This window comes from Asterias amurensis, chromosome 5, assembly GCF_032118995.1.
Source record: "Asterias amurensis chromosome 5, ASM3211899v1".
In the NCBI taxonomy this organism is placed as follows: Eukaryota; Metazoa; Echinodermata; class Asteroidea; order Forcipulatida; family Asteriidae; genus Asterias; species Asterias amurensis.
This window is the reverse complement of record NC_092652.1, coordinates 5853681-5997859: the sequence shown is the minus strand read 5'-3', so window position 1 is coordinate 5997859 and position 144179 is coordinate 5853681. Positions and strand designations below refer to the sequence as shown.

General features: G+C 38.4%; 2 protein-coding genes across 9 annotated transcripts; both read right to left on the bottom strand.

Moving 5' to 3' along the window:
* Positions 1-40582: 40582 nt before the first annotated feature.
* LOC139937586 (aminopeptidase N-like) lies at positions 40583-58682 on the bottom strand. The gene is made up of 18 exons (XM_071932795.1): positions 58644-58682; positions 55980-56817; positions 53813-54086; positions 53212-53332; positions 52298-52446; positions 50551-50664; positions 50110-50247; positions 48827-48958; positions 48273-48445; positions 46877-46977; positions 45803-45939; positions 44874-45089; positions 44347-44423; positions 43751-43873; positions 42931-43098; positions 42394-42543; positions 41554-41638; positions 40583-41229 (listed from the first exon to the last, which is right to left on the bottom strand). The coding sequence occupies exons 2-18, from the start codon at positions 56750-56752 to the stop codon at positions 41089-41091; spliced, it is 3072 nt and encodes a 1023-aa protein (XP_071788896.1). The 5' UTR covers positions 56753-56817; positions 58644-58682; the 3' UTR covers positions 40583-41088.
* A 4097-nt stretch (positions 58683-62779) lies between these two features.
* Positions 62780-140630, bottom strand: LOC139937247 (aminopeptidase N-like). 8 transcript variants are annotated; one of them, XM_071932333.1, is made up of 20 exons: positions 107445-107473; positions 102158-102285; positions 98268-99003; positions 89126-89408; positions 88429-88549; positions 87894-88048; positions 87333-87446; positions 85950-86084; positions 84874-85005; positions 83907-84082; positions 83189-83280; positions 81662-81798; positions 80750-80953; positions 79717-79805; positions 78993-79103; positions 78086-78253; positions 77034-77174; positions 67057-67135; positions 66086-66231; positions 62780-65341 (listed from the first exon to the last, which is right to left on the bottom strand). In XM_071932333.1, the coding sequence occupies exons 1-20, from the start codon at positions 107456-107458 to the stop codon at positions 65251-65253; spliced, it is 3252 nt and encodes a 1083-aa protein (XP_071788434.1). In that variant the 5' UTR covers positions 107459-107473; the 3' UTR covers positions 62780-65250. The 8 variants fall into 8 exon arrangements, with proteins under 8 accessions (XP_071788434.1, XP_071788439.1, XP_071788442.1 ...); XM_071932338.1 differs by lacking the exons at positions 102158-102285; positions 107445-107473 and adding an exon at positions 140537-140630; XM_071932341.1 differs by lacking the exons at positions 102158-102285; positions 107445-107473 and adding an exon at positions 132555-132573.
* Positions 140631-144179: the final 3549 nt, after the last annotated feature.

The window sequence follows — 144179 nt, the reverse complement described above, 5'->3', positions numbered from 1 at the left end:
ATCTAATAAATTAATAAACTCAAAAGGTGTTGAGGCCTCCGAAAAAAATCCCACAAGTGCATACAAAAGAATTAACAGATTCATATTAATTTTCTGAAATAATGTACTTTTAAAAAACATCCCTTAAAAAATGGTAAGTGTGAAATTTCGTCACAGAAATACATTAAACCGACCTCCGTGATTTCGCTAATTTGCAAAACCCGCGAGTTCACCTAGTTATGAATTCCTTGTGTACAAGTTGACTTGAGTACGAATTTACTTGGGTACGAGATCACTTGAATACGATTTCACCTGGGAACGAGTTGCCTTGGGGATGAAATTACCTTTGGACGAGTTGACTTAGGTATACTTTGTACACGGGCCGAGTTGACTTGAGTACTATATGACCCTAGTTCTTCCAACAGGGCAACTCGTGCCACAGTCAACTCGTACCTATGTCATAGCGTACCGGTTGTTAAATGTACGTTGTAGTGCGGATCTAGAGGATATGTTTGGGGCACTAATTTTCCCGTTTTCGGTTGAAAAGCCTAGATTTAAAAAAAAACACTGATTTGATTATTCGTCTTAACCGTTAATGGAGTTCCTCTAATATCAAAACATTTCATTAAACAAATCTAATAAATTAATAAACTCAAAAGGTGTTGAGGCCTCCGAAAAAAATCCCACAAGTGCATACAAAAGAAATAACAGGTTCATATTAATTTTCTGAAATAATGTACTTTTAGAAAACATCCCTTAAAAAATGGTAAGTGTGAAATTTCGTCACAGAAATACATTAAACCAACTTCCGTGATTTTGCTAATTTGTAACACCCGCGAGTTCACCTAGTTACGAGTTCCTTGTGTACAAGTTGACTTGAGTACGAATTTACTTGGGTACGAGATCACTTGAATACGATTTCACCTGGGAACGAGTTGCCTTGGGGATGAAATTACCTTTGGACGAGTTGACTTAGGTATACTTTGTACACGGGCCGAGTTGACTTGAGTACTATATGACCTTAGTTCTTTCAACAGGGCAACTCGTGCCACAGTCAACTCGTACCTATGTCATAGCGTACCGGTTATTAAATGTACGTTGTAGTGCGGATCTAGAGGATATGTTTGTGGCACTAATTTTCCCGTTTTCGTTTGAAAAGCCCATTTAAAAAAAGTAAATGATTTGATTATTCGTCTTAACCGTTAATGGAGTTCCTCTAATATCAAAACATTTTATTAAACAAATATAATAAATTAATAAACTCGAAAGGTGTTGAGGCCTCCGAAAAAAATCCCACAAGTGCATACAAAAGAATTAACAGATTCATATTAATTTTCTGAAATAATGTACTTTTAGAAAACATCCCTTAAAAAATGGTAAGTGTGAAATTTCGTCACAGAAATACATTAAACCAACTTCCGTGATTTTGCTAATTTGTAACACCCGCGAGTTCACTTAGTTACGAGTTCCTTGTGTACAAGTTGAATGAGTACGAATTTACTTGGGTACGAGATCACTTGAATACGATTTCACCTGGGAACGAGTTGCCTTGGGGATGAAATTACCTTTGGACGAGTTGACTTAGGTATACTTTGTACACGGGCCGAGTTGACTTGAGTACTATATGACCCTAGTTCTTCCAACAGGGCAACTCGTGCCACAGTCAACTCGTACCTATGTCATAGCGTACCGGTTATTAAATGTACGTTGTAGTGCGGATCTAGAGGATATGTTTGTGGCACTAATTTTCCCGTTTTCGTTTGAAAAGCCCATTTAAAAAAAATAAATGATTTGATTATTCGTCTTAACCGTTAATGGAGTTCCTCTAATATCAAAACATTTTATTAAACAAATCTAATAAATTAATAAACTCAAAAGGTGTTGAGGCCTCCGAAAAAAAATCCCACAAGTGCATACAAAAGAATTAACCGATTCATATTAATTTTCTGAAATAATGTACTTTTAAAAAACATCCCTTAAAAAATGGTAAGTGTGAAATTTCGTCGCAGAAATACATTAAACCGAACTCCGTGATTTCGCTAATTTGCAAAACCCGCGAGTTCACCTAGTTACGAATTTCTTGTGTACAAGTTGACTTGAGTACGAATTTACTTGGGTACGAGATCACTTGAATACGATTTCACCTGGGAACGAGTTGCCTTGGGGATGAAATTACCTTTGGACGAGTTGACTTAGGTATACTTTGTACACGGGCCGAGTTGACTTGAGTACTATATGACCCTAGTTCTTCCAACAGGGCAACTCGTGCCACAGTCAACTCGTACCTATGTCATAGCGTACCGGTTGTTAAATGTACGTTGTAGTGCGGATCTAGAGGATATGTTTGGGGCACTAATTTTCCCGTTTTCGGTTGAAAAGCCTAGATTTAAAAAAAAAACACTGATTTGATTATTCGTCTTAACCGTTAACGGAGTTCCTCTTATATCAAAACATTTTATTAAACAAATCTAATAAATTAATAAACTCAAAAGGTGTTGAGGCCTCCGAAAAAAATCCCACAAGTGCATACAAAAGAATTAACAGATTCATATTAATTTTCTGAAATAATGTACTTTTAAAAAACATCCCTTAAAAAATGGTAAGTGTGAAATTTCGTCACAGAAATACATTAAACCGACCTCCGTGATTTCGCTAATTTGCAAAACCCGCGAGTTCACCTAGTTATGAATTCCTTGTGTACAAGTTGACTTGAGTACGAATTTACTTGGGTACGAGATCACTTGAATACGATTTCACCTGGGAACGAGTTGCCTTGGGGATGAAATTACCTTTGGACGAGTTGACTTAGGTATACTTTGTACACGGGCCGAGTTGACTTGAGTACTATATGACCCTAGTTCTTCCAACAGGGCAACTCGTGCCACAGTCAACTCGTACCTATGTCATAGCGTACCGGTTGTTAAATGTACGTTGTAGTGCGGATCTAGAGGATATGTTTGGGGCACTAATTTTCCCGTTTTCGGTTGAAAAGCCTAGATTTAAAAAAAAAACACTGATTTGATTATTCGTCTTAACCGTTAATGGAGTTCCTCTAATATCAAAACATTTCATTAAACAAATCTAATAAATTAATAAACTCAAAAGGTGTTGAGGCCTCCGAAAAAAATCCCACAAGTGCATACAAAAGAAATAACAGGTTCATATTAATTTTCTGAAATAATCTACTTTTAGAAAACATCCCTTAAAAAATGGTAAGTGTAAAATTTCGTCACAGAAATACATTAAACCGACTTCCGTGATTTCGCTAATTTGTTACACCCGCGAGTTCACCTAGTTACGAGTTCCTTGTGTACAAGTTGACTTGAGTACGAATTTACTTGGGTACGAGATCACTTGAATACGATTTCACCTGGGAACGAGTTGCCTTGGGGATGAAATTACCTTTGGACGAGTTGACTTACGTATACTTTGTACACGGGCCGAGTTGACTTGAGTACTATATGACCTTAGTTCTTCCAACAGGGCAACTCGTGCCACAGTCAACTCGTACCTATGCCATAGCGTACCGGTTATTAAATGTACGTTGTAGTGCGGATCTAGAGGATATGTTTGTGGCACTAATTTTCCCGTTTTCGTTTGAAAAGCCCAGATTTAAAAAATAAATGATTTGATTATTCGTCTTAAGCGTTAATGGAGTTCCTCTAATATCAAAACATTTTATTAAACAAATCTAATAAATTAATAAACTCAAAAGGTGTTGAGGCCTCCGAAAAAATCCCACAAGTGCATACAAAAGAATTAACAGATTCATATTAATTTTCTGAAATAATGTACTTTTAAAAAACATCCCTTAAAAAATGGTAAGTGTAAAATTTCGTCACAGAAATACATTAAACCGACTTCCGTGATTTCGCTAATTTGTAACACCCGCGAGTTCACCTAGTTACGAGTTCCTTGTGTACAAGTTGACTTGAGTACGAATTTACTTGGGTACGAGATCACTTGAATACGATTTCACCTGGGAACGAGTTGCCTTGGGGATGAAATTACCTTTGGCCGAGTTGACTTAGGTATACTTTGTACACGGGCCGAGTTGACTTGAGTACTATATGACCTTAGTTCTTCCAACAGGGCAACTCGTGCCACAGTCAACTCGTACCTATGTCATAGCGTACCGGTTATTAAATGTACGTTGTAGTGCGGATCTAGAGGATATGTTTGTGGCACTAATTTTCCCGTTTTCGTTTGAAAAGCCCATTTAAAAAAAGTAAATGATTTGATTATTCGTCTTAACCGTTAATGGAGTTCCTCTAATATCAAAACATTTTATTAAACAAATATAATAAATTAATAAACTCAAAAGGTGTTGAGGCCTCCGAAAAAAATCCCACAAGTGCATACAAAAGAATTAACAGATTCATATTAATTTTCTGAAATAATGTACTTTTAGAAAACATCCCTTAAAAAATGGTAAGTGTAAAATTTCGTCACAGAAATACATCAAACCGACTTCCGTGATTTCGCTAATTTGTAACACCCGCGAGTTCACCTAGTTACGAGTTCCTTGTGTACAAGTTGACTTGAGTACGAATTTACTGGGGTACGAGATCACTTGAATACGATTTCACCTGGGAACGAGTTGCCTTGGGGATGAAATTACTTTTGGACGAGTTGACTTAGGTATACTTTGTACACGGGCCGAGTTGACTTGAGTACTATATGACCTTAGTTCTTCCAACAGGGCAACTCGTGCCACAGTCAACTCGTACCTATGTCATAGCGTACCGGTTATTAAATGTACGTTGTAGTGCGGATCTAGAGGATATGTTTGTGGCACTAATTTTCCCGTTTTCGTTTGAAAAGCCCATTTAAAAAAAATAAATGATTTGATTATTCGTCTTAACCGTTAATGGAGTTCCTCTAATATCAAAACATTTTATTAAAACAAATCTAATAAATTAATAAACTCAAAAGGTGTTGAGGCCTCCGAAAAAATCCCACAAGTGCATACAAAAGAATTAACAGATTCTTATTAATTTTCTGAAATAATGTACTTTTAAAAAACATCCCTTAAAAAATGGTAAGTGTGAAATTTCGTCGCAGAAATACATTAAACCGAACTCCGTGATTTCGCTAATTTGCAAAACCCGCGAGTTCACCTAGTTACGAATTTCTTGTGTACAAGTTGACTTGAGTACTAATTTACTTGGGTACGAGATCACTTGAATACGATTTTACCTGGGAACGAGTTGCCTTGGGGATGAAATTACCTTTGGACGAGTTGACTTAGGTATACTTTGTACACGGGCCGAGTTGACTTGAGTACTATATGACCCTAGTTCTTCCAACAGGGCAACTCGTGCCACAGTCAACTCGTACCTATGTCATAGCGTACCGGTTGTTAAATGTACGTTGTAGTGCGGATCTAGAGGATATGTTTGGGGCACTAGTTTTCCCGTTTTCGGTTGAAAAGCCTAGATTTAAAAAAAAACACTGATTTGATTGTTCGTCTTAACCGTTAATGGAGTTCCTCTAATATCAAAACATTTCATTAAACAAATCTAATAAATTAATAAACTCAAAAGGTGTTGAGGCCTTCGAAAAAAATCCCACAAGTGCATACAAAAGAAATAACAGGTTCATATTAATTTTCTGAAATAATGTACTTTTAGAAAACATCCCTTAAAAAATGGTAAGTGTAAAATTTCGTCACAGAAATACATTAAACCGACTTCCGTGATTTCGCTAATTTGTTACACCCGCGAGTTCACCTAGTTACGAGTTCCTTGTGTACAAGTTGACTTGAGTACGAATTTACTTGGGTACGAGATCACTTGAATACGATTTCACCTGGGAACGAGTTGCCTTGGGGATGAAATTACCTTTGGACGAGTTGACTTAGGTATACTTTGTACACGGGCCGAGTTGACTTGAGTACTATATGACCTTAGTTCTTCCAACAGGGCAACTCGTGCCACAGTCAACTCGTACCTATGCCATAGCGTACCGGTTATTAAATGTACGTTGTAGTGCGGATCTAGAGGATATGTTTGTGGCACTAATTTTCCCGTTTTCGTTTGAAAAGCCCATTTAAAAAAAATAAATGATTTGATTATTCGTCTTAACCGTTAATGGAGTTCCTCTAATATCAAAACATTTTATTAAACAAATCTAATAAATTAATAAACTAAAAAGGTGTTGAGGCCTCCGAAAAAATCCCACAAGTGCATACAAAAGAATTAACAGATTCATATTAATTTTCTCAAAAAATGTACTTTTAGAAAACATCCCTTAACAAATGGTAAGTGTGAAATTTCGTCGCAGAAATACATTAAACCGACCTCCGTGATTTCGCTAATTTGCAAAACCCGCGAGTTCACCTAGTTATGAATTCCTTGTGTACAAGTTGACTTGAGTACGAATTTACTTGGGTACGAGATCACTTGAATACGATTTCACCTGGGAACGAGTTGCCTTGGGGATGAAATTACCTTTGGACGAGTTGACTTAGGTATACTTTGTACACGGGCCGAGTTGACTTGAGTACTATATGACCCTAGTTCTTCCAACAGGGCAACTCGTGCCACAGTCAACTCGTACCTATGTCATAGCGTACCGGTTGTTAAATGTACGTTGTAGTGCGGATCTAGAGGATATGTTTGGGGCACTAATTTTCCCGTTTTCGGTTGAAAAGCCTAGATTTAAAAAAAAAACACTGATTTGATTATTCGTCTTAACCGTTAATGGAGTTCCTCTAATATCAAAACATTTCATTAAACAAATCTAATAAATTAATAAACTCAAAAGGTGTTGAGGCCTCCGAAAAAAATCCCACAAGTGCATACAAAAGAATTAACAGATTCATATTAATTTTCTGAAATAATGTGCTTTTAAAAAACATCCCTTAAAAAATGGTAAGTGTGAAATTTCGTCGCAGAAATACATTAAACCGACCTCCGTGATTTCGCTAATTTGCAAAACCCGCGAGTTCACCTAGTTACGAATTTCTTGTGTACAAGTTGACTTGAGTACGAATTTACCTTGGTACGAGATCACTTGAATACGATTTCACCTGGGAACGAGTTGCCTTGGGGATGAAATTACCTTTGGACGAGTTGACTTAGGTATACTTTGTACACGGGCCGAGTTGACTTGAGTACTATATGACCTTAGTTCTTCCAACAGGGCAACTCGTGCCACAGTCAACTCGTACCTATGTCATAGCGTACCGGTTATTAAATGTACGTTGTAGTGCGGATCTAGAGGATATGTTTGTGGCACTAATTTTCCCGTTTTCGTTTGAAAAGCCCAGATTTAAAAAATAAATGATTTGATTATTCGTCTTAACCGTTAATGGAGTTCCTCTAATATCAAAACATTTTATTAAACAAATCTAATAAATTAATAAACTCAAAAGGTGTTGAGGCCTCCGAAAAAATCCCACAAGTGCATACAAAAGAATTAACAGATTCTTATTAATTTTCTGAAATAATGTACTTTTAAAAAACATCCCTTAAAAAATGGTAAGTGTGAAATTTCGTCGCAGAAATACATTAAACCGAACTCCGTGATTTCGCTAATTTGCAAAACCCGCGAGTTCACCTAGTTACGAATTTCTTGTGTACAAGTTGACTTGAGTACTAATTTACTTGGGTACGAGATCACTTGAATACGATTTTACCTGGGAACGAGTTGCCTTGGGGATGAAATTACCTTTGGACGAGTTGACTTAGGTATACTTTGTACACGGGCCGAGTTGACTTGAGTACTATATGACCCTAGTTCTTCCAACAGGGCAACTCGTGCCACAGTCAACTCGTACCTATGTCATAGCGTACCGGTTGTTAAATGTACGTTGTAGTGCGGATCTAGAGGATATGTTTGTGGCACTAGTTTTCCCGTTTTCGGTTGAAAAGCCTAGATTTAAAAAAAAACACTGATTTGATTGTTCGTCTTAACCGTTAATGGAGTTCCTCTAATATCAAAACATTTCATTAAACAAATCTAATAAATTAATAAACTCAAAAGGTGTTGAGGCCTTCGAAAAAAATCCCACAAGTGCATACAAAAGAAATAACAGGTTCATATTAATTTTCTGAAATAATGTACTTTTAGAAAACATCCCTTAAAAAATGGTAAGTGTAAAATTTCGTCACAGAAATACATTAAACCGACTTCCGTGATTTCGCTAATTTGTTACACCCGCGAGTTCACCTAGTTACGAGTTCCTTGTGTACAAGTTGACTTGAGTACGAATTTACTTGGGTACGAGATCACTTGAATACGATTTCACCTGGGAACGAGTTGCCTTGGGGATGAAATTACCTTTGGACGAGTTGACTTAGGTATACTTTGTACACGGGCCGAGTTGACTTGAGTACTATATGACCTTAGTTCTTCCAACAGGGCAACTCGTGCCACAGTCAACTCGTACCTATGCCATAGCGTACCGGTTATTAAATGTACGTTGTAGTGCGGATCTAGAGGATATGTTTGTGGCACTAATTTTCCCGTTTTCGTTTGAAAAGCCCATTTAAAAAAAATAAATGATTTGATTATTCGTCTTAACCGTTAATGGAGTTCCTCTAATATCAAAACATTTTATTAAACAAATCTAATAAATTAATAAACTAAAAAGGTGTTGAGGCCTCCGAAAAAATCCCACAAGTGCATACAAAAGAATTAACAGATTCATATTAATTTTCTCAAAAAATGTACTTTTAGAAAACATCCCTTAACAAATGGTAAGTGTGAAATTTCGTCGCAGAAATACATTAAACCGACCTCCGTGATTTCGCTAATTTGCAAAACCCGCGAGTTCACCTAGTTATGAATTCCTTGTGTACAAGTTGACTTGAGTACGAATTTACTTGGGTACGAGATCACTTGAATACGATTTCACCTGGGAACGAGTTGCCTTGGGGATGAAATTACCTTTGGACGAGTTGACTTAGGTATACTTTGTACACGGGCCGAGTTGACTTGAGTACTATATGACCCTAGTTCTTCCAACAGGGCAACTCGTGCCACAGTCAACTCGTACCTATGTCATAGCGTACCGGTTGTTAAATGTACGTTGTAGTGCGGATCTAGAGGATATGTTTGGGGCACTAATTTTCCCGTTTTCGGTTGAAAAGCCTAGATTTAAAAAAAACCCACTGATTTGATTATTCGTCTTAACCGTTAATGGAGTTCCTCTAATATCAAAACATTTTATTAAACAAATCTAATAAATTAATAAACTCAAAAGGTGTTGAGGCCTCCGAAAAAATCCCACAAGTGCATACAAAAGAATTAACAGATTCTTATTACTTTTCTGAAATAATGTACTTTTAAAAAACATCCCTTAAAAAATGGTAAGTGTGAAATTTCGTCGCAGAAATACATTAAACCGAACTCCGTGATTTCGCTAATTTGCAAAACCCGCGAGTTCACCTAGTTACGAATTTCTTGTGTACAAGTTGACTTGAGTACGAATTTACTTGGGTACGAGATCACTTGAATACGATTTCACCTGGGAACGAGTTGCCTTGGGGATGAAATTACCTTTGGACGAGTTGACTTAGGTATACTTTGTACACGGGCCGAGTTGACTTGAGTACTATATGACCCTAGTTCTTCCAACAGGGCAACTCGTGCCACAGTCAACTCGTACCTATGTCATAGCGTACCGGTTGTTAAATGTACGTTGTAGTGCGGATCTAGAGGATATGTTTGGGGCACTAGTTTTCCCGTTTTCGGTTGAAAAGCCTAGATTTAAAAAAAAACACTGATTTGATTGTTCGTCTTAACCGTTAATGGAGTTCCTCTAATATCAAAACATTTCATTAAACAAATCTAATAAATTAATAAACTCAAAAGGTGTTGAGGCCTTCGAAAAAAATCCCACAAGTGCATACAAAAGAATTAACAGGTTCATATTAATTTTCTGAAATAATGTACTTTTAGAAAACATCCCTTAAAAAATGGTAAGTGTAAAATTTCGTCACAGAAATACATTAAACCGACTTCCGTGATTTCGCTAATTTGTTACACCCGCGAGTTCACCTAGTTACGAGTTCCTTGTGTACAAGTTGACTTGAGTACGAATTTACTTGGGTACGAGATCCAGTCCATGCGCACCGTGCTCGATAATGAAGCATAGCGCTCGATTTCATTTGCAGCGAGAGCTGGCCTCGGACCCCTTCGAGATTTCGCGTGAAAATGCGAGCGTTCCGACACTGCTCCTTCAAACCGATGGGAAGTACATTTCCGTCGGAGTTAGACCAACATGGTGGGGTAAGTAGCCTTCTTGACAATCTAACGAAGATTTAGAACCCAATTTTTACCGAATTTAACCCCTCTAAGACATTTATATTTTCAACTGAAGTGTACTTAAGTTTTCACACTTTTCGAAGAATAGCCTCACATTTTTGGTGAACTTGACTGTTTCGAGCATAATGGAGACAAATGAGGTCGATATTATGGTAGACGAAGGGTTTCTGGTCCTATTGATGGTACATTCACTTCTGCACGTTCAACCGTTGTCGTGTTTTCGGCCTCGTAATTTCACGAGAAATCACAAATTTCTCCGTTGTTGCGGCACTCATTGTTGCGTGACGTCACAGTAAACACGATTTTCTGGGGCTGCTGTTTAGTTGTTTTGTCTTTCGTCGTCGTTGTCGTGGCATGTATTTATAAAACATTTTTTTAAATATCAGAAAGTAGTACTAGTAGGGACCTGGTTTAACTTTAAACATTGTTATAATTATACCATGGAGGAAGAAATAGACCCTCCATGCTCGTACTACACAGTGAGTCAGTGACAGTTCTAGGCTATTTTGGACATGATATTTACAATACACAAGTTTTTGTCTTGAACTTGCACTTTGTTTTATTGCATTAATATATTTGTTTCTTTAGTCATGTTAGTTGTCATCTTATTATACAAAGTTAAATTTTTAATAACCGGATGTGTTTATACCGCAAACCTTATATTAGCGTGCTACGGAGTACAGTGCCCCCAGTTTAGGTCCATATACAATGAGAATTAGCCTGGTTATTTTTGTCAACCTTTTTTTAAATAACTATATGATGGGATCTAAACAATGTAAAATTAAAATCTTATGATACTTTTTTTCTCTCCAAACCTCAGGCCTACCCTTGATGACCTACCGTTGTTTCTAGCTTTTGGATAATTCCGTCACAAAGTACTTGTCGGAGAACGTGAAGTTGAACATTGACTGGTTTCTTCCTGATGTTGTAACCCAGCCAGATTTCTACGGGGTGTTGTAATTATGACTGTTCGGGAATGCTGTGCTCAGAGATGTAGTTGGTATCGCTAGGCTTGGATGGGTCAAATAACAGTCTTCCGAGATGAAAGGTGTCAGGACACTTCGTACCTTTGCCACTTCGCACCCTGGACGCTTCGTACCTTTGCAAGGTACGAAGTGACTATGGGACTCTTCGTACCTTGGACACTTCGTACCTTTGACACTTCGTACCTTCTTACAAGATACTTTAGTACCTCGTACTAAATGAAATGTTTTGCTGGGTTTTTTTTTTCTCAAGCTAACAGACCCCGAATTGAGTTGAAACTTTTGCATGCTTATGAATTTATATTTCTGAATATTTTTTTAATTTAAAGTTTAAAGTCTTAAGCCTGGTTCATACTTACTGCGAATGTGAATTCGATATGGATTTTACTTGAATTTTACATCACAACTCTGTTTTCGTTGCGATATTTGCACAATGCAATATTCGCACAATTCAACCTCTGCAAGTTATTTGTGAACTTTTGATATCAACATTGGTATCGCATTCACATTCGCAGGAAGTGTGAACCTTCATTTCAGATCAGAGACAGAAAATATAGTTCAAATGTGAACTTAACGACCAGTAAGCTTTTCAACGAAAAGATCTTTGCCAATAGTATTGTACAATAACTGTAAGATAAAGAGTAAGCATTGTTCAATCATTGCTTTACAGGGTTCCCATAAAGATAAATTACATTATTTTAATCAATATCATTGGCAGACAAAAATAGTACTTAATGTTGTATTGCAAGTTGCTTGTGATATTTATAGATAATAGGGAAAATAAGAAACTAGTTGAATTAGAAAGTATAATTTCCACTTTATATGTTTACAGATCTCCTAATACCTGGGTGTTCCTGTAACAACTTTTTTGTAATTTTTCTCTGAGCTGACCTAGCATTAAACAATTATTTAAATAATTAAGACTCTGTAAAGGAAAATGTGGATAATTGCATGAGACATTCCTGCAGCTGAAAGAATCAAATAAATAAATTAATAAATGAAATAAGAAAAGAATGTTGCAGTGTTTAATAAAAAATATGTTGTTAACAATTGACCAATCCTCACAGAATAAAAGCATGGAAATGGGCAAGTAATGGTGGACCCTTGAAATGCAATAGAGTTTCTTTCATCAAGGTATAAACCACGGCGAATATCTACTACTATTTTCGGTGGAATGGCATATTAAAAAGCTTCAACAAATAATTTTAATGGATTTAGCCATTGTACGGCAGACCTTCTTTAAACGAATCCCTTTTAGACAAATGCACAATCCTTTGAAAAGCCTGGTACCTCAATGTTTACCCAACACCGCATTAATCAGTGTAACGTTTGAAGTAGGGAACCAGACATGACTGAAGTGTACGGAAACGCTAGGCAAATGACTAGCGTTTCCTTACACAGCAGCTGATTGGTTACACTAGTTACATAGGACATTGAGCATGGTCCATGTTTTGACCAATCACGTGTGGGCTCTCATTTTACAAGCGAGACATGGCGGATTTCTCGATTCTGAACGGTCACGCTGACGAAGACGGATTCTTTTGGTGAACTTGACTGTTTCGAGCTACCTTGGAAATAACGAATACAGCGAAAGACTACATCAATAGTTTACCTAACAGTCCATCTATAAAATTCTTCTGCACAATTTGGTTAAATATTAAAAAGATGACGTTTTTGAAGACCATTATTTCTGCACAAAGAGGGTAATGTTTTTTGTCTCATATTTCTTATTTTTGGATACATAAAATTATGAAATAATTTTTGTAGGTACAATAAAACATTATTACTCCGTTTTATGAAAGTTTTTGTCTGTTAGAGTATTTAATACTCCCGAATTGGATTTTTTAAAATGCGTCCTCCGAGCTCATTATATATTCATAGCCGCGACGGTCATGAATATCTAACAAATGAAATGAAGGGGTTTTCTGACCCTTGCGCACTGACTGGATCACTTGAATACGATTTCACCTGGGAACGAGTTGCCTTGGGGATGAAATTACTTTTGGACGAGTTGACTTAGGTATACTTTGTACACGGGCCGAGTTGACTTGAGTACTATATGACTTTAGTTCTTCCAACAGGGCAACTCGTGCCACAGTCAACTCGTACCTATGCCATAGCGTACCGGTTATTAAATGTTCGTTGTAGTGCGGATCTAGAGGATATGTTTGTGGCACTAATTTTCCCGTTTTCGTTTGAAAAGCCCATTTAAAAAAAATAAATGATTTGATTATTCGTCTTAACCGTTAATGGAGTTCCTCTAATATCAAAACATTTTATTAAACAAATCTAATAAATTAATAAACTAAAAAGGTGTTGAGGCCTCCGAAAAAATCCCACAAGTGCATACAAAAGAATTAACAGATTCATATTAATTTTCTCAAAAAATGTACTTTTAGAAAACATCCCTTAACAAATGGTAAGTGTGAAATTTCGTCGCAGAAATACATTAAACCGACCTCCGTGATTTCGCTAATTTGCAAAACCCGCGAGTTCACCTAGTTATGAATTCCTTGTGTACAAGTTGACTTGAGTACGAATTTACTTGGGTACGAGATCACTTGAATACGATTTCACCTGGGAACGAGTTGCCTTGGGGATGAAATTACCTTTGGACGAGTTGACTTAGGTATACTTTGTACACGGGCCGAGTTGACTTGAGTACTATATGACCCTAATTCTTCCAACAGGGCAACTCGTGCCACAGTCAACTCGTACCTATGTCATAGCGTACCGGTTGTTAAATGTACGTTGTAGTGCGGATCTAGAGGATATGTTTGGGGCACTAATTTTCCCGTTTTCGGTTGAAAAGCCTAGATTTAAAAAAAAAACACTGATTTGATTATTCGTCTTAACCGTTAATGGAGTTCCTCTAATATCAAAACATTTCATTAAACAAATCTAATAAATTAATAAACTCAAAAGGTGTTGAGGCCTCCGAAAAAAATCCCACAAGTGCATACAAAAGAAATAACAGGTTCATATTAATTTTCTGAAATAATCTACTTTTAGAAAACATCCCTTAAAAAATGGTAAGTGTGAAATTTCGTCACAGAAATACATTAAACCAACTTCCGTGATTTTGCTAATTTGTAACACCCGCGAGTTCACTTAGTTACGAGTTCCTTGTGTACAAGTTGAATGAGTACGAATTTACTTGGGTACGAGATCACTTGAATACGATTTCACCTGGGAACGAGTTGCCTTGGGGATGAAATTACCTTTGGACGAGTTGACTTAGGTATACTTTGTACACGGGCCGAGTTGACTTGAGTACTATATGACCCTAGTTCTTCCAACAGGGCAACTCGTGCCACAGTCAACTCGTACCTATGTCATAGCGTACCGGTTATTAAATGTACGTTGTAGTGCGGATCTAGAGGATATGTTTGTGGCACTAATTTTCCCGTTTTCGTTTGAAAAGCCCATTTAAAAAAAATAAATGATTTGATTATTCGTCTTAACCGTTAATGGAGTTCCTCTAATATCAAAACATTTTATTAAACAAATCTAATAAATTAATAAACTCAAAAGGTGTTGAGGCCTCCGAAAAAAAATCCCACAAGTGCATACAAAAGAATTAACAGATTCATATTAATTTTCTGAAATAATGTACTTTTAAAAAACATCCCTTAAAAAATGGTAAGTGTGAAATTTCGTCGCAGAAATACATTAAACCGAACTCCGTGATTTCGCTAATTTGCAAAACCCGCGAGTTCACCTAGTTACGAATTTCTTGTGTACAAGTTGACTTGAGTACGAATTTACTTGGGTACGAGATCACTTGAATACGATTTCACCTGGGAACGAGTTGCCTTGGGGATGAAATTACCTTTGGACGAGTTGACTTAGGTATACTTTGTACACGGGCCGAGTTGACTTGAGTACTATATGACCCTAGTTCTTCCAACAGGGCAACTCGTGCCACAGTCAACTCGTACCTATGTCATAGCGTACCGGTTGTTAAATGTACGTTGTAGTGCGGATCTAGAGGATATGTTTGGGGCACTAATTTTCCCGTTTTCGGTTGAAAAGCCTAGATTTAAAAAAAAAACACTGATTTGATTATTCGTCTTAACCGTTAATGGAGTTCCTCTAATACCAAAACATTTCATTAAACAAATCTAATAAATTAATAAACTCAAAAGGTGTTGAGGCCTTCGAAAAAAATCCCACAAGTGCATACAAAAGAATTAACAGGTTCATATTAATTTTCTGAAATAATGTACTTTTAGAAAACATCCCTTAAAAAATGGTAAGTGTAAAATTTCGTCACAGAAATACATTAAACCGACTTCCGTGATTTCGCTAATTTGTAACACCCGCGAGTTCACCTAGTTACGAGTTCCTTGTGTACAAGTTGACTTGAGTACGAATTTACTTGGGTACGAGATCACTTGAATACGATTTCACCTGGGAACGAGTTGCCTTGGGGATGAAATTACCTTTGGACGAGTTGACTTAGGTATACTTTGTACACGGGCCGAGTTGACTTGAGTACTATATGACCTTAGTTCTTCCAACAGGGCAACTCGTGCCACAGTCAACTCGTACCTATGTCATAGCGTACCGGTTATTAAATGTACGTTGTAGTGCGGATCTAGAGGATATGTTTGTGGCACTAATTTTCGCGTTTTCGTTTGAAAAGCCCATTTAAAAAAAATACATGATTTGATTATTCGTCTTAACCGTTAATGGAGTTCCTCTAATATCAAAACATTTTATTAAACAAATCTAATAAATTAATAAACTCAAAAGGTGTTGAGGCCTCCGAAAAAAATCCCACAAGTGCATACAAAAGAATTAACAGATTCATATTAATTTTCTCAAAAAATGTACTTTTAGAAAACATCCCTTAACAAATGGTAAGTGTGAAATTTCGTCGCAGAAATACATTAAACCGACCTCCGTGATTTCGCTAATTTGCAAAACCCGCGAGTTCACCTAGTTATGAATTCCTTGTGTACAAGTTGACTTGAGTACGAATTTACTTGGGTACGAGATCACTTGAATACGATTTCACCTGGGAACGAGTTGCCTTGGGGATGAAATTACCTTTGGACGAGTTGACTTAGGTATACTTTGTACACGGGCCGAGTTGACTTGAGTACTATATGACCCTAATTCTTCCAACAGGGCAACTCGTGCCACAGTCAACTCGTACCTATGTCATAGCGTACCGGTTGTTAAATGTACGTTGTAGTGCGGATCTAGAGGATATGTTTGGGGCACTAATTTTCCCGTTTTCGGTTGAAAAGCCTAGATTTAAAAAAAAAACACTGATTTGATTATTCGTCTTAACCGTTAATGGAGTTCCTCTAATATCAAAACATTTCATTAAACAAATCTAATAAATTAATAAACTCAAAAGGTGTTGAGGCCTCCGAAAAAAATCCCACAAGTGCATACAAAAGAAATAACAGGTTCATATTAATTTTCTGAAATAATCTACTTTTAGAAAACATCCCTTAAAAAATGGTAAGTGTGAAATTTCGTCACAGAAATACATTAAACCAACTTCCGTGATTTTGCTAATTTGTAACACCCGCGAGTTCACTTAGTTACGAGTTCCTTGTGTACAAGTTGACTTGAGTACGAATTTACTTGGGTACGAGATCACTTGAATACGATTTCACCTGGGAACGAGTTGCCTTGGGGATGAAATTACCTTTGGACGAGTTGACTTAGGTATACTTTGTACACGGGCCGAGTTGACTTGAGTACTATATGACCCTAGTTCTTCCAACAGGGCAACTCGTGCCACAGTCAACTCGTACCTATGTCATAGCGTACCGGTTGTTAAATGTACGTTGTAGTGCGGATCTAGAGGATATGTTTGGGGCACTAATTTTCCCGTTTTCGGTTGAAAAGCCTAGATTTAAAAAAAAAACACTGATTTGATTATTCGTCTTAACCGTTAATGGAGTTCCTCTAATACCAAAACATTTCATTAAACAAATCTAATAAATTAATAAACTCAAAAGGTGTTGAGGCCTTCGAAAAAAATCCCACAAGTGCATACAAAAGAATTAACAGGTTCATATTAATTTTCTGAAATAATGTACTTTTAGAAAACATCCCTTAAAAAATGGTAAGTGTAAAATTTCGTCACAGAAATACATTAAACCGACTTCCGTGATTTCGCTAATTTGTAACACCCGCGAGTTCACCTAGTTACGAGTTCCTTGTGTACAAGTTGACTTGAGTACGAATTTACTTGGGTACGAGATCACTTGAATACGATTTCACCTGGGAACGAGTTGCCTTGGGGATGAAATTACCTTTGGACGAGTTGACTTAGGTATACTTTGTACACGGGCCGAGTTGACTTGAGTACTATATGACCTTAGTTCTTCCAACAGGGCAACTCGTGCCACAGTCAACTCGTACCTATGTCATAGCGTACCGGTAATTAAATGTACGTTGTAGTGCGGATCTAGAGGATATGTTTGTGGCACTAATTTTCCCGTTTTCGTTTGAAAAGCCCATTTAAAAAAAATAAATGATTTGATTATTCGTCTTAACCGTTAATGGAGTTCCTCTAATATCAAAACATTTTATTAAACAAATCTAATAAATTAATAAACTCAAAAGGTGTTGAGGCCTCCGAAAAAAATCCCACAAGTGCATACAAAAGAATTAACAGATTCATATTAATTTTCTGAAATAATGTGCTTTTAAAAAACATCCCTTAAAAAATGGTAAGTGTGAAATTTTGTCGCAGAAATACATTAAACCGACCTCCGTGATTTCGCTAATTTGCAAAACCCGCGAGTTCACCTAGTTACGAATTTCTTGTGTACAAGTTGACTTGAGTACGAATTTACCTTGGTACGAGATCACTTGAATACGATTTCACCTGGGAACGAGTTGCCTTGGGGATGAAATTACCTTTGGACGAGTTGACTTAGGTATACTTTGTACACGGGCCGAGTTGACTTGAGTACTATATGACCTTAGTTCTTCCAACAGGGCAACTCGTGCCACAGTCAACTCGTACCTATGTCATAGCGTACCGGTTATTAAATGTACGTTGTAGTGCGGATCTAGAGGATATGTTTGTGGCACTAATTTTCCCGTTTTCGTTTGAAAAGCCCAGATTTAAAAAATAAATGATTTGATTATTCGTCTTAACCGTTAACGGAGTTCCTCTAATATCAAAACATTTTATTAAACAAATCTAATAAATTAATAAACTCAAAAGGTGTTGAGGCCTCCGAAAAAAATCCCACAAGTGCATACAAAAGAATTAACAGATTCATATTAATTTTCTGAAATAATGTACTTTTAAAAAACATCCCTTAAAAAATGGTAAGTGTGAAATTTCGTCGCAGAAATACATTAAACCGACCTCCGTGATTTCGCTAATTTGCAAAACCCGCGAGTTCACCTAGTTATGAATTCCTTGTGTACAAGTTGACTTGAGTACGAATTTACTTGGGTACGAGATCACTTGAATACGATTTCACCTGGGAACGAGTTGCCTTGGGGATGAAATTACCTTTGGACGAGTTGACTTAGGTATACTTTGTACACGGGCCGAGTTGACTTGAGTACTATATGACCCTAGTTCTTCCAACAGGGCAACTCGTGCCACAGTCAACTCGTACCTATGTCATAGCGTACCGGTTGTTAAATGTACGTTGTAGTGCGGATCTAGAGGATATGTTTGGGGCACTAATTTTCCCGTTTTCGGTTGAAAAGCCTAGATTTAAAAAAAAACCCACTGATTTGATTATTCGTCTTAACCGTTAATGGAGTTCCTCTAATATCAAAACATTTCATTAAACAAATCTAATAAATTAATAAACTCAAAAGGTGTTGAGGCCTCCGAAAAAAATCCCACAAGTGCATACAAAAGAATTAACAGATTCATATTAATTTTCTGAAATAATGTGCTTTTAAAAAACATCCCTTAAAAAATGGTAAGTGTGAAATTTCGTCGCAGAAATACATTAAACCGACCTCCGTGATTTCGCTAATTTGCAAAACCCGCGAGTTCACCTAGTTACGAATTTCTTGTGTACAAGTTGACTTGAGTACGAATTTACCTTGGTACGAGATCACTTGAATACGATTTCACCTGGGAACGAGTTGCCTTGGGGATGAAATTACCTTTGGACGAGTTGACTTAGGTATACTTTGTACACGGGCCGAGTTGACTTGAGTACTATATGACCTTAGTTCTTCCAACAGGGCAACTCGTGCCACAGTCAACTCGTACCTATGTCATAGCGTACCGGTAATTAAATGTACGTTGTAGTGCGGATCTAGAGGATATGTTTGTGGCACTAATTTTCCCGTTTTCGTTTGAAAAGCCCATTTAAAAAAAATAAATGATTTGATTATTCGTCTTAACCGTTAATGGAGTTCCTCTAATATCAAAACATTTTATTAAACAAATCTAATAAATTAATAAACTCAAAAGGTGTTGAGGCCTCCGAAAAAAATCCCACAAGTGCATACAAAAGAATTAACAGATTCATATTAATTTTCTGAAATAATGTGCTTTTAAAAAACATCCCTTAAAAAATGGTAAGTGTGAAATTTTGTCGCAGAAATACATTAAACCGACCTCCGTGATTTCGCTAATTTGCAAAACCCGCGAGTTCACCTAGTTACGAATTTCTTGTGTACAAGTTGACTTGAGTACGAATTTACCTTGGTACGAGATCACTTGAATACGATTTCACCTGGGAACGAGTTGCCTTGGGGATGAAATTACCTTTGGACGAGTTGACTTAGGTATACTTTGTACACGGGCCGAGTTGACTTGAGTACTATATGACCTTAGTTCTTCCAACAGGGCAACTCGTGCCACAGTCAACTCGTACCTATGTCATAGCGTACCGGTTATTAAATGTACGTTGTAGTGCGGATCTAGAGGATATGTTTGTGGCACTAATTTTCCCGTTTTCGTTTGAAAAGCCCAGATTTAAAAAATAAATGATTTGATTATTCGTCTTAACCGTTAACGGAGTTCCTCTAATATCAAAACATTTTATTAAACAAATCTAATAAATTAATAAACTCAAAAGGTGTTGAGGCCTCCGAAAAAAATCCCACAAGTGCATACAAAAGAATTAACAGATTCATATTAATTTTCTGAAATAATGTACTTTTAGAAAACATCCCTTAAAAAATGGTAAGTGTAAAATTTCGTCACAGAAATACATTAAACCGACTTCCGTGATTTCGCTAATTTGTTACACCCGCGAGTTCACCTAGTTACGAGTTCCTTGTGTACAAGTTGACTTGAGTACGAATTTACTTGGGTACGAGATCACTTGAATACGATTTCACCTGGGAACGAGTTGCCTTGGGGATGAAATTACTTTTGGACGAGTTGACTTAGGTATACTTTGTACACGGGCCGAGTTGACTTGAGTACTATATGACCTTAGTTCTTCCAACAGGGCAACTCGTGCCACAGTCAACTCGTACCTATGCCATAGCGTACCGGTTATTAAATGTACGTTGTAGTGCGGATCTAGAGGATATGTTTGTGGCACTACTTTTCCCGTTTTCGTTTGAAAAGCCCATTTAAAAAAAATAAATGATTTGATTATTCGTCTTAACCGTTAATGGAGTTCCTCTAATATCAAAACATTTTATTAAACAAATCTAATAAATTAATAAACTAAAAAGGTGTTGAGGCCTCCGAAAAAATCCCACAAGTGCATACAAAAGAATTAACAGATTCATTTTAATTTTCTCAAAAAATGTACTTTTAGAAAACATCCCTTAACAAATGGTAAGTGTGAAATTTCGTCGCAGAAATACATTAAACCGACCTCCGTGATTTCGCTAATTTGCAAAACCCGCGAGTTCACCTAGTTATGAATTCCTTGTGTACAAGTTGACTTGAGTACGAATTTACTTGGGTACGAGATCACTTGAATACGATTTCACCTGGGAACGAGTTGCCTTGGGGATGAAATTACCTTTGGACGAGTTGACTTAGGTATACTTTGTACACGGGCCGAGTTGACTTGAGTACTATATGACCCTAGTTCTTCCAACAGGGCAACTCGTGCCACAGTCAACTCGTACCTATGTCATAGCGTACCGGTTGTTAAATGTACGTTGTAGTGCGGATCTAGAGGATATGTTTGGGGCACTAATTTTCCCGTTTTCGGTTGAAAAGCCTAGATTTAAAAAAAAAACACTGATTTGATTATTCGTCTTAACCGTTAATGGAGTTCCTCTAATATCAAAACATTTCATTAAACAAATCTAATAAATTAATAAACTCAAAAGGTGTTGAGGCCTCCGAAAAAAATCCCACAAGTGCATACAAAAGAAATAACAGGTTCATATTAATTTTCTGAAATAATCTACTTTTAGAAAACATCCCTTAAAAAATGGTAAGTGTAAAATTTCGTCACAGAAATACATTAAACCGACTTCCGTGATTTCGCTAATTTGTAACACCCGCGAGTTCACCTAGTTACGAGTTCCTTGTGTACAAGTTGACTTGAGTACGAATTTACTTGGGTACGAGATCACTTGAATACGATTTCACCTGGGAACGAGTTGCCTTGGGGATGAAATTACCTTTGGACGAGTTGACTTAGGTATACTTTGTACACGGGCCGAGTTGACTTGAGTACTATATGACCTTAGTTCTTCCAACAGGGCAACTCGTGCCACAGTCAACTCGTACCTATGTCATAGCGTACCGGTTATTAAATGTACGTTGTAGTGCGGATCTAGAGGATATGTTTGTGGCACTAATTTTCCCGTTTTCGTTTGAAAAGCCCATTTAAAAAAAGTAAATGATTTGATTATTCGTCTTTACCGTTAATGGAGTTCCTCTAATATCAAAACATTTTATTAAACAAATATAATAAATTAATAAACTCAAAAGGTGTTGAGGCCTCCGAAAAAAATCCCACAAGTGCATACAAAAGAATTAACAGATTCATATTAATTTTCTGAAATAATGTACTTTTAGAAAACATCCCTTAAAAAATGGTAAGTGTAAAATTTCGTCACAGAAATACATTAAACCGACTTCCGTGATTTCGCTAATTTGTTACACCCGCGAGTTCACCTAGTTACGAGTTCCTTGTGTACAAGATGAATGAGTACGAATTTACTTGGGTACGAGATCACTTGAATACGATTTCACCTGGGAACGAGTTGCCTTGGGGATGAAATTACTTTTGGACGAGTTGACTTAGGTATACTTTGTACATGGGCCGAGTTGACTTGAGTACTATATGACCTTAGTTCTTCCAACAGGGCAACTCGTGCCACAGTCAACTCGTACCTATGTCATAGCGTACCGGTTATTAAATGTACGTTGTAGTGCGGATCTAGAGGATATGTTTGTGGCACTAATTTTCCCGTTTTCGTTTGAAAAGCCCATTTAAAAAAAATAAATGATTTGATTATTCGTCTTAACCGTTAATGGAGTTCCTCTAATATCAAAACATTTTATTAAACAAATCTAATAAATTAATAAACTAAAAAGGTGTTGAGGCCTCCGAACAAAAATCCCACAAGTGCATACAAAAGAATTAACAGATTCATATTAATTTTCTCAAAAAATGTACTTTTAGAAAACATCCCTTAACAAATGGTAAGTGTGAAATTTCGTCGCAGAAATACATTAAACCGACCTCCGTGATTTCGCTAATTTGCAAAACCCGCGAGTTCACCTAGTTATGAATTCCTTGTGTACAAGTTGACTTGAGTACGAATTTACTTGGGTACGAGATCACTTGAATACGATTTCACCTGGGAACGAGTTGCCTTGGGGATGAAATTACCTTTGGACGAGTTGACTTAGGTATACTTTGTACACGGGCCGAGTTGACTTGAGTACTATATGACCCTAGTTCTTCCAACAGGGCAACTCGTGCCACAGTCAACTCGTACCTATGTCATAGCGTACCGGTTGTTAAATGTACGTTGTAGTGCGGATCTAGAGGATATGTTTGGGGCACTAATTTTCCCGTTTTCGGTTGAAAAGCCTAGATTTAAAAAAAAAATGATTTGATTATTCGTCTTAACCGTTAATGGAGTTCCTCTAATATCAAAACATTTCATTAAACAAATCTAATAAATTAATAAACTCAAAAGGTGTTGAGGCCTCCGAAAAAAATCCCACAAGTGCATACAAAAGAAATAACAGGTTCATATTAATGTTCTGAAATAATCTACTTTTAGAAAACATCCCTTAAAAAATGGTAAGTTTGAAATTTCGTCACAGAAATACATTAAACCAACTTCCGTGATTTTGCTAATTTGTAACACCCGCGAGTTCACTTAGTTACGAGTTCCTTGTGTACAAGTTGAATGAGTACGAATTTACTTGGGTACGAGATCACTTGAATACGATTTCACCTGGGAACGAGTTGCCTTGGGGATGAAATTACCTTTGGACGAGTTGACTTAGGTATACTTTGTACACGGGCCGAGTTGACTTGAGTACTATATGACCCTAGTTCTTCCAACAGGGCAACTCGTGCCACAGTCAACTCGTACCTATGTCATAGCGTACCGGTTATTAAATGTACGTTGTAGTGCGGATCTAGAGGATATGTTTGTGGCACTAATTTTCCCGTTTTCGTTTGAAAAGCCCATTTAAAAAAAATAAATGATTTGATTATTCGTCCTCACCGTTAATGGAGTTCCTCTAATATCAAAACATTTTATTAAACAAATCTAATAAATTAATAAACTCAAAAGGTGTTGAGGCCTCCGAAAAAAAATCCCACAAGTGCATACAAAAGAATTAACAGATTCATATTAATTTTCTGAAATAATGTACTTTTAAAAAACATCCCTTAAAAAATGGTAAGTGTGAAATTTCGTCGCAGAAATACATTAAACCAAACTCCGTGATTTCGCTAATTTGCAAAACCCGCGAGTTCACCTAGTTACGAATTTCTTGTGTACAAGTTGACTTGAGTACGAATTTACTTGGGTACGAGATCACTTGAATACGATTTCACCGGGAACGAGTTGCCTTGGGGATGAAATTACCTTTGGACGAGTTGACTTAGGTATACTTTGTACACGGGCCGAGTTGACTTGAGTACTATATGACCCTAGTTCTTCCAACAGGGCAACTCGTGCCACAGTCAACTCGTACCTATGTCATAGCGTACCGGTTATTAAATGTACGTTGTAGTGCGGATCTAGAGGATATGTTTGTGGCACTAATTTTCCCGTTTTCGTTTGAAAAGCCCATTTAAAAAAAATAAATGATTTGATTATTCGTCTTAACCGTTAATGGAGTTCCTCTAATATCAAAAATTTATTAAACAAATCTAATAAATTAATAAACTCAAAAGGTGTTGAGGCCTCCGAAAAAAAATCCCACAAGTGCATACAAAAAAATTAACAGATTCATATTAATTTTCTGAAATAATGTACTTTTAAAAAACATCCCTTAAAAAATGGTAAGTGTGAAATTTCGTCGCAGAAATACATTAAACCGAACTCCGTGATTTTGCTAATTTGCAAAACCCGCGAGTTCACCTAGTTACGAATTTCTTGTGTACAAGTTGACTTGAGTACGAATTTACTTGGGTACGAGATCACTTGAATACGATTTCACCTGGGAACGAGTTGCCTTGGGGATGAAATTACCTTTGGACGAGTTGACTTAGGTATACTTTGTACACGGGCCGAGTTGACTTGAGTACTATATGACCCTAGTTCTTCCAACAGGGCAACTCGTGCCACAGTCAACTCGTACCTATGTCATAGCGTACCGGTTGTTAAATGTACGTTGTAGTGCGGATCTAGAGGATATGTTTGGGGCACTAATTTTCCCGTTTTCGGTTGAAAAGCCTAGATTTAAAAAAAAAAACACTGATTTGATTATTCGTCTTAACCGTTAATGGAGTTCCTCTAATATCAAAACATTTCATTAAACAAATCTAATAAGTTAATAAACTCAAAAGGTGTTGAGGCCTCCGAAAAAAATCCCACAAGTGCATACAAAAGAAATAACAGGTTCATATTAATTTTCTGAAATAATCTACTTTTAGAAAACATCCCTTAAAAAATGGTAAGTGTAAAATTTCGTCACAGAAATACATTAAACCGACTTCCGTGATTTCGCTAATTTGTAACACCCGCGAGTTCACCTAGTTACGAGTTCCTTGTGTACAAGTTGACTTGAGTACGAATTTACTTGGGTACGAGATCACTTGAATACGATTTCACCTGGGAACGAGTTGCCTTGGGGATGAAATTACCTTTGGACGAGTTGACTTAGGTATACTTTGTACACGGGCCGAGTTGACTTGAGTTCTATATGACCTTAGTTCTTCCAACAGGGCAACTCGTGCCACAGTCAACTCGTACCTATGTCATAGCGTACCGGTTATTAAATGTACGTTGTAGTGCGGATCTAGAGGATATGTTTGTGGCACTAATTTTCCCGTTTTCGTTTGAAAAGCCCATTTAAAAAAAGTAAATGATTTGATTATTCGTCTTAACCGTTAATGGAGTTCCTCTAATATCAAAACATTTTATTAAACAAATATAATAAATTAATAAACTCAAAAGGTGTTGAGGCCTCCGAAAAAAATCCCACAAGTGCATACAAAATAATTAACAGATTCATATAATAATTTTCTGAAATAATGTACTTTTAGAAAACATCCCTTAAAAAATGGTAAGTGTAAAATTTCGTCACAGAAATACATTAAACCGACTTCCGTGATTTCGCTAATTTGTAACACCCGCGAGTTCACCTAGTTACGAGTTCCTTGTGTACAAGTTGACTTGAGTACGAATTTACTTGGGTACGAGATCACTTGAATACGATTTCACCTGGGAACGAGTTGCCTTGGGGATGAAATTACTTTTGGACGAGTTGACTTAGGTATACTTTGTACACGGGCCGAGTTGACTTGAGTACTATATGACCTTAGTTCTTCCAACAGGGCAACTCGTGCCACAGTCAACTCGTACCTATGTCATAGCGTACCGGTTATTAAATGTACGTTGTAGTGCGGATCTAGAGGATATGTTTGTGGCACTAATTTTCCCGTTTTCGTTTGAAAAGCCCATTTAAAAAAAATAAATGATTTGATTATTCGTCTTAACCGTTAATGGAGTTCCTCTAATATCAAAACATTTTATTAAACAAATCTAATAAATTAATAAACTAAAAAGGTGTTGAGGCCTCCGAAAAAATCCCACAAGTGCATACAAAAGAATTAACAGATTCATATTAATTTTCTCAAAAAATGTACTTTTAGAAAACATCCCTTAACAAATGGTAAGTGTGAAATTTCGTCGCAGAAATACATTAAACCGACCTCCGTGATTTCGCTAATTTGCAAAACCCGCGAGTTCACCTAGTTATGAATTCCTTGTGTACAAGTTGACTTGAGTACGAATTTACTTGGGTACGAGATCACTTGAATACGATTTCACCTGGGAACGAGTTGCCTTGGGGATGAAATTACCTTTGGACGAGTTGACTTAGGTATACTTTGTACACGGGCCGAGTTGACTTGAGTACTATATGACCCTAGTTCTTCCAACAGGGCAACTCGTGCCACAGTCAACTCGTACCTATGTCATAGCGTACCGGTTGTTAAATGTACGTTGTAGTGCGGATCTAGAGGATATGTTTGGGGCACTAATTTTCCCGTTTTCGGTTGAAAAGCCTAGATTTAAAAAAAAAACACTGATTTGATTATTCGTCTTAACCGTTAATGGAGTTCCTCTAATATCAAAACATTTCATTAAACAAATCTAATAAATTAATAAACTCAAAAGGTGTTGAAGCCTCCGAAAAAAATCCCACAAGTGCATACAAAAGAATTAACAGGTTCATATTAATTTTCTGATATAATCTACTTTTAGAAAACATCCCTTAAAAAATGGTAAGTGTGAAATTTCGTCACAGAAATACATTAAACCAACTTCCGTGATTTTGCTAATTTGTAACACCCGCGAGTTCACTTAGTTACGAGTTCCTTGTGTACAAGTTGAATGAGTACGAATTTACTTGGGTACGAGATCACTTGAATACGATTTCACCTGGGAACGAGTTGCCTTGGGGATGAAATTACCTTTGGACGAGTTGACTTAGGTATACTTTGTACACGGGCCGAGTTGACTTGAGTACTATATGACCCTAGTTCTTCCAACAGGGCAACTCGTGCCACAGTCAACTCGTACCTATGTCATAGCGTACCGGTTGTTAAATGTACGTTGTAGTGCGGATCTAGAGGATATGTTTGGGGCACTAGTTTTCCCGTTTTCGGTTGAAAAGCCTAGATTTAAAAAAAAACACTGAATTGATTGTTCGTCTTAACCGTTAATGGAGTTCCTCTAATATCAAAACATTTCATTAAACAAATCTAATAAATTAATAAACTCAAAAGGTGTTGAGGCCTTCGAAAAAAATCCCACAAGTGCATACAAAAGAATTAACAGGTTCATATTAATTTTCTGAAATAATGTACTTTTAGAAAACATCCCTTAAAAAATGGTAAGTGTAAAATTTCGTCACAGAAATACATTAAACCGACTTCCGTGATTTCGCTAATTTGTAACACCCGCGAGTTCACCTAGTTACGAGTTCCTTGTGTACAAGTTGACTTGAGTACGAATAAACTTGGGTACGAGATCACTTGAATACGATTTCACCTGGGAACGAGTTGCCTTGGGGATGAAATTACCTTTGGACGAGTTGACTTAGGTATACTTTGTACACGGGCCGAGTTGACTTGAGTACTATATGACCTTAGTTCTTCCAACAGGGCAACTCGTGCCACAGTCAACTCGTACCTATGTCATAGCGTACCGGTTGTTAAATGTACGTTGTAGTGCGGATCTAGAGGATATGTTTGTGGCACTAATTTTCCCGTTTTCGGTTGAAAAGCCTAGATTTAAAAAAAAAATAATTTGATTATTCGTCTTAACCGTTAATGGAGTTCCTCTAATATCAAAACATTTCATTAAACAAATCTAATAAATTAATAAACTCAAAAGGTGTTGAGGCCTCCGAAAAAAATCCCACAAGTGCATACAAAAGAAATAACAGGTTCATATTAATTTTCTGAAATAATCTACTTTTAGAAAACATCCCTTAAAAAATGGTAAGTGTGAAATTTCGTCACAGAAATACATTAAACCAACTTCCGTGATTTTGCTAATTTGTAACACCCGCGAGTTCACTTAGTTACGAGTTCCTTGTGTACAAGTTGAATGAGTACGAATTTACTTGGGTACGAGATCACTTGAATACGATTTCACCTGGGAACGAGTTGCCTTGGGGATGAAATTACCTTTGGACGAGTTGACTTAGGTATACTTTGTACACGGGCCGAGTTGACTTGAGTACTATATGACCCTAGTTCTTCCAACAGGGCAACTCGTGCCACAGTCAACTCGTACCTATGTCATAGCGTACCGGTTATTAAATGTACGTTGTAGTGCGGATCTAGAGGATATGTTTGTGGCACTAATTTTCCCGTTTTCGTTTGAAAAGCCCATTTAAAAAAAATAAATGATTTGATTATTCGTCTTAACCGTTAATGGAGTTCCTCTAATATCAAAACATTTTATTAAACAAATCTAATAAGTTAATAAACTCAAAAGGTGTTGAGGCCTCCGAAAAAAATCCCACAAGTGCATACAAAAGAAATAACAGGTTCATATTAATTTTCTGAAATAATCTACTTTTAGAAAACATCCCTTAAAAAATGGTAAGTGTGAAATTTCGTCACAGAAATACATTAAACCAACTTCCGTGATTTTGCTAATTTGTAACACCCGCGAGTTCACTTAGTTACGAGTTCCTTGTGTACAAGTTGAATGAGTACGAATTTACTTGGGTACGAGATCACTTGAATACGATTTCACCTGGGAACGAGTTGCCTTGGGGATGAAATTACCTTTGGACGAGTTGACTTAGGTATACTTTGTACACGGGCCGAGTTGACTTGAGTACTATATGACCCTAGTTCTTCCAACAGGGCAACTCGTGCCACAGTCAACTCGTACCTATGTCATAGCGTACCGGTTATTAAATGTACGTTGTAGTGCGGATCTAGAGGATATGTTTGTGGCACTAATTTTCCCGTTTTCGTTTGAAAAGCCCATTTAAAAAAAATAAATGATTTGATTATTCGTCTTAACCGTTAATGGAGTTCCTCTAATATCAAAACATTTTATTAAACAAATCTAATAAATTAATAAACTCAAAAGGTGTTGAGGCCTCCGAAAAAAATCCCACAAGTGCATACAAAAGAATTAACAGATTCATATTAATTTTCTGAAATAATGTACTTTTAGAAAACATCCCTTAAAAAATGGTAAGTGTAAAATTTCGTCACAGAAATACATTAAACCGACTTCCGTGATTTCGCTAATTTGTAACACCCGCGAGTTCACCTAGTTACGAGTTCCTTGTGTACAAGTTGACTTGAGTACGAATTTACTTGGGTACGAGATCACTTGAATACGATTTCACCTGGGAACGAGTTGCCTTGGGGATGAAATTACTTTTGGACGAGTTGACTTAGGTATACTTTGTACACGGGCCGAGTTGACTTGAGTACTATATGACCTTAGTTCTTCCAACAGGGCAACTCGTGCCACAGTCAACTCGTACCTATGTCATAGCGTACCGGTTATTAAATGTACGTTGTAGTGCGGATCTAGAGGATATGTTTGTGGCACTAATTTTCCCGTTTTCGTTTGAAAAGCCCATTTAAAAAAAATAAATGATTTGATTATTCGTCTTAACCGTTAATGGAGTTCCTCTAATATCAAAACATTTTATTAAACAAATCTAATAAACTAATAAACTAAAAAGGTGTTGAGGCCTCCGAAAAAAATCCCACAAGTGCATACAAAAGAATTAACAGATTCATATTAATTTTCTCAAAAAATGTACTTTTAGAAAACATCCCTTAACAAATGGTAAGTGTGAAATTTCGTCGCAGAAATACATTAAACCGTCCTCCGTGATTTCGCTAATTTGCAAAACCCGCGAGTTCACCTAGTTATGAATTCCTTGTGTACAAGTTGACTTTAGTACGAATTTACTTGGGTACGAGATAACTTGAATACGATTTCACCTGGGAACGAGTTGCCTTGGGGATGAAATTACCTTTGGACGAGTTGACTTAGGTATACTTTGTACACGGGCCGAGTTGACTTGAGTACTATATGACCCTAGTTCTTCCAACAGGGCAACTCGTGCCACAGTCAACTCGTACCTATGTCATAGCGTACCGGTTATTAAATGTACGTTGTAGTGCGGATCTAGAGGATATGTTTGTGGCACTAATTTTCCCGTTTTCGTTTGAAAAGCCCATTTAAAAAAAATAAATGATTTGATTATTCGTCTTAACCGTTAATGGAGTTCCTCTAATATCAAAACATTTTATTAAAGAAATCTAATAAATTAATAAACTCAAAAGGTGTTGAGGCCTCCGAAAAAAAATCCCACAAGTGCATACAAAAGAATTAACAGATTCATATTAATTTTCTCAAAAAATGTACTTTTAGAAAACATCCCTTAAAAAATGGTAAGTGTGAAATTTCGTCGCAGAAATACATTAAACCGACCTCCGTGATTTCGCTAATTTGCAAAACCCGCGAGTTCACCTAGTTACGAATTCCTTGTGTACAAGTTGACTTGAGTACGAATTTACTTGGGTACGAGATCACTTGAATACGATTTCACCTGGGAACGAGTTGCCTTGGGGATGAAATTACCTTTGGACGAGTTGACTTAGGTATACTTTGTACACGGGCCGAGTTGACTTGAGTACTATATGACCCTAGTTCTTCCAACAGGGCAACTCGTGCCACAGTCAACTCGTACCTATGTCATAGCGTACCGGTTGTTAAATGTACGTTGTAGTGCGGATCTAGAGGATATGTTTGGGGCACTAATTTTCCCGTTTTCGGTTGAAAAGCCTAGATTTAAAAAAAAACACTAATTTGATTATTCGTCTTAACCGTTAATGGAGTTCCTCTAATATCAAAAGATTTCATTAAACAAATCTAATAAATTAATAAACTCAAAAGGTGTTGAGGCCTCCGAAAAAAATCCCACAAGTGCATACAAAAGAAATAACAGGTTCATATTAATTTTCTGAAATAATCTACTTTTAGAAAACATCCCTTAAAAAATGGTAAGTGTGAAATTTCGTCACAGAAATACATTAAACCAACTTCCGTGATTTTGCTAATTTGTAACACCCGCGAGTTCACTTAGTTACGAGTTCCTTGTGTACAAGTTGAATGAGTACGAATTTACTTGGGTACGAGATCACTTGAATACGATTTCACCTGGGAACGAGTTGCCTTGGGGATGAAATTACCTTTGGACGAGTTGACTTAGGTATACTTTGTACACGGGCCGAGTTGACTTGAGTACTATATGACCCTAGTTCTTCCAACAGGGCAACTCGTGCCACAGTCAACTCGTACCTATGTCATAGCGTACCGGTTATTAAATGTACGTTGTAGTGCGGATCTAGAGGATATGTTTGTGGCACTAATTTTCCCGTTTTCGTTTGAAAAGCCCATTTAAAAAAAATAAATGATTTGATTATTCGTCTTAACCGTTAATGGAGTTCCTCTAATATCAAAACATTTTATTAAACAAATCTAATAAATTAATAAACTCAAAAGGTGTTGAGGCCTCCGAAAAAAATCCCACAAGTGCATACAAAAGAATTAACAGATTCATATTAATTTTCTGAAATAATGTACTTTTAGAAAACATCCCTTAAAAAATGGTAAGTGTAAAATTTCGTCACAGAAATACATTAAACCGACTTCCGTGATTTCGCTAATTTGTAACACCCGCGAGTTCACCTAGTTACGAGTTCCTTGTGTACAAGTTGACTTGAGTACGAATTTACTTGGGTACGAGATCACTTGAATACGATTTCACCTGGGAACGAGTTGCCTTGGGGATGAAATTACTTTTGGACGAGTTGACTTAGGTATACTTTGTACACGGGCCGAGTTGACTTGAGTACTATATGACCCTAGTTCTTCCAACAGGGCAACTCGTGCCACAGTCAACTCGTACCTATGTCATAGCGTACCGGTTATTAAATGTACGTTGTAGTGCGGATCTAGAGGATATGTTTGTGGCACTAATTTTCCCGTTTTCGTTTGAAAAGCCCATTTAAAAAAAATAAATGATTTGATTATTCGTCTTAACCGTTAATGGAGTTCCTCTAATATCAAAACATTTTATTAAACAAATCTAATAAACTAATAAACTAAAAAGGTGTTGAGGCCTCCGAAAAAAATCCCACAAGTGCATACAAAAGAATTAACAGATTCATATTAATTTTCTCAAAAAATGTACTTTTAGAAAACATCCCTTAACAAATGGTAAGTGTGAAATTTCGTCGCAGAAATACATTAAACCGTCCTCCGTGATTTCGCTAATTTGCAAAACCCGCGAGTTCACCTAGTTATGAATTCCTTGTGTACAAGTTGACTTTAGTACGAATTTACTTGGGTACGAGATAACTTGAATACGATTTCACCTGGGAACGAGTTGCCTTGGGGATGAAATTACCTTTGGACGAGTTGACTTAGGTATACTTTGTACACGGGCCGAGTTGACTTGAGTACTATATGACCCTAGTTCTTCCAACAGGGCAACTCGTGCCACAGTCAACTCGTACCTATGTCATAGCGTACCGGTTATTAAATGTACGTTGTAGTGCGGATCTAGAGGATATGTTTGTGGCACTAATTTTCCCGTTTTCGTTTGAAAAGCCCATTTAAAAAAAATAAATGATTTGATTATTCGTCTTAACCGTTAATGGAGTTCCTCTAATATCAAAACATTTTATTAAAGAAATCTAATAAATTAATAAACTCAAAAGGTGTTGAGGCCTCCGAAAAAAAATCCCACAAGTGCATACAAAAGAATTAACAGATTCATATTAATTTTCTCAAAAAATGTACTTTTAGAAAACATCCCTTAAAAAATGGTAAGTGTGAAATTTCGTCGCAGAAATACATTAAACCGACCTCCGTGATTTCGCTAATTTGCAAAACCCGCGAGTTCACCTAGTTACGAATTCCTTGTGTACAAGTTGACTTGAGTACGAATTTACTTGGGTACGAGATCACTTGAATACGATTTCACCTGGGAACGAGTTGCCTTGGGGATGAAATTACCTTTGGACGAGTTGACTTAGGTATACTTTGTACACGGGCCGAGTTGACTTGAGTACTATATGACCCTAGTTCTTCCAACAGGGCAACTCGTGCCACAGTCAACTCGTACCTATGTCATAGCGTACCGGTTGTTAAATGTACGTTGTAGTGCGGATCTAGAGGATATGTTTGGGGCACTAATTTTCCCGTTTTCGGTTGAAAAGCCTAGATTTAAAAAAAAACACTAATTTGATTATTCGTCTTAACCGTTAATGGAGTTCCTCTAATATCAAAACATTTCATTAAACAAATCTAATAAATTAATAAACTCAAAAGGTGTTGAGGCCTCCGAAAAAAATCCCACAAGTGCATACAAAAGAATTAAGAGGTTCATATTAATTTTCTGAAATAATGTACTTTTAGAAAACATCCCTTAAAAAATGGTAAGTGTGAAATTTCGTCACAGAAATACATTAAACCGACTTCCGTGATTTCGCTAATTTGTAACACCCGCGAGTTCACTTAGTTACGAGTTCCTTGTGTACAAGTTGAATGAGTACGAATTTACTTGGGTACGAGATCACTTGAATACGATTTCACCTGGGAACGAGTTGCCTTGGGGATGAAATTACCTTTGGACGAGTTGACTTAGGTATACTTTGTACACGGGCCGAGTTGACTTGAGTACTATATGACGCTAGTTCTTCCAACAGGGCAACTCGTGCCACAGTCAACTCGTACCTATGTCATAGCGTACCGGTGATTAAATGTACGTTGTAGTGCGGATCTAGAGGATATGTTTGTGGCACTAATTTTCCCGTTTTCGTTTGAAAAGCCCATTTAAAAAAAATAAATGATTTGATTATTCGTCTTAACCGTTAATGGAGTTCCTCTAATATCAAAACATTTTATTAAACAAATCTAATAAATTAATAAACTCAAAAGGTGTTGAGGCCTCCGAAAAAAAATCCCACAAGTGCATACAAAAGAATTAACAGATTCATATTAATTTTCTCAAATAATGTACTTTTAGAAAACATCCCTTAAAAAATGGTAAGTGTGAAATTTCGTCGCAGAAATACATTAAACCGTCCTCCGTGATTTCGCTAATTTGCAAAACCCGCGAGTTCACCTAGTTATGAATTCCTTGTGTACAAGTTGACTTGAGTACGAATTTACTTGGGTACGAGATAACTTGAATACGATTTCACCTGGGAACGAGTTGCCTTGGGGATGAAATTACCTTTGGACGAGTTGACTTAGGTATACTTTGTACACGGGCCGAGTTGACTTGAGTACTATTTGACCCTAGTTCTTCCAACAGGGCAACTCGTGCCACAGTCAACTCGTACCTATGTCATAGCGTACCGGTTGTTAAATGTACGTTGTAGTGCGGATCTAGAGGATATGTTTGGGGCACTAATTTTCCCGTTTTCGGTTGAAAAGCCTAGATTTAAAAAAAAAACACTGATTTGATTATTCGTCTTAACCGTTAATGGAGTTCCTCTAATATCAAAACATTTTATTAAACAAATCTAATAAACTAATAAACTAAAAAGGTGTTGAGGCCTCCGAAAAAAATCCCACAAGTGCATACAAAAGAATTAACAGATTCATATTAATTTTCTCAAAAAATGTACTTTTAGAAAACATCCCTTAACAAATGGTAAGTGTGAAATTTCGTCGCAGAAATACATTAAACCGTCCTCCGTGATTTCGCTAATTTGCAAAACCCGCGAGTTCACCTAGTTATGAATTCCTTGTGTACAAGTTGACTTTAGTACGAATTTACTTGGGTACGAGATAACTTGAATACGATTTCACCTGGGAACGAGTTGCCTTGGGGATGAAATTACCTTTGGACGAGTTGACTTAGGTATACTTTGTACACGGGCCGAGTTGACTTGAGTACTATATGACCCTAGTTCTTCCAACAGGGCAACTCGTGCCACAGTCAACTCGTACCTATGTCATAGCGTACCGGTTATTAAATGTACGTTGTAGTGCGGATCTAGAGGATATGTTTGTGGCACTAATTTTCCCGTTTTCGTTTGAAAAGCCCATTTAAAAAAAATAAATGATTTGATTATTCGTCTTAACCGTTAATGGAGTTCCTCTAATATCAAAACATTTTATTAAAGAAATCTAATAAATTAATAAACTCAAAAGGTGTTGAGGCCTCCGAAAAAAAATCCCACAAGTGCATACAAAAGAATTAACAGATTCATATTAATTTTCTCAAAAAATGTACTTTTAGAAAACATCCCTTAAAAAATGGTAAGTGTGAAATTTCGTCGCAGAAATACATTAAACCGACCTCCGTGATTTCGCTAATTTGCAAAACCCGCGAGTTCACCTAGTTACGAATTCCTTGTGTACAAGTTGACTTGAGTACGAATTTACTTGGGTACGAGATCACTTGAATACGATTTCACCTGGGAACGAGTTGCCTTGGGGATGAAATTACCTTTGGACGAGTTGACTTAGGTATACTTTGTACACGGGCCGAGTTGACTTGAGTACTATATGACCCTAGTTCTTCCAACAGGGCAACTCGTGCCACAGTCAACTCGTACCTATGTCATAGCGTACCGGTTGTTAAATGTACGTTGTAGTGCGGATCTAGAGGATATGTTTGGGGCACTAATTTTCCCGTTTTCGGTTGAAAAGCCTAGATTTAAAAAAAAACACTAATTTGATTATTCGTCTTAACCGTTAATGGAGTTCCTCTAATATCAAAACATTTCATTAAACAAATCTAATAAATTAATAAACTCAAAAGGTGTTGAGGCCTCCGAAAAAAATCCCACAAGTGCATACAAAAGAAATAACAGGTTCATATTAATTTTCTGAAATAATCTACTTTTAGAAAACATCCCTTAAAAAATGGTAAGTGTGAAATTTCGTCACAGAAATACATTAAACCAACTTCCGTGATTTTGCTAATTTGTAACACCCGCGAGTTCACTTAGTTACGAGTTCCTTGTGTACAAGTTGAATGAGTACGAATTTACTTGGGTACGAGATCACTTGAATACGATTTCACCTGGGAACGAGTTGCCTTGGGGATGAAATTACCTTTGGACGAGTTGACTTAGGTATACTTTGTACACGGGCCGAGTTGACTTGAGTACTATATGACCCTAGTTCTTCCAACAGGGCAACTCGTGCCACAGTCAACTCGTACCTATGTCATAGCGTACCGGTTATTAAATGTACGTTGTAGTGCGGATCTAGAGGATATGTTTGTGGCACTAATTTTCCCGTTTTCGTTTGAAAAGCCCATTTAAAAAAAATAAATGATTTGATTATTCGTCTTAACCGTTAATGGAGTTCCTCTAATATCAAAACATTTTATTAAACAAATCTAATAAATTAATAAACTCAAAAGGTGTTGAGGCCTCCGAAAAAAATCCCACAAGTGCATACAAAAGAATTAACAGATTCATATTAATTTTCTGAAATAATGTACTTTTAGAAAACATCCCTTAAAAAATGGTAAGTGTAAAATTTCGTCACAGAAATACATTAAACCGACTTCCGTGATTTCGCTAATTTGTAACACCCGCGAGTTCACCTAGTTACGAGTTCCTTGTGTACAAGTTGACTTGAGTACGAATTTACTTGGGTACGAGATCACTTGAATACGATTTCACCTGGGAACGAGTTGCCTTGGGGATGAAATTACTTTTGGACGAGTTGACTTAGGTATACTTTGTACACGGGCCGAGTTGACTTGAGTACTATATGACCTTAGTTCTTCCAACAGGGCAACTCGTGCCACAGTCAACTCGTACCTATGTCATAGCGTACCGGTTATTAAATGTACGTTGTAGTGCGGATCTAGAGGATATGTTTGTGGCACTAATTTTCCCGTTTTCGTTTGAAAAGCCCATTTAAAAAAAATAAATGATTTGATTATTCGTCTTAACCGTTAATGGAGTTCCTCTAATATCAAAACATTTTATTAAACAAATCTAATAAACTAATAAACTAAAAAGGTGTTGAGGCCTCCGAAAAAAATCCCACAAGTGCATACAAAAGAATTAACAGATTCATATTAATTTTCTCAAAAAATGTACTTTTAGAAAACATCCCTTAACAAATGGTAAGTGTGAAATTTCGTCGCAGAAATACATTAAACCGTCCTCCGTGATTTCGCTAATTTGCAAAACCCGCGAGTTCACCTAGTTATGAATTCCTTGTGTACAAGTTGACTTTAGTACGAATTTACTTGGGTACGAGATAACTTGAATACGATTTCACCTGGGAACGAGTTGCCTTGGGGATGAAATTGCCTTTGGACGAGTTGACTTAGGTATACTTTGTACACGGGCCGAGTTGACTTGAGTACTATATGACCCTAGTTCTTCCAACAGGGCAACTCGTGCCACAGTCAACTCGTACCTATGTCATAGCGTACCGGTTATTAAATGTACGTTGTAGTGCGGATCTAGAGGATATGTTTGTGGCACTAATTTTCCCGTTTTCGTTTGAAAAGCCCATTTAAAAAAAATAAATGATTTGATTATTCGTCTTAACCGTTAATGGAGTTCCTCTAATATCAAAACATTTTATTAAAGAAATCTAATAAATTAATAAACTCAAAAGGTGTTGAGGCCTCCGAAAAAAAATCCCACAAGTGCATACAAAAGAATTAACAGATTCATATTAATTTTCTCAAAAAATGTACTTTTAGAAAACATCCCTTAAAAAATGGTAAGTGTGAAATTTCGTCGCAGAAATACATTAAACCGACCTCCGTGATTTCGCTAATTTGCAAAACCCGCGAGTTCACCTAGTTACGAATTCCTTGTGTACAAGTTGACTTGAGTACGAATTTACTTGGGTACGAGATCACTTGAATACGATTTCACCTGGGAACGAGTTGCCTTGGGGATGAAATTACCTTTGGACGAGTTGACTTAGGTATACTTTGTACACGGGCCGAGTTGACTTGAGTACTATATGACCCTAGTTCTTCCAACAGGGCAACTCGTGCCACAGTCAACTCGTACCTATGTCATAGCGTACCGGTTGTTAAATGTACGTTGTAGTGCGGATCTAGAGGATATGTTTGGGGCACTAATTTTCCCGTTTTCGGTTGAAAAGCCTAGATTTAAAAAAAAACACTGATTTGATTATTCGTCTTAACCGTTAATGGAGTTCCTCTAATATCAAAACATTTCATTAAACAAATCTAATAAATTAATAAACTCAAAAGGTGTTGAGGCCTCCGAAAAAAATCCCACAAGTGCATACAAAAGAATTAACAGGTTCATATTAATTTTCTGAAATAATGTACTTTTAGAAAACATCCCTTAAAAAATGGTAAGTGTGAAATTTCGTCACAGAAATACATTAAACCGACTTCCGTGATTTCGCTAATTTGTAACACCCGCGAGTTCACCTAGTTACGAGTTCCTTGTGTACAAGTTGACTAGAGTACGAATTTACTTGGGTACGAGATCACTTGAATACGATTTCACCTGGGAACGAGTTGCCTTGGGGATGAAATTACCTTTGGACGAGTTGACTTAGGTATACTTTGTACACGGGCCGAGTTGACTTGAGTACTATATGACCCTAGTTCTTCCAACAGGGCAACTCGTGCCACAGTCAACTCGTACCTATGTCATAGCGTACCGGTTATTAAATGTACGTTGTAGTGCGGATCTAGAGGATATGTTTGTGGCACTTATTTTCCCGTTTTCGTTTGAAAAGCCCATTTAAAAAAAATAAATGATTTGATTATTCGTCTTAACCGTTAATGGAGTTCCTCTAATATCAAAACATTTTATTAAACAAATCTAATAAATTAATAAACTCAAAAGGTGTTGAGGCCTCCGAAAAAAATCCCACAAGTGCATACAAAAAATTAACAGGTTCATATTAATTTTCTGAAATAATGTACTTTTAGAAAACATCCCTTAACAAATGGTAAGTGTGAAATTTCGTCGCAGAAATACATTAAACCGACCTCCGTGATTTCGCTAATTTGCAAAACCCGCGAGTTCACCTAGTTACGAGTTCCTTGTGTACAAGTTGACTTGAGTACGAATTTACTTGGGTACGAGATCACTTGAATACGATTTCACCTGGGAACGAGTTGCCTTGGGGATGAAATTACCTTTGGACGAGTTGACTTAGGTATACTTTGTACACGGGCCGAGTTGACTTGAGTACTATATGACGCTAGTTCTTCCAACAGGGCAACTCGTGCCACAGTCAACTCGTACCTATGTCATAGCGTACCGGTTATTAAATGTACGTTGTAGTGCGGATCTAGAGGATATGTTTGTGGCACTAATTTTCCCGTTTTCGTTTGAAAAGCCCAGATTGAAAAAAATGGTTCGATTTTTCGTCTTAACCGTAAATGTAGTTCCTCTTATATCAAAACATTTTATAAAACAAATCTAATAAATTAATAAACTCAAAGGTGTTGAGGCCTCCGAAAAAAATCCCACAGGTGCATAAAAAGAACAAGCAGTTTCATATTAATTTTCTGAAATAATGTATTTAAGAAAACATCCCTTAAAAAATGGTAAGTGTGAAAGTTCGTTACAGAAATACATCAAACTTTTTTCCGTAATTTCGACAATTTGTAACATCCGCGAGTTCACCGATTTACGAGTACCTTGTGTACAAGTTGACTTGAGTACAAATTGACTTGGGTACGAGATCACTTGAATACGATTTCACCTGGGAACGAGTTGACTTGGGGGTGAATTTACTTTGGGACGAGTTGACTTAGGTACAATTTGTACACGGGCCGAGTTGCCTTGAGTACTTTATGACCCTAGTTCTTGCAACAGGGCAACTCGTGCCACAGTCAACTCGTACCTATTTCACAGCGTACCGGTTATTAAATGTACGTTGTAGTGCGGATCTAGAGGATATGTTTGTGGCTCTAATTTTCCCGTTTTCGTTTAAAAAGCCCCGATTAAAAAAAAAAAATGATTCGATTATTCGTCTTAACCGTAAGGGGAGTTCCTCTAATATCAAAACATTTTAGAAAACAATCTAATAAATTAATAAACTCAAAAGGTGTTGAGGCCTCCGAAAAAAATCCCATAATTGCATACAAAGGAATAAACGGGTTCATATTATTTCTGAAATAATCTATTTAATAAAACATCCCTTAAAAATTGTAAGTGTGAAATTTCGTTACAGAAATACATCAAACTGATTTATGTTTGATTATTCTACGTCTTAACCGTAAATGGAGTTCCTCTTATATTAAAACATTTTATAAAACAAAACTAACAAATTAATAAACTCAAAAGGTGTTGAGGCCTCCAAAGAAAATCCCACATATAAACTCAAAAGGTGTTGAGGCCTCCAAAAAAATCCCACATATGCAATGTGTAAGGTTTTTAAAGTCAAAGAAAGTGAACAGTGTGGAGGCCGATTTGACAAGCCAAGCATTGTAGTAAATCAGCCTATGAACAGACAGAGACAAGTTAAACAGAACAGAAAACAAAAACGCTTAATGGACTACAAAAAAATATGATGTATATAAGAAAAAAAAAGATTCCACAAGGAATTGTATAGTTTATTCGAGCAAAATGTCTTTTGTGGTCATTATTAACCCAAATTGTCGTTGCTGTCATGGCCACTTTAAAGTCATAGTCGTGGTTGAGCTCTTTGGTGTAGTTGTTTGTGTTGGTTCTGATCATGCCATTGCGCTCTCGTCCGGGCTTGGATGTATTTACTTTCAAACAATTGACGCGATCCATTGGTCTGTTTGCTGCGCACTGTTGACCATCCATCGTATGTTAACCTCCGTCTCAATAATGGCCGCTTGGTACGCGTACTTCAGCACACCGAGGCGGTGACTCGACCCAAAGTCCAACAACTGGAAATGAAACGATTAGATGAAAATTGATATTCAAACTTAAAATGTATTGTCAACCCTGTTGCAAGGAGCCTGTTGAGACATCTTCCGATTTTGTACAAAATTTTGAAAAAAAAATGAGTACAAACCTCAGATTTTCGCTACGAAGCAAACTTTTATAGTGTCTATAAAACTGTATACGTTTTTAAACAAAAGGCGTTTATGAATGGGGAAAAAGGAGTAGTGACTCGTTTTTAAACTGCCGTTTCGTCGCTACACTTTTATTCCCCTAATAAAAGTTGTTAATAAAAATGCAATAGTATGATAATCCATATTGCAACAAACCTCTTGCAGCTCCTCCTGTGTGTTGAAAAAAGACGTAACTTCTCCAAAGACATCGGATATTGAAATCTCACGATTTCCTTTCAACCTGGAAGAATAAGATACACTTTAGTAATCATTTTATTGAAAGACAAAATGAGAGAAATTTAGTAAATTTATTGAGTAAACTTATTACAAAGTTCGCAACCGGTTTCAGAGAGAGCTAAGATTTTTCAGATTGCAAATCACACTTATTTACCACGGAAAGTGTGACGTCAATTAATTATGGTTATATTGACAACTCATCTTAGATGAAGCCGAGTACTTTTTTTAAACTTGAAAGTGACGTCCCTGGCGCTGTAACATACAGTATTTTCCTGAATGATGATATATATACTTCTGTTACTTTATAGCAACATGTAATGGTGTACAAGGGCTGTGGCGCTATTTCCGCCAGTCAAACTAGGAGCACCGGGGCGAACCCCTTCTATTTTCGACAAGTGCACAGGGATATTTTACGAGTCGCAACACAAAACACGGGACCAACGGCTTTACGCCCCATCCGAAGGACGACGCATCATGGTTAAGTGCCTTGCTAATACATGTGTCACGATGTGGACACGAACCCACACTCTGCTGAGATAAGAAACACAATGAGTTTGAATCCGTTTATTTTAACCGCTAAGCCAAAAAACGCCACGCTTTTCATGAAACAACAACAGTATAGATGTTTTCCCAGATGGTTTAAATCTAAACCCTATAACAATATTGAACCTTGTCTGCGGGCTTTAGCGCATACATGATGTACTTCATTTTTGTTTTTACACAAACGGTTTATATAGTACGAACATAAAGTTTTCTTACAGCTCGTAAGTCCCTTCCCAGTTACTGCGGATGAAGTCCCAGGCTACTTGGTAACCAGCTGGATTCTCGGCTACGCCTATTAGGATAAGCGCAGCCTCGCCACGATGTAGGTCTAGGCCGAGGCCTTGCTCAAGCACCGTCTGCAAATAACTGACATAATCAGATGTCAATCCAAATAAATTCGAGAAAAAGAGGCATGAGTTTCATTTAAAAATAAGCTGATCCTAGCCTGAACATTTCTGTCACAATTCGAGGCTCCCGAGTTGCGCCAGATCTTACAGTTTTGACCTCGCATACATTTCATAACGAGCTTCACAGTCAAATCCTACGTATATACACGTACATATAAAAACAACACCACATGCAATGTACATGTGTAGGTACACATGTACATACAAACTTTTTGCACGCTACATGCATACGACTTCAAGCTTGGAAACTGCACGTTCAACCAATGATATAGTTTTGTATTATTATTAAAAAACCAAAACCTGTCTCTCTCCTTGGGAATAACAGGGAACCAGGCTATCATAGTACCTTTTCAAAAGTGAAGAGTCCCTTGAACAGGTGAGGGCGCTCATCCATCGCGCCCTCTCTTGTCGGTCAGTTGTCGTCTGCATCATTTCCCATCCATAGTTCCACTCTGGTCGGCCACCGAAACGAATACCATTACAATACACGACTGACCTAAGGTTCGGGGAGACTCTGAGGAAAACAATATTTAAAAAAATAAATAAAACTGATTGCCTGCCTCCGTGTAACTAAAGAAGGTCTAAGCCATTCATTTTCCAAGCTTTTAATTATACAAATGGATGCAATAATTCACCACCTTCTGCAATCAACGAGCCAGAGTCTTTCGTATACTTTTTTTCCAGGAAAACTGTGTTCTTTTTTTTTTTTTTTTAATGATAGATCGCATTTACAAGACAACAATATTGCCGTTGTCCTTCATGTGTGACATAAAGCCGTAGGTCCCTGGACTAGACCCGATGTTTCTTATTCACTTTTAGCAAAAGAACCCTTTGTTAACCACTTCAAAGTACTCCACTAAACCGGTTTTAGGCCATCGACAAAAATTAAACTGCCTTTAGCGGAACATTTACAAGTCCGTAAAAGGGTTTTGACATATATTATCAAACCGTACGAGACTGGCTGGTAGAGTAGCATGCACGACCTTCCAAAGTGTCATGACCGGGAGTCGACCCACACTTTGATGCGGACAACACCAGAGACTGGAACCGGTGGACTGAACCGCTTGGCCACGAAACATAGCCCGGGGCTGGCTAATATTGTGTGGGCACATGAATATCCCCCAAAAAGGTGTAATTAAAATGAAAATGCCAAACAAGTTTCTCACGTGATAGGTTTTTCCTCGTCCATGTATGCTTTCACTAATGATGATGCTTTGTCAACGCAGTGGATGTTGCTATGGAAACAAGCGGCAGACGTCACATCAAATTGGTGTTTATTTCTTCGTTGTCTGTTAGGGAAAACGAACACTGGTATAATATTATAAACAGTAAGGTTTTCAGTCCCGGTGGTGACACTAACACTAATACTGTTACCAACATTTTGTTTTTGTTCTTCGGATGGGTTAATAAGACGTGGGTGCCGTGTTCTGGGTTTGGCAGGGAACGTTATCCCTGAAACAACAGTTGTGAACATCTGAGGGTCGCGTTTAAAAATTATGTTAATAGGCTTTTTTAATAATCATATATGGGGTAAAATAGAAAATAAAAACTGTTTACTTTTTATACAACGGTTTAAATATTACGCAAAACTAGTTCACTCCAGTGTCACTATAATGGGAGACTTTGCGGCGCTAGGTGGCAGCAGACTTACCAGGTAAGTTTCCATTGTGAACGTAGTTCTGAGCGTGCGCACATTATCGAGAACAACCGATTTTACCTGGTATGTCTGCTGCCACCAAGCGTTCTGAAAATTGTGTTATACCTTTGAATATCTGGTGTAAAGGAGTCATCCCAACCCGACTCAGCATACAATGGCTCTATCAACTGCTGCATATAGTTCTGTCAAGTAAAAACACCAAATGAAATGGCAATGAAAATGTTTTCATGTTAAATTTTATGTATACATCTACGTTATCTAAGTCTAGACTTACTACAATCCAGAGGTTCCAACGCATGCACAAAATAACAAACATGTAAACAATTTAGATTCAATCGGTCATCGTAATTTGAAAGACATTAATAAGAGAAAACATACCATTTATTTGTTGCATTACTCTGTGTGCTTTCAGATATTTTAGCTGCATAATAAAAGGCTTCTCAGCTGAAGTATTTTATTATTTAAGTGAGAAACTACTTTACTGCAGCAGAGGGAGTCGTTTCCCCAAATGCTTTATATTATCGACAGCTCTCTGTTGCTCGTTGCCAAGTAAGTTTGTATGCTGATGGTTATTTTGTATTTTATAGTGTCCAGTGCCTTTCACGGACATGTATTCGACTTTCTAATCTTACCTGTACTGGGGAGGCTGGTTGGGATCGACCCGTGTCATTTCTCAGCAGCATCTTGGCGAAGTACGAGGATGTTGCTACCACAGCCCTGCGCGTTGAAGGGGAAGACGGTCCAAAATATGTGGAGAAGTTTTGATATATGTATCTAGGAATGACTTCAGCTATCGAAAGGTAATGAGTTAGGTCGATCAGTCCAACCTTAGTCTCCTCTGGGAAAACCTGTTGAAAGTAAAGTTGTTTATCACAGTCAAATTATTATAGAGGCTTATAGAACAATGATGGCTTCTTATAACGCGCATCTCCGTCACTAAGTGATGCTCCTGCCGTCGATTTCACAAAGAGATAAGTCTCGTCTTATGTCCATTTATGACGAGTATTAACTCGTCATAACTTAGGATTAATCGTAAGGTTTGCATGATACAGTACAGGGTTGGGACTCGTCATAAAGTCCCAAGATTAGTTTTAAGTTAGGAAGAGTTCTGTGAAATCGACGGCTGGCGCTGTAACATGCAGTTTTTCCCTCAAGGTATGTGGGACTACGTTTGAATTAAATGAGACCTAATCCTTAGCACCATGTAATGGTTTACAGGGTGCTGTAGCGCAATGTGCTGCTAATCAAATCAAGAACACCGGGGCCAACCCCTTATCTTTTTCGTAAAGTGCAGTTTTTTTTTTACACAACACACGGGACCAACGGCTTTACGTCCCATCCGAAGGACGAAGCATCATGGTTAAGTGCCTTGCTCAAACGTACCAGTGATCACGGCCAGGATCAGAACACACACTCTGCTGACAACATCAGAGTACGCATTGTACCAAAAGCAAATTTAGTACTTTGAACAGTTTGCGTATACTCTACATTACTACACAATGTCAATCTATGATATTTTGTCCAAGGCATTGATAAACAAAACGAATCAAGAAAAACGTACGCTTGGATCGACAGCGGCTTGGTCCAGGAGACGTTGCCAGTTGTCGTCTTCGTAATTGACCCGATAGAAACCAACCATCTTGGCGTTGGCAAGGTACCAGTCATCAGAGGCAGCCTCGTCCGGTAATTTGATATAAGCTACAGACAAAAAAAAAGAATCAAAACTCAGAAACAAATCATGCATTCTCCTGAAAACAATCAGAGTAGACTGATCGAAACGTTGAATCCTTAACCAGCGGTTCTTTTCAGAACCAACACCACTTAAAGATTTTTGAAAGGTTGTTACCGCAAAACCTCTCTTAGTTATCTTCCTCAATGCAAAATGTCAAATCCTACAAAAATCAGAAGTAAGTTTAAGCAAGAGTAGCAAATTGTACATGTGTCAGATTTAAATGAAAGAACTGAAATAATGGACCAATATACTCATTATTTACTTTCATCCCATAAATCCATAGTGTATGGATACCAAGTGCGCCCTCAGCGAATAGAGAACCCTTACAATTTTCTTTGTTAAATTGATCTTTTTATTGTGGCCATGTGTAAGTCATCTGTCTATAGGAAATAATGTTGTGGAAACCTCATTGAGTATCTGCTGGACCGTTCTGTTATAGAAAGGACTTATTTGTGACAAATAGGGGGACCTTCAAAACACAAAATGTAATTGTTTTTAAATCCGTGCACCATCAAGCCACGTACTGAGCTGTGACTATTACATTGCTCGTATACAGCACTATGTCAACCATTACATTGTTCTACGTATTAAAGAGTAGGTTTCATAATTATCATTTCAAAAGTAGTCCCACAGGAAAATATTGAATGTGCGCTAAGAAACAACCGTGTTCAGCGCTAATTTAATGCTGTGTATGGTATAGTATTGAACTTTGCGATTATTTCATTTTGTTCTTTAAATTGTGTCTTGGGATTTATCTTTTAAAACTATTTGAGACGTCGTCGTGTAGTGGATTTTGTGTCATCTGTGTTCAACCTTTTCTATAGTTCTAAGCCCTTTGTTTTTTCTATGGCTCGTAAACATTCATTGATTAATTTGTAAACAATTTAATTATGAGAGACTCACAGTACTGGTCCGCTGGTTCCATCCATACCTGTTCCGGTTTGTCAAACTGATCCGACGGTCCGGATTTATACACGTACGTCAGCGGAACGTACCAACGGTGCCTGGCAAAACATTAAAAAAAAAATTAAAAAAATGTAAAAGAATAAATGAGATATTCTGCGTGAAATAGTTTTTGGAAGCATGGTCTATTGACGAATAACTTGTGTTGACAAAGAGCAGTAATATTTGGCCGCTTTTGGAAGGTGCCAAGCTTGTTTTTGTGCATGTGCTGAGTTTGTAGGTGCCAGGTTGGCAAGGTGCCGAGTTTGTTGGTGCCAGTTTGCAAGGTGCCGAGTTTGTAGGAACCGAGTTTGTTGGTGCTGAGTTTGTAGGTGCCGAGTTTTTGGGTGCCGAGTTTGCAAAGGTGCCGCAAGTGACCCGATCTAGGGTTCCCTTAATAAACGACGTCAGAAAATCCTATGGATATTTCTCTTATGGTGGTTAATTCTTTCTATTTATAATAGTTTAAAATGTCACATTTCCTTTGGATGCCGGTTCCCAGGTTTTATCATAGACTGGGACGTGATCCCTGGCTATGTGCGGTAGTTTGATGGGTCAATTGCTTCTAAAATGGCACCCTCCAACTGATAATTGTTAAAGACCGCCAATACACAGGTGGAGTACTTGTGTGACCGGAGGTTTTGTTCCCTAGGCTGTCTGTGTAGTACGTTGCATGCACTTCAGTTGATATGCTGTGATGACTATTGTAAGTAAAATAAAATTTCCATCTATCTAAATATCCCACTTCTTCAAAACAATCTCCTCCAGCACATGTTTATTATCCATGTGGGATAGAATCTCCGAGGACAGATTTCCTTTTGATATCAGCCCACTGATCCGGAAGTCGCTGGTTCAAATCCAGCTAGCTCTGATCAACTTGTCATTGTTCAATCCAAAGTGATTACAGGCAGTGGACACTATTGGTAAATGTCAAAGACTAGCCTTTACAGTTGGTGTATCTCAACATATGCATAAAATAACAAACCTGTGAAAATTTGAGCTCAATCGGTCATCGAAGTTGCGGGATAATAATGAAAGAAAAATAACCCTTGTCACACGAAGTTGTGTGCGTTTAGATGGTTGATTTCGAGACCTCAAGTTCTAAATCTGAGGTCTCGAAATCAAATTCGTGGAAAATTACTTCTTTCTCGAAAACTATGGCACTTCAGAGGGAGCCATTTCTCACAATGTTTTATACCATGAACCTCTCCCCATTACTCGTCACCAGGAAAGGTTTTATGCCAATAATTATTTTGAGTAATTACCAATAGTGTCCACTGCCTTTAAGACATGTACCCGGTCCGCTTTCCTCTGTTTATTACTTGGTCCTCAAATAATTGGGATACCATTGCCTTACCCGAGATCGTCAAATTCTGTCGATCTGTTGGCATTGAAGTTAAACATGAATCTTTTTTGTGTAGCCACAATATCTTGTCCGGTTCTTGTCAGAGTGATGAGAGGATAGCCTGGCTGTAGGGTCCACGTATCCATGATTCTCTTCACGTCGTGTTTCCCGACGTCTTTATCCGCCTTGGAGAAAGTGAAAAATGATATCAAGTATTATGTAATTAAATATGTTTCGATAGTGAGCTCTGCCCAGCAATTTGATTCCAAAATAATGCTTACTTTTCCAATAAAAAGGACCAGTGTGAGAACAATTCAAAATCATCTCATGGTGGGCACTTTAACTTTCAGATTTTTTTTCTTTTCTTTTTTTGCCTTTTTTAAGTTATTTATTTAGTGTGTTTGGGTGCTCAGTTCGGCTCATTCTTTATATTAGTCCGAAAAAGGAAAGATTGTTCCGTTACATGCAACAAGATGTATGGAAATTTACATGATAAGTCTGCTGCCACCTAGCGTTCCAAAGTCTCCCATAACTTATCGAATGTCTTTGTCAAAAGGTATGCTTACGTAGGTAAGTTCTTCCCAAAGATGTTCCGCATTGGCATTCTTGTAGGCCCGCTCCTTGAGGTAGTTTCGTATTCCTTGGTTGAAGACATCCAGAGTCAAGAAATGCTCAAGCATCCACAGGATAGATCCTCCCTTTGAAAAATAGAAGACTGACTAGAAATAGCAGAATCGTGTAGAGGACTTTTAAAGGCAGTGGACACTATTGGTAATTACTCAAAATAATTATTAGCATAAAACCTAAGTTGGTAACGAGTAAGGGGGAGAGGTTAATAGTAAAGAGCCTTGTGAGAAACGGCTCCCTCTAAAGTAATGTAGCTTTCGAGAAAGAAGTAATTTTCAACGAATTTGATTACGAAACCTCAAGTTTAGAATTTGAGGTCCCGAAATCAAGCATCTGAATGCACACAACTTCGTTTGACAAGGGTGTTTTTTTCTTTCATAGTTATCTCACAACTCCGACGATCATTCGAGCTCAAATTTTCACAGGTTTGTTATTTTATGCATATATTGGGATACAGCAAGTGAGAAGACTGGTATTTGACAATTACCAATAGTGTACACTGACTTTAAGTCTCTGTAGACTTTGTTTCGTTTGCTATATCAGGGCCCAACTTCAAAGAGCTACTTTGTGTTTTTAAACAGCTCTTTGAAACTGGGCCTTGGCTTGTAGTAGGGTGATGCGCTATGTCAAGTTTTGTTTATTTTTAAATTCAGTGAAGGAAGACGAAGTGATCTTGCAAACAATCAAACCTGGATTGGCAGTATAATGCGCCACATCACTTTGTAAACCATTATAAATTATGATATAAAAAGGAGTAGACCTCATAATTCAAACGTAGTCCCATAACATTACTGGAAAAACTATGGATTAAAGTGCCTTGCGTGGGCGTCACTGAGTAATATTAATAATAGTATAAGTATTAAAAATTTGGGGGGGGGGGTAATCATCCTTACACTCAGCTAAGAACTGAATTGCGGGGGCGCTGCTACAGCGTGTTCGAGAAGCAGGCATGCAAGGGCGCCTTTGGCTGCCAGCCACATCAACGCATTATTAGCAAGATCGGAAGTACAGCAGAGAACCAACCCACAACTCAACTCACATAATACGGCCATGGCCGAAACCGAACCGGGGTCACCTTGGTGAGAGGCGAGCGCTTTACGCACATGCCAACCATGCCACCCAGATGTGCGCGCTGTACAAGAAGCCAATATTTGTCAGTTCTGCCATTGTTAGAAACAGTCATGTAAAACACTTCTATTACTATCGATCTGAACCCATTTACCTTTTCATATGTAATTCCGTTAAATTGTCCTAGTATGTCGCCTTCCGTTGCATAGACTGGCTCCCTGAGGGAGGGGTATACACCGGTACCATCCACGTATAAAGCGAATGATACTCGATTCGCGTAAAATTGTTCGGACTGAAAGTAAAAAGCAGGAGAGAGAAGAATTGATGTTAATAAATATTTGTACCCCTCCTCTCTTCAATGATTGATCTCTCTTTATTTGAAGTGGAATAGAGCCTTCCTGATCTACTTCGTTGTTAGTATTTAATAGGAATTGTCAAAAGAGCTACTGTACCGCAACCTCGCACGGTGTGTTACTCGCAATGCACAAGAATTGTCTAAACAAGAGTTGGGTGCCAGTGAGTGAGCCGCCCGGTGTTTTTTTTTTTTTTTTTTTTTGTAATGGACCATTTTGTAAATTTTGTGCTGTCATCATACAATTTTTAACTCCGGTAACACAAGATCGATGCCGATATGCTGCATATACGTAGCGAAACCTTCATTCAGCCAGAGGTCGTTCCACCAGTCCATGGTGACAAGATTTCCAAACCACTGGGCAGGAGAGAAAACAAAATGTATAAAAAGATTCATTTGATAGTAGTCTACCTTTCTATTGCGAAAATAATGTCAAACCAATACGGTACTTTAATGTCACCACATGGATATTTACAAACTCTTGGGGCTAACTTTAATTTGAATGCCAGATTTTGTTCATAATAGTTGCTCAGCGTTCAGGTCCGTCACGCAGTTACGCTCATGGCGCTTCAACATTATTACACCTGGACACTGGGCCATGTTATTTCACCCATTAAACCATCTCAGCTCCCTTTTTTAGAATACAGCCTGTGCTGGGGAGTATACAGCCTGTGCTGCCAAATAATCAAGCGCACAAAGAAAATCAATTAAAATATGTATCTCTGCCCTTACAGTTACCCACTTATACCCCTTGGGTAAAGAGAACGTTCATGGCGCAAGTTGCGCCATGAACGTTGCGCAAGAGGACTTATGCAGTTGCGTTAAAGTCACCCGGAAGTGGTATTTTGTCAAAATAAAGCTGTTGTCACTAAAACATGTGTTTTGATGAGTGGAATATGAATAAACAATTAACTAAGGTTTCAAAAAATTACTGTCCATGTTATTTACAAATTTGAAAATAAGCCCGCCCCGAGAGGGCGCTGTTCGTGATGTCAATCGAGGCGCGATTAATATTGCATGCAGTGCCAACACAAGATAGTGACGCGTGGCGCAAGCTAAAAACATGCCCTCAAAGTTGAAACAACACTTGATTTTTTTTCACGTTGGGCAAATGCTCTTAGAGGTTCGTTACGTCTTTCAGGTACCTTCTTCGACCTCCCCTTTAGCTGGAAAAATTGTGGGGATGACGTCATGTTTTAGAAAAAAACTTTTCTAAAAACGTCAAAATGTGTAGTGTAATCCGGATTCTCGAAGCACGACGGTTCGAAGTGTTTGCTGCACAGCGCTGGAAAAGACTTGCAAACCGACCCCATCTTTAGTAGTGTTTTGCTGCATCCAGCAGCAATACACCTTGTCGACATTTGCCGAAAAAATGCATGAAAAACTATTACGAAACGTACAAACTCATGACTATAGGACTTGAATGTACTTGCACGTACGTGTGTTCGATTTTCGATCGAGGTAAAGTCTGACTCGATTTACGTCACAAACGGGGTAGGCGGAGTCACCCCTACACAACTTTATTATTTTTTTAAATGTAAATCGTTACATTCAATTACTCAAAAAAATAATGTTATTGTTCAGAAACATAAACTCTGATGTTTGAAGAAGAAAAAATTATATTTCCAGGTGACTTTAAGTTTTGTGAAAATCCACATAAGCATAAAATAGCAAACCTATGAAACGTTGGACTAAACTAGCCATCGCAGTTGCAAGAGAGCAATGACAGACATAACAATTTGTTTTAAAATTCGTTTGCTCTCAGATGAATAAAAATGTGTTAAGATGGGAAGTGTTATCTAATTTTGAGTGAGAAATTACCCATTTCCCCCAAACTACGTTTACTACAGAGGGAGCCGTTCCTCACAATAAGTAATCATTATCAAAACATCGCTATTGCTCATTACCCGTTTTTATGCAAACAACTATTTTGAGTAATTACACAAAAGGGGAAGTTTCTTTAACCAATGAAGACAAAACATGAACTAACCATATGAGCGAGCTCGTGGGTTATCATTAATGCGACGTATCTGCCGCTTCCATACATAGCCTCGTCGTAGAGTAGCGTTATATCCCTGTACGTGATCAGGCCCCAGTTCTCCATTGCTCCGAAAAAAAACTCCTGTATGGCGATGTGATCTTAAAAACAAAACACAAATTAAAATAACTGAACAAATTTGCATCTGGGATAAAGAACATTTTTTCTTTTTTCTTTTACTAAGTACTTTCTTTGGGTCAGTGAAAACTATCACAAGCATTATACACGGGTGAGATTCGAACTCATGACCTTTGCATCTATAGAAGTGACTTACAAACTAGACCACCTAGATTGCCTGGTAGCTAGAACAGCCCCCCCCCCCCCCAAAAAAAAAAAAAAACAAAAAAAAAAACTGTTGTTTGCAGTTGGTGGTAAACATTTTTAACTTGTAGTTGGTGATACATTTATTGAACGTGTACTCGGTGATTATTTTTTCGATTATCAAATTACAGTTGTTGGTAAAATGTTTAATTGTGTAGTTGGTAATAACATTTTTTAACGTGAAGCTTGTGATTTTTTGTACTTGTAGTTGGTGACAACAATTTCGAACGTGTAGTTGGTGATAATGAGGTTGAACTCACATTCACAAAATGCATCCTTGTGAAGCATTCTTTTGTTCACATTAAAATGTCCTTTGTTCCTGCACTTACTGCACCAGTTTCCCATGGAGTTTTGACACAATATTCATTGTGGAGCACCCCATTCCTAAGAATTTCTCCATGGAGTCCTTATTTTTGTTTTTCCCTTTTTTGTTCCTGTCCTTGGTCTTGATAAAGGTTCCGGAATTCAGCACACCCCAACACCACAACAAAACAAAAGCACAGCAAACTTGAAGATCAATGACGATTCGTATTTGGGATTCTCACCTTGTTTATCCAATGGGAACTCATTGTCCAAGTAGTCATCGAAATACGTCTGGATTGATTCTGAGACATTGAGGGCGTACGAAGCATAGTCAGTTAATTCGGTCTCGCACCAAATGCGAATCTGGAAACCAATCAAGAATTATATTGAGAAGGTAAAGAAACAAGGCTTGTTTGTGAATTGTGTTGCACCAAATGCGAATCTGTAAACCAATCAAGAATTGTATTGAGGAGGTACAAGACTTGCTAATTAGTGCACCTAATGCGAATCTGAAAACCAATCACATTAATGTTATCACCGAGAGATAAAAGTTCATCGACTAAAAATATCTCCTCCTAAAAGTGGATTCGAAAACATCTCAAGAATTTCAATACAGTAACTCAAGGAAGGGATTGATATTGGTCGTCAACAAAATAAATCAATAAAGGAATGAACCTGGAAAATGAGAAGATTGCAAACAAACCAAAGTAATTGATATTTCCTTTGCTCTTTGAAGATGGAAGTGGATCTGTTTCAATTGGCTATTAATGGTTTGTGGTATCAGGGGTTTAACTTGCAGTCTCAGTATTGACATAATGTGGTTGAACATTAATACTGATTTACCAAACATCCGTGTGCGTTCGTGACATTGATGGACGAAAAGTCGTGTACTACAAATGCAAGAAGATACGTCGGCATTGAAGGCACCCTCTTGAAGTAAGTCCTAGACCAGTGGCTGTCCAACTGTATACGTCGTATATCAATGCCATTAGATAAGGCGCTCATGTCCGTACGATGTTCTAGTTGTACGTCGTAAGATGCCTTGAACGTAGGCTCGTCGAAGCACGGCAGGACACGGCGGGCGTAAGGTCCTTCCATCTGGGTAGTGGCGATGTATCTGTAATCAATAATAGTTTAGAGGTCGTGGGTTTTTATCACCCTGTTCTTGTTTGACTCCGTTATATGGTTTTTGATATATTGGTCACTATACTACTTCATAAAAGTTTATTATAATTAAGTCATTGCCTTCCAACATGAAACAGCAGTGGAGTTATGCTTTATGCAACATCCGATAGTTAGAGAACTGGGCCCAATTTCATAGAGCTGCTAAGCACACAAATTCGCTTATCATGAAACTTCTTCCTTGATAGAAACAGGATTACCAAACCAAATTTCGATTTGTTTCATATTGCTTGTTACTAGTATTCACCTGTTGTTTATTTATCCAGAAAATCACATGGAAATTTGGTTGGTAATCCCGTTTTTATCTAGGAAGAAAATTCATGCTTAGCAAATTTTTCTGCTTAGCAGCTCTATGAAATTGGGCCCTGATGAGTTGGCACCATGGCCCTTCAAGCCATTCTTGTATCCAATGTCTCGAATATAATTTTTTTTTATAGAGCCAGCCAACTCAAAAGTTTCCTTTGTGTTTCTTCTTCGGGGGTCAACCTCCCCCCTCCCCTTCCGAACCCCCCATACATAATATTAATGTATCTTCCGTGGTAAACGTTTCGGTTGCCTGGGGTGCAACAAAGGTCCTCCCTCAAGGAACTTGAACAAACATGTTATTAAGGCACTGACCACTATTGGTAACTACTCAAAATAATTATTAGCATAAAACCTTACAGGTTAAATGATCAATGGGAGCTGCCGAATATAAAAAATAATTGTGAGAAACGGGCCCCTCACTGAAGTAACGTAGTTTTTTTTCCAGAAGTATTTTTTCCAGCGATACCTCAGAATAAGATTTTGAGGTCTCGAAATCAAGCATCTAAATGCACACAACTTCATGTGACAAGTGCTTTTTTTTTTTCTTCTTCTTTCATTATTATCTCGCAACTTCGACGACCATTTGAGCTCAAATTTTCACGGGTTTGTTATTTTGTGCATATTTTGAGATACAACAAGTGATGAGACTGGTCTTTGACAATTACCAATAGTATACATTGTATTTAAGGCAGGTTTATAAAATTGTTAAATATATGAGTCCGATTTGTGTAGCACCTAGGATTTACAAGTAGCTATACTGTACAATCGGCAGCCACTGCACGAGTAAACACATTCTCTTATAAGTGTAGCTGGGTTCTTTTACGTGCATTGCCCATTACACGGGCCAACTGCTTTTCGTCCGACCCGAAGGAGTAACTTTCTTACTCAATAAACACAACAACAAGACCTGAAGCCTTTCTCGGTTGAAATTACCACTTTCTCTAAAACTAAACAACTTTAGGGGCGTCGTGTATAACAATGTTTTATAATACCAACAGCTCTCCAGTGTAAATTGCCAAGTTTAAGGTTTTACGTCCATTCATTTGTTGAGTAAATTAACAAAAGCATTTAAAGGCAGTGGACACTATTGGTAATTACTCAAAATAATTATTAGCATAAAACCTTTCTTGGTGACGAGTAAAGGGGAGAGGTTGACGGTATAAAGCGTTGTGGGAAACGGCTCCCTCTGAAGTGACATAGTTTTTGAGAAAGAAGTAATTTTCCACGAATTTGATTTCGAGACCTCAAGTTTAGAACTTGAGGTCTCGAAATCAACCATCTAAACGCACACAACTTCGTGTGACAAGGGAGTTTTTTTCTTTCATTATTATCTCGCAACTTCGATGACCGATAGAGCTCAAATTTTCACAGGTTAGTTATTTTATGCATATGTTGAGATACACCAACTGTGAAGGCTAGTCTTTGACAATTACCGATAGTGTCCACTGCCTTTAAAAATTGGCTTACATAATATTAAGAAAGTTTCGGTTGTTTTGTTTTATCTGTTATGGTTTTAACTTACCTTGTTTCGTTCTGTGATGTGATGTACTTGCTCGGGTAGAAACCAAGAAGTATGTCAGTAGCCATAATACCGGAGTATCTGATGAAGATGTCATACCCTTCATGAGGTCGAAGCATCTCTTTCAACTTGAGAACTAAGAAAGAGTACTCTTCAATCATTTTATAACTCTCAAAGATGTCAGTATTATCCAGTGTACTGACGCTATGAACAGTCGGCATACCGTGTATGGTGATATTCTTGGAATGTAGGGTGATCTCATCCGTTGCTTCCATGCACTCCACTTTTATCCGGACCCAGCCGTCAAAAGTGAATCTCTGTCCGAGCTTTGAGTCCGGAACGTCATCGTCGTACAGGAACGGGCGGAGGGTGAGCTCGTAGCGCCTCGGTAGGACCGTCTTGGATAGCCGGCCCTTCATTATATCGTCCGGTGGGGCTAAGGTGACGGGGGCACCCGTGGGTTGAGGTTGTTGTGCGGTGGTGGTAAGATCGGTGGTGGTGGTGTTGCCGGGTGATTCCGCAGAAGTAGTAAGCCTACCTGTTGGAGTAATATCATCAGCAGCCGTTGGGTAATTCACTATAGACGGTTTTGTGGCAACCTGGTCGACAGGGCGGGTCGGGAGGTAGTACACCAGCACAGCAGTGGCAGCGATAAGTACAGTAACGGTTAGGAGAGACATCACTATCCTAGAGACGGTACAGTACATGCCACCCTTCCGGTCACCGTGGACCTCTGAAGTGGTGGCCTCCTCCAATTTGAATTCTGTCTCGCCCATTATGAAAATATTATTCTGCTGAAGACAAGGAAGAAACCGGAACTCTCGGAACGCAAACCCACACTCTGTTGAACAGAAGCACCCAAGATTGATTAGAAAGTTTCTGCCCAGCCACGACAATTTTCGACTTCAATGAAGTCGTGAAAACAGTATTCTGACAATTTAAAGAAAGAAAAAAAAACGAACTGAAATCCACACTCTGTTGGAACAATTTAACATCAGAGCTTGATTCTGGTACTCTCAACCACTCGACCATGGTAGTTGATGCTTTACAATTATTACGAACGATAAACTACTACAATGCTTCTTAACTAAAGTCGATAACACAAAACTTTAAGACTATGCATGGTGGAAAATACTAAATTAGTAAAGTTTGCTGTGATACAGTATACGAGTCTCTCTTAGGAGTAGTGGCGGCTCGTGCTTTAAAGAAGAGCTGATTGGTACTGATCAAGGGTTGCGGTAGCACCATGTAAACATCCAAGTTGTTTTTGGTGGCTCTAAGAACAGCCTGTTCGTATTGGTCAATAACGTTGTATGCGTCATTCTAGTGTGTTTTTTTCCAATAAGCTATAGTTAAGATTATACCTTTTAAGTTTCTACCCTTTTTCTTGTCTTGTTCTTTCTTGGGCTTTATTTCGTGTTTATTATTTCGTCTATAAAGCTCAACAGAATGCATTACCGGAATTGAACAGGTCATGGGGTGAGATTGCCACCAGCCTTTTCCCCAAACCCCGTTGTCTTTCTGCGTTCGTACAGGATCCATTTATACATCTGTTTTGGTATTTATTCAACGGTAAACCGGGACTCAGCTTGTTTACGTTGTTCTGTCAACGGGTGTCAAGATTTTTGAAGTAGTAATCGACGGTACCCTGAAAATGCCCATTGGCGTTTTTAATTTGCAAAGCCAAAACAAAACAAAGAGTACACCATTCTTGTAAAACTATAACCTCTATGGCGTGTCATGGCCTAGCTGTATAGGAGAGCCCGGATTCAAACTCTGGTGTTTCTGATCAGCAGAAGGTAGTCTCGAGCCCCAGTCTTGACACCTGTGTCCTCAAGCGAGACACTTGTTTATAATGTTGCTTTCGTCCTTCGGATGGGACGTAAAGCCGTTGGCACTGTGTGTTGTGTACCACACATATCATAAAAGACCCCAGTGCACTTATCGAAAAGAGAAGTTTTATTTTGATAAAAAATAAATAAAATCATTTTTTCGTTTAGAGTTCATCGCACAGTGGGCTTTTTTTATTAATTTAATTTGGTTAAATCGATGTCATGCAAAATGTGTAACCGGCTGTTCAATACTTTCTCGTGACCCAGATGGCCCATCGATCTCAAACTGCGTACAGTGTCAACAACTGTTTTGTTAGCAAACAAGTTTGAAATAAGTCTGTGATCTAGACGAGTTTTTTATACTTATTATCAATTCTCTATAGTGTTTTCCTTATAGCAAAGAAATCAAGACATTTCGTGCGTTTTGCTATTGCTTTTATTTATATGTGTATAATAGTGCGCCTCCTTGCCGTCGACAGTTTACAGAAACAAGTTTACAATACTTTCCCGAGAATGAATTTGTTTCTCCTGTTTCTGTCCATTATTTTGAATTTGTTTTTGTTTGGTAATCACTTTTAAAATGAATGGCACTGGACAGCTTTGTTTAGAAGCCTACATCAGCTCTTGATGGGTGTAAAGCGCAGTCCGGACTTTCGGCGATATCTCAAAAACGTGACCACCTTTTTAAATGAAAATTACAGATGTTAGTTTTATTGCGTATATCTACATTTGTAAACAATAGAACGGTTCCAAAAAAAAACAAAGGTTTACTTTGCCCTTTAGTTTTTCCACCACATTTTTGTACGCTCCTAAACGTGTTCTAAAATGTACTTACCCCAAAGGTTCAGGCAATAATTTGTCTCACTTTTGGAGGCCGTCCATCGGTCCTTTAGTTTGGTGTCTCAGACGGCCTGGTTAAAGTACCCTCACCAGGTAACGGTTCCACATGCAGATCACGTTACCTGTGGGCTAATATTATTTTGTGTACAACGTCGAACCAAACCAGATTTCTTCACGCTTGGAGGAAACACCCCCAACCACCCCTAGGCGTGTGAATTCACATGTGAAAAGTGCATTATTATTATTTCTTTTTTTTTTTGCTAACCAAGCTTTAAAAAAACATGTTCCCATTCAAGGCATTGGACACGTTTTATAACTACTCAAAAAATATGCTGGAATCGAGCAACAGAGGAATGTTGGTTATGTAAAACATTGTTAGAAACGGCTCCCTCTGGAGTAAAACAGTTTTGGAAAAAGAGGTTATTTCTCACTCAAATATTTGAATCTGAGAAGGACTTCATAGGCCTGAAGCCTTTCTCAGGCATCTGAAAATAAAGTTAACAAATTAATTGGGCAACAATAATATAATTTAAAAAAATTCAATCATAATTTTTTTTTTTTTTTGCAAATAGTTTACACGACAAACAGTTTTTATATTTCAAACTCTACTGCATTCTAAAGGACCAGAACTTTGTTATTTCGTTTGTGAGGTTGAACTTGGACCTTAAAGAGAAAGTATACGTTTGGTATCGTCAAAGACCAGTCTTCTCACTAGGTGTATCCCATCATATGCATAAAATAACAAGTCTGTGAAAATTTGGGCTCAATCGGTCATCGAAGTTGCGTGAAACTGATGAAAGAAAAAAAACACTCTTGTTGGACGAGTTTTTGTGCTTTCAGATAGGAATAAAAGACTTCTAGCTATAAGTATTTTATTATTTCAGTGAGAAATTACGTCTTTCTCAAAAACGACATTACTTCAGAGGGAGTCGTTTCCCACAATGTTTTATACTATCAACAGCTCTCCAATGCTCGTTACCAAGTCAGTTTTTAAGTGAAAATTATTTTGTTTTGAGTAATTACCAAACGTTTTTTTTTTTTTTTTAGTTTATTGCTGCGACTAACATTCGCATATGTTTAAGTTGTCAGTTCTTGGCGTGTGGTTCTTGGAGAAAGTATGGGGTGCTCAGCGTGAACTAAGGGGCAAAGTGGGATTGTCTGATCCACATGATTGAAACGAAAAAACTAAATTGTCTTTGCTTTGATGCTTACTGAGAAAAGTAACGAGATACGGTAGGTTTTTATTTACCATGACAACACGTGAGTGAAATGAGAACCGCAACGTACATCTTTGTTTTTTTAAACCACTTGTTTTAATCATAAACTCTATTCGTGTTTAACGACACTGGACACTATTGGTAAGTGTAAAAGACCAGTCTTCTCAATTGTTGTATCTCAACGTATCCACAAAAAAAAAAACCTGTGAAAATCTGAAGCCAATTGGTCGTCGAAGTTGCGAGATAATGATGGAAGAAAAACAGTTTTCACACAAAGTTGTATGCTTTCAGATGCTTCATTACGGGACCTAAAAATCGAATCTGAAGGTCTTTAAATCAAATCCAACTGTTTTAGTTACTAAGTTCTTCAGATGGAGCCGTTTCTTGCAACATTTTATACCATCAACAGCTCCCCAAATACTTGTTACCAAGTAGGGTTTTATGCTAACAATTATTTTCAGTAATTACCAATAGTGTCCAGTGCCGTTAAAGGGTCATTAGTCTTCACTTATTTACACATAACTCACACTATGTAAAGATGGTCCAGGTGGGGCAAATCCTCCTGTTTTGCCTGAAACTCTATAGTTTTTTTTCTAAAATATGTTTAAAACAGTTCTGATCTCGCAATTTCAAAACCAGATGTTTGGAAATAGTGAAATCGACTCTTTTTTTTTTCTTCTTTCTTTTCTCTTACTTTGTGTTCACTTTTTTCTCTTTTACCGATTGACCTCAAATTGTCATAGGTATTAAGTTTCATAAACTTGTTGGGTCACACACTAAGTGCAAGTTGTCGTTGACACTTTCCAATGTTGGCCCTGTGATTTGAATATACGGGTACCTGGATATACCTCCCAAGCACTTCCACCCTGGTACCCCTCAAGGGAGGTCGACTTTCATCAAATTGTCTGATGGTCGGGTAGATTAGACTTGATTCAAGTCCCATTCTCGTGTAATAAGTCCCCAAGCATATCGCGCCAACTAGCAAAGCGCGCTCGCCGTCAAAAATCTGGTCCCGGAAGAGGTTGGGGAATGCAGAGCACCACAAAACAATAATTTTCTGGCGATGGCACGGGATTGGGACTTGACTCAAGTCTAGGTAAACCTAGACTTGATTCAAGTCCCGTTTTTGTGTGAGAGGTCCCCAAGCATATCGCGCCAAATAGCAGACTGGCTAAACAGTCCGCGCTCGCCGTCAAAATGTGATCCCGAGAACCAGGAAAGCAGAATGTTTTTTCTTGCGATGGCTCGGGATTGGGACTTGAGTCAAGTCTAGGGTAGACCTAACCTAAATACATGCCTGCGGTATATTATCTGGCACAACACCAAAATTTGACTGTACTATGTTTGGAAGCATTTTGTAATTAAATAACTGCCAAATGGCTTCTGACCTATACCCGAATCAATCAAAAAAATTGTTGACGTTAAGAAAGGAGATCGTCAATAACAAGGTTAGACAGCTCTGTTTGCAATCGGATGGTCGCAAGTTCTAATCACGTACTTGTCAAATAATTGTCTCTGGTCATCCCGAAAATTGAAATACAAAAATGTAAACTGTCCATGCGTCTCGATAATATGGCCACTTCGTGCGCCATCGTGAGTGGTGGTCTGCCTATCAATAAAATCACATCAGAAGGAGGTTTGGTCCCCCATAATTTATGACGCTTTTAACATGAAATATGTTCTTATTACCCCTGTATTGTAATAACACTGATCAATAGGAAAATCTCACATTGGTTTCCTTCATGTCACCGACACATTCTCAAGACGTTAGATGAAGTGATTCATTGTCATACAATATTTTACAGCGCTAGCCGAACTTTCGAAAATAAGCCAAGTGAATCCTTTGCAGTGGCCGCCGTGGCCATTGAAACGTACCCGAGAGTCGTGTGCAGCGCGTACACACGTGTGCAATAATCCATTGTCAAAGATCCATTGTCAATGACGACATGTGCAATACATTTTCGCGTCAAAGACACTGGAAACTATTGGTAATTGTCATAGATCAGTCTTCTCACTAGGTGTATCTCGACATGTATATGCATAAAATAACAAACCTGTGAAAATTTGAGCTCGATTGGTCGTTGCGAGATAACTATGAAAGAAAAAAACCTTGTCACATGTAGTTGTGTGCGTTTAAATGGTTGATTTCGAGACCAAGTTCTAAATGTGAGGTCTCGAAATCAAATTCGTGGAATTTTACTTCTTTCTCAAAAACCACCTCACTTCAGAGTAGAGGGAGCCGTTTCTCACAATGTTTTATACTATCAACCTCTCCCCATTACTTGTTACCAAGTAAGGTTTTGTGCTGATAATTATTCTGAGTAATTACCAATAGTGTCCATTGCCTTTACAAATATTTTTTTACCAGCTTTAAGACTGAATTCGAACACCTAAGCAAGATCATTGCCAGTCCCATTGGACATTTGATATAATATTCATTATTTGTGCTATTTCAAAAACTCTGCTGATAACTTTCTTCCATAAAGCAACACAATCCAAATTATATTTCTCAAGCCCCGCAAAAAAGTTTCAGAGAAAAACTAATCAATGTAAATAAGTTGTTGTGCACAGTGAGCGGGGTTTAACAACTGGGAAACTGGTTAAACTAAAACGATATCTCACTGAAAACTCACAAAATCAAATTAAAACACCACATGTTTATGTTTTCGTTAACATTATAAGAGGGTATATTTTGGGGTCATGGCCCAAGGGGGATATGACCCAAAAGGAGTAAGACCCAAAGTGGTGTGACCCAACTGGAACATAACCCAATTAAGTTTGGCCCAGGGGGGGGGGGGGGGGGGGGGGTACGAACATCATGGGGTGCATATGTGTAGCAGACCAGTACATGACTTTTTGAATCAGAAATCATATTAAAACAGAGAAAATGTGATTTGTAACTCGATGTCCTTTATTTATCTTCCCATGATGTTTTAGTTACACTGGCATGGCCTGAATTAAGCATATTCAATGAAATGTTAATACTAGGAAGCATAAGACAAATAAACAAGCTCAAATTCATTTATTAATTCTTAAGATGACAGTTGATTTAAATATCACGAAGAACGATTGCCGCAATATCATTTTCCATTACATCAATGACTATCAATCATACACGTGGCTTATTTCTACCGTCTGTTCCATTTCCCATGGTCATATTATTTTACAGTTTAAAAAGTTGCACCAAATTGCCACATAAAATACAACATAAATAAACGCTTGTGACCAACTAAAAGTTCGATGTGCTATTAAGTAGAAAGAAGGACACACTTTTACAGGCCCGAGTTCACACACCTAACGACTACAAAATAATCGTTCTTGATTTTCACTCCAGCTATATTTCTGTATGCAAATTTTCCCCACAATAACGGTTTATTCTTCTTTTTGTTCACACAACGAACACTCTGTGTTGGAACTTGGCTTTACTTTAAAGAAATAACACAAATATTGTTGTGTTTGTTTGACTTCCAAAAACACAAAACTTCATACTCAAACTATTATATCACTTGAGAATTAGATTTACTTGAGAGACGTATTTTGCAAACATTTAATTTTCAAAACCCCCGATTTTATTTTACCCGCATCAAAACTTATAATGCTCTTTGTGGTGCTATACAACCCTTTTAGTTAATATTTAATTACGTGTAATTTATATAAGTTATTTAAAGCCATTGGACACTTTCGGTAAACAGTAGTGTCCAAGGCCCACACTTCGTGAATAACAACATATATATAAAATAACAAATCTGTGAAAATTTAGGCTCAATCGGTCATCGGAGTCGGGAGAAAATAACGGGAAAACACACCCTTGTTTCCGTACGTTTCGCCGTGTCATGACATGTGTTTAAAATAAATCGGTAGTTCTCGATACCGAGAACTGATATTGTTTTAATGTTTTCTCAAAAAGTAAAGCATTTCATTGACAAATATTTCAAGAGAAGTCTTTCACCATTACCTTCTGTAAACCCTGTAAGTAATTTGTAAATCTGTGAACTTTTTTTTTGTCTCTTCCGAAAGTGTCCAATTGCTTTAAACATAAAATCTGTTAAATGAGCATTCATGCACTCTTCCGGGACGAGTTACGCTACAAAACACCGTAAAAAATACATCTACTGATATACAAAATCCGTATAAATGACATCAAAGTTTACGGTTTACACTGTGGCTATGGTCGCCGAATACATTGAAAATAAGGTAGTTATGGTATAGGTATTAAAAGTTCTTAGTAATTTCTTTAAGCAAAATAATTTGTACAGTTTTCGTTCTTTTTACAGGTTCTTCAAATAATTACCAAAATATACGCTAGCACTATGGCGCTTGATATCAGATTATACTGGTACGTGTATTATAACCCACGCCATTGCACCAATGTTAAACACGAATTCAGTCTACAACGGTCGTCATTCTGAATTTGGAGCTACACGTTCACAATGACGCCCCGTGTTAATCGCTGCGTCACCGACAAGTTTAATTTGCATTACATTATACACCACACAGGGTCATTTACTCCAAAAATGTTACACAACCATGCACATTGCATCGTGATGACGTCATGTGGAGTGGGCCAATAGCTTTATTTTTAATGAAACAAAAGACACTGGACACTGTTGCCAATTGTGAAAGACCAGTCTTCTCACTTGCTGTAGCTTAACATTTGAATAAAATAACAAACCTGTGAAAATTTGAGCTCAATCGGTTATCGAAGTTGCGTGAAAGAAAAAAACACCCATGTCACACGAAGTTGTGTGCTTTCAGATGCTTGATTTCGAGACCTCAAATTCTAAATCTGAGGTATAGAAATCAAATTCGTGTAAAATTACTTTTTCTCGAAAACTACTTCACTTCAGAGGGGACCATTTCTCACAATTTTGTATACTATACCAACCCATTACTCGCGTGACCAAGTTAGGTTTTATGATAATAATTATTTTGAGTAATTACCAATAGTGTCCACTGCCTTTAAAGGCATTGGACACGTTTGGTAATTGTCAAAGACGAGTATTCTCTCTTGGTGTATCCCAACATATGCATCAAATAACAAACCTGTGAACATTTTGGCTCTCAGCTGGTCATTGATTTTGCAGGGAATACTGGAAAGAAAATTAAAAAAACCTGGTATCACAACTTTGTTTGCTTTCAGATGCATAATAAAAAGGCTTCAGCTGAAATCTGTTATTGTTTGAGTGATAAATTACCTCTTTCTCAAAAACTATGTTACTTCAGAGGGAACCTTTTCTCACAACATTTTATACATTGGACACCTCTCCATTGCTTGTTGCCAAGTGCTAACGGTTATTTTGAGTAACTAACAACAGTTTATAGTGCCTCTAACACGATTTGTTTACATGACTGTATGTAACGACTATCTGCAGAGAAGAATCCAATCTAGGCTGAACTAGAACTCGATACTATGCTTGACTCGGTCTCGTCTGCCTGGGGTGCTGAGTATGACGTCACAGCAGAGGTATCTCTTTTCCTGTAATGGATGAAAGTTTAAAATGTTTTGTATCAAAATAATGTTTTATAGAAAAGAAGATATTGAAGAATCAATTTTTCACCCGGTTTGGTTGCGGAGGAGGGGATAAACGGGAAAAGTACTTTTAAATTTAAATCGCCCGCAAAACTGTCCCCTTAATGTCATTGATGTTGATGTACCAGTCAAAATTTACCCCAAGTTTAGAGTAAGGCTGACCCGATAACAGGTTTAAACAAAATGGATTTTTGGTCAAATTCTGCATCAGTTTGACAAAGTCAGGTGTAAGTTAGGTGTTTAACAAATAACACGATAATGACTTAACTGAAGAAAGATTAAAAATGGTTGTGCATTTCTAAGATTTTGTCCTACTTCCACGCCCTTTGTAAATGCGCGCACAGGCAGTAACTTATCGGGATAAGTATCACGATATTTATCGCGTTAAGTATTTCAATTTTTATCGCGATTATAACGCGATACTTATCATCGTGATACTTATTGGGGATTTTTTGTTTTGACATTTGTCACGATTAATACCGTGAAAATATCGTGATTAATATCTTGATTAGTATCGCGATATCGCGATAAATATCGTAAAAGTATCGCCATATTTTTCGCGACAATAAATTTTGCGATATTTGGTGCAATATCGCAATATTTGTCATTTTAACGCGACAGGCTACTTATATTCCATTGTGGTTAATTCTAGTCAATTCTGCCCTGCGAGGTTTAAAATATATTACGTACCCTTCCATGTATGCATTCAGGAACCATATCCTGACGGCCTCGGCATTATTCTCCATCCATCTGATGTTGGTCCTCGTCCGATCAAGACTCATGTCTACTGTTTTCTTCAGGAGCGAAAGGTTCCTCTTGGCATAGAAATGACTTATCTAAAAGAGAGAGGAAGAAGGAAATAATTATGGAGTGCTAGTGATGATTGGGGGATAGGGGCGGGTGTTGCGAGAGGGCTATACAACTTTATTGGACACACAAGTTCTGTGTTGCAGTCACTTTGTGGCATACTGTCTTCTGGGGTGGATTTCACAAAGGTAGTCCTAACTTAGGACTAGTACTAGGCAATGCTAAGAGAAAGGACCAGTCCTAAGTTAGGACCAGTAACTCATCCTAACTTAGGACCAGTCCTATCTCTTAGTATTGCCTAGGACTAGTCCTTAGTTAGGACTACCTTTGTGAAATCCACCCCTATACACTTAAAAACTCTTATTCTGCAACGCTGTGTAAGTCCACATAGTGGTTCAAGTCCCTGTAGTGGACCTCTTTTGTTCTCAGGTCCACACTACGAATTTGTAACATTTTTAACACAACCATTTGTTTCCCTTCAAGAAACTAGAAGAAACACGGGGAAACTTTACATGACTTGTGTCTAGCCCTTTGTTCGTCTCAAGATAAACAAATCCAGTACGTAACAGTGGAGTTCTTTTTAGAACTCAGTAGAGGATTGTAGGTTGAAAAGAGAGGTTTGTAAGAACACCATGTGAATATCTAATTTGAGAAGTGGAGTTCTTCCTAAAAGAAAAACCCAAAGCCGAAGCCGTGGATTCGAAAAAGGGCCTATGTTGAAAAGGTCATCACTGATGAGTTCTGGCTATCCAGAATGGCGTGAGCGAAGCATGTCCCCTACCCCGACCACCACCACCACCACCACCCACGCTTCAAACCCCGACCCCCAAGATGCTAATGCATTCTTGTCTTACCTCTGTGATGTCATACTGCGTGTTGCAATGCTTCGTCAGAGCTTTGAAAATAGACGGGAAATGTTGATCTAAGCTGTATCTGAAAATTTAGAAGAAATTATTTCTTATTATCAATATAGTAATCTGTTTGGTTTGGAGTATTTTACAACCACAATATAGTGCCGAGTTCCGTGCAATACTTTACAGTCAGTATAGTTAACCTATTCCTTTCAGGTTGATTTTATAAAGATAATCATAGGATTATAAGAGGTCCTAGGACTCCTAAGGAGTTATTAAAAACTTAAGGCTAGTCTTAAGTTCGGACGCGTAACTCGTCCTACCTCGAGATAAGACTAGTCTTAACTCTTTGTGAAATCCACCCCCAGTATATTTGGCTTGAGACCCTCCCATTTCTCAGAGATATTCCACTCTAGCATAGGTCAACATCCAAAGTCAACATCCAAATGTTGAGACTTGAATACGATTGGACAGCCGGTTCCATAGAAAGTCAGAAACCTTTGGAACGGAGTTTTTCGAGAATCGGGACCACAAGGGTTCAGTCTGACGTTAAGCGTTAGATTCATAAGAAATTAGTTTTATATATGAATCAGCTTTAATTTCTGCCTCACTGCTTCAACAGTCTAATAATCAGTCTCTGGACTGTTTTAAGAGGAATATCAGTTTCAACCTTCAGGTTTCCCAACTTGTTGTGTTTATTAAAATAGTTTTCCTTCCTGTTCAGCCCCTTAAAGACAGTGGACACTATTGGTAATTGTCAAAGACTAGCCTTCACAGTTGGTGTATCTCAACATATGTATAGAATATCAAACTAGTGAAAATTTGAGCTAATTTGGTCATCAAACTTGCGAGATAATAATCAAAGAAAAAAAACACCCTTGTCACACGAAGTTGTGTGCGTTTAGATGGTTGATTTCGAGACCTCAAGTTCTAAATCTGAGGTCTCGAAATCAAATTCATGGAACATTACTTCTTTCTCAAAAACTATGGCACTTCAGAGGGAGCCATTTCTCACAATGTTTTATACCATCAACCTCTACCCATTACTCGTCACCAAGAAAGGTTTTATGCTAATAATTATTTTGAGTAATACCAATAGTGTCCACTGCCTTTAAATAAAAGTGGCTTTTCTCCTCGTTTTAAGCGAACTTGCTTAAGATAAGATAATTATTGTTAAAAAATTATATTTCACCTGAGCGACCTCACCTTGTACGGCATGCAGTTCATTCTTACTCTGGCTTCAAGCGAGCTCATTCTAAAACAAAACCATCAACAATAACAACAACAATGTCGTCGTCCTTCCATGCTGCATCCACGTGCAAATTCAGGCAATTTTTACTTTCCACTCCGACCGCAATATTCGGGACTCACGTGCATGTATACTTCAGTTTTGAGGGGACAAGGGCACCCATGCATTTTGGTAAAGGGCATCCTTTACGAGGAAATTTCTACTGGAGCATTTCAAGGCACCAAGGCAATGACCAGAGCTCCGCAGAGGGGCTGGAGGCAATCGCATTCGTCGCCTCCATGAAGTATCAGGCCTGGACTAAACTCAGTCCCCGATAAAACTGAAAACACTGTCAATGCATAATATTTTTCACACCGAAGTTATAACGAAGACTTTCTACGACTGATATTATGGACCAATAAGATTTGTAATAAGTGCCAATACTGAACCGTTTCTTAAAGAACTGTTAAGATATATTGATCATGCACACATGCATTCGTTCATTCGGTAAAATTGTTTACTAGATCGAAACCCTAACAAACAGATGCTCACAATTTGTTTATCGTTAGTTTGCTTTCCAAAATTGTTGTATATAGCATTGTGCTGCAGGAAAGTGTTTTTTATTTTTCCGAAAATTGAGGGAAAACTTCTCTTTCAAATACCTAGATACTTTTCAAAAGTTTGTGACTGTTTCATGGGTGTCGCCTTTCAATTTGTAATTCAAAGTTTTGATTTTTCATTGGGATTTCTCTACCACCACAAACTACTTTTCTATTGTCGTTTTAATCGAGGCCAGTTTATTTGTACCTTTTTTTTATTTCTACATTTTAATAGTTTTTAAATTAATGTTGACATGTGGTGGATTTTAATGATGAATGTTGAGACTGAACTAGCGTAGGCTCTCATCTTTAATGAAAGTTGTTGAGTTTTTGTGCAACTTAAGATAAATAAATTACGAAAGTGTAAACAAATTAACACAGTTTACACCCCTTCAGTAGTAAGCTTGATATCAAACATTCAAACATTCTTGTTTATAGATCACTGTTGTTACATACTTGTTTAATTATTTTTTCTTTTTTATTCGATTCCGTCTACACATTTAAAAAGATGGACGTGATCGCTCCCAAACATGTCACCTTTAAAAACAAATAAAGGCTAGTTCTGAAATTAAAGAAACAGTGACAGATATATATACAAACTTCATTTATAGTGTAAGAAGTACAATCAGTCATGTATATATACTTTTTTTTAACAATTTATAAATTACGACAGTAATTATAATAACAGTTCTTTAATTAGTGACACCATTATTGTAAAAAATTTATTGTAAATATTTTACATACACCAACTCTCAACAATGTAATGTAGGTCACCAGTCTCAAATGATTTACTTGAAAAGTAAACAATTGTAACAATGGTAACAGTTCTCTTCAAACAGAAGAAAACGTGTGCTCAGAATTTCAAAATAAGAACATCAACAGATGTTTTAAGAACAATACTACAACTCTAAAATGGGAGATGACAAACATAAAATGCAGAGTACTTGTGACAATTTGTTTTGTTAACCTTACCTGTGATATTATAACGGAAGTATGACATTTGCAGACGCAGAACTGAGATTATATAAGTACATGTATATCTGATATTCCAAATATAGAACTGAGCTATACCTTACCACGGAACTATAGGCTAAAAACATAACGGAAGTATATCGGCTATTCCAAAGGTATAACTGAGCTTTACCTTAATACGGAACTGGGCTGATAACATCCACAAATATATAACTGTGCTATACCTTATACGGAACTGAACTGATGACATTAAGGAACTATGTCTGATATTCCAAACGAGAACTGATCTATTCCTTAGTATTGACTGAGTTTATACAGAGAAAATCTGATATTCCAAATGTAGAGCTGAGGTATACCCTCATACGGAACTGAGCTGGTAAAATAACGGAAGTATATCTGATATTCCTATGTTTTACCGTGCTATATCCAAATAATATACGTTAGGAACCGGATGAGGAAATATAATTACCAATTATTTGCTTTTACAAGTATACAAGTACTATATCTTTTCTACACAATTTACATATCATTCACTCATTTTCCTTTATTTTATATTTTGTTATCTATATATATATTTTTATTTATTTTTTTACTTATGTTTTCCATTATGACATTTTTTTGTATAATTTAATCCAAAACACTTCTTTGTCTACTCTATGTAATCTATTGTCTAATTTTCTATTTTTTAGTACTCAACTATAGTTCTGTAATAATATGTACTGGTTTTTGGTCCCTTAACTGGCCACTGCAGAAGAACAAGAGACTTTTTTATGTAGAGAAATAGAGAGCATTTGGATGCTCGTGTACGCAACCTCGCACCAGGGGCAGCGCGCCTTATCGATACCTATCGTCACTGACCCCTGGAAGGGAAGCATTGGAAACCGACGCTGATTGGCTAACCAAAATTGACTGCTCTTTACGTATCCGCTTGTTAAAAACTGTCGATCGCTTGCACGGCACTTGTAGGGCACTTTACATCTCAAACGGATTCGGCTTTCATATGATCACACCCTAAACTTCATACAGTTAGACGTTTCACATGATCGGGAAAACATGAGAGTGGCCAGCAGCCGATTTTACGAAACGCTAGGATTAATCCTGACAGGACTGGTAACTCCTAACGTCTTTTGTTCCGAAACTTAACTCGTCCTAAGTCCAAAGATTAATCACAAGTTAGGAAAAGTTTGGTGATATCGACTTGATGTGTCTCTGCGTAGTCTCTAGCACAGAATTGACCAACCACTATTTAAAATATCAAGTATACATTTTGATATTTCAAAGTCAAATTTCCAGGGGTTGCCCCCCTTTAATCAAGCAAGGCATTCTTGGAAAGAACAACAAATAGCGCGACGTAGTCTTACACCATTGGGAACGAGGTTGTTCTGTGCCCGAGGCAATCTCTGTGAACAGTGTATAAAACAACTACCATTCACAATCATTGTATATCATTACCAACAGATACACTGAGTAGTAATTTTCACATGTTTCTGACTGAACTACACCCTCTCTTTGTCAGACAACAATACCATTATAATAACATTTTTATGATTTCTATTTACACGATTAATTTAATTATATATAATTTTTTCAATTTGTAAATATTTTACTTCGGTGTAAAGTTCATAATAATAGGTTCATCATAGAAAATCACAATTAAGACCTGTTACGGGTACGGAGGGGGTTTGGGTGTCTGTATAATGGGTATAGGGGTTATAGCATATATTTTTCTCTGTGTAAAGTTCATTATAGGCTCATAGAAAATCACAATATTAAGATCTGCTTTGGGTGGGGTCAGTGTAGTATGCGAATTCAAACCGAGGATCTATAACATAAGAGGACAACAGGGTTAATGGTTCGGGAAAGGACCACAATATTGGAAATCGTGTACAAAACCAATGGGAGCTGCTACCAAAAAAGTATCAACAAAAAAGGGACAATAGGAGGTCCACGGTTGAAGGCGTATACCAGCTTGTGGGATCTGTAATATTGAAGGGTTTGCAAATATTTTGCTTTGGTGTAAAGTTCATATAATATTGGCTTCATATAAAATCACAATTATGACCTGATTCGGGGGAGGTATGGGGGTGGGGTAGGACTGTAAAGTTTTATAAGGGTTAGTCCATGTTCGCCTCAAGCCATTTTTCCATACTGTCTGCATTGCGTTTCATCCAGTCGATGTTGGCTTGGCACTTCTCGACGGATTGTTGGTAGGCACGGGTCGCTGAGCCGAAGTCTCTCCCATCTCCAAAAGCCATCAGCTGTAAATAGGTGTGAAAATTAAAAGACAAGAAAAATGTAGGACTCGTTAATAAAATATCGATACACTAAGATATTGGTCACATCGTGATCCAGTAGTTTCACTTCGATTTGGTGGATGTAACATAATACAAGCACTCCGTATTGTTAATATTATAACATTAAAATTTGTACTTTATATTTTACATGAATACTACTTTACTTTCACACAAACATTAATCCTCGATTCGTTGCAGTTAATTCCTCTGACCGAATGTGAATCAAAGGGGCATCTTGAAAGACCATGACGTCATGCGCTAGGCCTGTTGCCGGAGCCTCGCTTGACGTCATTTGGGGTGCACCCCACCAAAAGAGCGTCGAGCTCATCAATTTGTTGCTGGCCCTCAAAATATTCTAATAATAGACAGTTTTGAGACCCCAAGAAAGGGGACAGTGTGAAAAAATGGTGCCCAAATTGTGACCTGGTGGGTTGTTGACTTCCAACTTGGGGTACTTTGGACATATAGGTCCTGAAATAACCTTGTCCTATTTGCCGGGAGGTGTTAGGGATTTTGTTCAAGCTTGATGTTCGGACGTTTGGAAAATTAATTTTTTTATAGGGGTGTTTTCATTTGGAGGGTGAATAACTCGACTGGCACTCGGACTCCCATATTAAATAAGACCTCTTTCCCCCGAGTCGCCTAACCATAACAATTTCACACCGTGTTGATTTGTTTAAAATTTCTGGGTTAAAGAGCACAGAATCATCATAGGGGACATGATCTTTTGGGAGGCGGTATTTGTGAAATTTCGTCAATCAACAGACTGTTGAGTGATGTTTTAACCTAGTTTTTAGTTTTGGTATTTGTTTATGATGGCATAAATGCTGAGGCAACCATTTCTGGGGAGGGGTCCGTTTTGTTTTTGTTTTTTTCCCCCACTGAAAAATGTGTGAGTTGTTCTCTATTTTTCATCCGTATACTGGAATTGGTGATGAATATCTGCAATGGTATACCCCTAATATTTGGAGGGGGTGGGGTGGTGTTAGGTTTGAGTTCGAAGTGTTTAGAGTGCAGCATTGAGGCTTTGGAACTCCCTACCTGAAACCGTGAAACTTTCAAAATCACTTGCCATATTCAAGAAAAGTTAAAAACGTATCTACAGAAAGAACAATTTTTCAAACTTTATTTTCTAATTATGTGATGCTTCTTCATGGTTTGTCGGTTGTTTTGTACAGCAGCGATATGTGTGCCACTTGTGTCGGATTTAAAGTTAACATTATTATTAGCCTAATAAGGACCGGTTTTATAGAGTTGTTTAACATTGCGTTTCTAAGCATAAACAGTTTACCAGCAAAATTTAGTTCGGTCAACAAAAAGGTCAAAATGTCAAAAAGTGGACGCATCGAACTCTGTTCGGAGATAGCTCCACGCTGACATTTTCAAGTTCACTCACATGAAATCTAAAGCTCGGTCATTGGAAAAAGCGGTACGTACACGGAATGCATAACTTGAGGGTTTTTCCCATTTCCCACTCGTAATATTCAAACAAAATGGTGGTTATGGTTATAGGTTGCGCTTCGAACCCCAACAACATCTTGATTAAAAGTTTAACTGTCTGTCATTGTTCGTTATCAAACTGGCAGCATCCAATGATTTGTTTTCTCCTTTTCTTTGGTTGTTAGTGTAAACCGTGGCCTTAAAAAGTGTGTTGTTTCCTTTACAATGGTTTCCAAAGTGTTTTGGTTAGTTTTGATGAGGAGTAAAGACTAGCTGAACAATTTAAATCCCACCATGTGCAGTGATGTAGGCTACTTAATATCAGTTACCATGAACGTTCTAAAGCGAAGCACACACCAACAGCAACAACACAAACAACAACAACAACAACAATAACAACAACAATTAGCAGATAGCTAATACAGACAATGTACATTGATACTGAAGTTAAATTACAACACTATATGAATGAAAAAGCTACAGCTCAAACATGCCACCGTAAAAGTCCAACATGTCACGTGTATAGCTTTGGACAACTTTTGTCCGATGAATATTCTCTGCGAAAGCAGCCAGTCAGTGGAGAAGTTCCAGTTTAAGAGTCTTTTCATAAATGAGGTGAAAATTGTAGGCATAATATAAAGGCCCAAGTCTTGTGGTTTTAGTAAAAAGCTTGTAATTTTAAATCGGCACTGACTGGTTGTCCTACACTTAACAAATACTGAGAATCAAAACTGTGGTATTTTCTTTCACAAAAACGATCCAAAGCTATACCTTGTGTTAGTGTTTTGTTGATGAAACTATACGAAGAGGCAGAATAAATAGTGGCTAATTCGGATAGACCCAGTAAAGATGAAATGATGAGAGAATGAAATAGTTACATATATTTTTGAAAGAATTTACAGATTTACAATCTTATAAAGATGTATTTCATGGACCAGGTTGCGGTGGGGGGGGGGGGGTTACGAAACCTCAGAGTTAGCTGTTAATATATGTAATGAAATTGTGACTGCGCTTGAACCCATTGCTTAACAAATTTTTCGAATACGTGCAAAGCCATAACCCATTTTTAGATATGGTGTACACAATACTATGCCATTATTTGATTTGGGTACATTTGTCTGTCAAAACAAAAAACCCGGAGTGCAAACCGATTGTCCACCATTTCTCGAACAGCTTATTACATTAGTGCAGCCAACCTCCCAAAGCCACATAATGGTGTGAAAACAAAGACATAACATTGATCACAACGACAATGGTACCAAAAAATGGTGCGACACTTCAAAATACAGGATTGTTAAAAAAATGGTTATTATTACCATTACGATGTGTGTTAGCACTGTATACTTTCCCAAGTACTTTGAAATACAGGAAAGTGGTAGACCTGTATGCTTCGTTTTTGGAAGTTAAAGGGCAACATGCAGACACCACTTGAAACCATTTTGAAACCATAAAAATCTAAGGATGAAAGGTCAAAGGTCAAAGTTCAGACTCACCTGCTTCATGTCGAAATCCGTGTTGAACTGTGAGGTGATCGTCTCGATCAGGTTACTGAACGAGAACGACCCGCCACCGTAGCTGCGTGGTTTGTGCAAAAGAAAGTCCATTATTTGTTAGAATGTATTATTCCCTGACTCTTTGCCCAGTTAATTATTTCGACCATCTGTCAAGGAAAATGTTTTTAGACACTTGGGAGTTGTGCAATGCGTCTCTCCGAAGACCACTGAGTGACATCAACGGGTGTTACTGACGATTTGTGGATATTACCTGGATGCACTACCACAATCGTGGGTGTTCGTGTTCGTTTCGTGTCTCTATACTTATATGCACTGTTGATTGTGCTACCTTTCTGTGAACTTATACACTTTCATGTTGAACTATTTGCCCAAAAGAGTATTAAATAAAAGTCATATTGAACTGAATTGAAATTATCCACTGCATTTTTGTGACACCACTGAGCAGTTATCTCAACGTCATTTATAAGATGAGATACAGCGGTTGTTAAAGGGACGGTACACGTTTGGTAATTACTCAAAACAAAAATAACTTGAAAACTGACTTGGGAACGAGCATTGGAGAGCTGTTAGTATAAAACATTGTGGGAAACAACTCCCTCTGAAGTAACATAGCTTTTGAGAAAGAGGTAATTTTCACTAAAATAATAAAATACTTCTAGCTTGAAGCCTTTTATTCCTATCTGAAGGCACCCAAATTTGTCCAACAAGGGTGTTTTTTCTTTCATCATTTTCTCGCAACTTCGATGACCGATTGAGCCCAAATTTTCACAGGCTCGTTGTTTTATGCTTATGATGGGATACACCAAGTGAGAACACTGGTCTTTGAAAATTACCAAACGTGTACAGTGCCTAAGTGATATGTTATATCAATTAAGAATCGCTGGGTCAATGTTGATCGCTGTGCCAATGAATAAAAAATACTTGAGTCTGTCGACTTATATTCTGCAGAATAAATCTTCATCTGTTGTTCATTGCAACACATGAGTCATTCTTCAAACAATGTCTTACGATCCCCAAGAAAAGTAATAAAATGTGAGTGGCTTCTTCTTGGAGATCGGTTCGGGCCTTGCCTTGATTCTTGACGTTTCTTTAGAAAGGTCGCGGTTCTACATTATGCGCTTTCCCTCATCCTGCAGACATTTTAAAGGGCGCCCTCTCGCCACGCGCACTTAGAAACAAACTCGCTCATGTTCAACTTGGAAAAATAATACCAGTCGCTCGTTTTCCATAAAAACATATGTTCATGCATCATTCGTCCATAAAAGAAAAGTGCAAGCAAGAGAAAGAGATGATGCAGGGGCAAGCTTCTTTAAAAATGGTTTCGAAAACATAAATTGGAATAATATGTAAACGTCATCTAACTTAGTGGAACAGTTCAATGATGTCTTGGTGTTTCACTTATCCCCTGCTTCTATTCCAGTATTACACTGCCAAATGTTGGGTGCTGAATTGACACCATGGGTGTTGTCAGGGTGTTGTCACGCCATAGGGTGTTTTATAACACTAGGGTATTGAACAAAACTATTTTCTGCAAACACAATTAACCTAATCTCCTGAAGATTTACAGTTGGTTTAGATGAGGCAACACCGGGGCCCGATTTCATAAAGCTGTTTAAGCACAACAATAATCTATTAGCAAAACAAAAAGATTCTAACCAGAAAAAAAGTTACACGCTAATTGTGTGACTGGTGTTCTGCTCATTTCTGCTTAGCATAACATAGTCAAGCAATATTTTGTGCTTAGGCTTGCTCTATATGAAGTTAAGCCTATATCTTGATGTAATCAACATTCTCACATGCATAGTTTTTGTTCCTCTGCCTCCTTTACAGACCAATGACGTCACACTCCTCTTGAAAGCTTTAACATAGTACTGATCATGCTCTTGTAAAAAATGAAATGGTTGAGATTTCAAAGCGAAATTGTTCGGCTTACTCATTAAAGAGCGTGTCCCAGTTGGCTCGGACGAAGTCCCAGGCTAGCGCCCTTCCTACGTAGTTGAAGGCAACGTATCGGATGACGTTGATGGCGTCTCCCTTTGTGATCTTTTCTATATCCAAGGAATATTCCAGGAATCTAAGTACACACACCAAAGAAATTTACACTTAAAGGCATTGGACACCATTGGTAATTACTCAAAATAATTATTAGCATAAAACCTTACTTAGTGACGAGTAACGGGGAGAGGTTGATGGTATAAAACATTGTGAGAAACGGCTCCCTCTGAAGTGGCATAGTTGTCGAAAAAGAAGTAATTTTTCACGAATTTGATTTCGAGACCTCAAGTTTAGAATTTGAGGTCTCGAAATCAAGCATCTAAACGCACACAACTTCATGTGACAAGGTTTTTTTTTCTTTCATTAGTATCTCGCAACTTCGACGACCGATTGAGCTAAAATTTTCACAGGTTTGTAATTTTATGCATATGTTGAGATACACCAAGTGAGAAGACTGGTCTTTGACAATTACCAAGAGTGTCCACTGTCTTTAAAGACAAAGTACAGATTTGGGAAATATCTAAAAACACGATCGATCCCTTGTACACGTCGCCATGAGCTCAAACAGAGCCCTCTTTACGCAAAATAAAATGTAAAGTAAAATACCGTATAACGGACCCGACAGGGTCCATAGGTTTGTTCGGTATAGTGGTCGTTCGGTATAGCGATTTTATGCACCGAACGACCGAAGCCAAATCCAGCTGTCACAATTGGTGAATTTTTTCTGTATCCAATTACAGTAATAAATGCCACTGTTGCAAAAAAAAAAGAGGCAGACTATTTCTATCTCTACCAGCCTTGTTTTTTGGTTAGGCTAACAGCGAATTGGATTGGAGATAAATCAAAATGCCTGCACCAATATAAAGGTTTGCACGTGGCGCGTACACACTTGCACGGCCCAGCAGTGTGACTCGGCTTTTAGAGAATGGTATTTCTATATTAATTTGCTGCCACCTAGCGTTCCTGTAAGTCCAATTCCTGTCCACCTACCTGCTCAATATCCAGGGTTCCGTGCTGCATGCGAGTGCGCTCAGCCATTTGGATCTCTCGGACGAGTCTGACGTGTTGGAGAACCGTTCCCATCCGAACTCCCACTCGTCCTGCCCTCCGTATCGGATGCCTTGACAGTATACTACTGACTTCAAGTTTGGTGTTATTCTAAAACAGTGAATGAAGAAGACACATTCTGTAAATTTCTGTTCAAGGTTGTTTGTTGTAAGATAAGGATAAAAGGCACTGGACACTTTTGGTAATATTGTCAAAGACCAGAATACTCCCTTGGTGTATTACAAAATATGCATGTAAAAATAACAAATCTGTGAAAACTTTGAATCAATTCGTCGTCGAAGTTGCAAGAGAACAGTAAAAGAAAAGCACAATGTTGCACAAATCTGTGCATTTAGTTGCACAATTAAAAGCTTCAGGTCTATATAAAATCTTTTAATAACTATTTGAGTGAGAAATTACCTCAAAGGAAGCAGTTTCTAACAATGTTTCATAATATCAACATATCTCCATTGCTCGTTTCTAAGTAGGTTTTAACTAAGTAATTACCAACAGTGTGTAGTGCATTTAACTACAAGTAGTAAAAGTACGTGTATACAGCCATGTTACAATCTATTTTGTAGGAGTGTTGGCTCTGGAAAGAGGAGGACTATGTGGCCATCGACGTTTAAAACGGTATGCTCGTCTTCAGGAGATAACCTTCGCTTTACTCGTTTGTTGAATCAATTCGAAATTGGACGGTTTTATTATGTATTGAAGATCTGAGCAACAAATATTGTTTGTCTGAAATGCAACATCTTGTTTCAGAGCAGCTAAACAATCTGAAATCATTCTACAGGGAATGAGCAAATTATACAACAGTTTGGTTCAGGTTGGAATTTTGCAAACTTACGGGTTGACTGAGGTATCCTCCATGTATTGACCGTAGAGATCAGAGGCCTGCCGTACGCAGTCCTCCATACCGTACTGACACGCTGTGGCCAGGGCGTTGATCCGGTTATACCTGAGGGAAAATCAACGCCAAAATATTAAAAGAGAGCCATCAACAAAAGTGCTAGTTTACGTTCTCGAAAGTAGTTTGAAGCGAAGCCGTTTCTCACAATGTTTCATAATATCAACATATCTCCAAGTACGTTTTTATATTAACAGTCATTTTGGGTAATTACCACTAGTACAGTGAGTAAAGTTCATGAATCGAAATGCTGAAAGTTGTTCTCCCTAAGCCTACCACGGAATGTCTTGGGCAATCTTTTATTTATTTTAGTGCTGCTATTTGGAACAAGTAACCTGCCTAGGCCCAGATTGCATCGTCTTTTTTTTTTTTTTTTTTTTTTTTTTTTTATAATATAATAATGTATAAACGCATTTATTGTTTGAGTTTATTTAAATCCCTTTTGTTGTTTTTCTTTTTAAAAGCTGCAAAGTCTGTTTACTCTGACTTGAAGTCTATTTTTAAGTAATGTTTTCCTTTTCGCATTTTTGAAGACACAGGACCATACTGCAAAACAGCCGTTGTGCTAAAATTGTTATCATCTACAGAGATCTTTAAGTAAATAAATACAAAAAAAAATAAAAAAAAAAAATGCCGCTCGATATTAGTAAACTGGGTAACTCACTGAGTCAGATGAGTGTTGGTTGGGTCTGTGATGTTATCCTTCCAGCCAAGTTCTTTGTACAACGGCTCGATTTGTTTCAACATGTATTTCTGGAAATCAACACAAAAGAATAATCAAAACAATTAAAATATTACGACAGACACTATAATGACAATTGGGAAATTTTGAAATTTATAAAATTAGAGTGGTAAACATGGTACCCCCCCCAAAAAAAAAAAAAAAAAAAAAAAATTGATTATGTTCTCCTTACAAAAAAAGATGTGAAGAAAGTGACGGTTTTGTCAAATAAAATGCGGGACCCTGAGCCATGCAGTTGATTCAGGGCAATATTATAGTTCCCATGGGCAGGGCGTTGTCGTCTCCCCCAGCAGACATGCTGAAAGAAATGGCACGCCACACGTTTGGGAACGAGGTGGGATTCAGACATTTTAAGTCAAGGGCTAGTTCTTTGAACAGTTTTGTTGATCGGGCACACTACTCTAAAGATTTACACTGGTGCATCTTTGCTGGGCACTGGACAAGCTTGGTTGTTGTCAAAGACAAGTATTCTCACATGGTGTATGCCAGCACATGCATACAATAACAAATAATTAAGTGAAAATTTGACTCAATGGGAGACTTTGGGACGCTAGGTGGCAGCAGACTTACCAGGTAAATTCCAGGGTTACGTAGTTCTGAGCATGCGCACATTACCAAGAACAATGGATTTTACCTGGTAAGTCTGCTGCCACCTAGCGTCCCAAAAGTCCCCTATTGTTTATCGAAGATGCAAGAGAGTTGTGGCACAAAATAATTTGTGTGCTTTCAGATGCCTAAGGGCTTCAGGCCTGAAGTTTTATAGTATTATTGGATTGAGAAATTACCTCTTTCTGAAAACTACGTAACTTCAGAGGGAGCCGTTTCTCACAATATATTATACTATCAACAGCTCTCCATTGCTCGATACCAATAAAGTGTTCATGCTAACAACTATTTTGAGTAATTATTAATAAGTCTCATTTAAATACCAGTACCAAAACTATTTTATTCTCACCTCCAGAGGGCCGTAACCAGAGTATCTGCTGAACATGTCCCGGATGTATGAGATGACAACCAGTGTGGCTTCCCATGGTAAGTACTCACGTTCATTGGTCAGGTATTTAGTTAGATTCAACGCAGTCGTCTGCTCGATAACTCCCGCCCTGGCCAGGTTAAACGCGTCGTCGATGAGGGCAGCTCTATTCTGGATCGGTATCAACTATTTAAAAAAAAATATATATATGAAATGAAATTAGTTTTATACATATAGATAATTAAATATTAACTTTATCATTACATATCAAAATCGTTGCAAAACAGCTGAGTTGCGTGAACAACAACAAGATTACAACGCATACAACACACAGTCGTTTCTTTCACCATTATGAGTTACCTTTCAATATGAAAAACGATTTTTCCTTCATGACAACCTACAGCAAGTCGTTTGAATGTAAACAAAAAGTCAATACAACATAATCGATATCGGAAATAAAGCCATAATCAAACTATTCGGGGTTTTTTCGTTGTAGGGACATGACATTTTGAGGCGCCTTGTGGGGAATAACGCCTTTTATCATAGCAAGTCCATGAAAAACGGTACTAAGTGTTTTGGTTGCTCGGCCATTAATGTTTGGGTAGTTATCAAAGGTACACCTCCCTTTACTGTTGCAGAAATCCGAAGTTAAAGCGTAGTAACTTTCCGTGGGAATGGTTGTGATGAGAGCTTATAAAAGACTATAGAAAAGCCGGAATTGATTTTTATTTTCTGCAAAAGACAATGATGTGTTTGGGTCTATAATTTTTTTCAGCAACTGTTAACTGTGAAACAAGTCTCCTCTGGTCGCAAGTAATATCCCCAACTACAACTCAGAGTACAATATGATATCTGGTGTAAACTAAAACAGCCGTCTGACAATGTTGGACTCACTTCGTGGTCCTCCTCCAGTTGTTTGCTGAGTCGCTCCCAATTCTGTGTGTCGTAGTTCACTCTGTAATACCCATACTGGTTCACGTTGACAAGGTACCAATCGCTCTCCATATAATTATCCCCAAGTGAGATCTCGACTGTTTCAAAACAAAAAGGTAAATAACACGATGATTAGAAACGAAAAAGTTCTATAGAAACACAATCAGGACATTTTGTGCATAGCCTGAACATCTGACGTTACGCTTCGAGGCGCATGAACAACGCCAGATACCTGCCTGGCTGGATGTTACCCACTGACATTTGACCTTGCATCGCATTCATTACACCCGAAGATTCGCAGTCAAATCACACGTCGTATGTACACATTATAGTAAATGTAACACTACAAAGTGTAACATTATGCACACGCTGCATGCGGACGATCGAAAGTGCATTAGCTGAACAACTATTCACCTCGGACCAATCATTACACTTATTTGGAAAGCTAACGTCATTGCACGTTATCCAATGACATTATTGGGTATGACCAGTATAACCTGGATGCAGGGAACCAGTCTAACAATGTTCAGTGCCTCAGTAGCTAAACCCCAGGGCCCAATTTCATAGAGCTGCGAAGCACAGAAATTCGCTTAGCATGAAATTTCATTCTTGATAAAAACAGGATTACCAACCAAATTTCCATTTGTTGCTTACTGCTTGTTCCTGGTATTCAGCTGATGTTTGCTTATCCTGAAAATCATGTGGATATTTGGTTGGTAATCCTGTTTTTATCAAGGCAAAAGTTCCGTGCTAAGCAAATTTTGAGCAGCTCTATGAAATTGGGTTCTGATGTCAATGATAAGCACAATAAGAAAGCGATATCTGTGTATTTTGTAATGGCAGTGGTAAACACTTGTGAGAAGGTGAACCCCAGCCCTGCACCCATGGGCACCTCGACGCATCGTCCCCTCGAATCAGTGGGTTGTATGGGGTTTGCGTTGCGAGCTGGCACGGAGGTTGGTCGACCCTGCATTGTTTCCGTTTACTTTTCAAGGTTAAAGGCAGTGGACACTATTGGTAATTGTCAAAGACTAGCCTTCACAGTTGGTGTATCTCAACACATGCATAAAATAACAAACCTGTGAAAATTTGAGCTCAGTCGGTCATCGAACTTGCGAGATAATAATGAAAGAAAAAAACACCCTTGTCACACGAAGTTGTGTGCGTTTAGATGGTTGATTTCGAGACTTCAAGTTCTAAACTTATTTGAGGTCTTGAAATCAAATTCGTGGAAAATTACTTCTTTCTCGAAAACTATGGCACTTCAGAGGGAGCCGTTTCTCACAACGTTTTATACCATCAACCTCTCCCCATTACTCGTCACCAAGAAAGGTTTTATGCTAATAATTATTTTGAGTAATTACCAATAGTGTCCACTGCCTTTAACGTAACGACGTCACGTGGGATATGATTTAACTATGGTTGAAAAGTCTAACATGGCATTTGCCGATCGCTAAGTTTTGTAAAAAAAAGTTGTAAGGATCTAACCCTTTGGCTCCTTGTTCATCCATTCTGTCATGGGGTTGTCGTAGTTCTGGTCAGACTTGTGCGTGTACAGCAGGTAGATATACCAGAGGTACCTGTCAGAAACGGAGAAAAAAAATGGAATGTTCAAATAATTGCCATGCACCAGCTCTAACATCCTCACATCAACTGCGCCCATGAGGTTCGTACCCACTTTTGGTACCAGCAGACTTCACACAGTCCAAGGTTAATTACAACTAGAGAGGGCGCTTGGTTTGGATACAAGACGGTAGCCTACTCAGACCCGGCGTTTTCAAACCAATCTACATATTCATGTCATTGTTTCGAGTTTTGCCATGGAAGGCCAAAGACCGGCCAAACTTTTGTTCAAAAACCTACCCTTGGTTCCGAAGTTCAAGTCTTCCACCGTGCTGTTCGGGTTAGTAGTCAAGAAATGTTTGTAGGCAACACAGCTTGTCTCTGTACATGTCTTTCTCAATAATGTCATTTTTCAAGTTGGGCTGTCTTCCATGCAAGGCCTGACCGGTCAAACCTTTGTTCAAAAACCTACCCTTGGTTCCCGAAGTTCAAGTCTTCCACCATGCTGTTCGGGTTATTCAAGAAATGTTTTGATGCCAACACAGCTTGTCTCTGTACATGTCTTTCTCAATAATGTCATTTTTCAAGTTGGGCTGTCTTCCATGCAAGGCCTGACCGGCCAAACCTTTGTTCAAAAACCTACCCTTGGTTCCCGAAGTTTGAGTCTTCCACTGTGCTGTTTGGGTTATTCAAGAAATGTTTCTGCACGGCAGTCAGCGTTTTGCTGTCCCGGGTGAACGACACGTACGGGTACCCCATCTGGAGCGTCCAGGTATCCATGATCTTCTTCACGTCATTCTTTCCCTTGTCTTCGTCGGCCTGTTGGGAGTATTAAGAAAGATAGAATTAGCTGTTGTTGTGTTGGTCATTTAGCCTTCGAGGCCATTAACAACTTTGGGGGATTAAAATTTAGCAAGTTACCTTAAATCGTACTTTAAAATGGGAACTAGACTCGATGCATTATTAACCAATATTTTGTGACAACTTCTGATGAGAACTACTTGTTTGAGAATGAAGTTGAAGCAATAGTGTAAAGCATTTTTCACGCTAAATGACTTCAAAGATAATATTTTGGCAGTTTTGAGTACACTCCCAGGGGTCGATTTCACAAAGAGTTAAGGACTACTCCTAGCTAAGGACTAGTCCTATGGCTAGTCCTAAGTTAAGACGAGTAACTCGTCCTCACTCATTTTCAAGAACCACTTCATTTGTGTCTTGGACGCTTTGGAATCTTTGTCTGATAACAAAGCGCTTAATTCGGCGTCTTGTTAATTGGCTTTTTATGCAATGTACACTGTTGCCATTTTTGTTACTGTTATTTGTTAATTTGATTCCGATTCGAGAGGGCGCTAGGTTTTGATGCATGATGGCAGCCCACTCATGTTTATAGCATCATCAAACCAGTTTTAAAAAAATAAAAAACGTTTTTTTTTTCATCATGGGACTTTCCATGAGCAAATAGTCAAAGTCTTAATTTTAAATTTAAAGAAGTAACCAAGAAAAAAACATTTTTACAAGGGAGAAAACTTAATCAAGTATGAAGGCATCATCTAGAAGCCGATGCTTATGGTGAGGTTTGATTAGAGTAGAAAATAACACACGAAACTTACGTAAGTGAGTACAGTCCACAGATCGTCTGAGTTTGCGTTGCCGTACGCTCTTTCTGTAAGGTAGTAGTTAAGACCCTCCTTGAATACATCTTCCGTCAGGATGTTATCCAACATGCGGATGATGGAAGCTCCCTGTTGTGTGGAGAGAAAAACATTTCAAAGATAATTCAATCAAAGCATTGAGGTTTGTTTATTTAAGACTATGTGTGTAATGATGGAGACGTGCCGAGAAAGGCTTTGAGTGTGTGAGAAGCATAAGTTTGGAATGTAATCGTGTAGTTTTAAGGTTGTGACGGGGTATCAGGGGTTAAAATGTTGTTTGACATAATTCATAAAACACAGCACGAGCCCCAAGAGCAGACACGTACAAAATAATAAGGCAGATTTCACATAATTTTCTTCATAGGAGCGCTTTATTATATTGACTTTGTAGTTGTAAAGCACTCAAGATTCGTCTAAAATTGAGTTGTCAATAACACCACAGTGATTTGTATTGTGGCGTCACACGTTGCTTAGCAGTTGAGATTGGATACACAACTCAAGATCAACCATTAGCTCTTTGTGAAATCTGGGGTGGATTTCACAAAGTGTTGGGACTAGTCTTATCTCGAGTTAGGACCAGTTGCTCCTTCTAACTTAGGACTATCCATGCAATTTGTTTATCTCCTAGGACTAGCCCTAAGTTAGGACTACTCTTTGTGAAATCTGGCCCTGGGTCGCTAAGATTTCGCGTATAAAAAGAAGTCTTGCTTGAGCCAAAATGTTAATAGCTAAATCCTTTTAGCTGGAAGGGTATTTTGACAAAGTTAGTAATTACATAGCCCATAGAACTACAAAAGCTACATTGGTGCATGTGCATGTAGGGAATAAAAGTAAAACTTGTTCCGCACTTCAACGAGACAGTTGACAAGTTGTGATTGATTTCATTTTTTCAGGTTTTGCTCCTGTCTCTAGACCTATATTGCGCCCTCTGACGATAAATCTTTTCACTGTGATCGAGTTTCGATGAATCACAAAGAGTGACAAAGATCGTATCTATGTCACGTCTTGATTTGAGACTTAAAACTAAAAGTTACCTTTTCATACGAGATGGAGTCGAATATTTCGTTGATTTCTGACGGGGCTCCTACTGGTACCCGCACGGGATGTGACGTACCGAGTGCGTCCTCTGTGAAGACGGGCTGGAGCTCCTCCACAAGGAATTGTAATTTCTGACAACGGAAACCAGCGAAAATATAAATACATAGTATTCCTTTGATATCCATTCTTTGATGATTTTTCCAGTAACTTCTGCAACTCATAACCATAGACGTTAAACCAATGTTTGTAGGAAAGACTTTGTATTGGTTGTTGCCAGCTTGGTCCTTATATCCCCCGATGAGTTTGCCGAGTTTGATGTGAAGATAATTAAAGACAGGCATGCTTAGTAGAGTAAAATTGTTGGCTTTCCCAAGTGCTGTCCTATGATCCATTTGTTTAACATTCCCCTTATTTATAAAAACATTGTGGAACTAAGCCCAAAATGTAATATTTCTTATGGTTTTAGTGGCCCACAATAACCGACATACCGACATACCGACAGACAGACAGACAGACAGACAGTTACATTAGTCGAGGAGGTTTATACGTAGGCCAACGTCTCGGCAGAGAAAGGAGTTTTGTTTTTTTAATGTAGAGAAAACTCTTTTTGACAAATAGTTTGTCCTGCTATAACTTTGAAGTGAAATGCCTGGCTTAAAATGTATTGAAGTGTGCGTGGAGATTGTTTCATTTTTTATTTTTATTCGGCACTCATCTGGTATTTCCCTTGCTTACAATGTGTATGGGAGTCGTATTTGCAAAATGGAACACACTGTTAGCAGAATAAAACAATGACACTTCACATCTAAGAGCAGTGCCTAATTTCATACATCTCGTAAGCACAGAAAATATTGCTTAACAGAAAAGAAACAAGACCAGCGTATAAATAGTACGATGTTTGTTTGTGATTGGTTCCCTGCTACTTCTTACATTGCAGGGAACGATGCTTAAAGGAGCACGTTGCCTTGGACCGGTCGAATTGGTCTATAAAAAGCGTTGGTAACCGTTTGTTATAAAATGCATATGGTTAGAAATATGTTTCAAATTAAAGTAGAATACAATGATCCACACAAGTATGCCCCGAAATTGAGTGGTTTTCCTTTTGCTTTGCGAATTAACACAGTCGGCCATTTTACGGAAATTTGACTCCCATAAATGGCCGACCGTGCTAGTCGACGTGGTAAAAGGAAAACCCCGCAATTTCGAGGCATATTTGTGTGGATCATTGTATTCTACTTTTAAAACCATAAACCATCTTTCCAACCATAAGCATTTTATAAAAAAAAAACGATTAAAAATGTTTTTCAAGGACCAACTCGACCGGTCCCATGCAACGTGTACATTTGGGCCTAGATGTGGGCTACATTGTTATCATATACCATTTGCCAGCTAGGTTCAATGTTGTCTACTCCAAGGTATTGTACATAGGAAGCGAAGCCTTCATTCAGCCAAAGGTCGTCCCACCATTCCGGTGTGACTAGATTTCCAAACCACTGTAAGAGACAAGAGAAAGATATTTTCAAAGTTTATAATACATTATTATACAGTAGGCGTTTACCAATTAGATACTCATAGCGCTTGAACAATAGTTAATATTTCAGAAGGCCTTTGAATTATTTTAGTTATAAATAAGATAATGTAGCACCTACTTTTGTTTCAAATTGTTTTGTTTCAGTTTTTTTTTTTTTTTTTTTTTTTACTTTTGTTTTGTGAGTAGGTCCTTTTCAAAACGTGTCTGCCCCAGGACGTTATAAACTTTACTGTTTTCATATATGGCTGAGGGTCAGAAACGATATGGTTATAGGTGTTAATGTATACAGATTCCTACAGTAACATCACATCAGTATATCGATAAAGGGATGACACTCCATACTTATTTTAATGAGGTATGAGATAGCCAGGGTTAATACCTGCATGTAGTGTTATAAAAATGTTTTTACCTGGTGAGCTAATTCATGAGATACCACTACTGCAACTCGTTGTTGGTTACTCGCAGAGTTCAGCAGAGGGTCGAAGAGCAGTGCTGTCTCACGGTACAAGATCAGTCCCCAGTTCTCCATAGCTCCGGCAGCGAAATCAGGAATAGCCACCATATCTACAAAATGCAGCGAAAACTAGAACATTAAATTTGAGTAATTAGCAAAGACCAGTAATCTCACTTGGTGTATCCTAACATAATGCATAAAATAGCAGAGAGGGAAAACTTGGTCTCAATTAATGTTGCAATTGAACAAATGACAGAAAAAAAAACCACTATTGTTGCACAAATTCGTGTGCTTCAAATGCCTAAGAAAGGATCCAGACCTGAAGTCCTTTTCAGATTCAATTTTTTTTAGTGAGAAATTACCTCTTTCTCAAAACTACGTTCTTCAGTCTCTCAAAGGGAGCCGTTTTTCTGTCATACAGGTTGACCCACTCTGAAATGTTCTTAACTCTAAACCATTCAACTAAACAAATTTTTGTCTTGATCCAAACCTTGCTTTTCCAGAGGGTAGTCAAAGTCGAAATACTCCTCGAAATAGTTGAGGATATCGACTCCAGCTTGCAATGCGTACTTGGTGTTCTCGACGGCTTCAGGGCGCGACCACACTCTGAACTGTTAAATAAAAAATACATAATCACCAATCACCATCAACAAACAATAAAAACATAATAATAAATAGCTAAAAAACGGTACTCCCGCAAGGCGTTGAAAAACCCCAGAAACATTTTAAAACAAGATTTTTAAAGTATTTAATTATGAGCCCAATGAGCACAATGGTTTACTGTGGCGCATTCAGCAGCTACTGCGAGAAACACTTCTCTTTTTTTAGCCATAAGTGTATTGTAAGGACGAAGCAATATAAACCTCATGACAGTGACTCCCACCGCACACATTGTCGATAAGAAACACTAGATCTTAAGTGCTCTTAATTGCTCGGCAGGACAGTTAAGGATTGGCGATTGTCAAAGTTAAAAACTCACTGAATTAGAAGGGTTTATACCACCGAATCCACACAGAACAAACTCTGACACACTGCCGAAATCTAGAAAATATTGTGGTGTCCCTCCCCCCCCTCCCCCTAAAAAGTAGTATCGCCATCGCGTAATCCGATCATCGTGATCGAAATAAACCCGTCATGAATGTTCTCAAAAGCCCCTTCAAGATAAAAACCAATTCCTGAAATCTTACCAGCACTCCATTCGTAGTAGTGGCCTGCTCGTACTTGAAGTCGCTGACTACGAATGCCAGCAGGTAGGTAGACATCTCCCGTACGCGCTTGAACTTGGTGACCACCCACCGGCCGTTGTCTCCAATCGGTTCCTTGTCCACCCTCTCGATACCGTTGGACAGGGCGCTGGTGTTGGCCCGGTGGATGATCTCAACATCGAAGACGGACTTGAAGGCGGGCTCGTCGAAACATGGCAGGGCTCTTCGGGCATCTGTCGGTTGCATCTGGGTAGTTGCAATCCATCTAAGCAAGATAATGAGCAATGTGATTAAATTTAACATACACTAATAAAGCATGATTAACTGTTGTATTTATGCCAGGTAGTATCAAGGCAACAATATATAAAATCTTGCACTTCTTGCAGAATACTCGTATTTAAAGGCAGTGAACACTATTGGTAATTACTCAAAATAATTATCAGCATAAAACATCACTTGGTAACGAGTAATGGGGAGAGGTTGGTAGCATAAAACATTGTGAGAAGCGGTTCCCTCTGAAGTGCTGTAGTTTTCGAGAAAGAAGTAATTTTCCACGAATTTGATTTTGAACCCTCAAGTTTAGAATTTGAGGTCTCGAAATCAAGCATCTGAAAGCACACAACTTCGTGTGACAAGGGTGTTTTTTACTTTATTCATATCACGCAACTTCGACGACCAATTGAGCTCAAACTTCCACAGATTTGCTATCTTATGTATAGACACACCTAGTGAGACAATTACTGGTTTTTGACAATTATCAATAGTGTCCACTGTCGTTAAAGTTTAAGTGGTCTGAGCAAGGTCGTCTACACGCTGGATAGTATACAATAGAGACTGGTCCGTTGTCTTAAAGAGACTGGACACTATTGGTAATTGTCAAAGACCAGTCTTCTCACTTGGCATAATTATTCCATCATATGCATAACATAACAAACCTGAAAAAAATTTGAACTCAATATATTGGTCATCGAAGTTGCCAACCGAAGTTGTGTGCTTTCAGATGCTTGATTTCGAGACCTCTGAGTCTAATTCTGAGTTCTCCAAATCAAATTCGTGGAAAATTACTTCTTTCGCTTTCCAACAAACTTGTACTTTTGCGCACTTTGTTTAACCAAAAATCACTTAAAACTTCCAATGAGTTTATCTTCTGGTTTATATCAAACATATCAAATAAGACCTCAAAAATCCAACTTAAGTTGCAAATGGCTTGTTTCTAGAGTGGCAAGATGGCGACGACACAGACCATGGTCACACTGTTATCGATAACATAAACAGTGAACGTATACAATTCCTGGAGGGCGAGATACTACACTATAGCAAAAACTGACTTGTTTTATACATTAATTGTTGAACACATTAGGGACTTATAACATCAATTTAAGAATTTCAAAAGTTCTGAGATGTGCCCCTCCCTTTACATAATTTTTGTTTATGTACACAAATCATAATACAATGCAATTTCCATAACATGTTTTGTACTATATTTTCCTCCACTTGGTTCCGTACAAATCACGCCTTGAGGACATTTTGAGTAACAAGTCTGTGGCTCTTTTGTAAACATGTCAACTTCAAAAGTGCGTATCTATAGATGTGCACATGTATAGATACGCACTAGAACAATATGCGTACTAGTACAATACTCTAAAATTGCCCGGATGCAAAGTTTACACGTACTGGTACGACAACATTCAATAAACATCAAAACTAGTTGTCATTCAAGATACCGAACCGACCTTTGCTACCTTAACTAAACACACACCCAAAATTTTATTTATTTATTGCCGACATACCCGGGTGGCTATTATGATAAAAAAAAAAAAAACTAGATTACTACGATTTACATTTTGATGACTCTAGAAGTCTTTTAAACTCATTATATTATGCAAGTCACTGCCCAGTTAGAGTTAAATGCAGTGGACACTATTGGTAATTACTCAAAATAATTGTTAGCATAAAACCTTTCTTGGTAACGAGTAATGGGGAGAGGTAGTATAAAACATTGTTAAAACGGCTCCCTCTGAAGTGCCATAGTTTTGGAGAAAGAAGTAATTTTCCACGAATTTGATTTCGAGACCTCAAGTTTAGAACTTGAGGTCTCGAAATCAACCATCTAAACGCACACAACTTCGTGTGGCAAGGGTGTTTTCTTCTTTCATTATTATCTCGCAACTTTGATGACCGATTGAGCTCAAATTTTCACAGGTTTGTTATTTTATGCATATGTTGAGATACACCAACTGTGAAGGCTAGTCTTTGATAATTGCCAATAGTGTCCACTGCCTTTAAATATACATTGAAATCAGTGATCACTATTTCCTACAGGGTAGTGCGGTAAGGTGATAGGAATTAATGCAAAGAATTGGCACAGTTTAAAGCCATTGGACACTTTCAGTAAACAGTATTGTCCAAAGGCCCACACTTCGTTTATCACAACTTATATAAAAAAAAAAAACCTGTGAAAATTTAGGCTCAATCGGTCATCGGAGTCGGGAGAAAATAACGGGAAAACCCACCCTTGTTTCCGCAGGTTTCGCCGTGTAATGACATGTGTTCAAAATATATCTGAAATTCTCTCGACAACGAGAATTGATAGTTGTTTTAATGTTTTCCCAAAAAGTAAAGCATTTCATGGAATAATATTTCAAGAGAAGTCTTTCACCATTACCCTCTGTAAACCCTGTAAGTTATTTGTAAATCTGTAAACTTTTTTTTCTGTTCCGAAAGTGTATAATGGCTTTAAACTATAGTTTGTGTCCATACAGCCTCTGTTTGGGTACAACAGTTGAGTGCGAGAAAACCAAGATGGCCACAGTAGCCAATGAGTGTTCATCCATACAGGAAACTGGTACCACGCAAACGGTACACATTAGTATAATCAGGTTGCTTGAAGTCCAACATGTCTAGTTCAGTATTAAATAAAGGTCTACTTTTGTTATGAATTGTAGACTCATAAATATTTTCACCGTATACATTTCATGTTGGTATTTTTTTCTTCCTTTCTTTCGATTTGAACACAATGTTGTCGTTGTGTGTATTCTGTTTGCAAAGCCCTCGTGCTGCGTGCAATATTGTCCATAGACTTCGGGATTTCGTATCAGGGGAATGTTTTCTTGTTTGCGTGTTGGCATTGTTAGTTGACTCATATACAGAATCAGCATGGGGACACGAATAAATCATCAAAAAAAAACGTTTGAAGTTTAGTTTAAAGGAAGACTAAAGGGCTGAACATTTTCATTTTTCGAAAAGCATTCAACCCTTAAATTTATTATAATGAAATTGCAAACCAGTGCCAAGTTTGATGAGAATGTTTCTGTCTGAAACTCGTCGAGCAAAACACATGAAGACCCCGAAGTCATCATGTTTTATTTCGATAACAGCAATCAAAATAAGCCAGATGTGAAGCTATAGCTACAAACATCATTAACATAATATTTGCGTCTAAGAACACGAGACAATTGCGAATGAGATAATTTATCTTCATAATATGTTAAACCCAAATAACAACTCTGCTCCTATACAGGGAGCACATGAACACCTTCGGTAATTGTCAAAGCCCAGTATTCTCACTTGGTGTATAACCATAAAATAACAAACCTGTGAAAATTCGGGCTAAATTGTTCATCGAATTTCAAAGAAAACAATGAAAGGGAAAACATTCTTATTGCAATGCTTTGCGTGCAATCAGATTAACAATAAAAGGCTTCAGCTGAAGTCTTTTAATTATTTGAGTAAGAAACTACCTCTTTCTCAACAAATCGTTCCTTCAGAGGGAGTGCCGTTTCTCACAATGTTTTATAATTATCAAAAGCTCTCAATTGCTCTCATTTACTCGTAATAAAAAAAAGAGTGTTTATGCTAAAAATATTTTGAGTAATTACCAATAGTGTCTAGTGCCTTTAAGGTGTGGTCATGCCCCCATCCAATGCACATCATTATGACACCATAAATCTACGCCAGTATGAATATTTAATGAAGTGTTTACACATAATGCAAGTTATCTGGTTATTGTGTTTACTCTTAATCTTTCGCACGCCATATGTTCAGAATAAACCCATGAGGCTTTTTATACACTCATGAAACTATTCATCGGGTCAATCATTAGCTGATAGCGTTTTTATCAGATACAAAAAAGTCATGGCTTTATACGTAAAGGCAATACGTTCACGATTCCGAACGATAACTGATTTTTACGCGAATTGTGGTTACTCTTCGCATCTTCGACCATGTGACAACAATGCTAAGTGGCATAGTTTATGACAAGACGTATGCGAAACGGAACCTACATATTTTTCTCTTTTTTTATGCGTTTTGTTGTTGTTTGACAGTAAAAAGGAAACATGAAATCGGTATCAAGATGTCGGAAAACACACATTGTTATTTATCGTCATAATCTTCCTTTAGAACTATAACCATAGAAAGTTCTATCAAAGTTCAAATAACCTTTTGGAATAATTTTCCCTGTTTCCGTGACATGGCCAGTAGGATCATATAATTAATAAGTTCGCAGGTCCGCCAACATTTTCACTTGCCAGCCAGCTTTTTCACTCGTCCATTTTGGGATATTTCCTTTCAACAAACATGCTCCATGCCTTGCTCTATGCCTAAACAGCAACCAGCAGCGCTCGATCCCATTACCATGTCATTTCGTTTGATTAGCTATTACAGCGATATGGGAAGGTCACAGAAGGTCAAGTGCATACAATGTACTGTATACCGATAAAAGTCACGCAAATAGGTTTTTCGTTCAAAAGTTGTTTATTTACAACGAAAAGTAAATACCGCCGAATGTAGAGTGTAGAAATTATAGTCAACTGATACAGAGCAAAATTTATATACACGGGCGTAAAACCCATTGGATGCGAGGCGAGGGGTGTGGGAAGTAGTCCGTAAAGAATCCCACCCCTGGAATGTCATCTCAGCAGAAGGAAAACATACTCCAACCTCCTCGAAAGCGATGTGTATGAGCCCCATTAAAGACACTGGACACCTTTGGCAATTGCCAAAGACCAGTCTTCTCACTAGGTGTATCTCAACATATGCATTAAAACCTGTGAAAATTTGAGCTCAATCGGTCGTCGAAGTTGCGAGATGGAAAACAAAAACATCCTTGTCACACGAAGTTGTGTGCTTTCAGATGCTTGATTTTGAGGTCTAGAAATATTTTAGTGGAGAAACAAATGTTTTAGGAGAAAATTACTTCTTTCTCGAAAACTGCGTTACTTCACATGCAAGAAGCCGTTTCTCACAATGGTGTATACTATCAACAGCCCTCCTTTGCCTTGATACCAAGTAAGTTTTTATACTGACAGCTATTTTCAGTAATTATTACCAATAGTGTCCAGTGCCTTTAACGAACATTGTGTAAGTCGCCTATAAAAAGCGTGTTAAAAAAGTCGGATGGGACAATGAATTTGCACCCTTTTAAAACGGACACCGTAATTTTTAAATCAGTTGGTCCAGTAGATCATATATTTTGACCTGTTGCGTCATTAACCTTTGATTTCATTCACCGGCCCTAAAATTAGCAATTGTCGTGGGTGCCCTGTGTTATTGCTTTGTTGCGTTATCTGCCAAGTTTCAACACAAATTTTCATTTTCCTCCTATGCAAGTGCCCCTTACCAGCTTAAATATTCACTAATCGAAACGTTACTCTCGTAACTTCCATACACACCCCTCTGTTTTCTAGAACATTATCGTTACCATAGTAACAGTCCCCCCCCCCCACTCCTCCCCAGTGACGCCATACACAATGTGATATCGTATCGCAATCAACACTTCTGTGGGAGGTTTATAAATGACGTCATTCATGATTACTCAGCAATTAAACTGAAATCAAATTCGATGTTTCTCAGCATCTCGCAAGACCATCTGGTCCGGTATCTTAATTTCATACAAAGCTACAACGTTGGATGATGAATTTATCTAGCGAAACAAAACTGCAGTTCTGTGAGGCAATGGAGGCAGTTGGGTACATGCCCCAAGCTTATTGCCTTGTATGCCCCTTGGTGTCCCTTAGAGTTATTCGATGAAAACTTAAAAAGTGGGAAAAGGCCGTGCCTTTGGCAGAAAAAAAACAGCAGTCATGTGAGGCAACGAAGTCAATTGGGTACAGATGCCCCTGCCCCTGTGCCCCTTTTGCATTGGATGACAATTCTAATGTACCGAAAATAAATTGCCCCCGGCGCACTGATTTAAAAAAAGAAAAGAAAAAAAATCAAAGTTAAAGGTTGAAAAGGGAAAGCTCTGCATGGTCTCCGCCCAAAACATACTCACTTTAAATACAACCAAAGGGTAGAAACAGTATGAGCAAATTCCGGGTGATAATCTTATTGTTGGGCAGAGCTAGGTAATGAGTTTAATGCCAAAGTAAATGGTAAGAGTTCATGGTTTAATAGAGGAAGGAATGCCACTTATTTTTACAACCCACAAATTTTCCAGAGGAAGAATGAAACAACTTGAGGGGCAAATGAAGGAAGGATTTGTTGGTCGTTGCGACAAATTGTAAATCCGAAACAGTTCTTATTGGAGTAAATAAACTGCTAGTCATAGGATGTAACGCGCGTGTTATACACATAGCGTAGTTTCATAACCATACATTGGCCTCGATTAAAGACTCTGGACACTATTGGTAATTGTCAAAGACCAGTCTTCTCATTTGGTGTATCCCAACATATGCATAAAATAACAAACCTGAGAAAATTTTAGCACAATTTGGTCGTCGAAGAAAAAATCACCCTTGTCACATGTAGTTGTGTGCGTTTAAATGGCTGATTTCGAGACCAAGTTCTTAATGAGAGGTCTCGAAATCAAATTCGTGGAAAATTACTTTTTTCTCAAAAGCTATGTCACTTCAGAGGGAGCCGTTAATTATCACAATGTTTTATACCATCAACCTCTCTCCCCATTATACCAAGTAAGGTTTTATGCTTATAATTATTTTTAGTAATTACCAATAGTGTCCACTGCCTTTAAAGGCACTTGACACCTTTGGTAAACTGTCTAAGAACAGTATTTTCACTACACATGTATCCCAACATGTGCATACAATTTGTGAACGTTTTGACTCAATTGGTCAACGAAGTCAGAGAATAATGAAAGAAAAAAACACCGTTGTTGCAGAAATTGGTGTGCTTTCATATGCCTATGAAGAGACTTCAGGACTGAAGTTTTTAATTGAGTGAGAAATTATCGAGTTTCACAAAAAATTACGTTGCTTTAGATGGAGCTGTTTCTCACATTTTGTTTGTTACTACCAACAGCTCTCCAGCCTGTACCTAATGAATTGAATACCTTGACGGTATTTTGATGCTAAATAAAATGATACACTGACCTAGTTATTGGTTCATTAAATTACTTTGACGTCATTATGCGGGGGTGGTGCTTTCGTTTAGTCTATTTATAATTTATTCCTATTAAAACAGAAGTTAGTATTATTATGTTTTTTTGATCCGTCATAATGAATTTAAAGATTAAATACAACTTTGTTTATTTTGTCCACTTCTCAAGTTGATTCACTTTAGAAATGCAAAGCACAAAACCTGTTTTTCTCCGAATGTAGCTAAAACGGTCTTCTTGTATTTTGTTTTCCCAACTGCTTTCCAACATGGTGTTTTTCTACAACACTTAATAATCAATTGGAATTGTCCTGTATCACAGTCCCAACATGGGAGTTTGATTGCTGAAATCTAAATTAAGCATAGTGAAAGTGATTTTGTGATTTTTGAGGATTTCAACAGCTAAAGCTGTTGATATTATAAAACATTGTGAGAAACGGCTCCCTCTGAAGTAACGTAGTTTTTGAGAAATATGTAATTTAGCACTCAGTTATTAAAATACTTCAGGCCTAAAAGCCTTAATAATCAAACGCATCTGAAAGAACACACATTTTTCAACAAGGGAGTTTTTTCTGTCATATTACTCTTGCAACTTCTATGGCCAATTTAGATTTTCACAGGTTTGTTATTATGCATATTTGGGATACACCAAGTGAGAAAACTGGTCTTTGATCATTACCAAAGGTGTCCAGTGCCTTTAAATTTGCGCCAACACAGTTCAACCATTGAGAAAGGGATAAAAACTCATGTCTCAACGACTCTTAAACTTTTACTCAATAGTTTATATAATAATGAGTAGTGTGTATCACAGTTACTGTCAACAAAGCAACAAAGTTGTTATAAAATATGACTCACAAGATGTGAAATACAATATTAAACCTCCTTGGGCAGGCCCCTGGAGGCCTCGTGTATCGGGGTCGTATGATTTAAAGTCAGGGTCACAGATGACGAATTTGGGTCATAGGCTCTTTTCGAAAACCCTGGCTTCGACGTTGGATTCTACTTCAGCCTCGCGAGTGTTTAAAGAAAGTGCGCGTGCCTCGCATTTACATGCTCAATGGAGCCTGAAGCCGAATCCAAAGCCGAAGCTGTGGTTTCGAAAAAATGCTATACTTTGAATCCCTTGTGTACATGATGATGACATTGATCACGTTAAACTGTTGTGATACCATACGTTACCCTCATTCTTGGGGTGGGGTTTTACATGCCTCAATGTTCAGATCGTGTCAATGATTTTAAAGGCGTTAAAGGGACACGTTGCTAAGGATCGGGCAAGATGGTCTATAAAAAAAGCGATTGAAAACTGTTGTTAAAAAGGAACAATTTAAAAAATGTTTGAAAAGTAGAATGTTATGGTCTACACAAATTATGCCTCGAAATTGCATGGTTGTCCTTTGACGTCGCGACGTGAACTCACAGCACGCCAATTTGTGGAGTCATATTGGCCGACCGTGGTCGTTCGCAAAGTTTGGGTCAAACTGACCCGATTAGAGAGTCACAGGGTGGAGTTTACCTGGAAGCTTTAGTAAGTAGTCTGACTGATGTTTCTTTGACCTTAACTCAAGGTAATTTTGACCTTGTAATGGATAATGTGTATTATTTTATTCTCGTATTGGTCTAATAGATTGAAATTTGCCTCTTAATTTAACTGTGGTTTTACTCATAAACACCAATGTATGTTAGCACTGTGTATTAACTACTTTCCAGAGGTCTGTGATGACAATCACAAACATACTCGAGTGGGATTCGAACCCACGACCTTTGCAATTCTAGATAATAAGTGTCTCACCTTTTTTCTCCATTAGCTGCGGTGTAACTACTTCTGTAAAATCCGTACAGGTTCTCATTGAGTTCTCCGGAGTAAGCGATGGAGATCTCATAGTCTTGGGCTACTTGAAGTTCCTCTCTTAGAGTGATGACGAGAAAGTCGAACTCACCCACGAACTTGTAGCTCTGGAAGAGGTCCTCCGCGGCCGCACCGGCACTCCGAGACTTGACGATGGGGTTTCGATGCAACGTGAGGTTTTTAGTGTGTAGGGTGATGGTCTGGGTGGGTCTGTTACACTCCACCTTGATTGAGACGTCCCCATCGAAAGTGAAATGTCTCTGGAGGTGAGAGTCCGTGGCGTCGTCCGGCGTCAGGAAAGGCTGCAGGATGACGCTGTAACGCTTGGGGAGCACGTCCGTGGACAGCCTCCCCGCCCAGTCCGCAGCCCTGGTGGCCCATTTGGGATCACCACCCCCGTAGTCGTACCCGGCTTGTTGATGCACCTCAAGTTCCCGTGGTTCACCCCCCGTACTCTCTCCGGCCACCGGCGCCTCCGTGGCCCCGATGTCTTGGCAGCGATCGGGGACGTAGAAAGCCAACAGCCCCACGCCCGTGATGATGATACATGCTGTGATGAACACGAACAGCATCTGAGCGTGGCTGCAGTACATGCCTTTACGGACCGGCTTACCCGACTCCTTGTCTATCTCCAATGTTCCGTCCATCCCCATTGTGACCGTCACTTTCTTTACACTTCCTATACACACAAACAAAACACAAAAGTAAGTCAACTACAAATGCAACATCAAAACAATAAACTCAAGAAGTTTTAAAGTTCTCAGATATACCATGGAGGTAGAAAATACATACCGGAGTTGGGGAAACTTCAAGTACTGCCCGAGTCTCGATGCAGTGTGGTCTGAAGGGATACCAGAACGTACCCTCGTATCGGCACCAATCGTGTACAGATTAAGTTTTTTTATCACCACTCACTGTGGTAGAGATTAGTTGGTAGAATTTGGACCCCGGAATAAAGATAAGTGTTTGATTGTGCCCACCCTCGAGGGATTCGTTATCAAATAATATACCATCCAATATAATCAACCTTCATGCTATGGTTATATGATCATGTTTATAGAGCTTGTCATTTACTCCTGTGGTTATATTTAACCTATTAATAGTAACCACGGGTCATTATTACTCACTGCTGACCGTGCTGGACCTCATATATGATTTTATATTGGCCTCGTTGGGGGGGGGGGGACTTGCTTCCGATCATAAGCCTGCATGATAAATTATTTTGTCTTAGCAAAATGTCCTCTGACGACATCGATTTCAAATAATATAAGTGACCAATGTAGTAACATAATCCCACTTTGAGTATCCCGACATAATTTATACATAATATTAACAAACCTGTGAAAATTTGAGCTCAATTCGATTTTGGGAGTTGGAAGAAAATAACGACTGCCAGAAGATAAACACCGTTGTTGCATAGTTTAGTGTGCTTTCAAATGACTGAGAAGAATTCATGCCCGAATCCAATCCAGATTCAGTTTTTTATTCGGAACGTTACTCTTTCTTTATAAAAGACTACATTACTTAAAGGTTCATAACCATGTTTTATATTAAGCACACCAGTATGATATACCAAGAAAGTTATGGTCATATAACTTGTGTGAAGTAATTAGCAAAGGTATTTATTACTAATAATTGTATTATTTTGTTTTATTTTATTAACGCATATCATACAATAATTATTGAAATATCAGCTCAGATGCTGTTTACATCACGGTCCTGTTAAAAAAGGAACAATAAAAAATAAAAAAACATGTAACTTAAACCAAAAAAACCCGATGAAAATTACCCAAATTGAATATGGAACGAAAGAAGCAACACAAACATGAAATATATACCCTAAAAAACCCACTGTAAATACACCTTCTTGTACACCTACCTTTCACCAATATCATACGACATAAAATAACATGTTATCAAATTTCTAAAGCAACAATTTATATATTGTTTATTAACTTTGATTTAACCCTTGGGCCTACACCGATGTGTGTATCAATTTGATATTAAAGCCATTATACACTTTCGGCACAGAACAAAAAAAATGTTCACTGATTGACAAATAACTTACAGGGTTTACAGAAGGTAATGGTGAAAGACTTCTCTTGAAATATTATTCCATGAAATGCTTTACTTTTCGAGAAAACATTAAAACAATTATCAGTTCTCGTTGTCGAGAATTACGGATTTATTTTAAACACATGTCATGACACGGCGAACCGTGCGGAAACAAGGGTGGGTTTTCCCCGTTATTTTCTCCCGATTCCGACGACTGATTGAGCCTAAATATTCACAGGTTTGTTATTTTATATATAAGTTGTGATACACGAAATGTTGGCCTTTGGACAATACTGTTTACCGAAAGTGTCCAATGGCTGTAAACAAATATTTCTGTATGAGCTTTGACACAGGACCTTCAAAGACACAACAATTTATGTCTTCGTCTTCACAAGCCACCATTTTTGTAATTGTTTTGTCATCATCATGCGGGAAGGATGTAGTTAATTAAAATCCATAATAGAGAAAGGAACCCCTATATTGCGAATGAATACGCAAAAGTGCAAAGGTCAAAACAATTGCTCATGCCTAAAAGATAAAATGCAGTGTTTGCGGATCCCCGGCATCAATATAAGTTAGAGCTGTCTTTGACTCAATATAGAGTACAGTTTTGCCAAAATGTGGCGAAACTCCATACTGGCATGCTCTCTGTATTTTATTTGTAAAAACGCTTGTACCGTGTGTCTAGTGTATTACCATATAAGTATAATTCATTCATAAAGCATGACAAAATCAATAACTTGACAAAACCAATAACGCTTGTACCGTGTGCCAAGGATAGGCAAGAAGAAGCGAATTAATCAAGATACTGTAAAGCACTGGTATAGTTGCAATTTGTAAACGTAGAACTTCATTGCAACAAGAAAATGTTACCTTCCCCTCGCCTCCAGCGAAACCCACTAATTTCCACAATCACTTACCAGCCTTAACCCAACCACCCACAAGGATGTAAGCACCATCCTCTTTGAAACCCACTTTAAAATTAAAGAAAATAATGTCAGGGCGTGTCAAGCAAACCCGGAATTTCCACCGTCATTCCCGCTGGCATATTTTTCTCCCCAAAAATAACTTCCAGTTACCTGGGAATCTGTGTCTTGTAGCATGCCACCCCCCCCCCCCTCCCCATTCCATCACCGCAGACCCGCCTAACTATCCGCACTCGCTGGTTAACCTGGATGGTTTCGAAATGTTTAAAACTTTTCACTTTACCACGCCAACCGACTGGGGGCTCACTGTTCCCATGTAAAACAAAGAACCGATTAGAAACTGTAAAAAAAACAGTTCCAAATTAAAGCGGCATGTTGGCTTTAGGAACCCGTACGAAGATCAATATTTGTCGTCATGCGCCCACAACTTTGTTTTGTTTTCCCCACAACTTTGTTTTGTTTTTCCCGCGGAAAATGTGTTTGTCCCGCTCCGAAGAACCGTCCTATTCCATTGGATAGTGAGACCTTATCTGAATTGGCGGCTAACGGCTACGGCTGTTGCTTAGTGTGTTGCTAAGGACGTCCTATACCTCAATGCATGGTGATGCGGAAATCTAGCCGTAGCCGTAGCTAGCTGTAGCCGCTAATTCGTACACAGCTCAAGGCTAATAATAACTCTTATAACCTTATAACCCTTTGAAAATACACCGTATAATTATAATGGGAAAAACAGCATGCACATCCCAATGCCAAAACCACCACCATTCAAGTACAGAATTAAAATTTATAGAACCCCCAACCTCTAAAGGATGCATCAAGAAAGCAAGAAACCAAAAGTTGTTTTGATTTTACCATAATCGGTGCCATCTTCTACAAGTGGTATGGCCGCCCCAGCGCTCTCTTCGTCGGGCGAGTGCCTCTCCGAGACCTGGGGGAAGATTCGCCCTGCCAATGGCACTCTCCGTAGAAAACCGAACCCACTGTAAGCATTGTAGAGTGCTAAACATTTACCTTACCCACATTCGGCATAACACAGTCGCACAACTCGAAAAACACTGAAACCGTCTTGAAAGAATACCACCCCTCTAGTAGACGCGGCACACATTAAAATCGGCATTTTAATTGAGACTACAAACAATTTTCCACGAAACAAGTAACCGATAATTAACAAACAATACAATAACACTTACGAGATATTGATATGGGTAAATTCTGTTTCCAAAACGACGTTTGCTGACGTGGGCTTTCGAAATTGAACACGAGCTACACCAGAACAGATATCTATAATATTAAACTGGTTTTCAGCTGAAGGCTGTGGGTGAATGATAATACCAGAAGGTATGGTGTTCGCGTTGGGGCTGGGTTTGCCAAGGCGGTCATGTATGACATCAGATATTGTCATCAACAGCAAATGACCCTGCGTAATTGGAGTTCATAATGGTCTTAGTCCCAATACGGTATATGATTTAAAATTAAGCATTTTTACACAACATTTGTAATTTTCCTACTTAAACCGAAAGTATTAAATGTTGTTATGTCAATGCTTATTTACTGTTGTATCTACGGACTTTATGTTGGCATTTTTACTGTTTGGGGAGTCCTGTAGGGGTGTTGTGTTTTCATTTTGGGAGTTGTGATATTTCATTGCTTTTAAATTTATCAGTTGATAAACATTTTTAAACATTGTGTCTTATCATTTGGTTGTGCGCTTGTGTACATTTTATGGAATTGGCACAGAGCAATAATATAAATAGGTTCACCTTGCCACCATCAGCATGTGATATAGCTGAGATGTAGGCCCCTATATGTTTGTACATTGGCTATATATCAGCTCGAAACGTTGTAAACTGCCGCGTTTTTTTTGTAATAGTTTTTTTTTTTTTTAGGACAAATACCTCTCAAAGGAAATTTACATATGGAGCTTCATCACCTAATATCTTCACCGTGCAAAGTTTCAAGTCCTACTGAAATCTATTTGAATCGATGAGTGTTATTCCAAGGGCTACCAATAATAAATTATCTCAAGAATTCATTTCAATTATATTTTTTATTTCAATTCCTTGTATTAATTTTATTGTCCATTAAAAAGATAATGGAAATTTATATAAGTAAACATTGATGAGAGCTCTAAAACAGAACAATAAAAAGGTGTTTGTTTGATGTATTAAAGGCAGGGGACATTATGGGTAATTACTCAGAATAAATATTACTTGGTAACGAGTAATTAGGGGATTTTGACAGTATAAAGCATTGTGAGAAACGGCTAAGTGATGTAGTTTTCTAGAAAGAAGTAATTTTCCATGAATTCGATTTCGAGACCTCAGATTTAGAAATTTGAAGTCTCGAAATCAAGCATCTGAAAGCACACAACTTCGTGTGACAAGTGTGTTTTTTTCTTTCGCTGTTATCTCGCAACTTCGACGACCAAATGAGCTCAAATTTTCACAGGTGTGTTACTTTTAAGCAAATGTTGAGAAACACCACGTGAGAAGACTGGTCTTTGACAATCTTTGACAATTACCAATGGTGTACAGTGTCTTTAAAGTATTCCCTTAGTTGGAAAGCGCCATCACTAAAACAATCCACAGTGCTTGATTTCTTTGTCCTCTTAATTAAATTGACTTGGAGACATTCTTCACCGTACCAGCCCCCTCCCTAACACCGTCAAGCTACCGTCCCGGGGTCACCAGACTCTGCTATCCGGACCCCATTAAATGAGTCACCCCTGAGCCTACCGACGGTGACTTTCAGTGTTTTTAAAGCGACAATTGGAGAACTGAGAAAACTAGGACATGATTTCAGACACCTGTGGAAAATATTATCTCGTTGCAGACAACGACAACTTTTTTTATGGGTTCCCTGTCACGAATGTGTCACAAAATTTGGGATTTTGACTTAATGACGTATAACCTACAGCTAGATATAACATAATTATACAGATAACTTATAACTAAAAGGCCCACTGATAACTTATATAGCTATATAGCTAACCATATACCGGAAAAAAACCTAACTAACAGTTACTTATAACATAAACCGATAACTGATAGACCTAATATAACTTATAACAAATACTGGTAATTAATAACGTAAACGAGCTATACATATTATAACTAATTTAACTTATACCGGTAAGTTTTCACTATAAATTTAAAACTTATAAATTTAAACTCCGAAAAAATTGAAAAAAATAGTATGTTTCTGTCCTGCATGTTTCTGTTCATGTTCCTGTTCATCGCACTGTAGTACCCTTTAGCAATAGCGTGCACTTTACGTAGCCCTGTGAACTCGTGACTTTTGACAAATAAACACATGATTATAAAAGCACGTCCTTATTTCTATAGTTGCTATTTCACGGGCCTGTATTTTGTACCAACGACTGGTTTGTGTTGGTTGTAGGTCAAGTTTATCTCACCTGAGTGTAGGACGTTCCCCGTCTTTGTTTCATTGGAACTCTTTGGAGATTCGGTTTCATGTTCCAGCAGTTCAATAAAAGTGAATTTCTCGGGACTATTTTGGGGATCGTCGCCGAAAGTGGAATATGCAACATCCATTATCGTAGTTCAACTTTCTAGTTACTTTTTCTTGCATAGAGTTGGTTTTGCTTCCTCCATGGTTGTTGTTTATGTCGCGGGAGGGCGCTGTTTGCTTAAACTTGTGAAAGTTGAGGAGGATAAAAACCCATGTGCAAATTTGCATCCTTTCTCTGTGGTAAAATCCATGATTGAAAACGCATAATACAAACAAGATTCTAACAAGAAGAGTTTCAATTTCTTTGTGGAAATGGAATGCATGGGGAGCTTCGAACTGGGTGCGTCACTTCGCTTTAACATCTTTTTTAACTTTTCCAAGGAATTTGAAGAGCTCTAGAGTGCCTGTAATTCGCATTGCGTTTTTGCTACATGATTGATTGTGGTATTTTATCAGAGATCTGACTGCCCCTTTAATCTAGAATCAACCTCTATAAGGAGGGGAAGCTGCGCTTCCTTCCTTCACGATGACATAACCTACTTGGAATATCCCATCTTTAACTAAGCCCAGATCAAGTTACCCAAATCTGCTAAGCATGGTACCTAATTGGCACATTCTAACAGGAGAAACGGTAATAAGAAATGCACTTCCACCACTGTGTTCGACCAGGTTCCTCCTATCAGAGTTTGTGAGCGTGAAATCAGACTTTCTGCTTCTTCTCACCCATAAACTCTTGATTTGCTGAGATGTAAAACAATGAGCTCTATTCCACTTACTGCGTCTCTTTCGAACTCCTTGCCTAGTGCATGTTACCATCATACAATCTAGACTGTTCTAAGAGGAATATCAATTCCTACATTCATCTCCCCTAAGTTATTTTCTCGTAAAATAATTTTTCTTTTTATTGTAGTCCCATATACCAATAGTGGCTTTAAGCCTTCTTCGGGGCGAACTTGCAGAAGACAAATATAATATACGAACACATCTGACTGGTGTATTATTCTGCTAACCAAAACTTGTTCGTGCTTAGCAGTATGGCCCCAGATCCGTAACCAATCAGTTACAGGATTTAAGGATGGGGGTTAGTTTCCGTCATGTGATTAACAAACTCGTGACTGAAATTAAGAACTTTATTTTTATCCTAGGATTGGGATGCATGAGCAATTTCCACTGACCTTGGGTTTTTATAACACTAGACCTACCTTAGATCAATGTTTTTGTTTTAGCTTATGGTTTATTTTGGTGCTGCTAAACAGACCGTGTAACCTTTGTCTGCAAACAAATTAGTAATCTATATCCCAGTATCGTTCTTGTAGCCAAGGTACTGCACTTGTCATTTTTACTATAATATGGGAAATTTTAATTTTGGTGTCATTATAATTTGATCACATGTTGATTATAATCAGCCCCTAAAATATTGAGGGGGGGGGCTTATATTTTGGGGGGGGGGGGCTTTTTAAAATTCATTATTCTATTGTATTCATATCAGTCTACGATATCTCTAGATTGGTCATTGAAATAATTCATCAACCAATAAGTTACTTCGTTTTTACCGATTTATATGTTAATTAAATACTCCAAATTTTAATAAACGCGGTATTTAGTGTACTATTAATGGAAAGGTAACGGGCTTTATTTAAACTATAATAAGGAGATTCACAGAAACCGATTAAATATATTTTGTACTATATCTATGCAAGGGTTTGTTATTAACCGGAAGCTCAAATGTACGGACCCCCCCCCCCCCCCGTAACTGACAGCTTCATCCTTGAGAATGATGACGTCACACTTTGAGGTCATTTGAGCGGTGTTATCTTTATTCTAGTGTGAATTAAACCTTAACGGTAATTACGAAGCAAATACTTATTATAAAACGACCAAGCGAAACTTTCACAACGAATGCCACACATTCCAGCACAAACAAATGAACAAGCATCCTACAAACGAACAGGGGACAAAAAAAAAAGAAAACAAATCTTAAAATAATACCAGAGCTTATTTTGTGATCACTGACTTTACCACATGCATGTTCATTATATAATTTTGGAAACTGCATAAAATATGTTGCTACATACATAAATAACGTAATGGAAGTTCTAATAAGGTGTCTTAAAATAAGCAACTTTATATTCAGACGTGTGTCAAAATGAGTGGGCTTAAAGGTGTGCACGTTGCCTTCGGTCTGAGCGTTTTTTGGCAAGAAATAAATACGTTTGGTATGTGACATTAGTGACTGGACACAGACTTTTTTAAAGTAGAACATAATGATTCACACAAAATTTCATCGAAATTTACGTCAGTAAAGTTAATTTGGTATTTTGGGGGGATATTGGACAATCACATGGGTTTTTACGTTGAATGTCTCCCTTTACATATCGATATTGGATTATCGATATTGGATATCGAAAATTCAAATAGTTTTTACAATGTATGTCTATACCTTGCACATCGATATTGTATATTGGACATTCACACTTGTACAGTACAGTAAATGTCTACATTCAGTAACTGTAAGAAACCACGCTAGTAATAACACAACTTTTACTATATCCACTATTCCCACTCACTGTAGATGGAAACATTTCCTCTACCGTGGATCCATTTACATCGTGAACAATTTTTTTTCAAAATCTGCCCTCCATCTGTATAAAAAAAATACTCAACGAACCTATTCCCGGCCATCCGACGTGTTGCTCAGACCAACTCGTTGCGGGAACATTAATTTGCCCAAACTTCCTCACCGTCTCTCGCCCTTGCGTTGTGATCTTATAATGGAAGAGTTGGAATTTCAGTGTTGTAACGATGACCAAGACATCCGTTCAAATGGTTAGCTTTTCACTCATGGAGACAGCTGTGATCTCTAACTGACTTAACATGAACAGTTATTATTAATACTCCTACACATGCTCTGTTTAAGCCCATCCGTAAGAGGAATTTTACTTTATTTATTTTTGTGTGTTATTTATTTTTTTTGCTGGTACTTTGACGCTGGTTTAGAACCTTAACAGTGAAGGCTGTTGATGACATTTTGTAGTGGTTAACTTTGTTTTTTAAATAACAACATCGTTAACTTTAATGAGTTTCTGTCCCGCGGGTTGTTGGTGACGTTTTGTGAATACGACACGTTAAGAACAACATATGTTTTGCTTTGTGGATTTTTTAGAGGTGGACTTTCAGATGGGTTAATGGGGGTTCGATGCCTTATAACGAAGACCCGCAATAAACAACATATTCATTTTTTATTTTATTTTTATTTGTATTCGGATTATTTATAATAATTTATTCATTTATATTTAATATTTCATTGTTTTAGTGATTTATCTTTCAAATCTCTGCATTCTCAATTGTAGAGTAGTTATTTAGTTCTAATTATTTTTGTTCTAATCCCTCGAGACATAACATAAGTTCTCTCACTTCCACTCAACTCAAGTCACTATCAGAACCAGTGGAAATCAACGAATGACATTATGAGGTAAAATGTACACAGCGCACTTATGCAAAAATAAGAAAAGGGGTTTGCTCAGGTGATCTTGGCTGGATTGGCAGCATATTGCGCCACATCACTTTGTTAACCATGTGGTGCTCCGTAGAGGAGTATAGATAGCATACTTCAAACGTAGTCCAAAATAGTATATACCCTGTATAGACCTTATCGCAAATACCAATGCGCAAGCGCAGACTGTTGAATGAGGTGCATTGTGGGATATATATGAATCAAATTTGTAATCAGCTAGACCACAATGCACCTAATTCCAAGCTTTACGCGCGCGCCCCAGTATTTGCGAAAAGGTCTATGGAAATACTGAATGTTAACGCGCCTTGAGCGTCACACTGAGTGATGGATATGGGCACTAGATAAAACCACTAGTAATATTGTTGTTTACTATATATGAAAAGGTATTTTCATAACACTACGGCTTGTCAGTAGTCATCCCGCCCTCTACGGCTGAGGATGTAAACAATACAATGTCCTCTTTAAAACCCTTGCCAACCACTTGTAACTGATTAGGGTAATTCGTGCTCAAACATGCATAACGTAGCATTTCCCGTAGACATTATTCATTCCCCGGGCTTCTATTCCCAAATGACTGGAATTATTAATAGCCTTAAATTCTCTACATCCCCACGCAAGACGAATCATTCGTGTTGAAGATGCACACGGAAGAGGACTATACTACCAACACGAGTAGTAGACTAGCACATGTTATGGGAGAGGCCCTGGGAAACTCTTCTACAGCTAGTTAATGCAAAGACAAGTGACAGGCATAAACGACTTTGTAATTTCTATGCATAGCGTCACCAATGGTTTTAAGAAGATAGCAACTCATTATTGGCTGACCGTGGTCAATGCTATGAATATTCATACAATCTAATTAGCAAATCTAAACTATTCAAATGAGTATATGCAAAGCTGTTAATGTAGTTGCAGCAAAGCAGCGGGTAAACTAACTTTTTTCGTTACCAGTATTGCGGCGGTCTTGCACGTGGTGGTGAGCCAGCCTCGAAGCCCGAAAACCGTCTTCTTTTTTCTCATCACTCATGTTTTGTTTTCGGTTTACCAAAAAAGGGAAGTAAATAATAACAGTTCCACACCTTCCACTTAATATCTGCTCCACGTAAGCATAGAGAACAACGCCCGCATCGTTGACATCCTCTTATGTTTTTACTGGACGGAAGAAGAAAATGGCAACCGTACGCTCGCGGCGAGGCCTGTAGGAAGCTTTAAAGGTACATATGGATGACAGTTCAGCCTATGCATAACAAGTCAGGAGGTTTGTTCTTGAATGACTGTCTATTTGAGGGGGTCCTTGACACTCTATTGGAATGGGAAGTAGAGGCTAAGCCAGGAAGGGGGAAAGAAGCAATCATTGGTGAGGGTTTATCTTTCCTTTTTATCATCCCCCTTTCTCTTGAGAGGTCACGGGCAGTGACTAGTCCTGGGGTTGAATCATCCTCCTCTCTGCCGGCCCCGACCGGCTAGGGGGAGCTCATCAGCATGAGAGGGGCTGCGAACAGGCGGCGGCTTTCAATACCTGTGATTTGGATGGGTTGCATGCAGCTGGCACATACAGTCATGAGGGAAACATGGCTATGCACTAAAACATCAGAAAACCACACAAGTGTGTGATGAATACCAATCTCCCATAAGGATCTCAACAAACAATGTATGAAACAGTTACCTCGTCCCCAAAGGTTATATGCATCACTACCTGAGTTTTAGACGGGTTACAAGCAGCTGGCACACACAGTCATCGGGGGAAACATCCCCGTGCACTAAAATCTCAGAAAACCTCAAAGTATACTAGCAAACAAGAGATTTTAATTCATTTAAAGGAACTGGACACCTTTGGCAATTGTCAAAAATTTGAACTCAATTGGTCGTCGAAGTTGCGAAATAACAATGGAAGAAAAACGCTTGTCGCACAAGCTGTGTGCTTTCAGATGCCTTGAATTCGAGACCTCGTCAGCAGCTGAAGTCTCGAACTCAACTCATTATTTTGGGTCCGGGGGGCAGACCCATTTTTTTGTATGTTTGACCCGGAATCCGTATCAATGTGACCCGGAATCCGTGTCATTGTGATCAGAATCGTGGTTAAAAGTGGTGATTTTGGCTCGGATTCCGGGACGATCTGACCCAGAAATGGGTCTGGCCCACTGGGACCCAAATCCGGGTAAATTCTGATCCGGGAGTTTGTTGAGTGTTCGTTACTTCAGAGGGAGCCGTTTCTCGCAATATAGTATACTATTAACAGCTCTCCATTGCTCGTTCCCAAGTCAAAGTTTGTATGCTAACAAAATGATTACTGATGGTGTCGCAGGCAGCCGATTTCACGAAACGCTAGGATTAATCCTTTCTCGAGTTTGGGTAACCCGTCCTAACTTGGGATGGGTTCAATGCGTCCTAACGTCTTCTGATACGGAACTGAACTCGTCCTAAGTGCTAAGACTAATCCTAAGTTAGGAAGAGTTTGGTGAAATCGACGGCTATGCCTTTAGTTTTATTTACTAGGACAATAAAATAGTTATAACATGTAGAGGCCGTCCATCTCAGAGGAAGGCAGCAGTACAAACAACAACTGTCTTCAAAAATGATTTGCCCTCCAACACCTTGCTCATTTAAAAGAGTAAAAATTGATATACCTAAGCATTACCCAGAAATCTAAATACATGAAATAGGTTAACCTCGTCCTCCATATAGGCCTCGTCCCCGGCTCTGTAGGTTGAGTGTCTGCTTATCGGTTACCCAGTTACCCCTGTCTTGTCCAATTAGTCGTGAAGTATTTCCCTTGTGTCATATTATTAAGTTATTAGGTTTCTACAGAAAACTTGTCCGTTTTATCACTGTAAGGTTTTTGCTAATTTGAAGTGAAAGGTCTTCTTTAAAGGCAGTGGACACTATTGGTAATGACTCAAAATAATTATTAGCATGAAACCTTACTTGGTGACGAGTAATGGGGAGAGGTTGGTATAAAACATTGTGAGAAACGGCTCCCTCTGAAGTGCCATAGTTTTCGAGAAAGAAATAGTTTTCCACGAATTTGATTTCGAGACCTCAGATTTAGAACTTGAGGTCTCGAAATCAACCATCTAAACGCACACAACTTCGTGTGACAAGGGTGTTTTCTTCTTTCATTATTATTTCGCAACTTTGATGACCGATTGAGCTCAAATTTTCACAGGTTATGCATATATTGAGATACACCAACTGTGAAGGCTAGTCTTTGACAATTACCAATAGTGTCCACTGCCTTTAATCACTAAAGGGTTTAGGGAAGGTGTACAGCGATCATAGTAATCTTGAAATGAATTATCAGTAAACCACATTCTTACAAACGGTTACAAACGCTTTTTCAAAGACCAAATCGACCGATCCAAGGCAACGTGTTCCTTTAAGACAGATACTGGCCTAACCGTAGATCAAGATTGTTTCAACCTTACACGTATAAGGTGGTATTTCTTTGGAAGAAATTTTGGAGGAACATTTTGCAAAATCACCCAGTATTATATAAATCTCCATAACTATTTAGCCCGAACAGTGTTGTGTATACATAACACTTCCAATCAATCATACTATATGTGCCAGTCACGTGTTGATATGGACTCTCCCATTATAGACCGGGTATAATGAATGCTTAACAAGCTTAGGATGTTTCTCATTTTCTTTTTTTAATTAACACGTTAGCGCTAATTTCTTTACTGTGAATAGTGTTTTTCTTGGAATAAACACACAGTTAGTAGCCTTAAAATAAAAACAATTGTATTTAGTTGTCGACAGTTATTTTTATACCTCTGATAACGTAACATGTTTTATTTAGATGTGCACACAGACGAATTTGATGTCAGTCTCGTTTGTTTATATTAAAAATATATTAAGGTAACTCAATATTTGTTATAACTCATTCATTCGTCCATGTATGAACTGGAAATAAACAAATGACTAGAACTTGGCAAGAATGATCTCACGTGAATTCTGCCTGACTTTTGCACACTCACTAGGTGATTTATAGGATGGGTGGGGTCATGAACTTATACTCTGAATTGTTTCCACTATCACCTCCTTAAGGATATCACAAAAGATCTCCAACATCTATACCACTCAATCAAGCAGCTGTTTCTGTCACCCGTTTCAACCTATAGGAATTTCTAACAATATTATATATGTGAGAAATACGAAAAGGTTAAAATGGATTGATATCAATTCTGATACAAAAAGACAAATAAAATTGCTTCTGTCTGGTGGGGGTAGAGTTGCACCACGCCTTAAGTGTTTCTTGTTGTCTCCTGCAATAATCGCACAGTGACTGATGACCACCGCCCGAAACGACTGTGCTTAATTTCATGGTTCTGCGTACCGTGGTATGGCCGTTTTCGAATCCACGGCTTCGGCTTTGGATTCGGCTTCGGGCTCCGTCCTCTCGGAGGAAGCCCTGAGCACACAACCGAGGGGCCAAGCTGCAGCTAGCTTGAGCCGAATCTGGAGCAGATACGAAGCCGTGGTTTCGAAAAAGGGCCTAAGCAAACAATCAGCACTCGCGGAAGCACGGCATTCTGCGCTTTCGTCACATGTATTTCACGGGTTTGCAGCCTGATAACCTTATTCTGGTAAGCTAGCTATGTTGTGCTTATAGCTACTTTTCGTACATAAGCAGGTCTATACAATTCGGCCGTGATCGTGACGTAGTTATACAATAAACTAGGCTATGTTTCATGCTATGTTTGCTGCATGCATTTAAGTTTAAATAAATATGTTCAGTCATCGGCCCCAAACCCCGATCGCCATCTATTATTTTAATCCACTTTACTCATCATAACCGTTTTAAGAGTCCACTATCCCCCTTATCATCAGCGTCGTCATCCCCTTATTTCCCTGAATATTCCCCTCCGGACCTCTCGTATAAAAGACACGAGGGAGAAAGAGAGAGAGACAACATTCCCTGTTTGCCTCCACACCGTAAACACGTCGCGTAGATCTCCCTCGATCCATGTATACCGTCCCCAGTCCACTTAACGGTCCCGCATGGACTCCGAGCGGTTCTCGGGGAGTCTGCCACCGTGTCCCCGGCCCTACTCCTCCCGGGCCTCGAGTACCTCATTTACGGCGCCGCTTCGACTACGATATGCGTGCCTTTCAGCTGTCTCCGTACCCCTCTCGCGAAGCAACCCCAGCATCCCTTATCCTACCCTCCCGACCTCTGCCCCCCCCCCCCTCCGGTCAAGAAAACAAAAAAAAACTAAGCTACTGTAAGAGGTCTATAAAAGGAACTGGACACGTTTGGTTAGTGTCAAAGACAAGTATTCTAACTTTGGGAGCCTATTAGACATTGTTAGCAGAAGCCGACTCGAGGAGAGTATCAAATCTTCTTATGTGAAGAAAGAATATACATACCAAAAAAACTTCTCCCGTGATGTTTATAGATTACTTCAAAGGCAGTGGACACTATTGGTAATTACTCAAAACAATTATCAGCATAAAACCTTACTTGGTAACAAGTAATGGGGAGCTGTTAATAGTATAAAACATTGTGAGAAACGGCTCCCTCTGAAGTAACGTAGTTTTCGGGAAAGAAGTAATTTTCCACGAATTTGATTTCGAGACTTCAGAATTAGATTTTAAGGTATCGAAATCAAGCAATCTGAAAGCACACAACTTCGTGTGACAAGGGTGTTTTTTCTTTTATTATTTCGACGACCAATTGAGCTCAATATGTTCACAGGTTTGTTATTAAATGCATATGTTGAGGTACACCAAGTGAGCAGACTGGTCTTTGACAATTACCTATAGTGTCCAGTGTCTTTAAAGGTGGTTATTATTTCAATTAATCAATTTGTCTGTAGCTAGGCCTATGTTTTGTTTTTAACTGAGGCACAGAAGTAAAGTAAGCGATCACAGGAAATTCCCTTTAAGGGACAATCCTTCACCTTCTGCCAGAAGAGGATTACGAAAAGGCACAACTGTTCTTAATGATTCACCCTTTGGATCATTTGTTATTAAACATTGGAAGAACTGAATGACCCTCAATACTAACGCCCGAAGATATTAGACTAGCTAAACAGTCCCCGCAGGACTGAATGTCCCAAATATTTAATAGACTTTGGCTAACTGTCCATGCAATATTGCCCGAAGATCTCATTGCAAAACAGTCCCACAATCATTAGGGAAACGAGCCCAGTCTAATGTCACGCTGGAGGTTATTAGCGACTTTGCACTATCCCTTACATCTTAGGATAGAAAAGCCCGGTATTGGTTTCAGTAATGTAAACAAGGGTGCTAACCCCATGGTTGACCGCAGATGAGGCCTAGATCATGTCAATCATTGTGTGGAGAGAACGTGTGAGTCCATGCACAACCTGCTGCTTGATCCTATTAGCACACTAGCACACGGTTTCATTATGCAGTCCCCATAGTACCCCAATAGTACAAGGTTTCGGCCATGGAGGTAGAAACTATTTCACTATTTCTACCTCCATGCTGCTATCCTGATGCAACTGGCCAAATAACAGAATGTTGTTACAGTAAAACAACGAAGCTCAAAATGGAAAAGAGATTTGGGACTTCATTGATGCACCCTTCATAAATCAGAACCTCTTCTTTTACGGGACACATTGCCTTGATCGGGCGAGTTGATAAAAAGCATTGTAAACATTCGAATGGCATTCGTTATGAAATGTTTATATTAGAAATATTATGTTTTAAAAGTAGAATACTATACAGGGACAGAGATCCACACTACAACTCTTCAGCCAAAAAGAATGAGAAGTTTCAAGTAACAATATATGAAATTTCCGTGTACAACTTATGCAACCAACTACGGAAACGGCAGGAAGCCGTCTCCAGAAAGCACCACTAAAATATCGTTTTTCGAGCTTTAAAGTGGAGGTTGGTCCCTCTCAAGAAGGTGATGTTAAACTACAGTTGTTTGCCATCTGCCGTATGGTTAGACCAAATAGCGAATCGGGATACTGGTGGTTGTTTGAGATCCCATTGAATGCACCTACACAGCACTATTTGGCGGTGGCAGAGAATGCTCCGTTTAATTCAATTAAATTCAATACAATTCAAGTGCACATTTCCAAATCTCCACATAACAGAATAAGTGCACTTTAACATGTTCACATGTTTAAAAATGTACCGGTTTAAGAGGTATTTTCCCTCCTTTTAAACGTGATTTAAGCGTGCAAATATACTATTGGAAAGTCCAATTCTTGAAGATTTATGTGATATTATTTTGGTTTTTATCCCACCGTAAGCTGGAATAGTTATGATCATGTGGAAAATTTCTCGAAAATGAGAAGTAACGTCAACACAAGTTTGGAACTCAAACCTGCTACGCGTTAGGGGCATACCAATCTTAAGAAGGGGGTAATGTTGCCGTGTGGTGTGATTTTCTTTTTTAGTACAGTGCATTTTTCCGCACGCCTCTGCAGTATAGTTTTGCAACAGAGCAAAAGTTGCAGTTTATTACAGATATAAACAGTTTGTTATTATGTATTTTTCTACGTTTGATTTAATTGCAAAGTTTAAGAAGTGTTTTAACACCTTAATTGTGAATGGAATGGTCAAAGCTTTATGCTTTACGGACGAACGCACAGCTTCACACAGATCGGGCTAATCCGATTACCGGACTCCTGTACAGAGTTTTAGGTACGCGCATTAATGATTTACCTCGAATTAAAACAGCAAAGGAAACAGGGCTAACACGTTCATTATTTATTTATTTTTTTTTTTTTTGGGGGGAACCAAACAAACAAACAAACCAATTAACAAACAAACTAGTAAACAAACAAACGAGCAATAGCAAGACAGAGTGGCATTATAATTGATTTCATTGATTTACTGTTTAATTCAAACATTCACCTTCACTGAGTACATGTTTACGTGTGTATTCTGAGTTATCGAAGAACATCCTAATGGGATTTATATAAATGCATTTAAAATAACGTTTCAGGTTTATGTCAGAAAAATACCTGGCCAGTCTGCCATGCACAAGTTCAAAACAACAACAATGGCGTAATTGATATAATGTGTTCAATGTCAAATTCTAACTGGATTGATTGTCTGAATGGTTGTTCTAATAGAAACTAAATACCATGTGATTGTAGTAATATTAAGTAAAACACACGATAGGCCGACGTGTATAATACGAATAAACAATAAAAAATAACGGTGTGATGGCATAATCATTTTTTTTAGATGAGCATTCATTCCAATCATCTTGTTTTCCAAAATACATTTCTTAAAAATTATGTGTGAAATGTCAGCAAAATTTGTGAGAAACCTTTACTAACAATAATATTATCGTAACAACTTCAATTATCTTAAACTTATTTGCTATGCAGTTTTAAAAATCAAACTCCATGTTATTTGCATTGTACATAATACTTGCATATACTTGTACCTAAGCCCCTTTCACACGAGCGCTGCAAACGCGGGTCCCTGGTTAAGGGCGCCAGCCGTCTGCCACCTTTACCGCGTGCGATTTTTTAGCGAGCATTCACACGACACGCACACACACATGTAAACATACGTCCCTCGTTTGGGTAGGCCTACTGCATGGACAAAAGTCTACAAGCAAGAGGTTTGAGTTAAAACAAAAACCTTACAGTTAAACGGAATAAAATTAATCAATTTCATTGAAATCAATTAAGTCACATAAAATGTAGAATATTTTAAAAACATTTGCGATAACGTAACTCTCATCCCGGCGGCCGGCGGGAAGGGGGTTACGTTTTCGAATCTAAAAAAAGAAAAACACAAAATTCCACGATTCAACTAGCTTTTTGGACGTTAAAAATGCTACATTGTTGAATGGGAATGCTTTTTAGATATGAAATTATTGATGAGACATACCAAATAATGAATTAAAACATCGAAAAGCTGAGCCAAATGACGTATTCTGCTTGCGACTGAACGATGTTTTTGCTTCAAGGTTTGAGCTTGTCTTGAAATGCAGCGATCCAGCAACGTCGAGTCATGTTCGAGTCGAAGAAAAAAACAAAATTCCACGATTCAAATAGATTTTTTTTATGTAAAAACGCTACATTGTTGAATGAAAATGTTTTTGTAGATATGGAATTATTGATGAGACATAACAAATGGTGAATTAAAACATCGAAAAGCTTTGCCAAATGACGTATTCTGCTTCCGATTGAACGATGTTTTTGCTTCAAGGGGCTGGTCTAGCATCCGGCCACAAAACCCACCAGCCAAACGGATCGTAGTCCAGCGTTGAGCAGATATACATGTACATGTATGTACATGTACATGTATGTATGATATGCATGATATTTTGAGGTTCCGATAAATTTGACCATTAAAGTGTTAAGATGTAAAAATAATTGCCGCAGATGGGTAGATGACCATTACCTTTCGATCCAACTAGACATTACACGTATATGGTTATAAGTAAGTATATACAAAGATAAATAAACACAGTAAATACAAACAAATAAAATAATGTCCGCTCCCTCGATTGTGGAGCGTACGTGTATGGTGCCCGCTCTCTCGGAAGGGGAGCGACTGTGTTTAGCCTATTGTACGTGTATGGTGCCCGCTCTCTCGGAAGGGGAGCGACTGTGTGTAGCCTACGTGTATGGTGCCCGCTCTCTCGGAAGGGGAGCGACTGTGTGTAGCCTACGTGTATGGTGCCCGCTCTCTCGGAAGGGGAGCGACTGTGTGTAGCCTACGTGTATATGGTGCCCGCTCTCTCGGAAGGGGAGCGACTGTGTGTAGCCTACGTGTATGGTGCCCGCACTCTCGGAAGGGGAGCGACTGTGTGTAGCCTATTGTACGTGTATGGTGCCCGCTCTCTCGGAAGGGGAGCGACTGTGTGTAGCCTATTGTACGTGTATGGTGCCCGCTCTCTCGGAAGGGGAGCGACTGTGTGTAGCCTATTGTACGTGTATGGTGCCCGCTCTCTCGGAAGGGGGGCGACTGTGTGTAGCCTATTGTACGTGTATGGTGCCCGCTCTCTCGGAAGGGGAGCGACTGTGTGTAGCCTATTGTACGTGTATGGTGCCCGCTCTCTCGGAAGGGGAGCGACTGTGTGTAGCCTATTGTACGTGTATGGTGCCCGCTCTCTCGGAAGGGGAGCGACTGTGTGTAGCCTATTGTTCGTGTATGGTGCCCGCTCTCTCGGAAGGGGGGCGACTGTGTGTAGCCTATTGTACGTGTATGGTGCCCGCTCTCTCGGAAGGGGGGCGACTGTGTGTAGCCTATTGTACGTGTATGGTGCCCGCTCTCTCGGAAGGGGAGCGACTGTGTGTAGCCTATTGTACGTGTATGGTGCCCGCTCTCTCGGAAGGGGAGCGACTGTGTGTAGCCTATTGTACGTGTATGGTGCCCGCTCTCTCGGAAGGGGGGCGACTGTACGTGTGTTATGTACGTATGTGGTGTCCGCTCCCCTGATAGGGGAGCGGCTGTGTGTAATGTAGGTGTGTGATGCCATCCTCTCGAAAAGGGGGAGGGCGGTTGTGTGTATATGTACGTGTTTGGTGCCGCTCCATACAATTCACATTGCCCCTCCATACCCATACATTGGGTTTCCATACTGCCTTGAACTCATCTTCACACTTCTTCTTCAGAGATCGAATCTTTCTGAGGCTTGGAACTACCCCTGGAATTCTCCTTTGAAACCAGTCTATTACCTCGGATACGTTCTTTGTGTCCTCGACGAATAACATCTCATCCGTCTGAGTCTGGAAACGTGACTGAATTTCCTGTCTGTGAAAAAAATGAATAAAGGTCTATTTCGTTATTTGGATCTGTCTTGTTGGCACCGGGGAAATGGTTAAAATGCACAATGTTTAGAATCTACATCGGACTACCGGTTGGCCTACACAAACCTCATAAACACAAAGGTTTAACTTTAGCTCTAGTGATTTTTATTTATTATTATTAATATTATTAGTATTTTGGTTATGAATTCAGTACTGTCAATGTAAATTATCCTTAAACACCATGCGTAGCGCACGACCGTCTTTCAATAATATGTTGAAATGTTTTGCCGCGTTGCCGTGTTATTTTTACCTCACGATTTCATCAAAGAATGAATCTGCATCCTCAGTCCCAGATTTTGTCGTCTTCAGAACCGTGATGAAATCGTCCTTGACGAGGTGGCCATCCCATTCTTCATTACTTTTTCCATAAGAAGCATCCCTGTCAGATGGAAATAACAGTTAGTGGTTTCGTTGTATCGATCAGACAGAACAGTTTTGCAAACAACTACTATATACTAATTTTTGTCTTTTACCCATCGAACACCGATGTGTGTAAGTCATGTTGAACTAATGGGCAATCTCGGTAGTCTAGTTGGTAAGACACTGCTCTATTGCAAGGGTTGTGGGTTTTTCATCCCAAATGCAAATTAATCATCTATTAATATAACAATTAGTAGGCCTGCTTATGATCGGCAGTGATTGGTTATTGATCGACGATTGACCGTACGAACATTTTAAGCATGGTTGGGACTTTTCTATCAGAGTGTCTTTGGAATATTTTTTTAACACTAATTTTAGTAGATCTAAATTAATTACTTCTTAATTTGTTAAATGTCCAGCTTGCTTCCACCGTATTTTATTCATTGATGGTCGACACCTTAAATAAACTATGGACGCCGAACATGATAGCCTCGATCTAAACTGATGTGTCCGTGTGTGAGGTCTTTTTACAAATTCAGGTTGTAAAATTCAACGTCTCAACCAGCTACACGGATCCACCCCACTCCACCCCACTCCACCCTAGGCCTAAATTTATGGTAAAAAAACGCACTGAGAATGGAAGTTTATGTTATTAAAATAAGTTGTAGAACTGGTATGATTTATGTGTGAATCTTGTATGTACTTACCACGCCAATGCAGTCAGCAGATCGTTTTTCCCACCAGCATGGACCTCCTTGGTGAGCTGGATATTAAGTCTCTGTTTATGCTCACATATCCTTTTTTTAACTCTCAGTTTGCACTGGGCCCTTGAGTGGGGGTCACCAGCAGCAACAATTTTTGAAACAATATTCGTGGTTGTTTCCAAATTTTGTTTGTGGGCATTTGGTGGATGTTGCCGATGTCGCTCATTGGGCTGGCCAATCAATGCTGCCAGGCAGGTGTTTGTGATAAAATCCCTCAATTCATATTATACAAATATTGACTGCTTCGAGTGCTATGGTTAAAACTATGACTCCCGAGGTGATCCCCGGAGCGCTCTATTTTCCCGAGGCGAAGCCGAGGGAAAATAGAATGCTACGGGGATCACCGAGGGAGTCATATTTTTAACCATTGCACGAGTAAAAGCAGTCAATATTTGTTTTATAACACCCCAAACATATCTAAATACTGTACAGTATTATTAAGTTACAGACCTAAATGCTACAATCCACGGACGACGCGAATACAGATTGCAAACACTTTTACTTCCTGTGCTGCATGTAGTGTAGTGCCATGCAATCCGAAATGGTTACAGACTATTAATTTATCATCCTCGTACACGCCACGGACGTCTGGGTACTGCACGCCGTGTGCTAGTCTGTCGGACTAGCGCACGGCGCCGTGTGCTAGTCTTCGGACTAGCGCATGGCAAACCGACGCACTATCACACGGCCGTCGTCTAGCAAAACTAAGACATGTCATGTGACGCGCTCTAAACCAATGAGCAGGCAGAATACTTGCAAGGGGTGTTATAAAACTTGACATTGAAGTCTATGTACTTTGTCAGTTGCTCTTCGCTATCCCTTAAATAACCCCCTCCGATTAGAAGGGTGGTAAAGCAAAGAAGACTGATGTGGGTACGATTATTATTCCTGCCAGAACATATAATTTCGTCCCGTACCACAATACCATTTTCATTGAAACATTTGTCAAATGGAACCCATCCTCTGATTTCTTTTCGCTTGAACAAACCAAGAACCTTTAAGCACTGTTCAGCCTCGAGAAAGCATTTCCCGTTCTGAATTACATATGGGATAAAACACCCTGGCCAGCCAAACTGGCCTGTATTTGCCATTATTTACAGATATAGTTTAGTCATCGGATTGTTCGACTACGCTATATACACACAAAATGTAAAATAAACTTGACACGTTGAGCAAGGACCATTGCACCATTGAGCACACGAAAGTTCTGTGGTGGAATAAACGACCTTGAGCCAGCTCCCCGCAACACAGCCTAATAACAGACCGTGACCACTAGCAGCGGTGAAGGTGTTTATGGTGCAGTGATTACGTAAGCAATTTCGGTGACCAGCCACCCGAACACTGCGGCCTCCTTGGGTCAGTGGTGTTGTAAGTATAACTTTCGACTCCTGACCGCAGGCTAGATTATCAGTGAAGATAATCAGTTTAAGTGCTGCAAGCGTTCATAATTGACTTGGCTCGAACCTCAGAAAGTGAGGTTCGAGAACGTGACATTAGACTGGGCTCGTTTCCCTAATGATACTGAATGTCCCAAGATATTATAGACTAGCTTAAACCAGTCCCTGCAATATTGAATGCCCCGAAGATCTTATAGACTAGCTAGCAATCCATGCAGAACTGGATGCACCAGAGATCTTATAGACTAGCTACTAGTCCCCGCAATACTGAGTACCAGAAGATCTTGTAGACTAGCTACGGACCCCGCAATACTGGATGCGCAAAGATCTTATAGACTAGCTAACAGTCCCATGCAATCCTCAGTGCCCGAAGATCTTATAGACTAGCTAACAGTCCAAGCCCAAGCTTTCCAATCTCTAAAATAATTTATGTGAGTGGGATTTGTTGGCAGGCAAATTGGCCCTGATTGACTGCGGAAATAAACTCACGCGAGACTTCGTGCATCCTGCTCAAGTTAAACTTGTCCCTGATCCTGTCCGTTTTAAGGTAATTTTATTAGCTCTTTTAGGACGGCGATGAATTGTGTAACATGAACAAGGATACCAGCGTTATAAGTGTTCTGACCTAAGAGTGTTGTCCTTTAAAGGCACTGGACACTATTGTTAAATACTCGAAATATTAGCAAACCAAACTTAGTTGGTAACGAGCAATGGAGATCTGATGATAGTACATGTATAAAACATTGTGTGAAACGGCTCCTCCTAAAATAACGTAGTAAGTAATTTCTCACTAAAATATTTGAATCTGAGAAAGACTTTGTTGGGCAAAGCACACAAATATTTGCAACAAAGGGTGTTTTTTCTTGAACCTCGATAAACACTTGAGCACAAATTTTCACAGGTTTGTTATTTTATACATAATGTTTTGATGCACCAAGTGAGAATAGGTCTTTGACAATACCCGAACGTTTCAAGTGCCTTTAAAAGTGATACTTTAAACGGACAATAAATACGTCATTGTTTTCTGGAAGAGTAAATTAATTTCCATTGTCTGGTTTTTAATACACCATCCTCCATTATTAAACCCACCAGGAAACCAGCCAGAGACAAATCCATCACTGTTTTTTTTAGTGACAACAACGGGAGGAAAAGTATTATATGTTATTGTTTGCGAAGTTTATTATCAGCTAACTTTTAGCATGCAAATAAACCATTTCCGATGATCATCAGTCGTGCTTCTGCCTTTAAATAAGAATAATTATTTGAAATCATATCCGCTACAATTATGATTCCGTTGATGGTGCCCTTTACAGTAGTCGTTAGTGCATGCAAGCATAAACGCTGCAGCCATTTTGTAGTCTTGTTTGTTCCTATTTGAATCAATTCAAACAAACTGAAACTAAGAGGTAGTCGGGTACTTTTCCTGTCAACTGTTGATAATCAAAAACTCGGTATGGTACTTGACTCAAAAACTATATGTACTCCTAATTTGTATTTGTCCGCACATAAATTTGTCCTCACTTGCTGTATTCGACTTGTACCCAGACAAACAGTGTACCTCACTCGTGCATACTTACAGAAAAGTATATTGTACTGTAACTCGTACTGGCAATTATAGTAGTTGACTAAACTGATACGCAAGAAGAAGAAAAAAGGGAAAACAATATTTTACTCGTACTCTTACTCACAGAAAAGTATACCTGTTATCTTACTCTAGTACTCGAACTCAAGTATTCGTACCCAATCTCATAATCTAGTACTACGTGCCATCTCATACCATTTCGGACTCGTACTCACAGAAACAATTGTGTAATCGTTCTCCAGTACTCGTGCTAGAGTACACGTACCCTAGTAGGGCTACTCGTACTATTGTAATAGTGTTCTATTGCCCGTACTCTAGAACTCGTACTCTGGTACTCGTACTCTAGTGTTCGTGCTCTAGTAGTCACAGGTACTCGTGCTCTAGTACTATTTCCCTAGTATAGTACTCGTACGATAGAACTCGTTCTCGCGTACTATATAGTACTTCTATGCACGTACTCGTACCCTAGAACTTGTACCCTAGTACTTGTACTCAAGTACTCGTACTCTCAAACTCGTTGCCGGGTACTTGTACTCAAGTACTCGTACTCTCGAACTCGTACCCTAGTACTTGTACTCAAGTACTCGTACTTTCGAACTCGTTGCCGGGTACTTGTACTCAAGTACTCGTACTCTCGAACTCGTACCCTAGTACTTGTACTCAAGTACTCGTACTTTCGAACTCGTACCCTAGTTCTTGTACTCAAGTACTCGTACTCTCGTACTCGTACTTACAGTTGTAACATTAAACACTTTGTTCATAAAACATGTTGTTCATAAAAACAATAAATTGTACTTGCACCCCTACATGTGTATACCCGCAAGAAACACTCTCGTTAAAAGTTCGAAGGCTATTCTATGTTGTCTCCTGTCCACACGAATGGGTCACAAGGGTATTGTTGCTAAATCACCTTGCAACTCCGCTAATCGAGACCCATCCTTGTCGAAAGTATTTAATATCTTAGTCTATTCCGTAAACCATCAGTGCCGGACACTGATAGTTATTTGTTATAATAATCGGAGATCAAAGTATGAACGAGCTTATCGTTGTGATATGGGGAGGTGCTTAAATCATTACTGGCATCAACGTCATGCCCTTCACGTAATTAAAAAAACAGCCGGGAAAATAACAAAAAAAATTAATAGGCCTTTTTATTTCTTAGATTTCAAGACGCGCGTTTGTCGCTGACGCTTTTCATTTTACTTTTTGTGCACTTAACAAAATAAACAATAACAACGAAAGGACCAGTCCTTGTTTTGCTTTATCACTCTTAAAATAAAATACAATACCTTATGAGCAGCTTTCGATAGTAACGCATTCTGAGAGTCCTTTCACTTCGAAGTAATGTAGTTATTAGAAACAATCAGTTCTTATCCCCCCCCCAAAAAAAAAAAAAATAAATAAATAAATAAATAAATAAATAAATAAATAAATCTGAGCATTGTTGTTAGATTGTGAATTCCAATTACAGATTTTTCTTTCTGCGTGGACATAAACCGCTCCGGACTTTCGGCAATCTCGAAAACGCGACTAAAAACGGGAGTTTTGTTTTATATATTATAATACATTTTCAGATTAAAACAATCAAACAGTTAAACAAAACAAAAAGTATACACACGAGGGATTGAACGTAACTTCGGTAGGATAGATACTCAATCAAGACGATACATGGATGGACGTTAGGGTTACATGGCACTTAAAAAAATATAAAATATATCTGGTTTAAGAAAGGTTCTCAAAAGACTGTGTGTTTCTTAAAATGGTTTTGAAGACAAAAATGTGATTATCGGTGGGATATTAGTTTCAAACTTGATGAAGGTAATTGGAACTTCATACCAGAGTACTAATCCTGATAAAATCTTTTGTAAGTTTCCTATAATTATGTCGAACAAAATTCTTCCAGGTGGCCAACATCCCAGTGTTCATGAAACAGTGTTTGAACATGTCCGCTGTGGTCAAAGGTGCATTTATGAGAGACTCATTGTAATATCCCGATTACAGTTAGTGGATAACTTCTGACAAACAGAGATAAGACTTCTACAGGAAGGTATCTTTAATCCCTGGAGCATTTCCATCTACCGAGATGGGAAACTAATAGAAAGCTTGAAAGAGATGGATAGGGGTTGTGATTGTACAACAGTTGGCACAGGAGGGAAGTTGTGTAACGTAGTTACCCTCCTCTAAATAAGAACCATGAGTCACCGCAAGGGGGAAATAAACATAGAGCCAGCAAGTTCTTCAAACTTTTTCTGAGGTAACCAGTGTTAAAGGCAGTGGACACTATTGGTAATTGTCAAAGACTAGCCGTCACAGTTGGTGTATCTCAACATATGCATACAATAACTAACCTGTGAAAAATTTAGCTCAATCGGTCATCAAAGTTGCGAGATCATAATGAAAGAAGAAAACACCTTAGTCACACGAAGTTGTGTGCGTTTAAATGGTTGATTTCGAGACCTCAAGTTCTAAGTCTGAGGTCTCGAAATCAAATTCGTTGAAAATGACTTCTTTCTCGAAAACTATGGCACTTCAGAGGGAGCCGTTTCTTACAATGTTTTATACCAACATCTACTCCCCATTACTCGACACCGAGAAAGGTTTTATGCTAATAATTATTTTGAGTAACTACCAATAATGTCCACTGCCTTTAACATTAATGCGTTTTCATGTGCTGTGTGAGCGGAGTGATTTATAAAGCAAACGCTATGGCTTTGGGTATATTATTTGGGAATATAAATACCGTGTGCCAAGTATCATTATGTTCTGTCTATCCACTTGTCTCTGTGGTGCCTGAATCTTTTAAATGGACGCTTATGGGTATATGCCGCACGTAACAGAGTTGGGGGCTTGTCCGGGAAGCGATTTTTTTTTTCCAAAACGACTTTGCACAATTTTGTCCCCTTTCCGTCAATTTTTGTTTTCCCCTTTCCGTCGAAATTACGTCATTAATGAAATTGGACTGCTCTTTTACCAAATCAATGTCGTTTGGTGGCAACGAGTGGGAATGCAAGGTTGCATTAATGTGTAGATACATTAGATCTAATATGACAACAAAACGCGAGCACGAACAAATACTTCAAAGAATATCTTTACTTTTGTAACAACAAAATGCAAATTTCTGTCTTCAACGAATGTAACAACAAAATGCGAACATATCTGTAAACAAATCTTCAACGAATAAATGGGAGATGCATAAGAGCTCATCTGACACAAAAAATGTCAGTGGGCAAATCTTCAAAGAATACAATGACCATACGAGTTCATAAACCTAAATGCCAAATATTAAATAAACAACAGCAGCAGCAACAACAACTACGACGACGAAAACAAAAAGCTCCAGTTTGTTAAGCAAGATGTAGGCCGGACAACAATTAGGGTCACATACAATTACAGGTGACAATTACAATACTCAAGTGTTTCGAACTAAAGGCAGAATACTGATTAACATTCTTTTACCTCTACCGAGCTCAGGAGTTCATGAATAATTTACGAATGAATAATTATTATTTGGAAGGATACCAGCTCTGATTGGCCAACACTCAATGTAAGGTGTTTGTTTAGAGCAGACTATACAGATGACGTAAGAATAATAACAAGCGCATGCGCAGGCTTTGTTTACGAGCTCAAATTTTGACCTCCATTTCCTCGATGTTTGTAGTGCTGTTTACTGATAAAATTAATAGCTCAGTTCTCTATTGTTCCATAACATAATTCGATTGTCTGAATTAGAAGGGGAAAAAAATCGCATTTCAAGAAAAAAGTTATAACAACAATTCAATAGGAAACTAGGATACCCGTTTGCAAACTGCCAACCAACCAAACGAACATGGTAATTGCAAAGTATAGTAAATTAATGGCCTGACGTTTCTAGTAGAGTCTTTCTCAGAGGGCAAGTTTGTTCAACACGTAAGTATCAGAGAACTCGCGAGTATTATGCTTAGATGGGTACCACCCAGGGTAACAACTTTCTCTATGGCACGCCAATGACAATATTAAAGGCAGTACACTCTTGGTAATTTCTCAAAATAATTATTAGCATAAAACCTTTCTTGGTGACAGGTAATGGGGAGAGGTTGATGGTATAAAACATTGTGATAAACAACTCACTCTGAAGCGCCATAGTTTTGGAGAAAGAAGTCATTTTCCACGAATTTGATTTCGAGACCTCAAGTTCTTGAGGTCTCGAAATCAACCATCTAAACGCACACAACTTCGTGTGACAAGGGTGTTTTCTTCTTTCATTATTATCTCGCAACCTTTAAAGCTTTAATGCTAACGGTGCAGTTTAGTTAAGCTTGTCCGTCCACCTGTGTGTTTGAACGCACGGGATACCACAAGTTACAACCAACCTTACTTACGTTTTTGCCGTTAAATTCCCCCACTCAGATGCTATACAACCGGAAACGAGATATTCTTAGCTTCACGAACTGGTGTTGTTGTTGTTTTTCTTCTAATAATAGTCTCCTGTTGAGGTTTGGTGTTCACGATACAATCTGTCAAATAAAGCCTGGGCGACTAGTGCAACTAAGTGTCGGAGTCACGACTATTGATTGCTAAAGATGTCCGGGGAAAAAAAATTGCTGCGGAACTTATTCTACCGGCCACACAAACCATTCCTCTATGCACAAACTAAGAAACCAACAAGTAACATGAGCTCGATACTACCTCGAGTTCCTGCTGCGAATTAATCAAAATCTTTTGAAGGTCGCCCACAAGAGACACAGTATAACAAAATCCCACTAGGGCGCTCGTTTTTTTTTTTTTTCTCAGCAAAAGGGCACATCTATAGCTAGGATCTCCCACAAGAGTTGAGTTATTAAAATCAGATTGGGAGGAAAGAAACTTACCAGGGACGGGCAGCGGCAAGCCGCGTGTAGAGTTTGAGTTTTTTTCCATGGTGCCACCTACCACTGTCATCGCAAAAATCCTTCTCTATAACTGAGTCTTTAAAAAGGGGAAGTAGCCAAGTCAAACCAGATCCAGGCAGGATAGGAAGCACATAATTCCAGCAGCAGCCTTGCGAGATTTCTCAAAAACCGAGCAGGCTTTGATGACTGTTCCTTTCTTTCTCTCTGTCTCTCTTCTTTGGCTCTCTGCTTTGAGCCACAGCTTTTTTTCCTTGCGAGATTTGCTGAACAAAAGAACGGGCTATGACTGTCCGTTTGTCTCTCACTTTTCTTGGCTCTCTGTTGTAAGCCACAGTTTTTTTCCTAGCAAGATTTCTCAAAAACGAACGGGCTACTATGACTGTCCTTTTTCTCTCTCACTCATAGTCGTCTCTCTGTTTTGAGCCACAGTTTTGTTTTTTTCCTTGCGAGATTTTCTCAAAAACCGAAAGGGGCTATGACCGTCCGTCTTTCTCTCTATTTCTCCTCGGCTCTCTGCTTTGAGCCACAGCTTTTCTTGTCCTTGCAAGATTTGCTCCAACAAACACGGGCTACACTGTCCGTTTTCCCTCTCTCCTCGGCTCTCTGCTATGAGCCACAGTTTTTTTGTTCTCCCTTCCTTCGGGTGAGCTTCGACTCTACACTTGGTTGTTTTAGCCAGGGGCCAAGGCCTGTACTTGACAGTACACTGCCGATCAGCAAGTGAGAGCCCTAGATGACCGACATCGCCAGAGCAAGGCGGATTCTTACATCCTCAAGTGGTTTTGGACTTCTTCAATAAAAGATGAGGAGAAAAAAATCTGCCCATGCGTACTGGAGAGACTGGGAGTGAGAGGAGGGGGGCATACAATCTCATTTTTTTTTTTAGTACCAAGCTAAGCTGGAATGTTTAGTAATCTCTTCACTGGTCGGGGAGCAGTTTACGGGGAACATTTAGTACAGTGCTAAAGAAAATAATAGTAATAATAAGAACACTTATGATGCGCCGATATCCATCACAAGTGATGCTCATGGCGCAAGGAAGGAGACACGTGTATAATCAAGTGAAAAAAAAACAGCAGCGAAAAAGTAGGTTTTGAGAGCCTTTTTGAACTTATGAATAGATGACATGTTACGGAAACTAAGAGGCAGATAGTTTCAAAGTAGCGGACCCGCATGAGAAAAAGCCCTCTCACTCCCATTTGCTGTGGGTTTGGGGAACAACCAGTATCGAAGAAGTTGAAGATCTTAAAGACATATTTAAGAATTGTAACTAGTTATTAATTGCCAATAATACTGAGGGACAGAACCATGTAAAGAATGAACAAAAAAAAAAGCAAGAGTAATCAATATTCAACGAGATACTGAACAGGGAGCCAGGGAGTGGAGGGCATTCAAAACCGAAGTGATGTGGAATCTCCTGGGGACCAGTGACCAGCCGAGCTGCTATCAAGTTTGCAGTCGTTGCAGACGTGAGATTTGATTATGCTGTAAGCCTGGAGTGTTTAGTATTCCCCTCACTTAACGGGGGTAGTTACCGGGAACATCTAGTACCATTCTAAGCCCGAAGTGTTTAATATTCCGCTCACTGCACGGAGAGCAGTTACGGGTAACATCCATGCTAAGCCGGAGTGTTGAGCATTCCCCTCCCTGGACGGGGAGCAGTCACGAGAAACCATGCTAAGCCCAAAGTATTAATTTGTTATTCCACTCACACTGCACGGGGAGCAAGTTACGAGGAACATCTCGCTAACCGTCTCCATATCGTCGTAGTCTCCCTGCCGCTTTCCTGTTATCCCTCCTTTCCCCTTAACCTCTTCACGCTACTCAGACGATCTAAATTGGTTTTCGTAGAGCTTCCATGAAGATCAGCCTCTTGTGCCCTCCCCCCCCCCCCTCACATCTTCCTTTAGCATGCTCAGCACGGGGGGAGCTCCAAAAACAAACGTGAGGACTCTATAAACGATTTTAGCTGGACCAAGAAGTCGGGTCAGTTGCCTTTCACAGAACTTCATGAAGCCCCATCCATCCCCCGGTTGTCTCTCGTATCCCTCTAGCATGCTCAGCACGAGGGGCATCTCCAAAAACAAACATGAGGACTCTTTAAACGAATTGCTAGCCGGACCAAGAGGTTGGGTCATTCCCCTTTTACCAAATGCTGGCTCAATATTTCGAGTGATTAAAAAAAAACGTAAGTTATAGTTTGTGGCCATCAGGAGGGACAGCTCCACAAAACAAGCATGAAAACTCTATAAACGATTTGTTTTAGCCGAACCCCATTATTATGATTAGAGGTTGGGGCAGTCGCCTTTTAGTACAAAATAGTTGCAGAAGATTTCGAGTGATTAAAATAAAAACGTCAGATATTTTGTGACCAGTCCACTTATCGTGACTGGATGAGCTCGGTCCAGTTGCACACTCTCTTGTTATAGTTCCCACCTGTCTTGACAAAAAAAATGTCCTAAGAAAATGCTATTATCACACAAAAGAACTATATTGTTGTTCTTCGACCGTTACTTTCAAAGATTCAAAAATTCGAAAAACTATACACAGATCCATCTATGTCCGCACTCCCGATCCCCCTCAGTCTGAATCGACCTAGATATGTGTCCCAGAGGGCACCTGACTCTAATTCCACGCTATACTTTACTGTAAATAGGTATTGTTCCCTGCCCTAGTTATAGGGATCAGACCCAGACTCTCATTCGCGGGTGTTGTAACAGTCTAATATATTATATCATTACGTACAATGAAGTATATCTTTGAAAACACCTTTTAGAAGGTATCACACTTTTCATTCCAAAATGAAAGTTTTAGATCTTGCTCAATCAACTATAAGACGATGTGGTTTAAGGAACGAACACTTTCTTCATTTGGGTACGTTCGACTTCCGATTTCTAAATATCCAACAGACATTTTGGCGCAACTCCATCCGACCCGGAAACACTGGGGGCGTGGCACCCCTGGTTTTCCAGGCAAAGGTGTACCCATGTGAGAAAGAAAACTGCAACGTAGGGTATACTTTAATGGAAAATACGCTACTCGGAAAAGAAAACCCAAAAGAATGTTCCACCCACTATCCGTATCCGTTTGAGCCCTCGATGACTAGGGGTACACTGTGCAAAATTGCGCATTTAGAACATTTTGTGGGAACCTTGGGCCCAACATACCTTACTTTACGCGGGAAGGAAATAATTTAACAGTGCGTCACTGACGCCAAACGTATACGACTTGCTCGCTTGTCTTCCAAACAAAACTACCTAATCTCAGCAGTTTGATGTTTCCATGTTTTGCTCATATGCTCAGGTTTATGTTTAGTTGTTTATTTTTCATTTTAAATCATTTTTTTTCATATATTTTTTTGCGGGGGTTGATTGATATTACATTTTCCTTTTCTGATATCTAATTACTCCCGAAAATAATTCACCAAATTAATGAACATTCTCCACTTTAATAATGTTCCAATTTGTGATTTTATAATAAAATCTCTATTATTCCTAAAAATTTTTGACAGTTTATTTCTTTTGATGTATGGCAATTTAAAAACTTTTCAAATATTTAATAAATGCAAGAAAAAGAAAGAAAAGAAAAGAACTCAAAACTCACACTCCAAACTGCATGATAATTCCCGATAAAACGGTCACCTGTGTGGTATGGTGCAAGCAATGGCACGTGAATGCTTTATGAACGGTTTCAATCTGTCAACTTCTTCTATAAAATGGAATGTATCTGTGCCAATAAGTATTGAATGGTAAAAAAAGGGGATAGTTATGGCCTATAGTTCTGTCAGGTACAACCATACGTTTATGTCGGGCAGTACGTTGAAAGATTTGTTGCTGGCGAAATGCTCGATCGTTGCTTCAAAATATCGTGTGGGTGGAGCAGTTTTCCCAAAAAATATATGTTAATATACGATGGTCATTTTGAAGGGAGTGTATACTTATGGTTATGACTCCAGAAATTAATTAACACTAAAAAAACTTACTTCGTATCGAGCACTGGGGGGTTGTTAATACTTAAAACCAAGTACTACTTGACCATCACGGTGGTGGACAACAAATAATTATCAACTTTGCTTGGGCAACTGTACTTCTAAAATGAGGTGTTAAAGGGACACGTTGCCTTGGATCGGGCGAGTTGGTCGTTGAAAAGTGTAACCATGTATGTATTTCATAACAAACGGTTTCAAACACTTTTCAACGACCAACTCGACCGATCCAAGGCAACGTGTTCCTTTAAATTGACTCCATGTGTGCTATCATATAAAAAATATCAACAAAAGAATCACAATTTACACCACAACAACGGCCTATACATTGGTGTTATTTTAACACCCTCCCGTGTTAATTTTTATTCTCTGTACGCCTTAGCACCTTGTAAACCATGGTCCTATGTTTTGCTCCTACTTCAAAACGTAGCTCCACATACCGTGTAGGACAAAATACTGAGCGCGTTGGTACGCCCATAATGGTGGGATAAAACTAAGTATTGTTATAATTATTATTTAAAAAAAAAAGAAGATAAGGCACGTACTTACTCTTTCCGTAAAAACAATGATGTATTCTCACAACAACTTTCCCAAATCTCTCGTCTGTATTGCAGGTAATCCACTCTCAAACCCAAGTCAATTTCCTAACTTGTCATAGTGCTGCGCCTGTCCTTACTGCAAGGTCAAGTCAGCAGGTTTGCCCCCCTGCCCCCCCCCCCCCCCCTCCTGTCGTGATCTTCAGGGATATAGCTAAACCGACCCACCCTTCCCCGGTACAGTGAGTGAGTAATTCAAAGAACTCTCTCAGAAAGACATTACTTCGGTTCAAATTAAGATAGCGTTCGGTTAATTATGTTAACTACGAGGTGGTTTTGTAAGCAATGAGGTCATTTGGAGATTGTGGACAGGGGTCAATTCCAACAGTTTGTATTTTTTTATTTTATTTTTTATTGCATCGCCGATTTGGACAAGTTTCCATTTTGGACTGACACACCTCTTGGTGACAGTGCATGCACTTTTGTCAGTCCTGGCAAACCTGGATTGTTGATGTATTTCTGTTGTCCTCAGTAGTGTAGTACTTTGTCTTCTCTTTTACTGCCTGCCCTTCTTTTTATATATCTTGATGTATCCCCCTTTTTACTGTTTTCCAATCCAGATGTATTTATATCTATAATTATAATGAATGTTTTAAAGACCCTTTTCGTATAATTTTTTGTAATTTTGTATCTTATGTGAATTACCAAATAAATAATAATAATAATAATAATAATAACAACTCCCAAAATGGTGGACAGGATAGGCGCGTGTAAAGCCTGGTTCAAGCCAAGGGCGTCGCGCATTGTTTTTCCCTGTAACATAGAATTTCCATTTTCAAATAATGTCAATTTTTTTGTTTTTAAAGATTCCCTTTTTTTGAATCGATTTATAAGACCAAATTCCCAATGGGATACCATTACCACAGTGGCAATTTAGATATACAGAAGAAAAATGCAGGCGTCCGCGTGCCGTATTGATAAATGATCGTAAATAAAGATCGAGCAAAAGGCATTCTGGGGGTTGGCTTCGCTCGGCCCCAGCGGCCAGTCTAATCACTTGAACAGATTCTTGTTCAGGAAGTACGTCATGAGTACAGTGCATAGAAATATGGTGCAGTTTGAGTGTGATGCATGATGGGACTGCGCATTATTCAACCAATGACAGTGCATGATACGTTTGCCCATCCCAGCGCTGGGGGACGAGCGAAGGGGTTGGCGCGGCGATATCATACAACTCTGGGCACGAGGTTAGTTTGTTGTCGTCATGAAATGGGTTAGAAGCACGTATGTATGTTTCATTGAATGACACTTTGCCCATGTTTAGAGCACAGCTTGTATTATGAAAACCGTGTTCAGAGAACAGTTTGTATAAGGTACGCCATGTTGCTTTTGACAATCAAGAATGTAGCCCCTTTAAAACATTCCACAAGACCATGATGCATCGACAGTAGTGGGAAATAATGAGAACGAGTCAAGACGTTATCTAAGATTCTAAACTACTCCCTGATCAAACAACTAAGTTCCTGTTTCCCATCCAAAATATCTTCATCTTAAAAAAAAATCACCCGGAAGTGCCCTCCTTCTCCCAACGCCATTTTGTTTCCCGTATCAGCACAGTGGCTGCCTGTACACCCCCGACATCAACTGCATGTCGGAAATTATAAGTGACAGTTTGTCAGACTTCAATTTGAAAGCTGCGTAGTGAACTTTCAAAGTCTTTGTATGTGTATTGTTATAGGATATACTAGTATGCATCATTGTCTGCAGATACATGTATGTCCATAACTTAAGGTTACTGTTTGCTGCATGCTTAAAAAGACATGTCTAAACACTGTCAGGAGATGTACTCAGTATTTGACAAAGTGCCACAAGACTTGACAATAACTTGACTAATGCCCCATAATAGTTTCAGTTGTTAAGTTCAAAAGTGCAATCCTGACATGTTTTTCTTGAAGAAATCTAAAGAAATTGCTAGGATATAATAGTATGCATCATTGTCTACAGTCATTTAACCATAACATAAGGTGACTGTTCGCTGTATGCTTAAAAAGACATGTCTAAAACACTGTCAGAAGTTTACACACTATCACTGACAAAGTGCCGCAAGACTATTGACTTAATGTGTCACATAATATGCCCCCATGATAGTTTCAGAAAAGTGCAACTGTGTCATATTTTTCTAGAAGAAATACTTATCTATAAGATGTAAAAAGGATTTGGGTGCTTTTTCAAAATGTCCATAGATTTACATTAAACTTACAGGGTTTGAAGATAATGATAGTTGAAAGCTTCACTTCAAATATTTCTTACTGAGGTGCTGTAGTTTTTGAGAAATGAGTAAAACAATGTAATGAAAATACGTTTGTAAATGCTTGAAATGATTTTCGTCTCATGAGACGAACATTATTTTCATGACATTGGTTTACTCATTTTATACCCCAAAACTACAGCACCTCAGCACGTAACATTTTCAGGGAAGCTTTCTACTATCGTTATCTTCAAACTGTTTAAGTTTAGTGTAAATCTGTGGACATTGTGTTTTTGTTCCTACAAAAGTTACACACACCCTTTAAAGGCACAGTATACATATTTTGTGGAATCGTTCAATTGTTTAAATCAAATTATAAATGTAAAAAATTGCATTTCATATCGTGATATCGCCGAAAATCGGGTACGAGTATTATGTTCACGCAGGTAATAATAATATAACCCTCATATAGGAAAAATACAATCTGTCTCAGATTCAAATTTGGGGCCATAAATATAGAGGGTCTTTGCCACTTTAATTCGAAGTGGAATCTTTTCCAAAAATTCTTTATACTATCGACTGCTGCTGTACATGCCTCTTACCTGTTTTTCCAAGAGTGACCACCAAACGTTATACCTTCCCTTTAACTTGTAAGAATCCATTACCTTGGTGTTATTAAGGCCAAAAACTTTAAACAACATCTATCGACTAGTATAGTCTGATCAAGGTCTTCGGTCCTTTCCCCGTTTTTAGGGTTGGGGGGGGGGGGGGGGGTGCTGCCGTATACTCTAGTTCCCATACAAGCCCACTTCACTTATCGCTTCAGACAACGGGGTTTCCGCGGGAAAGTGGTACCCATTCAGTTTCCTGCACAGTCATCGTTCTTGTGGTGTGGAGGGGTTTTGAGTGGGATGCAAAACGAGGGTGATTCTGGGCAAGCCAAGGTTGTCTTGAAAACGACAGTTGGATTCAAGCCAAATATGTCACTAGAGATCAGGGCTCAATTTCATAGAGCTGTTTAAGCAGAAAATATTGCTGCTAAGCAGAAATAACCAGTCAAAAGCTGTGGACACTATTGGTAATTACTCAAAAAAAAAGAGTAATGGGGAGAGGTTGATGGTATAAAACATTGTGAGAAACGGCTCCCTTTGAAGTGACATAGTTTTCGAGAAAGAAGTAATTTTCCACGAATTTGATTTCGAGACCTAAGATTTAGAATTTTGAGGTCTCGAAATCAACCATCTAAATGCACTAAACTTCGTGTGACAAGGTTTTTTTCTTTCATTATTATCTCGCAACTTTGACGACCTATTGAACTCAAATTTTTACAGGTTTGTTATTTTATGCATATGCTGAGATACCCCAAGTGAGAAAACTGGTCTCTGACAATAACCAATAGTGTCCATTGTCTTAAAACCTACTCATGCACGGACTTAGGTGGCATGGACAAAAACTGAAGATAATGAAATTTCCTTTCCAACAATTACCAGATGACCGGGTGCACTTCATCACTATAGATTATAAAAGACTCAAACAATAAGACAGTGTAAAGATAACTCATTACGTGGGTAAATTGAATGTTTCCCAGTCACACCAACCTCGTTCTCAGGGTGTGTCGAGCGGTCACAAGGTTGACCGTTCTCTCACCCTGGTATTGGATCATTTGCATATCCAAAATTGTTGGATACGTACGCAAATTGTTGGTTGCTGGGGGCTGGCTGTACCTATGAATATGGAACATATTCTAATAATTGTAAAGTCGTTGTCCAATCAGGGTACCGGGTCCAAGTAATGAGTTTCCCTCCCAGGGTTTACTATTCTAAACATGGTTGATAGTAAAGTAAACCATGGGGACGAGGTTGCAGTCACACTCCCTTGAGAGTTGAAAGGAAAGGATGGCCAAATTACAAATGGCGGCGCAGAGTCAACAACACTTCAATTAGCTCACTAAATCTCATGTGAATATCTAATTTAATTATTTATGCGATAAAAAACAATTTGCACTGACAGATTGTTTGATGGTCTAATTATGGTTCTGTGTGCATGGCTAAAACTTAAGTGTGCAACATGAGTAGTGGCCGACGAGCTACGCCTCTTGATTGTTTGTGTTATAACTATTGTTATGGTTTTGTTTATTTATTTATTCATTTATTCATTTATTCATTTATTTTCTATTTTTTGTTTAAGCCATTGAACACTTTCGGAACAGAAAAAAAATAAAAGTTTACAGATTTACAAATAACTAACAGGGTATACAAAAGGTTATGGTGAAAGACTTCTCTTGAAATATCATTCCATGAAATGCTTTACTTTTTGAGAAAACAATTAAAACAATTATCAATTCTCGATATCGAGAATTACGGATTTATTTTAAACACATGTCATGACACGGCGAAACGTGCGGAGAGAAGGGTGGGTTTTCCCGTTATTTTCTCCCGACTCCGATGATCGATTGAGCCTAAATTTTCACATGTTTGTTATTTTATATATTATAAGTTGTGATACACGAAGTGTTGGCCTTGCGGGTTTGAGTGATTGAGGAAATAATTCTTTCGATGGCCCCTGGTTTTGTTGAGATCCTGTTTCGCTCACACGTTTGTGCGTTGGTCCCTACTCCATGATGGGGGTGTAACTTATTTTAGCAATGTTTTTTTGTTTTCTCGATGGGGCATAGCCTAAAAAATTCAACGGCAAATAAAAATTAGAGGATTTGAAACTGTGCATGCAGGGAGTATGATCAAGGGAGTTTTGCAGTAGCGCCATATTAAAGGTAGTGGACACTATTGGTAATTGTCAAAGACTAGCCTTCATAGTTGGTGTATCTCAACATATACATAAAATAACAAACCTGTGAAAATTTGAGCTCAATCGGTCATCCAACTTGCGAGATACGAATGAAAGAAAAAAACACCCTTGTCACACGCAGGTGTGTGCGTTTAGATGGTTGATTTCGGGACCTCAAGTTCTAAATCTGAGGTCTCGAAATCAAATTCGTGGAAAATTACTTCTTTCTTGAAAACTATGGCACTTCAGAGGGAGCCGTTTCTCACAATGTTTTATACTATAAACCTCTCCCCATTACTCGTCACCAAGAAAGGTTTTATGCTAATAATTATTTTGAGAAATTACCAATAGTGTCCACTGCCTTTAAACTCGACGCACATGTCTACATATAAAGCCAACACATGCCCTTATCCTACAAAGACAGTGGACCAGTCTAGGGTAGGCGTGGTTCAAGTCAATCACGTTCGAGTGTCACTAGAGGGCGGAAATGTCTCATTATTTTGTACACCATTCTGTCGATGACCAACCATGGGTTCCTAAGATCTGTATCCTGACATGATATAAAAGGGTGTGGTCCTTAGGACCCTTTGGCTTCTTCTACATCTTCATAAGTCAAACTTACTTCTTTATTTGTGGTGAATCTGGTAAAATGTATATCTCTTATTGCGTTTGAAAGCAATCACTCTCATTTTTTTAATGAAATTTAGTTAGGCAGAAAGCCTACGATGAAGCGAGGCAAACAACGCGTTATGAGAGTTGAACAAAAACCCTTAGCGGTGTTTTTTTTTCTACACTTTTTGGCAACTTGGTCCTCTTGGCAATTATGTTGGAGTTTAAAAGGCGCTAGAGACACGCTTGGTAATACTGTCAAAGACCAGTGTTCTCACTTGGTGTGTCCCAAAATATGCATAAGTAACAAATCTGTGATTTTGTTTACACAAGGTCGTCGAAGTTGCACGGGTGAAATAATGAGGGAAAAAAACACCCTTGTCACGAAATTGTGGGCTTCCAAATGCCTTAAAGGCATCCAAGGGGGCCGACCCGTTGATCCGCAACGGACATGCACAACATTGGTGAAATTAATGGTATCAATTGTTTACTGTGTAAAACAAAAAAATGCTTGATATGCTATCATTTCTTTTGGGAAATGAGTAGGCCTATACTCATTATTGTTGTTCTTGAGTTCAAAACCTAATGTTTGAATATTATTCTTGTAAACTTTGATAAGTTTTTGTGTATTTTCTATTTTTGTTTTATTTGTCTTACTTCTTTCTCTGTTTTCACCTTCTTCACTGATTGACATGGGGTTTAAAACTTTCAAATCGGGCTTGTCAATTCATGTAACACAAAGCTGTACTTTTGGGGGTTTCTGTCAATTTTGCCAAATGTTGGCCGCGTGCTTTAATTTGTAAACGAGTTGCCGCGTTTATACCATCGAGGTAAATGTGATAAATTACAAACCGAAAGCTCGCTGAATATAAGTTCATACACCAATTCTCAAGATAAATGATATCTATGTCTGCAAGTCTGTCAAAGAAAACGATTTGAGAATCCCACAAAATAACCAGTTCTTATCGAATGGGTATGAGTCAACGTCACCATCTTATTCCCTCATGATAGTATTATGATAGTCTCATGGTTACATGGTGTGCTTATTAAAGGCAGTGAACACTATTGGTAATTACTCAAAATAATTATCAGTATAAAACCTTACTTGGTATTCGAGTAATGGGGAGAGGTTGATGGTATAAAACATTGTGAGAAACGGCTCCCTCTGAAGCGACGTAGTTTACGGTTTAGAAGTAATTTACGAAAAAGAAGTAATTTTCCACGAATTTGATTTCCAGACCTCAAGTTTAGAATTTGAGGTCTCGAAATCATGCATCTGAAAGCACACAACTTCGTTTGACAAGGGTGTTTTTTTTTCTTTCATAGTTATCTCGCAACTCCGACGACCAATCAAGCTCAAATTTTCACAGGTTTGTTATTTTATGCATATGTTGAGATACGCAAATGAGAATACTGGTCTTTGACAAAAAATTATTACCAATAGTGTCCACTGTCTAAATAGTTCAAACCCCCTTTACTTCCTAAAGCCAATGGTGTATTATCTATTGATGCCATACCTCTATGCAACCAAAACATGAAGAGATCATGACTGCTGTCATGACCTCATTATTCAGGGTCTATGAATCAATGTCACCATCGCGTTCCTTAATGACAGTGAAATGACAGGCTCACACAATGGTTACACTTTGTGCCGATTGAAAACTAGAGGCTGGAAACTAATGTACTCTTCCCGAAACTGGTGGTGCATTTGATGCTCACAATTGAGACAACAAAATGTATAGAGTTCTTGTCTGCTGCCATGACCTCATATTATATTCAGGATCTTAGGTATGAGTCAATATCACCACCATGTTCCCTAATGACACAGTTACGGACCTAGAAAAGGTACCAGGCTAACTCGATACCGATGTTTTCTTATTACAAAAAACTTTACAGCACCATTATCTTACAGAGCCATATTAAACAAATTAAAACAAAAGTCAGAATCTCACATTGTGAGTTCAAACTAGCTGACTACGTAGGATATTGGTAAGTTATACAGCAGAGGCAGACAGCTATGGGTTTTTTTTCTTATAAAAGTTTACATCACCATTATTCTTATTAACAGCCATTATCATACAAATTAAAACGATCGTCAAAATTTTTACACTGTGAGTCCAAAATAGCTGTATGAAGAAAATGGTTATTAAACATAGACACAGAGCTACAGCTAACTGTTTGGTTTGTATACATGCGAAAAGTTATGACATGTAGGTAACTTATTAACACAGCTACTTCAGTCTTAACTTTCTTATCTACGTCAAGTTCACGTACAACTCAGCAAACCCATAAATCCAGCAATCTATAATCAGGCTATAACAGTTTTGGTTTTATTCACATTTTGACTTACCCCTTACACCCTCCTTCCATCGTCCCATTGCTTTCTTGGTCCTGTCCATGTTGGAATAGGTTCGGCTTATCAACTGCACCGAAAGCGAGGAATTGGCAAATTAAAGCTCTCGAGTTCTGGAAATCTTTTCGACAGCAACAAAATAAAAAGTGTTGCAAGAGGGCGCTGGTCATAATTATTGAAGTCATGACGTTGCTGCACTATTAGGTGTACGGTAGTCAGTGTTGCCACGAAGCGGGAGGGGGATGAGGTTCCGGTGTTTAGTCCTGCATCGATTAATTGGTTAACTCGATTCTGATGAAACTTGTTGGCTAATTGCCAACATTATTATAATTTCCATTACTATTTGTAAAGGTCAGTGTCACAATATTTGCCTTGCGATCCGGTAAGTTGTAACGGTGGACGATCAAAGTCACTCTTTTTGACATCCTGTGCCCAATAACAAAGCTATTAAGCAAAGAATTCCGCCTAACTTTGCTGAGCAAAAATGAGTCGGGGCACCGGCCGAAACGTTGCAAACTTGGTGTAATTTTTGGGGGCTGGTGTTTCTGCTATCAATACTATTCTGTGCTAAGCAAGTTGTTGTGCTTAATGGCTTTGTGAAATTGGGCCATAGTGACTAATATTCAATTAAATCGAGTTTACTAAAAGTTTGCTAAAATAACATCCGTATCACTGGCACAATTTGAGCTTATAAGTGATGTGGTGCGCCCTCTGTTGGTTGAATAACCTCTTTTTTATCCGAGTCACATCAGCGGTGTTTCTTTCAGTGTTGTGGGTTGCCTCACGTCACTAAAAGGCCGTAAATGCAATTATTAGAAAATATGCACAACCAGCAATTGATACCTTTATGGGAACATTATATGAAGTTTAGGTCCATTTCTTTCTTCCACTCGTCAAGAAGGCGCCAGCCGCAATATTTTAATCCCACTCAATAAATCTCAACCTGAATAATCTGTTTTAGTCTAGTTCGCCACAGCTGTCCTTGCTCAATGGTTTCACCACCGGATTTATTTGCCTCCCACCTTTTTTGGTAAGTGTAAAGGGGACACTTTGTAAATCGTTGGTTTTTGTTTTCGAATAACACACCTCGTGAAAAAAATTCTAATAAAATCCTGTTTCAAGTATATAGGCCTAGTGCATGGAATAGTTGTGTTACTATAGCAGTAAAACAAAAAAAGTTATTACTTTGGATATTGTGCAATTTGTCGCTCGCGTTATATGACCCAAAGCAAAGATGATGATGATTGTCTGTGCTGATGTTTTATTTTGTTTCCAAAGCTGTTTCTAAGTTTGAGAGAGTTCCAGCAAGGAACTATTTCTTTTGATGATTGAGACTATAGTAATAAGAGAAATGTTCAGTTGGAACCAATTTAATATGTTTGCATATAAATAGAAATTATAGGCTTACAATAGAAAAATGATTGTCTATGGGCATATAGAGCAATGCATTCAAGAAAAATCATACCATACAGGACCTTCTCCATGGAGTACCTATTCACCAGTGGAAGATCAAAAATGATTGCGTGGGCCCAACTTTCGCAAAAATAATTGATCTTTCTTTTTTGACAACGGTCGAATTCATAGAATTGTGGAGAAGTCGTTAAAAGTATGTGATAGCAAACCGCTCTGTCCATAACTATAGTGTTTCGAAGTAGTCTTGGTCCGAGACGTCACTATATCATACTCGTAACGTAACGCACGTAACGTAACGTAACGTAACGTATCGTAACGTGAAAATCCAACAGAGGGCGCACTTTACTTTTTGAGTTCATTTCGGATGACGACTGTCTGAAGCTGCAAATCGAACCCAGAGTATACTTTTACGCAACCGCAAAGCTAGCAGGAGATACGATGCGCTGCTCATGGTGGCGAATCGGAGTAGACTTACGCAAAGCTAGCCTGGTAAATAATCCACGCGAAGGTCCTGGAACCAAGACTAGTTTTGGAATCGGGTGCCTGCATTCGTGGTTAAACATACCATAGAGCAATGGACATACGACGCAGCTCCAAAACTTGGTTGCCAAGGTAGTTTAACCCGAGACCACTTGCACAAGTAAAACGAAACGGCGTTGAAGTGAAATCCGATCGGAGTACACGCAGGAACGTCTCGTATCTCGACCCCCCACGCATCGAAGGAGAACAAAATATATATTCCCGCGCTCTGCCGCTCCTTCTTGGAGGTCAAATATTGGTTATTTACTAATGTGTGTTGCAGACGTGCAGACGGGGCTAACTTCACTCCCACACCACTGCTGGTAGTGCACCATGAACATTATCTTAGCGTCAACAGGAGAACCGGGGGAATAAAGTTGATGGGTTAAAACCAGTTATTTCAAGAAGTGCTTGTTTGGATTTCTTCCGAAGAGCTGACACTTTTAGTGAACTTTGAGAGATGTCTTGTTTTTGGCAAGAAAGACACTTTTTTGTCATGGGTGTTTGATGTCAACCCAGCATACCACCAGGCTCTTCTCCCCCTTCTTCTATAATAATACACTCCGTCTGTTGTCAGATCATAAAGCTAGGGTCACGCACATCCTTGCACACATCGACCATGTAGCTTGGAAGTTTGGTAGACACTGCGGCGGCGGGTAGATTTCAACCTGCGTGTAACGTTCGTCCACACCCACCAGCCGAAGATGGAGCACTAAAGAAGCATGGAGGAAGAAGAAGTAAAGACTCATCGCTTGGAGAGCGATTGAAAGGCTTAAGAATCGTCGGTGATCAAGGTATTTTTTTTTCAAACTTATTTAACTGTTCAAAGTATTATTACTGCTCCCTTCTTTCTCTCTAAAGTAACTCTTCTGCACTTCCCTCTTAATTCCTTCATTTTTGTGTTTATGGGCTTCCACTTTTATGTCAAGACTGTTTTCGTCATTCCAGTTTTTCTCCCGTCTTCAGTAAAAACGAAAAGGTTAAACCGGTTGCATTTATTTAACTTAGTTTAGACATTGACTTTAAAGCCATTGGACCCTTTCGGTACAGAAAAAAAAAAAGTTCACAGATTTACAAATAATTTACAGGGTTTACAGAAGGTATTGGTGAAAGACTTCTCTTGAAATATTAGTCCATGAAATGCTTTACTTTTTGAGAAAACGGTGAAACAATATAAACTCTCGTTAACGAGAATTACGGATTTGTTATAAACACATGTCATGACACGGCGAAACGCGCGAAAACAGGAGTGGGTTTTCCCGTTATTTTCTCCCGGCTCCGATGTCCGATTGAGCCTAAATTTCCACAGGATTGTTATTTTATATATAAGTTGTGATACACGAAGTGTGGGACTTGGACAATACTGTTTACCGAAAGTGTATAATGGCTTTAACCTTTCTCAATGTTTTAACACAAAACTAAATGTGTACTTCCTTATCTATTTGCATGAATTGTGAATGATGGAATGAAATATTAAAACACAAAATAGTATTTGAATGACTTTGACTTGGAAACTGCACCGCACGCTCCCCTCCATGACCGCGGTACTGCATGCTGTGCTGCGACTACGCGCCATTGTGGATAATTGATGACATTATTTGGATAACTAGAACTTAGAAGAGATTGAATAACTTCGGAAATGCAGATTGGTTTCATTCTTCAATTTTACAAGTTTTTAAGTAATCCTATATTCAAACTAAAGTTTAAT

Excerpts from the sequence above, each read along its gene's own strand:
- LOC139937586 (XM_071932795.1), bottom strand. The coding sequence starts at position 56,752 with ATGGGCGAGACAGAATTCAAATTGGAGGAGGCCACCACTTCAGAGGTC. Across the intron at positions 53,333-53,812 it reads CGAACGCACACGGATGTTTG|ATTCGCATTTGGTGCGAGAC; the intron begins GTAAATCAGTAT and ends ATTGGTTTCCAG. Across the intron at positions 52,447-53,211 it reads GTTCCCATTGGATAAACAAG|ATCACATCGCCATACAGGAG; the intron begins GTGAGAATCCCA and ends TTTGTTTTTAAG.
- LOC139937247 (XM_071932333.1), bottom strand. Across the intron at positions 79,806-80,749 it reads CTGGTTACGGCCCTCTGGAG|AAATACATGTTGAAACAAAT; the intron begins GTGAGAATAAAA and ends GTTGATTTCCAG. Across the intron at positions 66,232-67,056 it reads CGCAGTATGACATCACAGAG|ATAAGTCATTTCTATGCCAA; the intron begins GTAAGACAAGAA and ends TCTCTCTTTTAG.